Source organism: Crocodylus siamensis, chromosome 3, assembly GCF_052110815.1.
Source record: "Crocodylus siamensis isolate JL-2025a chromosome 3, ASM5211081v1, whole genome shotgun sequence".
Classification (NCBI taxonomy): Eukaryota; Metazoa; Chordata; order Crocodylia; family Crocodylidae; genus Crocodylus; species Crocodylus siamensis.
The window spans coordinates 83,343,039-83,487,217 of record NC_143397.1 but is presented as its reverse complement, the minus strand read 5'-3'; the positions used below and the strand labels follow the sequence as shown (position 1 = coordinate 83,487,217).

The window sequence follows — 144,179 nt, the reverse complement described above, 5'->3', positions numbered from 1 at the left end:
GAAAAATAGGTGCATTTTTGAATAACAAACACACACAATCCTGGCAAGTTGTCTCAGTGGAAATACTACTGTATATAGAACATATAAGATCAGTCCCAGAGGGGCTTATTTTTACTTTGATTTCACCAAAGGGCTTCTAGGTGTTTGGCGAATGGTATAGCATACAAACTCCAAGTCAAAATGTAGCTAGTTGTTGAGGTGAACTCAAGTCTCTCTACTACACATGTGAGAATCTGGCTTCCCTTTTTAAATTCATCTCAGCCTGTTAGATCAAGGTACAACTATAGCCTTTCCTAGCTACATTAAGATTTTGTGTAGTATGTATTTTATGAAAACACATGCATTCTTTATAAAGTAGGCATCTTCCAAATTAGTGAACAGCCCAATTCAACTCAATGGATTAAGTTTGAAACCTAAAGAAAATGCTTTATGGGAGGAACATGTTAAAATACAGTCAGTTCTGGATCTGAGTAAACCAGCACATCAGGAACCTCACAAATCTAAACCTTGTGTTTAAATAGTGCCCTTTTATTGTGTTCAGAGTAGTTAGTCAACTGACTTTTAGAGGTTCTTGACAGAGGTGTTAAGGGGAGCAAAACACTCAGAAAAAGGAATATCATGAGGAAACATTCATAACTACTTAAAATCTTACCTAAAAATGAAGTTCACAGAAAATGGAAGGTATGTATATTACTACCACACTTTTGGTGAAAACAATAAATACAGCAAGGTATGTGTGATGTATTCCTACTCTGTCTTAATTAATATAAATTACTTTTAAACAGCATTCACACATACACGCTCACTTTTGCAAAGAAACATACACAGAGAGACACAACAGGGCCAAATACTATCCTCAGATATGCCAGTACAATTCTTGCAATAGCCAAAGGGAGTCTCATGCATACATTTAGGGTCAGAAATTGACTTACAGGGCAGAAACATAACAAAGCATATTTCTCAAGACTTTTTTTTTAAAATAGGAGAGATGACTATAGTAAACAAAGAATGAAGGAGAAGATTACTAAGAAGCTGTGAGTAATAGCGATGTAATAAACAACCCAGAATGTATATTTATTTGAGAAGTATGCTATATGCAATTAGGTACAGCAATAGATATAGGAGAGGGGCTTTAAGCAAAACATCATGGAATTTTATCTGAGTATATATACATTAAAAGATTAAAGAAAAACAGTAAACAAAGAAAATCTGGATCCAGTGTGGCTCCAATGAAAGCTGTCTGGGAATGCAAGGAAAAAGAAAAATAATTCTCCCAACATAAAAAGAATTCCTCAAGACCATGTTTTTTTAACATCTCTGCAGTCAAAATGGCTGAAGATGGATCCTTGACATTTGGTATGAAAATAGCTCTCATTAAGGAGCAATGTAAGCCTCATTGAAAAAAAAAACAAGTTCAGTTTTGACCTATTTGTAAGCCTCTAAAAATCAAATTATGAATAAATACAGAACATATTTTTACAAAATTTGCCAGGAAACATGAAAAGGATTTTTGAGAGATCTTAAGGGATTCAAGTGGGCAACTCCCAGCAGGTAAGACACCTGACTCTTAGGTAACTGAAAACTCCAGTGGTAACATGCATGCTTGCACAGCTAATATAAATGCACACTGAACCCCTTAGGTGGCCAGGGAGGACTTGTCACCTGTAAGGACCCCAACGTGCACAGGAAAAGGGCTCCCTCTTGGGGAGCTCCTAAAATCATCCTGGAATGGGGTTTTTTTGGAACATCTAAAAGAAACTTCAAACCTATGCCTATCCCTTGTAGTTAACTACCCTTACGGCGAGGTGCTCTGAACAAAGCAGGAACATGGCCCAAATGATTTGAGAAAGCCAGGTAGGGCAAAAAAAAACCATTTCTCCCCTCTTTATTTCTCCTTTCTCCACCACCTCTGTCATCATCAACACCTACATTGCAGTAGCACCTACAGATAAAAGCACAAGTGCAATAGGCACTACACAAACATAATGGAAAGAAGTGGTCAGTATCCCCAATATGCCTATAACCTCAGAGCGTGACTACACTGCAGCCTGCAGGGTAATGGAGAGATGCCTGGCCAGGTACTCAGAGCAATCTAAATATAGCATGGAGCTCTGGGTAGGCTAATTTTCCCTGCTTTTTTTCCCTGCCATAACTACAATAATTCTTATCTCCAAGTTAGCTCAGTTAAAGCTAATGCCTGAGCAAATGGTAGCATGCAGAACAAGTCCCAAAACATCAGCCAGTTAGTCATCAGTTACTTTGTAGGGATCATAACAGAGAAGAATATTAAAGAGGGATTTCATGGAAGACATCATGTGCTGTTTACTGATTTTTCAGGCAGCTCTTCCCATGCAGTGTGGGAGACAGTACAAAGGTTCTTGCCTTCTCCTTTTCTATGGTGGATGGATCCTGATGTCTGTTGTCAATGGTAGGAAGGTTCTGGCGGCTTAGTGTAACTTCAAGACTTACCTCTTGACAATAAGAGCACTTGGAGACCTAGATGCTGGGAGGTTTTCTGAAAAAGTGACCATCTTGTCCATTAGAAAACCTAGGTCATTCAATGCAAAAACAGAAAAGAGAGCTATGTCTGCACAGGTAAGCACTCAAAAGTCAGGAAATTTCTCAGTTAAGTGCAGCCACTAAACATTGACTCTGCCCTGTTTTCTATTACCATTGCTCTTAAATGAAATGGTTGTGTGATAGAGCAGCTGTTAGAGAGCTTAGCCTCCAACAGTTCAGAAAAGGTTCTAGAAAGTTGCTTGTTTTCCCAAACAAAACTTTCATAATTTGTTTGATATTCCCCACTATTAATACAAATTTATTTCGTTTTTAGTCTACACAGTGCATAATCACTTTCTTTTTGCTGAATTTTGAATGCTTGATTGCAGAAGGAAAACACATTCTGATGTCTAACCAATTTAATATTAAATGTAAGCAGTAGTTTCAAAATGAATGCTTGGAAACTGGAGAAATCCCTCTTAGGTATTTATGTGGTTTATAGTCTAAATGTACTGCATATTTCCATTTAGTAAATCTGTGGTCAGCTTGATCATTTTAATATGGCAGTTGAGGTGGCGGCAGGAGAAAGTAATGAGATTTATTGAGAAAGCATCAACTTAACTATGTATCTGACCACAAAAAGTTTCCAAAGTCCCCAAAGACCATTTTTGCCTTTTCTGTGGCCATGTCGATCTTTTTATTTTTTTGTTACAGTGACTAGCTTAAATGGTAAATAATAAGTGATAATAACAACCAGCTGCCTTGCACAGAATAGAAAGTGACTGACAGAACAGCTGTCATTCTGTTTTCTCTCACTTTGCTCATCTCAGCTACAAAGTGTCTGTTTAACGTGGTGTTAATATTCCCATAAAAATTAAACTCAAAACCGGACAAGGGGCTCTACTAAACAGAAATTTGAATTCTGGGGATGTGAGCCATTAACGGGGGCTCCTATTAGTCTTTTTGAATATCCCTCTATCAGGAATAAAGGAGTGGGTGGTCTCCCCTTCCAACACATACTAGCCAAACCTTTGATTGGTAGCAGGCAATGCTCTGAGTGTTTTCATTTTTCTCAGGCAGTTTGCTCACATGACTATAAACCAGGCACCTCAACACAACCTGACAAATTCATGCAAGTGTTGTAGGAAATGTTTTAGTTACGTCAAAATCTTTGACACGGCCATTTAGGGCACCTTGTATTTTCAGTATGGTCTTCTCATCATTCCAATAATTCATTTAACTTCATAAATAAATTACCATCTATTTTTCAGACAAGTGTACTGGATTTAGGTACACTGCTCCTTCTGACTTTTACAGGAACTGTTGTGCCTAAATCCTGGGTCTCTCTTCAAAGAACTCAGGCATTTCTGACAATTATATTAAAATGCCAGTCCTTCATAATTGAATTTTATCTCTGATTCCAGAGGGTGCCAGAACAGAATCTAGCTTAAAAGCCAGTTATCCTCTGGCTTTTCTCATGCTTTTTTTTTTTTGCCAAATAATATTTATGTTGGTATCACATTTACTCAAATCTAAATTGACCATGAATTTAAGATGACTCCCCAGTAATTAGGTTCTATACATGAAAATGTATAAATTTATTATCATTTTCCTGGCATAAAAATCTAATTATTGAGGGTTGTCTTGAATTCATCCCCCTCCCACTGCTACAGCAGGGAAAGCAGTGGCTGGTGGGGAGACAGTCAGGTGGCTGAGGGAGGTCAGGCAGCCCCCTTGCCCTCTGCCCCTCACCACCAAGCAACCTTGCTGCCCCCGCCACCGGTGCCCCTGATTTCCATGCAGCCTCTTCCTTCTCCCACCCACTCCCCACCGTCTCTGCCCCTTCTCCCCACAGCCTCTGCCTCTGCCCCACACTCCTCACAATCTCTGTTCCCCTACCCCAACTCCCCACAGTCTCTGCCTCTTCCTTCCCAAGGGGACAGTTTTCATTTGCCCAGGAGGGAACCCAGTCCAAGTCGGAGCCAAGCTGTGCCTGAGAGTAAGGGGAGGAAAAGAGGCAGAGGGGGAGTGGAAGAAGCTGCAGAGTGTTAATGGAGGGGTGGGGGGGGTGTTACCAGATTTGCCCATCACTTTGGGGTGCACTCATTTATTAGGGATATGTCTCTGGGTCCTTGTCATTCTAACAATGTGCTGCTTGTGTTACTTGTGTTTTTATAAGCAGCTGTATCTCTCCCTTCTGCAAGTCCTCATGCCCAATGGAGCTATCTTGCAGGACTCAGTTTCATAGTTTCATAGTTTCTAGGGTCGGAAGGGACCTGAGCAGATCATCTAGTCCGACCCCCTGCTGTGGCAGGAAACAATACTGGGGTCAAACAACCCCAGCAAGATGTTCATCCAACCTCCTCTTAAACACCCCCAGGGTAGAAGCCTGCACCACTTCTCTTGGAAGTTGGTTCCAGACCCTAGCTGCCCTGACCGTGAAGTAGTGCCTCGTGATATCTAAGCTAAACGTGCCCTCTGCCAGCTTGTGACCATTATTCCTGGTCACTCCTGGCGGTGCTCAGGGGAACAGTGACTCCCCCAATGCCTGCTGATCCCCCCTGACTAGTTTATAACAGGCCACTAGATCCCCCCTCAGCCTTCTCTTCTGGAGGCTGAACTGGTTCAGGTCCCGTAGCCTCTCCTCATAGGGCCTGCCCTGCTGTCCCCTGATCATGCGAGTGGCCCTCCTTTGGACCCTCTCCATGCTGTCGACATCCCTCTTGAAGTGTGGCGCCCAGAACTGGATGCAGTACTCCAGTTGCGGCCTGACCAGCGCCGCATAGAGGGGGAGGATCACCTCCTTGGACCTGCTCGAGATGCATCTGTGGATGCATGCTAAGGTGCGGTTGGCCTTCCTGACTGCCTCCCCACACTGCCAGCCCATGTTCATCTTGGAGTCAATGATGACTCCAAGATCCTTTTCCGCCTCCGTGCTGACAAGAGGGGAGTTCCCTAACCTGTAGGTATGGTGCCGGTTGTGCCTCCCCAGGTGCATCACCTTGCACTTGTCTGTGTTGAATCCCATCCTATTCACATCTGCCCACCCTTGTAGCCTGTCTAGGTCTGATTGAAGCCTGAATCTACCTTCTAGCATGCCCACATCCTCCCACATCTTAGAGTCATCAGCAAATTTGAACAGGGTGCTTTTTACCCCCTCATCCATATCGCTGATGAAGATGTTGAACAGTGTGTGCCCGAGGACCGAGCCCTGCAGAACCCCACTGCCCACGTCCTTCCAGGTTGAGAAGGACCCATGCACTACCACCCTCTGGGTGTGGCCCTCCAGCCAGTTGGTGACCCATTTGACTGTGTGGGTGTCTACACCACAGCCCCCCAGTTTCTTGATGAGAACGGGTTGAGAGACAGTGTCGAATGCCTTCCAGAAGTCCAAGAAGACTATGTCCACTGCTACCCCTGCATCTAATGATCTGGTGATCTGATCATAAAAGGCCACCAGGTTGGTCTGACAGGACCTGCCACTGATGAACCCATGTTGGTTGCCCCTAAGCATGCAGTCCCCAGCTGGCCCCTCATGGATGTGTGCCAGCATAATTTTCTCAAACAGCTTGCCTAGGATCAAGGTAAGGCTGACTGGCCTATAGTTTCCTGGGTCCTCCTTCCTCCCCTTTTTGAAGATGGGAACCACGTTGGCCCTCTTCCAGTCCTCTGGGACCACACCAGAGCACCACGAGTGCTCATAGAGCCATGCCAGGGGTCCTGCAATGACCTCGGCCAATTCCTTAAGGACTCTAGGGTGGAAATCGTCCAGCCCCTCCAGAAGCCCCCTAACTAGTTCCACGCTAACCTTTGGCCCAGGTTTGCCCCGTCGGGCCCCAGGGGAGGCGGCTGTTCTGGTCCCTACTTAGGAAGACAAAGGCAAAGAAATCGTTAAACATGTTAGCTTTGTCGTCTGGTGTGACAACCAAATTTCCCAACACGTCCTGCAAGGGCTCCCTGTTACCCAGGACCATCTTTTTGCCCCCTATGTATTTAAAAAAGGACTTCTTATTGTCCTTAATCTGAGTAGCTAGTCCCATCTTAAATTCCATCTTTGCCTTGGCCTTCCTAACTGCTCCCCTACAACCCCGAGCAACTGCAGAATAGTCATCCCTGGTGATGACCCCTTCCTTCCATTGGGTATACACCTCCTTTTTAGCAAGGAGACATTCTCGGATGCTTTTGGTGAGCCATGGAGGCTTGTGTGCTCTCCTGCTCCCTTTGATCCTCACTGGGATTACCTTCCTTTGTGTTTGGAAGATCGCCCCCTTAAGAAGCCATCACTCTCCTTAGACATCTGGCTCCCCTCCCCTCTGGGACCTCAGCACATCCCCAACTATCCTCCTTAGCTCACTGAAGTTTGCCCTTCTAAAGTCTAGGGCTGCTGCCTTACTGCATGCCCTTGCCACCTTGCACTGGATGGTGAATTCCAGCAGGCGATTATCGCTGTCACCCAGGTGGTCGAGCACCTGCAGCCCCCTCACCAGGTCATCACCCGTGGCCAACACCAGGTCCAACAAGGCGTTCCCCCTGGTGGGACTGTGCACCTCCTGGGTTAGATGGAGGTCCTGCACTCTGTCTAAGAACCTATGTGAGCATTCAGACCTGGCTGACTGCTCCTCCCAGCAGATATCCAGGAAGTTCAGGTCCCCCATGACTACCACGTCTTTAGCCTTCACTACCTCTGTGAGCTGACTTAAGAATTCCTGGTCAAGGTCTTCTCCCTGGTTGGCAGGTCTGTAGTAGACTCCCACCATTAAATCTCTCACCCCTCGACTGCCTTGTACTCTAACCCAAAGCACCTCAGAGTGCCCCTCCTCTGACACCTTGCTAATTAACGAGGATGTGTATTCCTCCTTGAGATAGAGTGCCACGCCCCCACCTCTCCTTCCTATCCTGTCCCTCCTGTACAACGTATAGCCCTTGACATTCACCGCTCAGTCATAGTTTCATAGTTTCATAGTTTCATAGTATTTCATAGTAGCTAGAGTCGGAAGGGACCTAGGTAGATCATCTAGTCCGACCCCCTGCCTTAGCAGGAAAGAGCACCGGGGTCAGATGACCCCGGCAAGGTGCTCATCTAACTTCCTTTTAAAAATCCCCAGGCTAGGAGCCTGCACCACTTCCCCTGGAAGCTGGTTCCAGGCCCTAGCCACCCTGACTGTGAAGTAGCGCCTCCTAATATCTAATCTAAACTTACCCTCCGCCAGTTTGTGACCGTTATTCCTGGTCACTCCTGGCAGCGCACGGGGGAACAGGGACTCCCCCAATACCTGCTGATCCCCCCTGACCAGTTTGTAGCAGGCCACAAGGTCCCCCCTTAGCCTTCTCTTGTGGAGGCTAAACAGGTTCAGGTCCCGTAGCCTATCCTCATAAGGCCTGCCCTGCTGACCCCTGATCATACGAGTGGCCCTCCTCTGAACTCTTTCCATATTGTCCACGTCCCTCTTGAAGTGTGGCGCCCAGAACTGGACGCAGTACTCCAGCTGCGGCCTGACCAGTGCCGCATAGAGGGGGAGGATCACCTCCCTGGACCTGCTCGAGATGCATCTGTGGATGCATGACAGGGTACGATTGGCCTTCTTGACTGCCTCCCCACACTGCCGGCCCATGTTCATCGTGGAGTCAATGACGACTCCAAGATCCTTTTCCGCCTCCGTGCTGGCAAGAGGGGAGTTCCCCAACCTGTAAGTGTGGTGCCGGTTCTTCCTCCCCATGTGCAACACCTTGCACTTATCAGTGTTAAACCCCATCCTATTCTCATCCGCCCACCGTTGCAACCTGTCAAGGTCAGCTTGTAGCCTATTGCACCCTTCTAGTGCACCCACATCCCCCCACATCTTAGTATCATCAGCAAACTTGAACAGGGTGCTTTCTACCCCCTCATCCAAGTCACTGATGAAGATGTTGAACAGTGCAGGCCCGAGGACCGAGCCCTGCGGAACCCCACTGCCCACATCCTTCCAGGTCGAGAAGAACCCATCCACTACCACCCTCTGGGTGCGGCCCTCCAACCAGTTGGCGACCCATTTGACCGTGTGGGCATCGACACCACAGTCTCCCAGCTTTTTGATGAGGACAGGGTGAGAGACAGTGTCGAAAGCCTTCCGGAAGTCCAAAAAGACTACATCCACAGCAACCCCTGCGTCTAATGATTTGGTGACCTGATCGTAAAAGGCCACCAGGTTGGTCTGACAAGACCTGCCACTGATAAACCCATGTTGGTTGCCCCTGAGCATGCATTCCCCCGCAAGGCCCTCCTGGATGTGTGCCAGGATAATTTTTTCAAAGAGCTTACCCGGGATTGAGGTCAGACTAACTGGCCTGTAATTTCCCGGGTCCTCCTTTTTTCCCTTTTTGAAGATAGGGACCACATTGGCCCTCTTCCAGTCCTCCGGCACCTCGCCAGAGCACCACGAGTGCTCATAGAGCCGTGCCAGGGGTCCCGCAATGACCTCAGCCAGTTCCTGTAGAACCCTAGGGTGAAGATCGTCCGGACCAGCGGACTTGAACACGTCCAGCCTCTCCAGAAGTACCCTAACTAACTCCTCGCTAACCCTTGGCCCATGCGTAGAGTCCTACCACGTTTCCATGATCCCCACTATGTCCGGGCTGGTGTCAGCCATCAGGAGGGTGAGTTCCTCCTGCTTGTTTCCCATGCTACGAGCCTTTGTGTAGAGGCATTTGAGGCCTCCTGTGGATGTGTGTACTGCCCCCCTAGTCCCAGCATTGCCCTGGCCCCCATTGCTTACCTGTTTGCTCGTTTTGCTCGTTCGTGTGGGCTGGGCTGTAGTTTGGTCTGGCACTCTGATGTTTCCTCCGCCCTCATCTTCCCCTTCCCCTGACGAGCTTAGTTTAAAGCCTGCCGGAGGAGGTCCACCAACCTAGAAGAGAACACATGCTTTCCTTTAGGGGAAAGGTGGAGCCCATCCCATCCAAGCATGTCTGTCGTCGTGATGTGCCGGTCATGGCTGAGGAAGCCAAAGTCCGCCTACTGTTTCAGTAGGGCTGGGTTTCTCCAGTCACCAAATCAGTCATACACACAAACACACACAGATTAATGTGACATGCCTGACCCAGCCGGGTTGATCAGCATGGACAGGCTGACACCCTCATATGCCAGGAATCAGTTAATTAAGGTAACAATAAAATGCAGTCAGACACAAGCACACAAGCACACAAGACACAAGCACACAGGCAAACCTCTGAATCCATAAACCACAAACCACAGGCACAGAATACCTCTGAATCCAGCTGGGTGTCTAGCTGACACCCTCATGGGCCAACATTCAGTTCATTAGGGCTTTGTGAGTCACACAGGCTGTGTCCTGTGCCAGGATCCCAAGAACATGGAGCTGAGAAGTAACCGGGGGGGAGGGAGGGCGGGGGTAGTAGGCTGCTGTGAGTCTGCCTCTAGCCCCATCCCAGGTTCAGGATCAGAGTCAGAGCCACAGCAGCCACTTACCCTACCACCCATACCTTAGGGGTCTGCTGGCTCCTACCTTAGGGGTCTTTAAAAGGAGGCTTGATAACTACCTAGCTGGGGTCATATGAGCTTAACTTAGTAGAAGTCATATAAACCCAATATTCATTCCTGCCCAGGGCAGGGGGTCAGACTTGATCTGCTCAGGTCCCCTCCGACCCTACATCTATGAACCCCTCTATTTTGTATGCAAATCTAAAATGTGGGGCTTTTCCCCCCATGCTGATTGGGAAGATAAATCTCATCTAAGATTCAAGTAAATATGGTATTTCCCCATGTTTTGTTTTGGAAGGTACTTGAGAACTTTGGGTACCTAAAGCCATTAAAAAATATTGGTCCTAGTTATTACATCACTAGAAGGCCAAAAAGAGCCTTGAATTTTTGAGTGAAAAAAGACAGTGAACATGGAACGCGAAAACAGTCGCGAGAGAAATGTAATTCAGCACAGACGAATGCATTCATACTGACACTAAAGTTAGGTGCAGTAGGTGAGTAACAAATCCCAGAAAACTGGAGAATGTGCTGGAACCAAATCCTCAGTTCTGTGCTAAATTTTTCCATGACAGACAAGGGAGAGCAGAAGACAAGAAAGGACTGCAACCTGGATGGTTAGAATTTCCTCAAAGACTTTTACTGCCGGCAAGGAAGACAGCTCAGAGCCTGCCTTACTTAACCATAATAACTTACTTATATCTAACTCCCTGGGGTGTTTTGGGGCTTAATTAGTTAAAGTTTGCAAAGTGCTCAGAAGGTGTAAAGTATCATGCAAGTACTAAGTAATGTTAGCTGCTGACAGGAAAGAAAGACCAGAGCAATCTCCTCCACAGAAGATGTCTGCCATCTTCACACACTGCATGTTATTTAGCTAGTCAACCAAAGGAAATGGACACAGGAATATCACATCCTTTTTGTCTTTCAGATTCTAGGTTAGCAAAACAAAGAAAGGACTCAACCCCTCCAGCCCACTCCTTCCCCAGGGTAATCTAGGAAGAAAGGAAGCCTTTTGAGAGCCAGGCCTCAGTAGAGGGGAATTATGAAAAGGAAACTAAAGTTGGAGTTTATTTAAAGTTAAAACTCACCAGCGGAAACTCACATCAGGAGCTGTCTATTCTATTATGTTCCTAAGATTGGTCAGAGCTAAGGAACACCAGAGCAGGCACATTCACTGGTTGCAGTGCTCCTAATCTTCACAGCAGTAAGACTACCTCCTGAATTCCTAATTGCTTTGCCAGCAAGTGCATGGAGCAAACTGAATAGGCTGTGGAGAGCCATGGCAGGCTGGATTAAAATTAAAGATCTCTTGTCCAACAAACATGGGAGAGGAGATGTTAAGGGGGAAGACTTGAGAAGCAGAATTATGACATATAAACTTTGCACGCTGATACCAAGTAGCATAACCAAACGATGTGTGACTAGGATGCCAGCCCCAGGAAACCACTTAAGGGGCACAAGAATGGCAGCCACTGCCAGCTCAGTCCCCACTGCACCCTGCTACTGCTGCTGCCACCCTCCTGGTAGTTGCACCTCTACAAAGAGTAACATGGTGCCATTTAAAAAAACTTAGGAACCCAGCTCAAAGATTTTCTATGTGAATTAGTTACAGTTTGAATAACTCCCTGGCTAAATCCCCACTCCCTTTCTCAGGTCTCTCCCTTTAAGTCTGATTCACAACAGACACATCTTCCTCAGCTGTTGCCACAAGCCAGCTTTAAATTTTAAGCCAAGTTTTCCTGACTCTCCATATGCCTGAAGGAGGAGCCCCAAGGGGGAAAAAGGGGACCTGCTATAGTGCACCTGAAGAACTTTGCATTTACTTTATATATATATAACTTCTACATCACACTGCATCACAAAAATATGTCTTGAAGGTCTTAACTTGTCTTTGAAGGTCTTGCTTAACTGGCAACTTGGAATGATGATTTGCTGTGTAACTTACAAAATTGTACTTTATACCAATGTGCAAGATCTATGTTATGTGGTGAGTTGACAAGATGTATGTTATGTGGTGAGTTGACATACTGAAAACTTTTGTAAAACTTTTGTAAAACAAAACAAAACAGAACCTGAAATACAGTGCCAAAACCTCCATGGAGTGGAGACTGGAAACTGTGTGATGCTTTGTTTTTATATTTACCATTTTCTTTGCCACCCATGGGAATTAACTGCACAGGTGCTGGCTGGAGATGTACAAAGTGATGATTTTTCTTTCCCTGATTTTTTTTGCATGCAAAATGGCTTTCCAGCTGCATTATCCATTTTGTCTACCAGCAACATTATATTGACACATTTAGATGAGGAGAAACAGCCATTTTTGCAACAAAAATGAAGGGCTTGGGGGGGGCAGGGGAATAAATTAAAGAACAAAAGAACAAGACTCTGCCTTTTCAACTTGTTGCTGCTCTACCAGGCCTGACCAGAACACATTAGGAGATGAACCATAAAAATGTATCTCTCAATAGGCAAGGAATTTTTGTGGTATCTTCTGTTGGACCAACTCAGTAGCAGATCCAGGAACAGGTCATGAGGGGTGTCCTCCCACCACAACTTGGCTGTGCTATGTGTGTGTAATGAGCTCTGAGCATACTGTCTGATCAGCACAGGCTCTGGCTAGAGCTCCAGGTAAGCACTGAGCTCTGAGCTGGTTGGGGGAGTTGTCTGACTGGATCCCCTGCTTTTGCCCCAGAACCCAGAGGGTGAACACTTTTTCTATTCACCCTTCCCCTTCCTCCCCTTCCCCACTCAACTCAGCAGGAGCAATGCTCATGCCCTGAGCTCCAGGGCCTCACAAAAGCAGGGACTCTTGCCAGATCCTTTACAAAGAGCATACACGGGGCATAGCCACCATACCACTTCTGGATCTGCCCCGGACCAACTGTATAGATGGGAGCGCCATTGAACAAGCTTTCAGACATCAAGTGCACTTCCTCAGGTTTAACAGGCACAAGCAGGCTGAGCTAAATACTTGAGAAAGGACACTTTATGTCTGAAGTCTTGTTCAACAGCTCTCTCAATTACACAGCTGGTCCAAAAAAAAGATATCACAAAAAAAATCCTTGCCCCTCAGACATTTCCTGGAGCTTTACAGCTATAACAAAACAGAAAATTTTGGAGCGGAGCAATAGCACAAATAGATGTAGGCAGTTCTGTGAAATGGCCTTCCATGGATTGGGCTGCTTTTTAAAGATGGCTGAATAGTGGAATACTCATATTTGGATGGCATTTCTTTTTGAGATTGATGCTCAACTAAATCTGGTTGTCTTCCTATCTCCATCTGCCTTGGGATTCCTAGCTTCAGAGATTTCAAACGTCTTAACTCTAAGAGCTGTAGAACAACGGAACAAGGTGACTAGGGAAGTTATGGAAAGTCCATTTTGGAAGTTGTCAAGAAGAGGCTGGATTGGCATTTCTCAGGGAATAGTGCTGTGAGATTCTTTTAAATGTGCTTCAGGATACTGCTCAGTATTAGCACTATTCGGTGAGCAAACACTAGGGCTCATGTGAAGCTTTGATCCCTGATTCGATTCGGCGGAGTTTCAGCCTGATTCGGTGGCTGAATCTCTGAATCTGAATCAAATCAAAGGACCCTTTAATCTCTCTGAATTGATTTGGAACTGTCTGAATCAATTCAGAGAGATTCGGACAGATTCAACGATTCGGACGTAGATACAGATTTAAATGATTTTTTTACATACCACCAGGTAGCAGGGGCTCTGAACACTGTGGTGCTGGGGCAGATACAGCATCCCACAGAAGCACAGAGGACTCCTCAGCACACTCAACAGCAGACCCAGAAGTGGACCAGAAGCACTTCTGGGTCCACTGGGGAGAGCACTGGTGGCCCCTCAGCACCTGCCTGGCTTGGTGACTGGTGCCTCTTGGGTGGGAGGGGGGCACCTGGGGTCCCCCTGTGACCAATCACCAAGCCAGGGGGGCCCAGAAGTGGACTGGAAGCACTTCCAGTCCACTTCTTGGTTTGCTGCCGACCGTGTGGAGGGCCCCCTGTGCTGCTGTGGGATGCTCTATGTGTCCCAGCACTGCAGTGATCACAAGCCGTCCTGTTACCTCAAGGTATGTAGAAAAACACTTTTAAAGCTGTGCCTGTGTCCACATCACTGATTTGCTGAATCAGCATCAAATCTTCACATTGAATCAACGGATCGAATAACTGTCCTCAATTAAGGCCAAATCCGAATCCAAATTGAATAGGGCCCATTTTGCACAGCCCTAGCAAACACCTACACATGTTTTGCAAGATAAACATTTCAAATGGGAATACAGACTGTAAAAAACATTCTGCTCTGTTGTGGTCTTTCTGAGCTCTTTGCAAGAGAAAAATTGCTCTCTTACATTTCTGTAGTCAAAAAACAAATGAAAGTGAAGAAATGGCATTTCTGAGAGTTGCCTTGAGTGTAAAAAGGTTGAGAATGACTTCAGGGGATTAGACTAGATTAGTGAGAAAATTAGTAAGATTGCCACCATCATGTGTTCTGTTAAACACACACACACACACACACACATTACTCCAAGCTGTAATGATTACCCACAAAAAATGCACTGAGATTTTTCCAACACTACTCCTACTACCTCTATGTGATTCCATAAGCGGTATGCATATATACAGAATTGAGAATGTTAGGGTATTCATACAAGTAAAGGGGACTTTAAAAATCCTCTTGGATTATATGGGTGATTATTTGGGTATTCAGGAAAACGTGGAGTAATTTAATACGTTATGTCAAAGATTTGAGGGAATTTCAGGCACAGTTTTATTTAAATGTGGATGCTCAATGCACCATGATCCCCTTTATATGAACTGACAAACAACAAAGAGGGACAGGTCTCAATGGCAGACTATTTTTTTCTTGACAGAAAATATCAATGAAGGGATATTTTTCCCTTCCCACGGAATCCGTATTAGTAGTGAATATGGACAGGGAAGACGTGTAAAATGTCTGAGTAGATTTATTTTTTTTAAAAATGGCTGTACAAATTCCCTTTGAAAATCTATTTGTTTCAATAGGTCCCTGTTAAACAGCTGTCACATTTCCCTTCAAACACCAACCTGACTCTTTGCACTTTCTCAGCTCCCTCTAACTGCAGATCAACTGGTGAAGGCTCATATTGTCTCCAAAATAAATATGACCAACACGTACATATTTTCCATGGTACTTTAAGATCAACTGCTATTAACAAGCCTAGTAGTAACAATTTTTTATGATGCATTTCTTCAAGGCTTATCCTTACTAAGAAGTGGTGAATACTTAATTTATCTTCCATGGTTTACTTTGTGTAAGTAAATAATTAATCACATTGCTATTCTATCAATACATCTTTCTTTAATGGTTAAACATGTGTTAATAATTCAAATATCTATGGATGACCTCTCTGCACTTTTGTGATTTTCAAAAGCCCCAGTGCTCTGTGAAGGAAGTCTATCATTATCATAGACAGCACAAGTTAAAAGCCTTTTGTTCCCTTCCTTTTTTTTTCCCCTTCTTCTTTTGGTGTGCACTTTTGCAGGAGGTGTCCTGCTTGTCAGTATTAGCCCCAAGTTAGTTTTAAATGGAATACAAAGTTCAAGGGTTTTGAACCACTGATTCAATTACAATAAATAAATGCAGCACAAGCATACCTGGGATGACTGAGTGCTGTGCTGCTGTAAACCTGCTTATACTCCTTAGGTGTGGATTTTCAGTTTTGAATGTCTTCATCAGCAAAATCTGAAAAACCTCAAAACTGGATGTTGGCCAAATTCATGTAATACATAATTACTTAAGTTAGCAGAGTCTAATGGCAAAACCAATCATAAAGAAGATACTATTGAATTTTTAAATATTCAACATGATATTAAATTATCTAACACTCTCTTCTGTAAAGTTCTCAGATGCACTACCTGTGTCAAAAACAACATCATTTTCTAGCCAGATGGCTACCATCTACTTAGATGCACAGAAATTATATGCAAGGCTTGACTCCATTCACTAGAATCTAAAGATCTAACAGTCATTAAATAAATACATATTCAAAACTGTTCTTTGAGATACAGAGCTATTGTTATCAGATAACTCATTAATATAGAGATGGAGAAGTGATGTATCAAAGTGACTTGCTGAAGACTTATAGATTGAAAAGCTGGAAGGGACCTCAGAAGATCACTGGGTCCAGCCCCCTGCACCAAGCATGAAAGACAACTGGGGTCAGGTGCCCATCCAGTCTCCCCTTGAAAATTTCCAGGGTAGGTGATTGTACCACCCCTGAAGGGAGCTTATTCCACAGTCTGGATACCCTAGTTGTGAAGTAGTTTTTCCTAATGTTAAGCCTGAAATGGTCTTCCAGGAGTTTGTGACCATTACTCCTAGTTTTCCCCAAGGGTGCCCTGGTGCTGCCTCCTCTCAGGGGAGATCACATTGAAAGTCTGCAGCGGAGCCTGGAAAATAGAACCTGGCTATCCCAAGTCTGCAGTCAGAGCTGCCATCATAAAAACATTATTTCTCTATAATGCTAATGAGAATATTTTTAAGAAACCACACTTTTTTATGGTGAAAAGTATTTCTTCGACCCCCTCTACATGTTACACTTAACATGTGATTAACCAGTTAACTATATCGTAAGCAATTACCCAGCCATACATTCAATCAGTTAATGGCATGATAAAAAGAGGAATAAGCTACAATGTTATTTCACAAAATATGTGGAAGAATGTTGTAGCTGCTTCCTATCATGATATTAATTGAACATGTGGCCAGAGGCTTCTGTGGTGGAAGCCCTGCAAGCTGATCGAAACTCCCAGATGGGGGGCCCATGTATACCCCAGAGCTTGGGAGCTCCCAGCTGATGATGGCTCCCAACTGCAAGAATACATGCCTCCATTACCTTATACATGCTCCCATTATCTCATGCTCCCAGCCATGGGGGTGTCCCAGTCCTGGGGGTGTTCCATTCACCCCCATGGCTGGGATGCTAAGAGTGCCATGGAGTGGCCTGGAGCATCCAAGTGGCTCAGAGTTCACATCAGCTGTGGTCTTCCAGCCATGGGAACACCTGTTGCATCCCCATGGCTGGGAGCCCCATAAGCTGAGGGGGCCCCCAGCCATGAGAGTGCCTACTTGCCAGTGCAGGAGCAGCTCAGAATCATGATACCGGGCTCCCCCTTCACTGGCAATAAGGCATGATGGGTTCTAATTCTCAATCCAACAATCATACTTCCTGACATGTGCACATGGCATGGTAGGAAGTATGATTATGTAGATCACACATCAAATCCTATCACACTTTTACCTGCATATCTAGAGGGGCCCTCACTTTGTGATAGCACTAGAGAGATGTTGTAGTTGTGATGGTCCAGGAATTATGTGAGGCAAGGATTTCTAAGGGTGATATTGCACTTTTATTGGACCAAGTGCATAGCTGGGATAAAGTTAGACAAGCTTTTAAATGCAAGAGATTCTCCACCAGGTCTGAGTGGTAAAGCCCATAAAACCTAGTGACTAGTGACTAGGGCTAAGGACAGAAATTATACATAAACTGGTATGAGTGACTGGAAACTGGTTCATATCTGTAACACAATAGAAGCTCAGTAAACATAACCCCCTTTCAAAATGGCTGAAACTGGTTTAAGTTAATCCTGGATGGATGCAGTATCAGACTTAACTGATTTAGATTAAACCAGTTTATTGAACTTCTGTCCTCAATCCCCTCTAAATTCAAGTTAACTCAGTTCCCCGGTATCCCAGAATTCTTTGCAGCTCCTCCTCCCCCCTCACAGGGTAGGCGGACTAGCCTTGGCCCAAGCTGTCTGCTCCAGCAGAGCATGGTGGCACACTCTAGTACACCCCAGCTTCTGGTCTGGGCCACTGCAGGCATGTGGCTGTATTTCCTGAACCACAAGCGAATGTCTGTTCACTTGCTTATCAGTTCAATCTGCGCAGCTTAGACTAACCTGCAAAGACTGAATTAATTCAGCCTCAGGATTTTTGACTGTCTGTACTTAGCCTAGTACACTACTGCTCAGGCCTGATGAAGAATGTCTTGCATTTGAAAACTTGTCTAACTCTTCTCAACTATACAGTTGGTTCAGTAAAAGATATCACCCTAAGAAATTCTTGCTTCTTACTTTGTGAACATTCATACAGGCTCCTGGGTAGTTTTCCTTGAAAAGTGCATGAGAGAACCTATTGATTTTACTTGGCTGATCCACCAAAGAAGAGAGTTTATTACAAAAGCTTGGTGGCACAGGTAGGTGAGAATTACAAAAATGTGATTCTGACAAATACATCTTGAGAGTAGAGTCATAACCCTTTTTCCCTCCCTCTACTCCTTGAATAAAAAAAAAGCAGAAATCGGCTTAACATGGACAGAAAGTTTGAAAAATTGTTAAAACTGACTTATTTACACTACACACATGACAAGTTTAACAGGCCTTATCTAACTAAAAGAAAGTGCATATTTAGTAACACATTAGTTGATCTAAAAATCCGTAGTATTAAATCTGAGAACATTATTTTATTTTTTAATAAGAAACAGTTTATCTGTAAGAAACAAGAAAACAGTAAGTTATAAAATAAAATAACAATGTTGGTTAACTGCTTAAGAATTTGCTTGAGTCTAGAAAAGAGTAGGCCTGTGCAAAGCGGCTAGTATTCATTTTGGATTTAGATTCAGCCAATTCAGGAGACAGTGATTTGATTCAGTGATTCAAATCACCATCCTGATTCAATTTGGCCAAATCTGATTCAGAGATTTGGCTGCAGCTGAACCTCCGAATCTCCAAATCAGCTAGGCCAGGCCCACCCCCCCGCCCCTCTCCCAGCCCGGCAATGGCTGCCCCAGCTCCTGGCACTTGTTAAAAAAAAAGTGCCAGCACTCATTGGGTGCTGCCAGGTGGGAGGAGATTCCTGCTGCCCCCCATTGTACCCCGCTGCATGGGGGGCTCTGCATAAGCCCCCCGACCTCCTGCTCACTCCTCCAGCCCACCTCAGCCAGCTCCAGCCCTTTAAGATAAAAAACGAACCCTCCCCCTCAGACTCACCACTCCTGCCGGCAGGGGGAGATCCTCACTGCCCCCTACTGTCCTGCACCACATAGGGGGCTCTGCGTGAGCCCCTGAAGCCCTGAGGCCACCACAGGAGCGATGAGTCCCAGGGCTTTTCTTGGTATCTTTTTCTTATAGGGCCAGAGCTTTAAGTCCCGGGGGGGGGCGCTGGGAGAGCAGGGAGGTTTGGGGGGCTGGCAGGGGTCCCCCCATGGTTCCCTCCCTCAGCCCTCCCTTCCCCGCCCCTAGTTCTTACCAGCTCGGAGTCAGCTGCAGCTCCCTGCTGCTGCCACCAGGGACTGCCCAAATAATCAAAGTTCTCCGAATCTTTTCTGAAGATTTGGAGAGCTTTGAATCAATTCAGACCTTTAAATTGGTCTCCTGATTCAATTCAGATTCAGAGATTCAGCCTTCAAATCAGGCCAAATCTCCTCCAAATCCAATCACCACCTGAAGCTTCACACAGCCCTAGAAAAGAGGTCTCGAGGGATCTCTGACCTTGCATAGAGACGGATTATCATCCATTTCTGTGAAACGGTGACTCAGTTTACTAACTGAGATCCCAAGTCAGGGAAACATTCCGAGTCAAGAGACCAATTACGTAAACATTTAACTTTTGTGTTTTAGTCACATTGCTAGTCAATGTAATCTATGCCTATTAGTGGAATAACTAGGGTGGGGTGACCAAGACAGCTGCCCCAGGTACAAATTGGGGTGGAAGAGAAGGGAGGGATAGAAAAAAACAGCTGACATCACAGCTGCACCATCATGCTGACAGCAGCCAGGAGTCCCTGCTGCCCTGCCACCTTGTGTGGCAGCTGCCCAAGGTGCTTGGCTGTGTTGTTATGCTGCTGATGCATACATATTTTAAAAAGCACAGTTTTAAGTACTTCCCTAAATAGGGATGGACTTAAGCACATACTTAAATACGAATTCAAGGCCACAGCCTTAAGTGTTTCCAGATGCATGCAGACAGGACTTTCAGAAGCATTCAATTATATGTGACACAACTGAAAAGTTACCTGAAGTGATCATGATACCGGGCTCACCCTGGTACTCCATCCAAACCACTGAAGGCTTTCAAAACAGTAGGTCAGCATATGCTTAGCAGGAAGCAAAAGAAATTCAGACTGAGCAAAGACACACACAAAGCTCATATGGTTATGTCCTATTTTCTCAATGTGATTCACTCCTGTTAGATCAAGATGATAATCACTCAATCAGCTGTCAGTCAGGGCCTCATTTCTCTGTAACAGAAACCATTCCAATAGGCATTTGTGTGTGTGTATGTGTTTTTTTTAACAGCAGTTTATATTGCAGACAGGGATGGAGATTTTTTATAATAATGTATTATGGGTAAGGATTTAAATAACTTGTAAAACATGGTCAAGGAGATAAAAATGAGCTGTGGTCAGCCTCATGTTTTCAATACCAAAGAAAATGTTTATATATTTGTGTATCTGCACATGCTGTAGGATGTTATTCCTAAACAAAGAATATATCAATGCTCACTTTTTAAAATGTTTATTTAACCTATGACTATATCTACCTATATATATAAAACTAGCTTGTCTTTCATATTTATGTTTCTCCACATTTAACGTCTTATTTTACATGAAATTCTAAAATTGCAGGAAGCTTTATGAAATGAAGCCCAAAACCACATAAAACAATGACATGTGGATTTAAACATGAGCATAAAATGAAGCCAGGTTTATGCAAAACTTAGGGCCACATCTACATACACATTCTGTGTGGTATTCATGTGTAAGTTAAAGGACTTCCACACACACAAGGACTATAAGAGCAGGGCCTTCCAGAGGGCTGCTGCTGAGTAGGCAGAAATATTTTAGACTGAATTTTAATTTCATAACGGCTTTGTAAGAAGATTTGGGGCAGCTGGCCATGTAGGCCTTCTGGGTTCAACCCTCTCTAACTAGAAGCTGTCCCTAGAGCCATCTGTATAATTTTGCCTTAGCCACGTCGAGTCACCGCAAACCCAAGAAGCCCCAAAACACAGGAATCAAAGGAAGCTGTTCTTTTTCTTGGGGTTAATAAATATAAATATGCTGCCTCATAAATCTGTCTGCCGGAATCTGACAGCAGATAACATGAAACTGCCTGAAGCTTCCCATCACGCAATCAGTAGGGGCTATACTACCAGATGCAATGAAAACATATAAGAATGCTTGGTCTGTAAAGGAACAAGCCTTAGTAATAGCTAGCATTTCAGAAAATAAACTTATTTTGCAATTCCTGTTGCCTCATTTTTAGTTTCATGTTTTTTTATATTATATATGTTTAAAAAGAAAATTACATTCCTTAATCCTTACAATGCTCTTGGGAGATGGGCAACTACTTGGTAGCCAGGTTTAACAGATGAGCACATGGAGACACAAAGATTAATTAACCTGTTGAAAGCCACACCGCAAGTTTGCACCAGGGCCAGAATTTGAACCCAGCATTTTCTGACTCCCAGTTCTGTATTTCATTAGGTCATGCTCTTTCCCAAAAGCTTCATTTAATAGGTTTAGGAAATTCAACAGGAGGAGCTGGTTAAATAAAATAAAGGGTTTGTTAATTAGGGACAGAATTGAACCAATTCAGGCAAAATAGAGATTGATTTGAAGATTCACCCAACTTGATTTGAGTTTCCCAGTTCTGGTTACAACCAGCAGTGGAAGCACTATAGTACAACCACAGAACATACCATTTTATAGTCTCATAGTTTCTACGGTTGGAAGGGACCTGAGCAGATCATCTAGTCCGACCCCCAGCCATGACAGGAAAGAGTACTGGGGTCAAACGACCCCAGCAAGATGTGCATCCAACCTCCTCTTAAACACCCCCAGGGTAGAAGCCTGCACCACTTCTCTTGGAAGTTGGTTCCAGACCCTAGCCGCCCTGACCGTGAAGTAGCGCCTCCTGATATCTAACCTAAACCTACCCTCTGCCAGCTTGTGACCGTTATTCCTGGTCACTGCTGGTAGTGCTTGGGGGAACAGTGACTCCCCCAATGCCTGCTCATCCCCCCTGACTAGTTTATAACAGGCCACTAGATCCCCCCTCAGCCTTCTCTTTTGGAGGCTGAACAGGTTCAGGTCCCACAGCCTCTCCTCATCGGGCCTGCCCTGTTGTCCCCTGATCGTACGAGTGGCCTCCTCTGGACCCTGTCCATGCTGTCGACATCCCTCTTGAAGTGCGGCACCCAGAACTGGATGCAGTACTCCAGCTGTGGCCTGACCAGTGCCACATAGAGGGGGAGGATCACCTCTTTGGACCTGCTCCAGGTGCATCTGTGGATGCATGACAAGATGCGGTTGGCCTTCCTAACTGCCTCCCCACACTGCCGGCCCATGTTCATCTTGCAGTCAATTATGACTCCAAGATCCTTTTCCGCCTCCGTGCTGACAGGAGAGGAGTTCCCTAACCTGTAGGTATGGTGCCGGTTGTTCCTCCCGAGGTGCATCACCTTGCACTTGTCTGTGTTGAAACCCATCCTATTCTCATCCGCCCACCCTTGTAACCTGCCTAGGTCTGATTGTAGCCTGTTGCATCCTTCCGGTGTTCCCATGTCCCCCCACATCTTAGTGTCATTAGCAAACTTGAACAGGGTGCTTTTTACCCCCTCGTCCAAATCACTGATGAAGATGTTGAACAGTGCGGGCCCAAGGACCGAGGCCTGCGGAACCCCACTGCCCACGTCCTTCCAGGTTGAGAAGGACCCATCCACAACCACCCTCTGGGTGCGGCCCTCCAGCCAGTTGGCAACCCATTTGACTGTGTGGGTGTCTACACCACAGCCTCCCAGTTTCTGAATGAGAACAGGGTGAGAGACAGTGTCAAAAGCCTTCCAGAAGTCCAGGAAGACTATATCCACTGCTACCCCTGCATCTAATGATCTGGTGACCTAATCATAAAAGGCTACCAGGTTGGTCTGACAGGACCTGCCACTGATGAACCTGTGTTGGTTGCCCCTAAGCATGCAGTCCCCTGCTGGCCCCTCCTCGATGTGTGCCAGCATAATTTTTTCAAACAGCTTACCTAGGATCGAGGTAAGACTAACTGGCCTATAGTTTCCTGGGTCCTTCTTCCTGCCTTTTTTGAAGATGGGAACCACGTTGGCCCTCTTCCAGTCCTCCGGTACCTCACCAGAGCACCATGAGTTCTCGTAAAGCCGTGCCAGGGGATTTGCAATGACCTTGGCCAGTTCCTTTAGAACTCTAAGGTGGAGATCATCCGGACCAGCTGACTTGAACACGTCTGTTGCCGGCACAAGGTGCCCGAGGGAGGCAACAATTGGGTTCGTTGCCCGGTGTGCGTCATGCCAAATAAACACACTGGGGGAGAAGCAGACAGAGTTTATTTGAGCTCAAGTAAAAGGCACAGGGAGACTGTATTGTCTCAAATCCTGCACACCTAACCCTGCAACAGCAGGGATCTTTATACCCTGGTCAGTTTCACTGTCAATGATTTTCCATCAGCTGGCCCCCCTCTTTCTCCCCTTTCCCTCCTCCTTTCTCTCTCCGAGCCGTGCCCTTGCATTCCACAGATAACAGTTTTAGCTCTCCTGCTTTCCAGAAGGACAGGAGATTGCAGGCACCAAAGAAAGGGTTACAAAGGTTGGGCAAGGGGGGGGTTGGCTCTTCTGAGCCTGGAGCAGAAGGACTTCCTCGACACTCGTGGTCTTCCATCCCTCTTAGTTACCCAGGGTTATGCCCAGTGACACCAACAGCTCCCCCCTTTGAGAATACTCAACAAAGTTTTGGCTGAGTTTTCTGATATTCTGAAGATAAAAAGTGATTGAGTGTTTGAGGATTGGGATCTTCAATGCAGGGGTATAGTGAAGCGCTCGGGGAGGGGGATGCACAGACTTTGTGCACGAGGGCATTACAGCACGCAAATAAGAGGAGGGTAATTAAACACAGCACAACACTGGTGATCAGGAGGTGAAGGATGCCCGCTCTTAGGCCTCCAAGGTTGGGCAACCAGCTCCAGACAGAATCAAAGACAGGGGGTTCACGTTCCTGACTTTTCCACAGCTCAAAAGCCTGTTCAGCTGAAATGTGTTTGTTAATACCTTGGGAATTTTCTGGGACATAAGTACAACATTCGTTCCCAATTAGAGCACATACTCCACCCTGAGAAGCTAAAACATAATCTAAAGCCTAACGGTTTTGAAGAGATAATAAACGAAGTTGATAAATCTCGGAGTTAAGGCTCTTTTCAATAGCTAAAGTGTCATTAGCAAATTGTGTAAGGAACACAGAAAGTTGACGATACAGCTTGGCTAACCGGCCCACTCCGTACGCCGGGAGAAAGATCATGCCAAGTCTGTCTCGTGATGAATCCAGTTCTTGTGTCCATCAACCTTTGCCGCTGTGTGGGAAACTAGTAGGACAGGGTGAGGTTCTTTCCACTTTTCTTGGAGGGGCTCATCCTTCCAGGTACGAATGAGCATGGAATCCCCCGGCTGTAACGCGTGGACTGGAGCATCCAGCGGAAGAGGCTGCGAGTCTTTAGTGTACCTATGGAGAGAAAAAAAGAACAGCAGACAGAGAGCACATATACCATGACAAAATATTACATCCTATTTCCCACTCCCCTGCTGGAACCGGCGTCCCGTTCATAGGCCATGCCCTTCCAAACATAATCTCAAAGGGGCTAAGCCCTAATCTTCCCTTGGGGAGGGGGCACGGATACGAAGCAAAGCAAGGGGCAAAGCATCGGGCCATCACAGAGAGGCCTCCTGGCAGATCTTTGATAGATGATGCTTGAGGGTCTGATTTGTACGAGTACTGGGGATCTGGGAGCTCCCCCACTGATGGAATGAGGGCATGCATGTGGGTGTCAGCAGGTTTCAGCATCCTCAGGGTGGCAGCATTTTTAGCTTCTCTGTCCGCCTGGGCGTTACCCCGGCTACGTCTCTCCTCTTTCTGATGAGCCTTACAGTGCATTACTGCCACTGCTGAGGGAAGTTGAACAGCTTCCAGGAGTCGCAGAATTTGGGGTCCATACTTCACTGGGGAGCCTTGGGCTGTCAGCAGCCCCCTTTGTTTCCATAGGCCAGCATGGGCATGCAGTACTCCAAAAACATACCGAGAGTCAGTATAGATGTTGACCCGTTTCCCCTTTTGACAGTTCTAGCACCTGGGTCAGGGCCACCAGTTCAGCAAGTTGAGCAGATGTTCCAGCGGGCAAACCCTTGGCCTCAACAACATCATAGAGGGTCACAACAGCATAACCTGCCCTTCTTTGCCCTTCTACAACAATGCTACTGCCATCAGTGTACCACTCACAATCAGCATTCAGAAGTGGCTGATCCTGTAGGTCTGGATGGCTGGAGTACTGTGCATCTATGATGTCTAAACAATCATGCTCTTGTTCCTCCATTTCAGGTAAGAGAGTAGCCGGGTTAAGGGAGGGACAGGGCTGCAGAGTCACTTCAGGTTCTCCAAAAGCTTAGCTTGGTACCAAGCCATCCGAGCCTGAGTGAGCCAGAGACCCCCCCTTCACGTCTAGCAGAGCCTGGACCATATGAGGGGTATACACCTGCACAACTCCTCCCAGCGTTAATTTTTCATCTCCCTCAAGCACTAGGGCAGTTGCCACAACTGCTCATAAACATGCTGGCCATCCCTTGGCAACTGGATCAAGCTGTTTGGAGAAATAAGCAACGGGATGTTTCCACGCCCCCAACAATTGAGTAAGCACTCCCAGAGCCATCCCTTTTTGTTCATGCACATACTATTGGAAAAGTTTAGAAAGGTCCAGTAAACCCAGGGCGGGGGCTTCCATTAGTTTCCTTTTTAGTATCTTAAATGCCTTGTCGGCTTCTGGAGCCCAATAAAAGGGGTCATGGTCTGCCCCTTTCACACAGTCATATAGCGGTTTTGCCCATAGTCCAAATTCAGGGATCCATATTCTGCAAAAACCTGCCATGCCATGAAACGCCCTGAGCTGCTTACGGTTGCTTGGGGTGGGAACCTGGCATATAGCCTCCTTTCGCTCGCTTGAAAGCTGGCGCTCCCCCTGTCTTATGTGAAATCCCAGGTATCGTACTTCGGGGAGAGCAATTTGAGCTTTATTTCGAGCCACCCGATATCCTCGAAGACCAATAAAGTTTAGGAGGCTTACCGTGGTGTTAAGGCAAGAGTTTAAATCTATGGCAGCAATTAATAAATCATCCACATATTGTAACAAGAGAACTTCATGCTCATTATTCCACTCCTCCAAGTCTTTAGCTAAGGACTGGCCGAAAAGGGTAGGAGAGTTCTTAAATCCCTGGGCTAATACTGTCCAAAAAAGTTGTTTCTTAACCCTTTTTCTGTCCTCCCATTCAAAAGAGAATATCTCCTGAGAGGGGGGGTCAACTGGAACCGTAAAGAAAGCGTCTTTCAAATCAAGAACTGAGAAATGAGTATACTGCCCCCCTGTGGAGGCCAGCAAGGTATACGGGTTTGGGACGAGGGGATGAAAAGTTTTAACCCATTCGTTAACTGCCCTTAGGTCCTGCACCAGTCGATATGTGCCTTCAGGCTTTAGTACAGGCAAGATAGGAGTGTTCCAGGCTGACTGACACTCTCGCAGTATGCTGTACTTTAGGAAACAGTCTATAGTCTCTCGCAGTCCCTCTCTGGCTTCCCTTTTGATTGGGTACTGCTTGATTCGTACTGGACCTTTTCCTGGCAGTAGTTGGATATTAATGGGGGTTTGATGTGTAGCCTTTCCGGGGACCCCCTTTACCTATACCAATGGGTATACCTGGTCTTCCCACTGGTTCCACTCCAGGGGAGCGTTCATAGCCAAGGGTTCAACCGCGAGGGTCATTATCCATGCATTTTCAGGGGCCAATGTGAGGGTTATTTCATCCTGGGTAAAATGCAGTGATGCACCTAATCGACAAAGCAGGTCTCGTCCTAGCAGGGGCAATCTGGAAGGTAGACCAATTTGTGAGAAAGAGCCCGGTCTCCCAGAGCACATTCTGCAGGAGCATACACTGGGCACTGAGTCTTTTTTTCCCGTGGCACTCACCATGGTGAGAGAGTCCGCTACGGGAAGTTGAAGAGGTTGATTTACAGCAGTCCGTGCTGCCCCGGAGTCTATCAAAAAAATCAATTTCTGAATTCCCCACCCGCATTTTTACTTGGGGTTCCGGGGGTGGGGTGGTCCGTTTCCCCGACACCCCTACTCCTGTCCTTCCGCTGCCATTACAGGAGTGCAGTCTCTCCCTTTCTCCGGGCATTCATTCTTCCAGTGTCCCTCTTGCCGGCATAAGGCACACTGGTTCCGTCCCAGGCGTCTTTCTTGTGGGCCAAGGCGCCCGCGCCCATGACCCCTTATACCTCTGCCTCTCCCACCTTCTTGTGGCCTTTCTCTGACTCCAGCCTGTACTGCTGCTACTAGCATTCTAACTTGTCTCTTGTCCTTTTCTCCTTCTCTGAGAGTATACACCCTGTTTGCAGTTTCCAGGATTTGTGCTACAGACATACCCATTAAGTCTTCCTTCTTTTATAACTTCTTCTTTATAACAGGGGCTGCACGGCTTGTAAAAATACCCTTTATAATTGCCTCCATCGTCTGATCATCAGGGTCTGCATTGGTATTTTGCCGAATGGCGTCTCGGATGCGCTGTAGGAATGCAACGGGACTTTCTTTCAGCTCCTGTACTATTTCATACGGCTTTGCCCAATTATTATGTCAGACAGCCGAGTGCCTGAGCCCATGAATAAGCAGTTCTTTGTAAGAGGTAAGACGGGTATGATCCACAGGATTGTTAGGTTCACATCTAGGGTCTGCTAGGGGAACCACATCTGCCGGACCAGGAACATTGACAGGATCCCTTTCATGCCTCTGCTGTGCTTCCTCCCTTGCTTTGGAAATAACTTGATTCTGCTCTACTTCAGATAATAAGGTTCGCATAAGGATATTACAATCATCCCAATCAGGCTCGTGACTAGCTAAACATCCCTCAAAGACAGAGATAAACTTACTCGGGCTAGTTGAAAATTCTCCACCCTGTGCTTTAAAAGCTGCCAGGTCCACTGGGTTAAAAGGTACTTGAGTGTATACTTGCATGGTCTGGGCTGCACGCCCATCTGCCCCAGGCCGGGCTATTACAGTTTCAGTAGGTAAAGGATAAAATCCCACCGAGGGAGGAATCTCTGGAACCGGGGGCATCTGATCTTTATATGGTGGAGGTGTTAAAGCCGAAGGGGACACCGACTCTGGCATTACAGTAATGGGGGGGAAAGCTGAGACTCAACACTAACAACTACTGATCCTATCGGAATCAAATTACTCTTCTGCAAAATATCTGTCTTGTTCCATAAAGCCATAAACAATTGTGCATACAAATGTTCATTCCACTTACCCATCCGCTGACAAAACAGGAGTAATTGGAGGATTGTATTGTAGTTAATTGACCCTTCCAGAGGCCACCTTTCCTGATCCTCCAGTTGATATTGAGGCCATTTCACTGTACAGAACCTTTTAAGATCATTTTTAGTCATTAGATCTGACTTAAACAGTTTCCAATTAGTCAGAATGCATTCTAAGGGTGTACACCGTGCCCTGCCAACCGTACTCTGTCCCTGCCCATACTCTAGGGAGACACTGGGCATCCCCAGGTCCTACAGGGAGACACTGGACGTCCCCAGGTCTTACAGATAACAGTTTTAGCTCGCCTGCTTTCCAGAAGGACAGGAGATTGCAGGCGCCAAAGAAAGGGTTACAAAGGTTGGGCGGGGGGGGGGGGGGGTTGGCTCTTCTGAGCCTGGAGCAGAACGACTTCCTCGACACTCATGGTCTTCCATCCCTCTGAGTTACCCAGGGTTATGCCCAGTGACACCAACAAGTCCAACTCCTCCAGAAGCTCCCTAACTAAATCCTCACTAACCCATAGCCCAGGTGTGCCTCCCCTGGGGCCCGAGGGGGGCCCAGCAGGGAGGTGGCTGTTCTGGTCCCTACTTACGAAGACGGAGGCAAAGAAATCATTAAACATGTTAGCTTTGCTGTCCGGTGTGATGACCAAATTTCCCATCGCTTCCTACAAGGGCCCCACATTTCCCAGGACCTTCTTTTTACCCCCTATGTATTTAAAAAAGGACTTCTTATTGTCCTTAATCTGGGAAGCTAGTCCCAGTTCCATCTCTGCCTTGGTCTTCCTAACTACCCCTCTACATCCCCGAGCAACTACAGAATAGTCCTCCCTGGTGATGACCCCTTCTTTCCATTGAGTGTAAGCCTCCTTTTTAGCAAGAAGACATTCCCGGATGCTTTTGGTGAGCCATGGATGCTTGTATGCATATTACTCAGCCAACTAGAAGTTCTGAAAATGGGACTATCTGTGAAGGCCACACGGAAGTCACAGGCTGTTCAGAATGTGGCCAGACTGCTTGATGGAAGTAGTAAAAGGAGTAGTAGCCATTGTTTGTCAAGGATTGCACTGACCACTTTATCTGCATGCAAAGAAAGGTGTTTGCATTGGCTTATGGTTTGAGTTCTGGCTGACAGACCACCTTCCAGGCCATGATGGTCAATGAAGCAATGGTCTCAAGTTGCAGCAAGGAAAGTTTAGGTTAGATATTAGGAAAAATGTTCTCACTAGGAGCGTAGTAAAACACTGGAACAGGTTACCAAGACAGAAGTTGTGGATTCTCCATCCTTGGAGGTTTTTTTAAACCCAGCTAGATAATGCATTTCTCTCCATGGACTGCCATCTTGATGGGGTGGAGAGGCTTGTGTGTACCAGTGACCCTAAGAGCAACATCATCACAAGTCTTGTAGTCCTGGTAGGGTCACCCATGGTGATAAGGTCAAAGGTGAGGTATCAGATAATGAGCAGTCCAACACAAGGACATCAACAGTGGAGCAGTTGGATGCAGAAGGCATAATTCTCAATGGCTGTGAAAGCAGATGAAGGCTGCAGTGGTAGAGTAACCTCAGTTGCCTTGGATCTCCTTGCCACTGGACACAGGTTTATCCACCACCAAGCTCCATGCAGTTGCCAATGAGCAACAGTCTCCTCACATAAAACAAGTCATGCACAGGCTTCTCCCACTGGTTCAACATCTACTACAATAACTAATGCCAATACCCATAACTTCTACAAAGTCCTGTGAAGATGGATGAGTGGCGACGGGGGCAGAAAAAGTGATCACTGGGAGTCCCTACTCATAGATCTACACACAAGCAGCAGTCAAGTGACGGTCATTTCACCCTTGATGTAGATTTGGCACCTGTTATCATAACTGAACAGTCCTTTTTAGGATCATCTCTACTCACTCCACACAGGGAGGGGGCTAGAAAATGTTTCCCAAACATAAGCTGTCCTACTTTACCTTACCTGACTGGATAGCCTCTTCCAGGGGAATCACTCTAATAACACCCAAAACACAAAAATGTCTTTTGTATCCTGGAATGTATGAACCCTACTAGACAACCTGAACAGTGAAAGACATAAATGTAGAACAGCTATGGTCGCCTGAGCACTCTTCACTATAACATCAATATGGCTACTCTCAGCAAGACCAGACATTCAAACGAAAACCACCTGAGGGATGGGGAGGAGTTGTTACACGTCCTTTTGGAAAGGAAATCTGCAAATGACATGGGAAGAAATGGTGTTGGTTTTGCAATTAAGAACCAAATTGTCAGCTGAGTAACTGAATTCCCTGTTGGCATTAAGGAGTGCCTTATGACTCTCCACTGTCAATTGACCAACAATTCATTTGCTTCTGTATTCAGCGTATGTGCCCAAATGCTCAATGCTGAGGAAGAACAGAAAGAAGAGTTTTATACTGACCTTGATGAAATCCTGATTATCATCCTGAAAGAGGACAAGATCATCCTCTTTGGAGATTTCAATGTGAGAGTTGGCCAGGATTTTATCATGTGGAGGGACACCATTGGGAAGGAAGGAGTGGGAAAGGCCAATTCCAATGGCATCCTTTTACTCAGTAGGTGTGCAGAGCATGATCTTGTCATTACTAATGCTATCTTCAGACAACATGACAGGTACAAAACAACATGGCAACACCCCCACTTGAAACAGTGGTGCCTCCTCAACTACATCATTGTAAGAGCACATGATCTAAAAGATGTCTATATCACATGTCATGCTGGACCAAACATCATTTAGTGAGATAAATCATGTCCATCAGGGTTGCACTGAAACATCAAAAGCAACCCAAATCAGTCCAGAGACAGTACAACATCAAATGCCTTTAGATCCCAAGACACTATGAAGCCCTCCAAATGCATCTTAGTAATAAATCTGCCAATCTTAGAATTGAAAATTATAACACTTGTGTTGAGAAAGAATGGCAAGCTGTAAAAGAAAACATCCATGAGGCTTGAACAGAATCAATTGGCTTTGTCATCTGACACCATCAGGACTGGTTTGATGAAAACAACGTTGATATCAAAGCCCTTCTCAATCAGAAGAGAAAAACTTTGTGTGACTAGCAAACCATCCTACAAACAGTCAGAAGCAAGGATTTTTTTGACGGCTTAAAGCTGAAGCCCAGAGGAAGATTTGAGAAATGAAAAATAAATGGTGGGAAGAGAAGGCAAAATAAATCCAATAATTTGTTGACAATCATAACATATAGAGCTTCTTCTGTGCAATCAAGACTGTGTACATACCAAATTCTTGCAGACTCACCCCACTTAGATCTGAAGACAGCAGTACAGTCCTCAAAGGTGAGTGCATCAAAAACTGCTGGAAGGAGCTACCAAAAGCTCTTGAACTGAGAATTGGTGATGACTGATGAAACCCTAAAATCCAGCAACATCCAGTAAGGGAAGCACTTGACAGTTCACCAACCTCTGAAGAAGTCCAGGTAATAAGACAGATGAAGAACGACAAAGCCTCTGGCCCTGATGGCATACTAACTAAGGTCTTCAAAGTTCGTACGGAAACTATGACCAACAATCTCCACACGCTGTTTATTAAAATCTAGAACACTGAGGAAATTCCCACTGACCTAAGGAATGCCAATATTGTCACCATTTTTTAAAAAATGGAAACTATTGAGATATTGTTCTCCTCTCCATCGCTGGGATGATCCTTGCTCAAATTCTGCTGAACTGACTGCTCCCTTTCACTGAGGAAATCCTTCCCATCTCAATGTGGCTTCAGACCACCAAGAGGCACCATGGACATAATTTTTGTGGCCCAGCAGACCCTGGAAAAATGACAAGAATAACTATATATGGCCTTTATTGATTTGACCAAAGCCTTTGACTCTGTCAATCATGAGGCTCTATGGAAGATTTTATCAAAGTGTGGCTGCCCAGGGAAATTTATCAACATCACTCATGAACAGATGAGTGCCTCCATCTTATGCAATGACTCCACTATGGAACCTCTTGCCATTTGAATTGACACCAAGCAGGAGTGTGTTATCGTACTAATTCTGTTTTTCATCTTTTTTGCGGTCATCAAAACCATCTACCACATGGCATCGGCATCAAGTACAGGATGGACAGGAGCCTTTTCAATCTTTCCTGCCTCTGTGCCAAAACCAAAGTTACATCAGCCTCAGTCATGGAACTTCAGTATGCTGATGATTGTGCTGTTGTTGCATGTACTGAGGGTGACCTACAATGGCCCTTAACTGCTTCTTTCAAGCATACCAGTGTCTAGCACTGACACTTAACATTGGAAAAACAAAGGTGCTTCGCCAGTCTGCTCTGAGTCAATTAACTCCCCCGGCAGAGCTGGCCCACAATTTTTTAGGTCCCCCTGCAAGGTATAGTTTTGGGCTTCCTGCTCCATCAGCAGAGAAGACTGTAGCAGGGTATGCCTTTCCTGTCCCACAGCACACTTACACTGGTAAATGAATGTCCCAACACACTGGACATGGAGGGAGGGGTAGCAGCCAGAATTTCTGGCTTAAACAGTTAAGCAAACATCCAACCCACTGGGTGGATAGACAGGTTACACCACAAATATGGCAGCCACCAACAAAAGTGGGAGGGGCTGCAGCCTCTCTGCCCGGCTCTGCAGGGGGCCCTGCAGCTGCAGGTTACACAGGATAGGACTAGCCGGCCCTCTACCTCAGCAAAGATCCTCATTGATGGACAGGAGCTGGAGAATGTTGAACACTTTCTATACCTTGGCAGCCATCTCTCTAAGAAGGCCAACATCAATGAGGAGGTCCAGTATAGGATCTGATGTGCCAGCTCTGCCTTCAGAAGGCTATAGCATTGTATGTTCAGTGATCACAGCATCAGGACTCAACCAAAACTCCTATTATATAAGCCTGTGGTAATCTCAACTCTTTTCTATGGCTGTGAAGCTTGAGTGACTTACAGGGACCACCTGAAAAGCCTGGAACACCTTTACCAGCACTATTTCTGGAAGATCCTTGGCATAAAATGGGAGGATTGTTCCACAAATGCCAGTGTCCTACTGATGCTAACACCACCAACATGGAAGTGTTGATTATGCAACAATGGGTCCAGCGGACAGGGCACTGTGTTGCATGCTTGATGTATGTTTACCAAAACAACTGTTATATGTCCAACTCAGCCAAGGACAAAGGACATGCAGGGGCCAGATGAAAAATTTCAAGGATGTCCTCAGGGTGAACATCAAGAAGTGTCATTGACACCACACATTGGGAAAAACTAGGCTGGGACAGGGCTACATGGTGATGTCTTGCGAGAGAAGGTACATCTTACTCTGAGGAAAACTATTTTGCCCTGAGCACAGAAAAAATGACAAAAACAGAAGGAAAGAAAACAAGACAGAGAAATCCATGGTTAGACCCTCCTTTGAACCACCACCTGTAGCATCTCCTAGAGAGTCTACAGCTCAAGGACCAGCCTTCTTAGTCATCAATTGAGTCATCTAGAACCCTTTACTTGATCCCTGGGAGTGATCGTCCTCCATGAAGAGAGATCACCAAGACAAAGAGACAAAGCCTTGGCTGGGATGATCTAGATGGGGATGGTCCTGCTTTGAGCAGGAGGTTGGTCTAGATGACTTCCTGAGGTCCCTTTAAAACCTAATTTTCTATGATTCTATGATGTGGTGTTATACTCAACATCAGCTTATGCACTTTTGCTTACAATCCCTAAATTTGAATGTCTGGGGGAATACATAGCAAGCAGCCTTGCCTGTGCAATTTGCTTCTTCCACTGTGCTTCAAGAGATAGCTAATCCCTACTCTTACCATGTTTTTATTGGGCTTGCTGAAGATGTGTGTGGGGGCCTTGAGTCTGCTGTGCATTAAGTATTGTTTAATGAGTTCCTTTTATTTTTGTATACATCAGGCTTTATAAATTGACACATTACAAATAGAAAAATAGAAAGGAAGATATGAGAAAAATGAAGTTACTTTCCCAAGGTATCAGTGAAATGATCTTTTTGACTGTCAAACAGCTTAACTGATCTTTTCAATTTGTATATTGAAATGTGGGATTAATATATTCATAGATCGTTAGGGGCTGGAAGGGACTGTCTAGATCATCGGGTCCAGACCCTCCGCATTAGTCAGAAAAAGTGAACTGGGGTCAAATGACCCCAGGGAGGTGACTGTCCAGTCTCCTTTTGAAGATTTCCTTTTGAAGATTGCACCACCACTGGAGGGAGTTTATTTCACTGTCTGGACACCCTGATTATGAAGGAGTTTTTCCTGGAAATGAGCCTGAAGTGCCCTTCCGGGAGTTTGTATCCTTTGCTCCTGGTCTTCCCCAGGAGTGCCCTGGTGAACAGCTATTAACCAAGTTCTTGATATGTTCCCCTGATGTAGCAGTAAGCCACTATCAAGTCCCCTCTCAGCCTTCTCTTCTGTAGGCTGAAGAGGCCCAAGTACATCAGCCTCTCCTTATACAGCTTGTCTTGCAAGTCCCTGATCATACAGGTGCCTCTTCTTTAGACTCTCTCAAGTTTTTCCATGTCATTGTTGAAGTGTGGCACCCAGAACTGGATGCAGTACTCCAGCTGCGGTCTCACCAGAGTGGAGTACAGTGGAAGTATTACTTCCTTATTTTTGCATGATATGCAACAGTTAATGCATGCCAGCATGTTGTTTGCCCTGCCACAGAATTGCACTGCCAGCTCATGTTCATGCAATGGTTGATCACTACCCCTAGGTCCCTTTCGGCCATGGTGCACATCAAATTGCAGCCACCAAGCCTGTAGGCATGTTGAGGATTGTTTGCCCCCAGATGGAGCACCTTACACTTCTGAGTGTTGAACTTCATCTCGTTCCGGTCCACCCAACTCTCCAGGTCCACCTGTATCTGCAACCTATCCGCCATAAAAAGTCATCAGTCACATCTCCCCTTTCCTTTATCAATATAATAATATTTAATATCCTAACTTCCTACTGCCAAACAGATTTCTAAAAAGTTCTGGAACAAATTGATCAAATGCTAAATTACAGTGAAACAGGCATGGTCCCCTCCATTGCTTTGCAATGGAATGAGTCCATCAGTCTCAGCACAGATCCTAGCCAATTGGTGGCTACATCACAAAAAAACCCAGTACAACTTCCACCAATATGACTGTTGTACAGTATGTTTCCTCTACAAGATAAGGTTAATCGTTCTTTACTTGTTTCTAGTATTTCAAAAAGCATAAGCATCCTTCCATTTTAAATTCACCCTGGCTTTTCTAGCACATGGATGGAATAGGAACAATCAGTTTTCATTTGTTTGATTGGCACAAGGAAGAAAGATTCATTCTCTCAGGAAGTAATAAAAAATTTTAAAAACAGAATTAAAACCATAAATTCCCAGATATATCCATCTATGTCTTCAATGTTCACCAGTGTTGTATCTAAGTGCTAGCTAAAATTTTCTGACTGTAAAAAATTCCTAGTGGAATGTTGGCTTTTGTCAAAATTGCTTCTTTTTTGTGGGATAATATTGATTTCCATTATAGATTTTCTCATTTGACAACTGGAAACTTCCAATGGAAATATTGCTTCAGATTAACATGTCCAAATAAAAATTTTAGTTTCAAATAAACATTTCAGCATTTTGATATTTTGCAATATTCAAAATGTTGACATTTCACAACAAAAAATTTTTGACTGAAAAAAGATGAGACTTTTTCCATTTCAATGTTTCCAAATCAACAGATTTTGGTACTAGTTGTTCCAGCTACAAATTTGGTGTTTTGACTTGTCATCCCTTCTGGAGATGAAAATGAATACTGAAGTGTTAGAATCTCCCATAGCTTGAAAATTCCATTTTCCTATCAGCTCTACTGGATGACACCTTAAATTTGCATTCAAATGCCCTTTATAAAATTCATACAGGATTTTGCTTTTTGCCCTAACCAGATCTTAGTAAGCTCTGATATGAAGCCCCTATAATTAGAAATACATTTATTTCATTCAAACTGGCTTTTTTCGTATAGTCTAAACCAAAGTGAAATATTGGGTTTTTTAGGATTCCATACCCAATTTGAAACTACTTCTATAAATAAAAATTACCTCTCTATTGGACCTCTATCAGGTAAAACCTAATTGGGAAAATGGATTGTGCATTAGACAACTGAGACAGGGACTGATTTTTACAGGTCTGTTTCTTAGGGGGTGGGTGTTGTCATTTTATTTTGTACTATTTGGCTAGCATTCATCTCAATACTATAACAAAAATTAAATGGGAAGGTAGTTTTAAATTGTGTGTGGTCTTTTTCTTGAAATAAAAAAAACATGGACCTGTTAACACTTTCATAAGTATTTTCAGATGTTTTAATTCACATATTAGATTTTAGCATTACATATTCAGCATGAGCCATCAGCACTTCTGAAATTGCAACCTTCATCCTTTAGAAGATAATTCTTGTATAAAGTTTCTGTTCCCTTCACAAAGGAAGAACATTTCAAATAGGCTAATGTGAAAACAACCCTTGAGAAACTGGGACAACTTTGGATGGGATCCTCCTCTATGACCAGAATCTCTCCTCCCTGGTGGTCTGGTCCCCAAAAGCACTTTAGGCCAGGTCTTCAGCTAGTGGAAACCAAAGTAGCTTCACTTATATCACTGGAATGCTGTAGACTTTTGCCAGTTGAGGTTTCAGCACAATATTATTTTTTATCTGTCTTCTGGAGAGGCTTAGGGTCTACAGTATGCCATCCCCACATCTTAAAGACAATCCTACAAGGTCTACTGCTCCTCTCCCTCAACGTCAGACTCTTTGGATGAATCTGTTGTCAGCTCTTCTCAACCCCATTCACCAACATTTGGGCCTGGAAATATTCTTCCAATTCCTTTACTGCCCCTGTTATACTGTATTACTAGGTAATACTGTCTTCAGATAGGGTGGAGCTTTGCTATAACTTGAAGCTAACATTACATGTCAACTCTCTCACATCTGATGTGAAAGGAAAAGCCCAGGGACAAACTAAAGCTGGTTTCTTTTGAGAATGTCACCCATTTAGCAGTGGCAGTTGTTTATCTATTATTTAATTTTGTAGGCTTTATTGTCAAACTGGGAATTGCTGTAACCACAGTTTCCTTTTTCTTTTCAATTCTAGCTTCCTGCTGCACAAAATGTAAGAGGGAGTAAAAATCTAAGTGCTGTTTTCTTCACAGGCATTCAAACATAACCTATTTGTCAAATTTCTCAGACCAGAAGATATTGACATCTATACGTTTGCATGATAGATGGGACTCACAGTAAGGTTTGATCATACTTGCTGTCCAGGGACCTTTTCAAAGAACATAATCCAGCTTGTAAAGTTTTACAATTGACATGCTTCCTTTGTATAGCCTTCATTCACTGTGACCTCAAAAACAATACAAATAGTGGAGAAAAATGTGCATGGTTGTCTGGAGCCAGCAAGCTATGCTGTCTTTTATGTTCAGCCTGTGGTTAGAGCCTCTGTTTGCTAAGTTTGGGTTTCCTTCCCATCCATCAGGTCTGATACAGTTGATCTCTGGGTTTCTGAAATACCACCAGTAGTTGCTACAGATTTGCTATGCCCCTGGCAATCTATTTCGATGTTGTTTGCTAATGCAGTGTGGGTGGTCAAATTCAGTGGTAAAAACTGAATTTTGGAACAAGAGTCACACAGTGAGGGGACAAATCAGCACTCTAAAGCAAATCCGTTCAACGGTCTGCAGATCATTGCCCCTGGTGAGTTTAGTAAGGGCTCTCCCTCTCCCTCCCCCTCCCCCTCCCAAAAAACATATATGGATAGCCAACCTAATTCACTTTAGTTGATTTATCAGCCCAGTGTAACTACCTGTTATATCTGCTGAGACTCTTACAGTGGTCTCTGATATGGCACTTGCATTCAGATGTCTGCTGACTGGCTCACAAAGCGGTCAGGTGATTTGTTCCTGGGGGAGGAACAAGCAAGAAAAGAAGCAACAGCCATACCCTACCTTTATGTTGCTAAATTTCTCACACACCTCTGGCTTTTTTGTTCAGCCCAGTTAATGCCTACATAATCTGATGGAGTTTAAGGGAAATTTACACTAGCTACGGGGTAGGGATGTGAAAGGCTAAATGATTACCATAATCGTTTAACCAATAAGTGTTGCAATAACTGGTTAGCTTATTGATTATCCTTTAGCTTGGGGTGGATGCAGTCTGGCAGGGAAGGGGGAAGGGAAGCTTTATGGTGCCCCAGCAGGAATCAGAAGGCATTAGGGTAGACAGTTGAGGAGGGAAGAAGGGAGGAGGAGGGAAGGGGGAGAGAGATCTAGTACCCATATCCTAAGACAGGGGTGGGCAAAATACAGCCAGCAGGCCAGATCCAGCCTGTGAAGCCATTCTGTCCAGCCCACAGGGCCCCTAAAAATTTGGAATTAATTAATTAATATTTCTCTGCCCTTGGTTCCTGTCAAAAATGACAGGAACCAAGGGCAGTAGGACCCAGGGGAAGCCCGGCAGGGTCCAACAACCGCTGGACCCGCCCGGCTCCACCTCCCAGCAGAAGCCCCAGCCGGGGTTTCTGGGCTGGGAGCACGTGGCTGCCTCGGCACAGGAAACTCAGCTAAGTGGTGATGGGGGGACCCCAGGCAAGGAAGGAGCATAGGGGGAGAGTGGCCCCTCCCTGCCCCACGCTGCAGCTGCTTGCAGCCCATGTGGGGCTGCCTGTGCCCACTCCGGACCGCCCCATGTGGGCTGTGAGCACCTGCAGCGCGGGGCGCCAGGCATGTGGTGGGCCCATGCTTAGCTTTTCCCTGGGCTCCTTCCCTGTGGAGAGAAAAGCAGCTCCTTGCCTGCCCCATGGCTGGCACCCCATGTTGAAGGCGCTTGCAGCCCACATGGGGCTGTCCAGAGCAGGCACAGGCAGCCCTAGACAGGCTGTGAGTGCCTGCAGCATAGGGCACCAGGCATGGGGTGGGGAGGGGCTGCTTTCTCCCGGCCCCCAGGCTCAACACCACCTTGCAACCTGGCCCCACTGCCAGGCTAGCAGTGGGGCGGGTTACAAGCTGGTTCTGTGGGCGGGGAAAAGTGGCCCCTCACCCGCCCCGTGCCCGGCGCCCCATGCTGCAGCCACTCGCAGCCTGCCTTGGGCTGCCTGTGCCTGCTCCAGACGGCCCCGTGCAGGCTGCAAGTGCCTACAGTGCAGGGCACCGGCCATGGGGCAGGTGAGGGGCAACTTTTCCACATGCTCAGCACCAGTTTCTTCCCTGCTGGCAAGCAGGGGGTCAGGGCTATGTGCTGCCCCCTGCCTGTACCATGGGGCTGGGGGACACTGGGTGTGAGTGGGCAGGGATCCAGTGTGAGCACAGAGCCTGCACCAGTGCCGGTGGGGCCAAGAGCAGGGTGGCAGGAGCATGGGGTCCCAGCTGGCAGGGGCTCTATGGAACCAGGCCAGGTCCCCCCTCCCTGCTGGTGCAGCCCAGCCCAGCTCCACAGACCCATGCCAGCCTGTGCCCTGCTTTGGGCCCCACTGGTGCTGGCCCTGGGACATTGGTCCCAAGATGGTAAACAGGGGGTGGGGCACCTGTCAAGGGGCAGGGTTACCCATGCAGCCCTCAACAGCCTGCTGAAACTGGGTAAGTGGCCCTCCTGCTGAAATAATTACCTGCCCCTGTCCTAAGAGGAATACAGCTGCAGTCTAATGACTCATCAACTAAGCGATTAATTGCTTGTTCGCAGGTGCTTTCTCCTTCCCAGCACAGGGCTTCACATGGACTTTCTTGTCTGGCTGAGCTTGCTTCCTCCTGTCCTCCCCCTAGTCAAGTGGCTTTGGGAACCAAAAGGGGCACCCCCAGCCACATTAGGTTTCTCAGAAAGTCCTGTCATTAGAATTGGACTTTTTTTGCTCATTTTATTTTGGCAAATCCTTTACTTGCTGAAAAATGCATTTTCAGGACAGCTAAACATAAAATGTTAATGTACATTGAATTTGCCAAACAGGTACCATAGAAATGAAAATGACAGGCATCTTAGAAATGGTAAGACACTTCATTTTGAAAGTGTTAAAATGAAGTGCCTTGACATTTCCAAAATATTTCATTTTCAAACACTCATAATAAAAGTGAAAAAGGCTTCATTTTCTAGTTCTAGAAAACTAGAAGATAAAGATATTTCCCTTTACTTAGTAGCCCAAGTGGCTAAGACTCTCAGTCAAGGGACACATCTACACTTGCAATTAAGGTGTGTGAAAAAACTTGGGTGCTTATTGCTTCCTGGGCACCGCATCAGCACATGAGCTCAGGAGTGCAGCATAGTTTCATAGTTTCTAGGGTCGGAAGGGACCTGAGCAGATCATTTAGTCCGACCCCCTGCCACGGCAGGAAAGAGTACTGGGGTCAAACGACCCCAGCAAGGTGTACATCTAGCCTCCTCTTAAAACCCCCCAGGGTAGAAGCCAGCACCACTTCTCTTGGAAGTTGGTTCCAGATCCTAGCCACCCTGACCGTGAAGTAGTGCCTCCTGATGTCTAGTCTGAATCTACCCTCTGCCAGTTTGTGACCATTATTCCTGGTCACTCCTGGCAGTGCTCAGGGGAACAGGGACTTCCCTAGTGCCTACTAGTCCCCTCTGACTAGTTTGTAAAAGGCCACTAGATCCCCCCTCAGCCTTCTCTTGTGAAGGCTGAACAGGTTCATGTCCCATAGCCTTTCCTCATAGGGCCTGCCCTGCTGCCCCCGATCATATGAGTGGCCCTCCTCTGGACCCTCTCCATGTTGTCCACATCCCTCTTGAAGTGCAGCACCCAGAACTGGATGCAGTACTCCAGCTGCAGCCTGACCAGTGCCACACAGAGGGGAAGGATCACCTCCTTGGACCTCCTTGATATGCATCTGTGGATGCATGACAAGGTACAGTTGGCCTTCCTGACTGCTTCCCCACACTGCCGGCCCATGTTCATCTTGGAGTCAATGATGACTCCAAGATCCTTTTCTGCCTCTGTACTGACAAGAAGGGAGTTCCCCAACCTGTAGGTATGGTGCTGGTTGTTCCTCCCCAGGTGCATCACTTTACACTTGTCGGTGTTGAATCCCATTCTATCCTCATCCACCCACCCCTGTAACCTGTCTAGGCCCAGTTGCAGTCTACTCCTCCCTTCTAGCATGCCCACATTCCCCCACATCTTAGTGCCATCAGCAAATTTGAACAGGGAGCTATTTACCCCCTCGTCCAAGTCACTGATGAAAATGTTGAACGGTGTGGGCCCAAGGACCGAGCCCTGCAGAACCCACTGCCCACATCCCTCGAAGTCAAAAATGACCCATCAACCACCACTCTCTGGGTGCGGTCCTCCAGCCATTTGGGGACCCAATTGACTGGGTGGGCATCGACACCACAGTCCCCCAGTTTCTTAATGAGAACGGGGTGAGAGACAGTGTCAAAGGTCTTCCGAAAGTCCAGGAAGATGGCTACCCCTGCATCTAAGGATTTGGTGATCTGGTCATAGAAGGCCACCAGGTTGGTCTGACAGGACCTGCCTCTAATGAACCCATGTTGGTTGCCCCTGAGCATAATCTCCCCTGCTAGCCCCCTGTGGATATGCACCAAAATAATTCTCAAAAAGCTTACCCAGGATCGAGGTAAGACTAACTGGCCTATAGTTTTCCGGGTCCTTCTTCCTCCCCTTTTTGAAGGTAGGAACCACACTGGCCCTCTTCCAGTCCTCTGGCACCACACCAGAGCACTATGAGTGCTCGTAAAGCTGTGCCAGGGATCCCGCAATGACCTCAGCCAATTCCCTCAGTACTCTAGGGTAGAGATCGTCAGGACCAGCTGATTTGAATACATCCAGTCCTTCCAGAACTTCCATAATTAGTTCCTCACTAACCCTTGGCCTAGGTGCACCTCCCCTAAAATCTAAGGGGGGCCCAGAGGGGAGGCTGACTGTTCCGGTCCCTGCTTAGGAAACTGGAGGCAAAGAAATGGTTAAAAATATTAGCTTTGTCATCTGGTGTGACAACCAAATTTCCTAGCGTGTCCTGCAGGTGCCTCACATTACCCAGAACCTTCTTTTTGTCCTTGATCCGGGAAGCTAGTCCCAGTTCCATCTCCGCCTTGGCCTTCCTGACTGCCCCCCTGCATCCCAAGCAACTGCAGTATAGTCCTTCCTAGTGATCACCCCTCCCTTCCATTGGGTGTACGCCTACCTTTTAGCTAGGAGACATTCCCGGATGTTTTTGGTGAGCCATGGGGGCTTATGTGCCCTCCCGCTCCCTTTGATCTGTTTTGGGATTACCTCCCTTTGGGCTTGGAGGATTGTCTTCTTAAGGAGCAACCACTCTTCTTGGACACCTGGCTACCCTCCCCTCTGGGACCTCAGTGCATCCCCGACTATTCTCCTTAGCTCATTGAAGTCCGCCCTCCTGAAATCTAGGGCTGCTACTTTGCTGTAGGCCTTTGCCACCTTGCGCTGGATGGTGAATTCCAGCAGGCGATGATCGCTGTCGACCAGGTGGTTGAGCACCCGCAGCCCCCTTACCAGCTCGTCACCTGTGGCCGGCACCAGATCCAACAAGGCATCTCCCCTGGTGGGGCTGTGTACCTCCTGGGTTAGATGGAGGTCCTGCATTCTGCCTAGGAACTTACATGAGCAGTCAGACCTGGCTGACTGCTCTTCCCAGCAGATGTCTGGAAAGTTCAGGTCCCCCATGACAACCACATCCTTTGACTTCACTACCTCCATGAGCAGACTTAAGAATTCCTGGTCTAGCTCTTCCACTTGGTTGGGAGCTCTATGTCTGTAGTAGACCCCCACTGTTAAGTCTCTTTCCCCTCGACTGCCTTGTATTCTAACCCAAAGGTCTTCAGAGTGCCCCTCCTCTGATTCTTTGCTAATTGATGAGGATGTGTATTTCTCCTTAATATAGAGTACCACGCCCCCACCTTTCCTTCCTTTCCTGTCCCTCCTGTACAGCATATAGCCCTTGACATTCACCGCCCAGTCATGCGTTGGGTCCCACCACGTTTCAGTGATCCCCACTGTCACGGAGTCACGCAGGTGCCCCGTGACTGTGAGGGTGATTGGCAGAGCTGCCAATCACCCAGGCAGCTCAGGTGCCGGTTGCCTGGGTGACCAGCTGGGTCACGTGGCCAGAAGGGGGCAGGGCCCGGCCTTTATAAACAGCTTAGGCCGGAGCCTGCCTCACAGTTCCCTTCTGGCTGCCGCAGGAGCAGGAGCTCTGCGGCTGAGCTGAGCAGCCTGAGGCAAGTGGGGCAGCCTTACCAAACTTACCGGCTGCGATGATGCAGGGAACAAGATCACCTTCAACAGCAAGTAGATTCGGAGGACCGGGTGAGGCTACTGGGGAGCGAGGAGGCCTCAGCAGGGCCCCCCCCCAACAGCTTGGGGGGTTCTGGAAGTACGTGCCAGGGAGGCACAGGCCCCAGAAGGGGCGAGGCCCCAGAGGGGGCGAGGCGCAAGGTGCCCGGTATTGGGCCCCAGAGGGGGCGAGGCCCCAGAGGGGGCGAGGTGCAAGGTGCCCGGTATTGGGCCCCAGAGGGGGCGAGGCCCCAGAGGGGGCGAGGTGCAAGGTGCGCGGTATTGGGCCCCAGAGGGGGCAAGGCCCCAGAGGGGGCGGGGCGCAAGGTGCGCGGTATTGGGCCCCAGAGGGGGTGAGGCCCCAGAGGGGGCGAGGCGCAAGGTGCGCGGTATTGGGCCCCAGAGGGGGCGAGGCGCAAGGTGCGCGGTATTGGGCCCCAGAGGGGGCGAGGCCCCAGAGGGGGCGAGGCGCAAGGTGCGCAGTATTGGGCCCCAGAGGGGGCGAGGCCCCAGAGGGGGCGAGGCGCAAGGTGCGCGGTATTGGGCCCCAGAGGGGGCGAGGCCCCAGAGGGGGCGAGGCGCAGGGTGCGCGGTATTGGGCCCCAGAGGGGGGCGAGGCCCCAGAGGGGGCGAGGTACAGAGGCGATAGCGCCGGCCCAATGGCGCCGAGACTAGGGCGGCGGTAAGGCCGGCCCAAGGGCGCCGAGAGTTGGGTGGCGGTGGCGCTATAGGCCCCGTGGGGCGCCAGGTGGCCGAGAGGCACCCGCAGTGATAGCGCCAGTCCAATGGCGCCGAGAGAAGGGCGGCGGTAAGGCCGGCCCAATGGCGCCGAGAGTTGGGCGGCGGTGGCGCTATAGACCCTGTGGGGCGCCAGGTGGCCGAGAGGCACCCGACGGGCAAGGGACAAGACAAACGTCCCCCGGAACAGCTGCGAGGCTTGGGGCGTGCTAAAGAGGAGGTTTGGAGGCACGCGTAGCCCTTCAGGCAGGGCACAGATAGACACCCCATTGGGGAGCAGAGACAGGAACAACGATACCGTTCACCAGGAAAACAGGCAGCCTCCATACTATATATATTAGACATCAAAGTCGTGGCGGGCGAGATTCTGAGGGTGCTACATTCACCCTAACGTGACGGTGAGTGGCGCTAGGGAGTTTCACGGCCGCCCTTAGCGCCCGCTCCCTCACACCCACTATGTCTGGTTTGGTGTTAGCTAGCAGGACGGTAAGTTCCTCCTGCTTGTTTCCCATACTATGAGCATTTGTGTAGAGGCATTTGAGGCCTCCTGTGGATGTGTGCACTGGTCCCCTACTTTCAGCATTACCCTGGCCCCTGTCACTTACCTGTGTATATGTTCCACTCATCGGTCTAGGCTGGGCTGTACCTGTGGGTGTTGCTTCGTCTGGCAGTCCAATGTTTCCTCCACCCTCGTCTTCCCCTTACCCCAACGAGCCTAGTTTAAAGCCCGCCAGAAGAGATCTGCCAACCTAGAAGAAAACACACGCTTACCTTTAGGGGAAAGGTGAAGCCCATCCCTTCCGAGCATGTCTCTTGTTGTGATGTGCCGGTCATTGTCAAGGAAGCCGAAGCCTGCCTCAAGACACCATTCCCAAAGCCACCAGTTGGTCTCCGTGATGCACGTCTCATGCCGTCTTCCACATCCGCTCACTGGTAGGATAGAAGAGAAAATCACCTGTGCACCTATCTCCTTTAGCACGCACCCCAGAGTGTGGTAGTCCACCATCAGGCGATTAGGGCTTCTCCTGGCTGCATCATTAGTACCCACATGGATTAGGACCATGGGGTAGTAATTGGTGGGCAGGATCATGGCTTGAATCATCCCCTTCACGTCCTGAATCTTTGCTCCAGGTAGGCAGTAGACCTCGCGTGTCGAGGGGTCCTGGTGACAGATGGGGCTGTCTGTACCTCTCAGGATGGAGTCGCTTATGACAATTACTTGACGCTTTTTCCTCCTGGCCTGCTTATCTCCTTCAGCCTGCTCGGAACGTGGAGAGCGTGGATTGCCTCCTCTCCAGTTTGCTCCTCTCCTTCCTTCTCCTCCAGAGTTGCCAGGGCCTCATACCTGTTCTCCAGCTGGACTGGAGGAACTGGTACTCCTGTGTTACAAGCAGCCCTGGTTCTGGAGGTGACCGTCTGCCACTCTGCAGTGGAGGACACCTCCCGGGGTGCTTCTTCCTTGAGTGTGTAACCCTGCAGGGAAAGAGCAGCCCTGGTAGGAGCAGCCCTGGCTGGCAAGGGGCCCTAGAGGTCAGCCTGCCAGCCTGCAGCTTCTCTCCCCAGCTCTGCATGCTGCACAGGGGCTAGCTGGGGCACAAGAGTGTTTCAACGCAGGGCTAGCCAGCAGGCAGCCCCTTCACTAAAGCACCCTCATGCCCCAGCCAGAAGGGGCAGTGTCTACACGTACAGTACTGCTGCAAAGCTAATTAGTTTATTCCAGCCTAATAAGGGTGCATATGTAGACACAAAACATTTACTGTGCAGCTAATTAGTGAACTAGTCTTATGTAGACATGCCTGGGATGTGGTGGTCTCACATTCAGTTCCCGCTTTAACCAGAGGCTATTTGAACTCAAAACTCCCAAACTCAGGAATATGCTTTATAGAATCAGGATATGATCACAGTTGATACCATTCCACCTTGCATAGCTTAATTAAATATTCAGAAACAGAAGACATATGGAATGTATGACTTCTATAGCCCAGCTGTTAGGGCAAGCTACTGAGAACTCATAGACCTCACTCTGAATAAGACAGAGTACATCTGAGCCAGGGTTGCCACCTCTCAAGAGATCACCCTCCCCATCAGACTATGGAATCATTCTCCCTCCTGAAATGAATACTTAGGCATGTCCTGTAGCACAGTAGTTAGAGCATTATTGTAGGAGGTGTAGGTTCAGATTCCTTCAGGTAGGAGTCAGGTGAACATTTGTCCCCCATGTTCTGGTGGAGCACTTCAACAAGTGAACTCTTGGGCAATGAGGGAAGGAATAACATTATAAAAAAGAATCTGGCTTAATCTGGGTTTCCTTACCTTGTTATTATAAGGACCCAAAGCACAAACGTTCCACTTTGCATCAAACAAAATCATTTGTTCAACCCAGAACAGAATTTGTCATAGGTTTATTTTTTCAGCAGAAAACAAAATCCCCCCGCTCCCCACCCTTGAGTGATCTGACCCTTGTTTACTTATTTATATTCGTGGCTTGGCAGCTGAACTGAAAAAATCCATTATTTGCAGTTTTGCTTATCATACCTTACAGTCTTCAATCTAATACACTCTTTGCATTAGAGGAACAAGGTACTGTTTTCTCTCAACCAACTACAGGAGAAAACTGCTATCTGCAACCTCAGCTAAAATCACATTAACCCATATTTCACCAGTTCTAACCAATAAAGTCTGAAAGAATAAAGGCCAGTTACACCTGTGGAGAGGTAAAGGAGAATAAAAATGTTAAATATTCTTGGAAGGTAATTGTTTTCAAGACCTGGCACAAAAACTGAATCATTTTTATATTTTGAAAATATCCAGTTGAATAGTTCATGCAGAAAGTTCAAGCCTAATCCTAAAAAACAGGGAGGGGGGACATTCATGATGATACTTCAATTAATTATTTTATATCATCAATGCTACAAGTCTTAGCTTGGGAAGCTAAGAGTGAGGGGAAAACCTTCTCCAACCAACCCAATCCTGAAATGAGAAATCAGGTATTTTGAATGGGTCTATTATTATGATCTTGGTTCATTATATTAAATTAATGCTAAAAGATCTTAGTCAGGATTTGGCCCTATTCTGCTGACCATTCTGAATCAATGCTCCTGCCTTGAGGATCTTGCAGTTTTAGGTCACTTCCTAAATAATGTTCTGTTTTTGTAGAAATGCAATAAATATCTGAAAGCAAATTGTTTCTTTTCTCTTTCTGATTGAGAGGGAGGGCTTTTTCTTTCTTATACTTTTTCCATTGAAAATTTTTGACCAGAATCTGGATGGCTAGCATTACTGGGTTCTGTGTGGGGATTTTCCTTCTGGTTCTATCTATTTTTCATGTACTTATTACTCTAGGTGCCATAAACACAAATTAAAAACAGCATTATTTCTGTCAGAAAAGGACCATATTTCTTCACTCATTCATTATTTATGCTGCTTCCTTAAGTGGTGTTGTTCTTGCTTGTTTGTCTCTAATCGAGGTTACCAGTCACTCCACAGCCATCATTCATTATTAAGGGAGGGCTTGACCAAAGAGATGCATTGAACCCTCAAGGCAATAAGACACATGCTCATCTTTACTGACAGATAATTCCAAAAGCATGGATTATCCCTAGTGAGCCACAGCATCCACGTCAATCTCAGCTGTTGTGAATCAGGGACAGTCAAGTCTCTGACACAGAAAGGTCCATTCCAGGATTTCACATTTAACACTTAAATCTAGAAATATATGCAGAATTAATTGATACCTGGAAAACCTGGGAGTACAGGACAGAAATGCACCCTCACTTGTCCCTGAATCCACTCCCTTCCTATTACAGGAAACCACGTCATACAAACCTGTACATACATTTATCAAGCTTAAAATTATCAAGCTCCACCCATGTCACCCATGCAGATTTTTTGCCCCTACTACTCTTCTTGGAAGTCTGTTCCAGAAACTCATTCTCCTAATACTTAGAAATCTCCTTCCAACTTCTAGCTTCTATTTATTTATGGTCAGTTTACACCGATCTCTGCTTGTATCAATATTGTCTTTTAGCTTAAATAGTTATTTTTCCTCCCTAGTGTTTACTCTCATGATATATTCATAAAAAGCCATCAGATCCCCTCCCAGCCTTTGCTTTCATAGGCAAAACAAGCCAATATCTTTCATAGTATGTCTACATTTGGTACCACTGTGTCCTGATATAGAAGCTCCTAAGCCTACCCCATCACCTCACAAAAAATCACAGGGACTGTAAAAAAAAGCAGGAAAATGACTGCAAGCCATTGGGGGTGGGGGTTGGAGGGCGAAGGCAGCTGCAAACAGAAAAGGGCAGGAAGCCCTGGCACCCTGAAACATGGGGGGGAGGGGGAGGAGAGGGAGATTGGCCAAGGGAACCTGGAGTCCCGCCTCTCTCCAGAGATTGATAGATGGCCACCTGTCAATCTACAGGGAGGTGCACGAGCCCCTCCCCCCATGCCTCTGATTGGCTGAGGGGCCCCGGCAGTCCCACCGCTCCCTGGAGATTGTCAAGTGGTCATCTGTCGATTTCCAGGGAGGGGCGGGAGGGTTGCCCACACCTCCAATTGGCCTAGGACCTCAGAAATCCTATCCTTCCCCACAGATTGACGGATGGCCATCTGTTTATCTCCTCGAGAGGTGGGACTCCTGGGGCCCCTAAGTCAATCAGAGGTGTGGGGGGCCCACTACGTTCCTCCACAAAAATGGTGCCTGACATTGCACGGGGACCATAAAACACGGAGACAGTCTCCGTGAATTAGGTAGGTCCCAAGTTATACATTACCAGTACCAGTCAGTCTACCGTACTACAAGATTTTGGTGTTGCTATGTCCTTCATACACCAGCAGTATACTCAAATAGGTTGGCCTTCAAGTGAGGCCTATTCTGAGTTATGAGGATAACACATTAAACATGGACACACATTCCCATTTTTTTGTTCCTCTCTGTGTGCTCATGGTATAACTCCAACTTCTGAGTGGCCAGGGGCCGCAGAACTCGCAGACCCATTCCACATGAGCCACGCACCTCACTGCGTGGGCTACACACTGAGTCATGTGATGCCCCCTTGCCGCACTGCATGGGCCCTAGAGTCAAATCCAGAGTTGGAGCTGGTGAGCAGAGTCTAGGGGTGAGTTGGCTTAGGAACCAAAACATTCAAGAGGTGAGCAGAGTTGAGGAGTGAGCTGAGTCAGGAAACAAGGATCAAGGGCTAAGCAGCATTGCAGAAGCGCAATCTAAAAGCAGGAAGATCCCTGTTGCCCAAACACAGCCGGGTTCTCTCTCCCTGGTCTTAAATCATGAAGCAGTTGGCTGGATGTTGTGAAACAATCAACAGTCCCAGGGAGGGGGCAGTGCCTCAGGCATGCTCTATCTAGCCCTTAGGAACTGAAAGTCTGGGGAAGCTGCCATACTGACCATACCACAGCCCTAGGTTCAAGGCTGCAGGCCTGTAACTGAATTGGAATTGCATGGGTTACAATTGCAACCCATGTGGGTTGGTGGACTTTTCTATCACCGAGGCTTCTGTAAAAGGGATCTGAGGGGCCAGTCAGTATATCCCTGGACATGAGGTATTTCCTGAATGCTGACCTCTGCTTGCTGTGGCTCTCCACCCAAGTCACAGCTGGGGTATTCAGGAAGGTCCATCCCATAGGCATTTTTCTCAAGCCTGCTTTGTCCTAAAAGTGATGAATACATGCTCAGGCCTATAAGCCATAATATTAGATGACAGAAATAAGTAAATAAAAGCAAGTATGCTCCAGGAGTAAAGTATCTGAGGCCCCTAGATATGAAATATGGGGGGGAGCAAGGGCCAGATCGCTTCATACTTTTCTATCCTTATATTTCTTCTTCAATATTTTTCTATTCTTATATTTCCAAGAAGAATCCTCTGATTAGCAGCTTGCAATGCCTTGAAGTGTAAACATTTTATACATTTTCACCCTCCCTTTTATCTTTCTTTTTTTCCTCCCCTTTTTTATTTTTAGGGTTGCACCATGCTAAGGCAGTCATTGCTGCTGTAAAACAGATAAGCATGCTTAGGGTGGTGGAATGGTGTTTAAAAGAAAACATATTTCACAGATAATGAGCCTCAGGTTCTCTAGAGTCATCATTCCCTTTTCCACCCCCCCCCCTTCTCTTCCTGCAAGCAAGAAAAGTTATGTCTGCATATACAACAGTGGGTAGAGGCAGCATAGAGAGGAATTAGCTGCTGGGAGAGTGGGAGAGCACTGCCATCAAGTGATAAACACGTCTAAGCAGTTAATAAATTGTGAACAGTCCCTCATAAATGCCTGCCTTTTCTTTCTTACTTCAGTAAAACCAACACTGACTCCAGGGATAATAATGTTACTTTTCTTGAACTTTTCTGGCAAGTTCACTCATATATTCATCTCTTTTCTGTTCTGTCCCTTTTCAAATACTCATTTTAATATTCAACCTACATATTTTAATATTCTACCTCCTGCATTCCTTTTTTCACTATTTTGGACATTAGCATTTAATGAATATTATTAGTGCAATAGAGCTGATAAAATCACACGGTCAGTACCTGGCTAAGTCATCTTTCTGATGGCAGTAAAGCCCATGTACAAAGAGTAAAAATTATGAAATCACTGAAAGACAGAAAAGATACGAGACACAGAGAGCCCCAAGCTTGGACATGGTGGTAGGTTTTGTGGACACAGAAAAGTTCATCCAAATTTAACTGAAGGTGTAAATGTAAAATATATTAGTTGAATCCCAATCATTGCCAATGTAGATTAAAGTTAAGTTACTTAAAGCCATTTTAATTCTGAACAATTGCAGATACCACAAATGAACACAATGTAGTAAAACCATTTAAGGCCTAGGTATAGAGATTACACACAAACCAGTATAAGTAGGGACCTACCTAAATGACAGCAGATGTTTGCAGTGCAGCAACACCTTTAAATCTTGCTCTTTTCACTGTGCACCCTGCCACCAGCTGCTGAGTGGCCGAGAGGCAATTAATGTCATGTTTATTGCCTCTCAACTGCTCGGTGGTGGGGCAAGGGGAGTGCATAGTGAAAAAAGCAAGATTAAAGGCACTGCTGCACTGTAAACTTTTGCCTCAATTTAGGTGGGTACCTAGGTATAAGTGATCAGAAATCAGTCTAAACCTGTAACAGAACAGAAGTTCAGCACACATAAACCAGTTTAAAAATGGTGGAACCAAGTCTAAGATACACCTAGATGTAGTATCAGACTTAAAAGGTTTAACTTAGACTGGTCTATGGAAATTCTGTACCAGATCCTCTCCTGACTCAAGTTAGGCTGCAGTCTCCCAACATCCCAGGGTGCTTTGTGGGCCCCCACTAGCCCATTGCTTGATGGTGGTGTGCTAGCTGCAGCCCACACAAGTCTGCTCTGGCCAGGTGCCAGGCTGCCCTGCTCATGGGCTGTCACAGAGACAGACAGAAAAGCCTCTGCCCTCAGCCTACCTCCTGCCTGCACCTGTCAGCAGCTGCTGGGTGATGGTGGCAGGGGGAAGAGTGGAGGCATCATGCCATGTGCCCATCCCCACCCCCCCAGCTGTGCTTTGCCAGGTCTGTGGGGCCCAGGGCTGGGCTCTGGGGTAGGGCCCTCCACTTTCCCCCACTGTCCTGCTACTGCCTGACCCAGCTGACAGCCGTACATCACTCTAAGTCCTGGCTATTGCCTGCCCCTGTCAGCTGATCTGTGCAGCAATGTGGGGGAAGCAGAGGTCTCCACTACATGAGCCAGGTCCTCACCCCCCGCCCCCCAGACTCAAGCAAGCACAGCGGGGGGGGAGCTGCCCTGCCCTGCTGGCGGGGGAAGTGGGCTTGGGGGACAGACCATGCTGGGAGGCATGCCGAAGTACCCCCTGCCTTCTGACCTTAGCCATTCTGACCTTAGCATCTACATGCACCCTCCCCACACACACACATCCCCCTCCACCCCCACCCCTGAAGGGCAAATGTGTGTCTTGTTTACTCCCAGTCTAATCTACATAGTTTAGAGAAACCTGCCTAAGTTTGATTGATTCTGCCTTGGGCTTTTTGAATGTCTGTATCTAGCCTAGAAGTTAGATCCTAGAAGCTAGATCCATAGTCAGAAAGGATGGTCTGGAGTCAGGAATACTTAGTTCTGTGAGTGACTACAGTACTAACTCTCTATGGGACCATGAACAAATCAGGTAACTTATCTGTGTCCTAGTTTCCTCATGTATAAAGAGGATGACCACAACCCTTATCTCACATGGATAAGTAACAAGGAATAATGTTCATAAATTGTTTCTTGCTCCTCAGATAAAAGACTTTTTTATAAATAACAGGAAAAGAGAAACAAGATATTGTCTAATATAGAGCATGGGAACATAATTTAATTCTTCCTTGCAGTATATATATTGCATATAATTGTGTACTTGTTAATAAATTAGTACTACCCTTTCCGATTTCTCATCAAATACAAAGTGATAGAGGGAAAAGTCCTCAGAAAGCCAAAATAAGGAAAGATCTGTGCGTAAGCTGCTAGATTTCAGAGACAGGCAACACACAGGGGTTTACAACACTGGTCCATACCATACTGATCTCAGAAAAAAACTATGGTAATTTGGTGCATGGTTCAGCCCCCTGAACAACAGCAAGACTCCACTCAGAGCCTCCAAGGAACAATACACTCTGCACCATGAAATGAACAGTTCCTTCCTGGATCAATTTCACATCACAGCCAAAGGCTGAGGAATTAAAATGTGAAATGTAAACTGCCATTGGCAGTTATCACAACTCACTCTACTAAACTTCCAAAGTACAGCACCAATAGGATATTTAAGGACCCAAGACCATTTATGTTTGGTACATAGCTGCATAAAGTAGCAGTGCTCGTTCACCTTTGTTTAATACATGCATTTCCACCTGTGTTTTAAGAAATACGCAAATTACTTCAGTTGCATACAGCCAAGTAATATTTTTGTAAATAATGCATCCTCTCTTCCTCTCATTCGCCCCTTCTTCTTGTTCCTCCCTTCCCCCCTGAGAGAGAGTTAGTTTAGCTATGAATCACCTGTATATCTATGTATGTAGGAAGTGGTTTGGCCTTGCTTTTATTGAAATTAACAAAATCAATAGAAAGACTCTGATCAGATGTCATCGTTTGACATGGGTTTCAGAACTGAAAACTCAATTCAATGGCAGACTAAAAAAGAAGCCAGGGCACTTGGTACATTTAAAATTAGACTGGACAAACTGACTTGGTAAATGTGGAGCAGGGACTAATCGTAAACTACCGGAGCTGGACTCAGCACCATACCTAGACTCCTGACAGCCCTGGCTAAAACTTTTAGTATTAGGGCCCCCCTTCACCAGAGATAATTCTAATCAGAACTGAGCAACAGGAAAAGAATTACCATTTTTGGCCCCTTTTCTGTCCAGGTCACAGGTGGCTGCCCGGTTTACCCATACCTGTGTCCAGCCTTGGCTGGACTAGGTACGACATGGATAGATCTGCGGTTATTAAATAGTCATAAAGTTTCATCTGAAAACAGAACAGGTAAGCTCAACGTCCCAGAGATTAAACAGAAAGACGCAGTACCAAAGGCAGCTCCTATACAAGATCATAGGGGAAACTACAACAGGTGAATTAAGGACGGATTGAGGGTCCCACAGTTTAATTTCCCGCCTTTTGTCAGCTTCTGTCACAACCTGAATATTTTTAGTAGGCAATGGAGCTCTGTTGCCTGCAACATGTTTATCTATTTTGTTTTGCAACTTTACATCTTCATGGGGATGGTGGGGGAGAGGGAGAAGGGGCAAATGTCACAACAGGTTGTTACTTTGGAAGTGACTGATAGCATATGAGGTTAGACATTTGAAAAGAACAGCAGTTGTGGAATTAAATCAATATTTTGGTGTACCATATATGTATGTGTAACACAAGCATTTACTCAAGTGATCATACCTTTTAAACAAAATAGCAATCTCTGGGTTATTATCAAATCTGAGCTCTCTCAGGAAAATGTTTATTTAGACATTTCTAAAGAGTGCCTTATTTATGCAGTTAAATTAATTCTGAAGATTATGTAATTCACCTGACAGACTTCAAGGACTCCTCTGGAACTGTTATATTCTGATAAGAAAATGCGTATTTCATGCATACTGAATTGGGAGATTTTACCATATTTATGAAATATCTTGTAATGGCTCTAAAATAATGTTTAACAACTGCCACCACCTCCAAACCCTTACACAGAAATCAAACCAACACAGAAACGTTCCACATTTTACATAAACTGTTGCATAATCTGCTATTCTTTGCGGTTTGGCAGGGCAGGCGGGAGAGGGGAAGGTGTGGGTATACTATACCTTCAAATCTCAAAACACTGCTGCATTAACAGATAGACAGTCATTTTATCTTCAGTTCTGTGCAGACTGTTACAGAGGAGACTCACACCAATAATACATGCTTCCTAAAATATGTAATTGTGCTCTTCCTTGTTTAGATCACTTTGATTGAGAGTACATCATTGCTATTTGCATATGAAAAAACAACATACCATCTGCTAAGGGCAGTGTTGCCTATAGAGGAGGAAAGATAGCTCAGGTTGCCTTCTTAAGGTGGCTCAAAAAATTATTCAAATATGTTCAGTAAGAAAAGGAAGAAATCAATGCCATCGTTTGGCACTACCAAGTGCTGTTTTCACTATCAAATATTTATTCCCCCCCACTTTATTTTCTCCCATTATCATATATGCACATAACACTGGCAGGAACAGAATAAAAATATTTCATTCCTGACAGAATTTGCCATCAAAAAAGAAAGATGGAAAAGACAAATTGCACCAAGTACTAAAAATGGGAATTCAGAGGCTTTTTTCCCCACTTTGAAATAATTATTATAGACCCACTTTGCACATCAGAGTGCAAGATGAATACCTTGACATTAGTCAATATTTCACCCTGCATATTTCTTGTTATCAATCAAGCACAAATTTCATATTGTTTGCAAAGCAGAGTAAATTTTAGCATTAGGAGCCATGTTTTATAAACCAGGTTAATTTGTCTCAGTTCTTCTGCATCAAGTCGGCATACTACGGAGTGGGAAGGGAAGGTTAGTATGAGCCAGTCTTGGAATGAACAGTTACTACAGCCAAGGCCAAGCTGATTGCTGCTAGATTCCCGAGGGTGTAAGGGAAATAGCAGCAGGAAAGCTGTGTGCTGTTCATCAGGGTCCATTTGTATTTGTATGTTATGATTCAATGGGAGTTTGCATAATAGAGTAACGGTTATGCTGACCTTCTAACATTCTGGGACCAGTAAGCCATTATATAATTTCAGCAAATAGAGGTCACATTGCACATGGTGAAGTTCCTTTATGATGCTTATATCATCTCTGAATGAGAAAGTGAGGAGCAACAGGAGGATTCAAATGAGTGTGGGGTCAGAGGATAGAAAACAACTGAGAAACAAGATAATAACAGGTACAGATGTAAAGACAAAGTATAAAATTACAATCTTTCCTGTCAGAAAAGAGATCTCCCTGTGGGCCACCAAGCTTCAAAAGGGATTGTCAAACACAACGAGGAAAGAGGAGGAACGGGGTGGGGACAGGCAAACTGACTGAACCAACAGCATCTGAAATCAACTGAAAAGGGATCAGAGAAACAATGGCATGGAAAGTGCCTTATGTGTTGTAGCATGGACATGTTTTTGGATCATGTGAAACCACCAGATATACTCTCTACATATACATCTATCTATACTAATGTCTGAAAGCAAAATCTCACCTCCTTAGAATTCAGGCCTTCAACAGAGTCACCTCCCACGTATATCTCTTCTTCCCCTTGTTCCTTGGTGCAGATTCAGAAATGTCATTATGAACCCACACCAACCTACACAAGTGTCTGTATTCCATATCCAAAACTTTCCATGTTGTACGTGAGCTTCCTAAATTCCAGATGTCCAGCTACACATAATAAAATACCAGATGTAGAAAAGAAATCTATATACTGAATTGCATTTCTCAGGAGTATAACCATAAAACTTTGTCTTAACAGGACATGGCACTTTTCATTCAAAGGTCTCAGAGCCTTTAATTGATTACTTAATTAAATCTTACAATGTCCCTGTGATCTAGGAAAGCATTATAATAGATGAGTAAACTAGTATAGTTGAGTAAAGTTATTAGTAAAGATGACTAATGAAGATGAGCAAAATGGTAATGCAGAACACTGTGTAGATAAGGAACAAGAGATGAGAGAGATGAATTTTAGAGTTGCTGAATACCTACAACTTCTAGTGAAGCCACTGTTAAATGTAGGTGCTCAAGCACCTTTGAAAACAGACCATTATAACTTGCCAAATGGTAGCTGGGAGAAAAGCCCCAAATCATGACATCATAGAATCAAAGAATTATAGAAAGGGTTGGAAGGGATCAAACCTCTGCTCAAAGCAGGACCATCCCCAACTAGATCAGCTTTGTCTAGCTGGGTTTTGAAAACCTCCAAGGATGGAGCTTCCACAACCTCTCAAAGTAACTGTCCCAGTATTTTACTACCCTCCTAGTGAAAAAATTCTTCCTAATATCTAACCTAAAATTCCTTTTCTGCAACTTGAGACTGTTGCTCCTTCTTCTGTCAAATTCATTCCTACTGTCTCTGTAAGAAACCAGTCTGTCATACTGTCAAATATTATTGCTTAACTTGACATCTACTACCTCACAATTCTTTCCCAAATAATTCCTCCTCCGTCTGAGTTTTCATGGACAATTGCACTACCCCCTTCCAGTGTCAGACAAAAATGTTTTTTGCGTAACAAATGGGGGGAATATAAATAGTTAAAATATGGTACAGAGGACATACCCAATGATCAATGCTTCCTGTATGGTGCAATCTTAAACCACTGTCTTCAGAAATAGTAGGGAAAGAGAAGACGGAGAAATAAGGTACAAATCTCTACATCAAGTAGAGTGGATACCCAGGGGTTGGTGAATATGAAGTAGTAAATAGGCATGACTGACAATTAAACAACTACTTCCTCCTCCTTCATACATATAACCAGTACCCACCTGTTTTCCTCCTACCCAGATATATTTTTGAAAGTTTCTTCTAGCAAATTTCTGAACCAAAATTAAACCCATCTAACAATCAGCCTTGTTGCTGAGGAGTGTTCCCACGTCAGCTGTGTGTCATGACAACAGATGATAGAAATGCTATTCAGGCTTCATAGTGCGTATGTTTCTTTTTTTTAAATGGCTTTAAAAAGACTTCTGAACAAAAGAACTTGCTGTATGATGCAGTGCTGAGATATCTAAGGCATGCAGGGCAGGTATACCTGCCCACACTTTAGCAGGCAAAAATAGGTAGAGTGGGTGATGCTTCCTGTGAGTTGTGGGGGTGGAGGGAAAAGCACTTCCAGGGAGAAAGGAAAGGCAAGGGAGGGGAGACCAGAAATACAGAAAGCAAAAAATGAGGAAACAAAACACAGAAATAGGAAACTACCTCTTGCCACCGTCTAATCTTCCCTTCATGCATTAGGGTACTTTCTGGGATCAATCCTTCACCAGTTTTACTAGTATAGTATAATTCCCATGAATGATATGGAGTTACATCAGATTTCTATTGGTGTAACAAAAGTAGAACCAGACTTTCCATTAGTCAGCCAAATGCCTTGCAGTGCTTTCCCTTCTACTGGGTACCATTTCCATTAAAGGATGGATTAACAAGTGGTGGACAGGGAGCCAAAGTCCACACAGAGTTTGGGTTTTTCCCATTGCATATTCTGTTACTAGGTCACCATTTCCCTTTTTCCCCACCACTACCTATCTCTTACCTGTTGTCTCTCACCGCTTCTGATTCCTCACTGCCAGGCATTAGCATTTTCACTGACCTGCGTTCTTGCATACTGGCTTCTATCCTATCCAGGAGAGCAAAATACATCTGTAGACTCTCTCCCTCTGCATAAAGAAGGGTGTTTGTACCCAAAAGCTTGCAAAGAACAATTTTTCCAGCTATATAGGTAGTCAAATAAAACATATCACATTTATCCAAAGAACCTTGTCTGCCTCTGCCCTTAGACCAGCGGTTTCCAGACTGACAGATTGTGTACCACTAATTTAAAATGATACAACCTTAAGTACCACTAGCAAATTTTTGTCATATGAAGTAATTATAATAAATCTGTTAATGCATACCACTGACAGGTTGTCTGCACACCACTGGTGGTACCCGTACCACAGATTGGGAATTGCTGCTTAGACCAGCACAGCTGCAATCAACACCTCCATCACATATCACATTCTGGTATTTTATAGGGTCGCTATAGCCCCACGCGGCCTTACTCTTACTCCTCTTTATTAACATAAGGTGCTGTTTCAACAGAGCAGAGAATGGTATGGCATTGGCAGGCAAATAGAAATATGATGGTAACAATGTCTAATTCCTATCATCCTAGACTGGGTTAGAAATAGTGACTTCAAGGGGAAAGGCTCTATTACCATTTCCTTGAACTACTGAGTCCCTGTAATAAACAGCCACTCAGGAAATGTTGGTGCATGATATCAGTAAGCTATTTCAATGAATTACAGTATACTTTTCATTCCATGGTCATTTGTTATCCAAAATTTTACATATGAAGTATATAGGCCAGAGAATGAGCAAATAAATTAAACCTTTAATTTCATAGTGAAATAGTGCCTGGATCAGGAAGGTTATGGAAAAGCAGAAGGAAGGTTGTAAATGTGGAGGATCTCTCTCTCACTAGTGAACACATATATTAGGCTAAATATTTAAAGCAATTGTCTTGTGCTCCTTGGATAAAACTGACAATTGCATTTGTACTGGAAGAAACCTGCTCTTAAAGCATTGGTTCTGGCAACAGTAAGAAGCTTAGCAGAGATTATTTTAAACACTGTATCTATTGGAATTGCACAAATACAGCCAAAGAGTGATGGATTTGTAAATAATTTATTCTAATTAAACAAAGCGTAATTCCCCCCCGACCCACACACCCCCCACCCATCTTTACAGACAAATTAAACCAGGTGTGGAAAATTCACAGAAGTGCCCAAAACCCCACAGTTTATAAGTTGGACTAGGAACCAGGACTCTTCATTTGCAGACCAGTAATACCCCATCCAATAGACAGTGCTGCCTTCTGCCAAAACTGTCCATGCCACTGATTTATGAAAACAAGCTCCATTTGTAACACTGTGTTCCCATTTCCTACTCATCAAATGACTGAAGATGGGTTTGATTTGGAAATTGTTATAAAGTGGTATTTTAAACTTTCTTTCATATAACATTTTGTGAAATGAAAAAGACAACCACAAATCCAACAAACTATGTTGTAATGCAGCAACACAAAGTGGAAAAATAATTATAAAGAAATAAGAAACAGAATAATACAGGGAAAAAATACACTTATTCATGGAGTGTCATAATCAACATAAGGCCTCTTGGCCCTGATTTTGCACTAGTGAAGTCAAAGGAGATTTGCCATTGGTTTCAACGGGAAAGAGACAAAACCCATTGATTTCAATTGAATTAACTTCTGATTTATCCAAGTGTACCTAAAGGGACTCCCACCCCACCAGAGCCTGATTCCATGGAATAGCAATATTCCCATGAAACATAACTTCTGGGGAAGACAGGTAGATTTAGCTCTCTCCAGCAGCCGAAGTAAATACTCTGCATGTGGCTCCTTTTTTTTTTTTTTACAGTCTCTCCAAAGAAGAAAAATCAAACCTAATAACATTAGAATCTAGCTTCAACTTCAAACCCATGATATTCAAATGGATTCAGAAGTTGGCAAAGCATAATTGACCCTCTTCAATTAAAATTGCTTCAGTAAAAGCTTCCTGTGGGCTTCATACCTTACTTACAGGCATATTTGTTTCTTCCTTGTAACACTGAAATTGATTGCAACTGTGAATACAACAGTGATCCTGATTCAAGAAAGCACATGTTTAGAATTAAGCCTACTGTGGCTTAATTTAAGTCCCTTTCCCAAATAGAGATGCTTTCCTGAATCAGGACTATACTAAGTATCAGAAGCTTAGACTGGATGTTAAGGGCATAATAAAAAGCCTTTAATGAGGCTTTGTTTATGAGCCCTTTAATAAAGCTGCTGAGAGCATATTTACATTCCTACCAGATATGAGCTCTCTCTTTAAAAAGGCTAAATTATCACAATTAATAATACCCTGATATTCTTCATAATACCAAAAGATTGCATATTTTTGTTGAGCTGCTCATCATTCTGAATTTCTGTGCAGCTCTTTATTTCAGCTCCATATCTACACCCACTGGGGTACTTTCAGGATTAAAATACATTTCTGCATATTAAAAATAGCAAATGAATCTCATGACTTCCGTTATATCTCGCCAGTTTCCTCAGCATATAAAAGATGAAATATATGGCATACTGCCTAAGGAATAGAGTAGGAATAGAGATTTATATTTTTTTCCTTTTCACATTTGTATATATTTTTGGCTTTGCTCTTGGAACCACTATGTGGTTTACCAATAGGCTTTCACTCTAAGGGCCTTGTTACACATTAATTTTAGGTGGCTCCTGGAGTGCTTAACCGCTGGACTGTCCACACATTGACACCTGACACTAGTTTTAAGCACACTAAGCACACTGTAGGAGGCGTAAATTTATGCCACTGCAGACAGGTTTACCTCTTATCTGTGTTATCCAACTCCTGTTCCATTAATGTGTGGTCACTCCCTACAAAAAACGTTGCTCAAGTTGCAGTCCTCCAGCATCCCAGGATGCAGTATCCTTCGCCCCCGCCTCTTCTCTGTACAAAACCCCTGAACTCTACTGTCCAGGGGACAGCTCTTATACCAAGCCAACTCTCCCTCCTGCCCTCAGAGGTGTGACCTTCCTACCCCCAGGAGTGCAACCCCATGCAAACAGCTTGCAGAGCACATGCCTCCTAGCCAGATTGCAGGGCACATACGAGTGCAGGAGTTGGCTTGAGGTGGGGTTTGAAGAGAACAAAGTAGGGGGCCAAATCGGGTCACCATGAGCTGGGCCTCCCTTCCTGGGGCAGGGGTAGGGGAAGTAGCTCCCCCAAAAGTGCCTTCCCTCACCACTCCCAGCTCCTAGCCACTTTGGGAAGCATAACCAGCACTCCAACATCCCAATCCCAAATCCCAATTTATTAAAACATGAGACATTCTTTAATTTACTTCTTTATTTCTTTTTACATTTTTTTTTATTACTTATTTTATCCTTCAGTAGCTGACTTCCTTCATTTTACCACTCTTCCCCAACCCCCATTTCCTTACAACCTCCCATTTCATTGCATACCCCTGTCCCATTAACTATCTAACTCCCAGCTTTCTGTTCCCTCCTGCCTCCCCTTTCCCCAACCCATCTGTCATACACCCCCATCTAGAATAGGGATAGAAGTCTGGCCCTGCTTCACCAGCCCTGTAGTAGCAACTCACAGACCCCCTGCTCACCAGCCTTCTAGTGGCAACTCGCAGCTGTGCAGGTGGAGGACAGTCAGAGAAGGTCTTTAGCCTTAAGGTGCGACTGCTCCAAACACAAGCTAGCACTAACACTGATCAACATTTAAGCAGCTCAGAGTGCAATGTGTAACAATGCCCTAAGGGTTTTCAGATCACCTACAATTTTGTAGTATTATTCCCTGTTGGGTAAGATGGTATAAGATTAGAAGCTGTCCATCCGTCCATGAAGATTTTCATCTCTAACACCTTCTGAGATTCTGTGTACTTCCCAGACTTTGCCAATCTACACATGTGAGTATAGATAAATAGTGAATATTTTCCTCTCAATAGCCAAGATCCAGGAAAACACTTAAGCCTATTCATAAGCATGTGCTTAAGTTCTTTTATGAATGAGGATGCATTCTTAAATAATGATCAATAATTATTTTATGGTTTTATAAGACACAGATATTAGCTTTATAGGGTGGCCATTGCTAGGGCTACTTTGTTTCCTTTTTTGGAAAATGGATACTACATTTACTTTGTTCAGTCTTTCAGCACCTCATCAGTTGTTCATGACCTTTCAAAAGTAATTGCCAGTGGAATAGTATTATTCATTAAATAATTCCCTTAATATCCAGGGACACATATATTCCTAAATGACCTTATATGACTAGCTTTTCCAAGTTTTACTTCACTGTCTCTTTATCAATTATGCTTCTCTTCCATCTGATTTTCCTATACTATTCTTTGTGAAGATGGATTCAACAGCAAGCTCAGTGTCTCAGCCATTGTGAATTGATTTCATTTCCTATGTCATTTACTAAGACACTGGCTTTCTCCCTGGTACTACTGTTTTCCCAACATATTTGTAAAAGCTCTTCTTCTGATTCACTCCTTTGGCTATAGTAATCATCATTTTACTTTTTAGTCATCCTTCTCTTTCCCCTGAAAGCTGTAGTGCAGACAGTGGAAACAATTATACTGATTGAAAAAGGGGGAAAGGAACTTACCTCATTTCAAGATGTTTTGTTGTAACTGTTTTATGTCCATTCCACTTCACAATGGATGGGGACTGACTGTAGTAACTTAGCAGCTGCTTCATTCTGGTGTAAGCTGTCCCAGTTTAGCATCTCAACAGACAGATAAAAAAGTTACAGTGAATGAGCAAAGTTACACACTCAGTCAAAGTTAATCCCTCTGGAAATTTTCAGAATTATATTTTAAGGCAGATCAGAAAACACCAACAGATTTTTATCTATCTGGAGGAAGGGAATCAAATTTTACCTGATTTTGTCAGCGAGTTATTTTTTCTCAAGCTTTGCTCAGGCCTTTTCCCTGCAAGTTACACAAATTTTTGTAGTAAATGTTAATAGATTTTATGATTGTTTCTAGAATAAAAAATCTCTTGAGAGAGAAAGCACGTGAATCCTATGCCATAGACATTTATATACATAAGTAACATTACTGTAAAAGCAGTTCCACTGAAATAAATGTGTCTATTCAACTGAGTAATGTTATGTTTCATATGGTCGATACTCTATATTTAAGGAAAATATGTACGTTTTGCTTTCCCATAACTGATTAAGGAAGGTCCTTTTTCCCATACATACCATGGCACACAGCCTTAAATATATATTGCATATTTCTTCTAACTCTTAATTAATGCCATGATTAATGAAGAGATGTGTCCAAACCTCAGCCTTTGATCCAAACACTGCTGAACTTAAGAAAAGTTGGGATCTCTGTCTGAACCTTACATCTTGGGTTTATCTCTAGCTTAATATAAATAATGTTTCTGAACCCCTACCCTTTGGCTGATACAGTACAGCCTGTTTGAGGGACTCCCCTCTTCTGGAGGAGAATTTTTAGAACTTTTAAGATTAATTCTGCCCTTCTGAAAAAATCTGCCTTCTATAATCTAGAATCAAAAGGGAATAGAGCATACAAGTTGTTAGGCAACAACAACAGCGGTATGCAGAGGCATACTGTTTACTGCCATTCCTACAGCTAACAATACACTAAATTTCTTACTGTGGACCTACCAACTCCTCACAGGCATTGGCATCTTGAGGATAATAGACACCCTGCTGTCACACACTTATTAAGTTATTTTAAGTGCTGTCCAACTGGAGGGGGAGGGAGGGGGCGGCCTTGGGGTGCGGGGGGGGGAAGGAGGGGGGAGACAGAATGCAGACATTTGTGTGTATTGGGAAGTAACACTGACTTCCTATGTTCCATAATATTTTATAGTAGTTTTTTTATCATGGGGGCATATAGTGCATTTTGCACACTAGTAGTTAGGTGATATTAAAAAGACAAAAAATCACATCCCATGATGCTGCTCTATACAGAAATGCTTCCCTGTAAGTCTAACACAAATGTAAATGGAACCCAAACTGAAGCTTTTTTTTTTTGTATAGGGGGGCATTTGGTAATATGCCCAATTATTACCAAAGTGAGCATATTTCAAAACACAGCTAATCTACAAGGATATAAGAACACTAAGACCCTAAAATACAACCAACATAAGGCAAAGCAAATTCACTGAAATTAAAAAGGAAATTAGGGTTATCATATTTCCAATTTCAAAAAAGAGGACACCAGGGCGGGGGGTGGGGGAGAGGAGTATATGACTGGGCAGGCAGTGATATGCCCCCTCCAGTCATATATCCCAAATTGGGATTTGGGATTGGGGTATTGGAGTGCTGGTTATGCTTCCCAAAGTGGGTAGGAGCTGGGAGTGGGGAGGGAAGGCACTTCTGGGGGAGCTACTGTCCCTGCCCCAGGAAGGGAAGCCCAGCTCATGGTGACCTGATTTGGCCCCCTACTTTGTTCTCTCCAAACCCCACCTCAAGCCAGCTCCTGGACTCATACGTGCCCTGCAATCTGGCTAGCTGGCACATGCATATCACGTGACATGCCCCCCTCCACAGCTCTTCCAGTGCCCCACACTCCTGACCCATAACCCCCTGCTTCCCCTCAGCCTTTCTGGTGCCTCTCATTTCTGACCAGCAGTCCCCTGCCCTCCCCAGCCTTGACAGTGCCTACCATCCCAAACAGCAGCCACTGCCCCACCAGCCTTGCTGATGCTCCTCACTGCTGACCGACAGTCCCCTGCCTCCCAGCACTGCCAGTGCCCCACACTTCTGTCCCACAGCCCCTGCTCCCTCCCAGCCTGGCTGCCCAACTAGCATGCTCATACCCCACCTTTTCAGTAGCTTCTGGGGCCCAAGCGGAGAGCATGGGGTCTCCTGACAGCCAATTGTTATCTTTACTGCCCCCAGCTCTGAGCAAAAGCAGAGGCAAAGTGAAAACCCAAACATTTGCTTGCATTTTAAAAAACCCACCCAGACGGAGGACAAGGGGCCAAAAAAGAGGACATGTCCAGAAAAACCTGGACATATGGTAACACTAGTTTCCCCTATTGAGTCAAACAACACAATGGAAGAAATCCAATCATACCTCAACAATCCACACAAGAGTCAACTTTCTGATCACTGATGTATTCTCTACTTTGTTGTGTTCTGTAATAAAGATTTTTTTGCAAGGACAAGATTGCCAGAGATACAACACATTTGTATGACTTTTTAGGTTCCTAAAAGTGTATTGAATATAATGGGAGATTAAAAATACTTGGTATGCTGGAGACTTTGCCTTCCCAGGAGCTTTATTTATCCTGATAATAAACAAAAAGGGGGACAATTAATACACATAGTAATGAATTTTAGAATTTAGGGGAACGCTGTGTGAGTAGAATAGTACAGCCTGGATAATTATGGTTATGGTTATTCATCTGCACCGTGGAACAACTGCACAGCAGCACCCTCTTATGGACACAATCCAACAACAGTGTTTCATGCTGTAAATTCAATGTATTTCATTATTTTAAAAGAAAAGACCAAATACAATGTAAGCAACACATCAGCAGTCATTCAAGTACACACAGACTCTCTGAAGTTCTAGTCTATGGCACCTAGCTAACATGCTGTCTAGGTGGTAGGTAGACAAATTAGATCTGTGCACCAGTGTTCATAATTGACCCCCCTGAGGACTCTGTTCACCACCTCTCTCTGCTCAGGGATATTTATTTATATGACTGTTCAGTCAAAGGGAAAGCTTTAGTAAACCGCGAGACCTCACAGTGTGTTCTAATTTCTGAATCTTGAAGTGTGTTCCACTCTTTGTGAGATTTTGGCTCAGTCTAGTCTCCTCTGGTAGCTCAGTCCACAAATAAGACCCTGTAGCCAAGAACATTTTGTCTGTTTCCTACTTGGTTTTTTTTTGTTTAGCTGTATTGTCCCATAGGAATGTCTTGGGACATCAGAGATGGGAAGACAGACTCTAAACTGTGTCCTGATCCATTAATGGCTTCGACAATCAGGATCAGGGCTCTGAATGAGCATTTTCAGCTGGTAAAGTATGTGGAACATAGGCAGCAGGTGTGTCTATGCTGCTCTTGAGCATGTTTTACCCCACCCACTCCCATTCACAGATACCAGATCCAGAAATGTGGCAGTCCTGAGTTGTTTCTCCCCACCCCTATTCCTGGCCAGTCTCCCTCTGAGGGCATTGCAGACAGCATACTCTAGAGAGCTCCGCCTAAAGTGGGAATAACCGAGCATCAAGGTCCCTTAAAAGGGCAACTTTTTAAAACATTAATCTTTTCTGGTGTACTTCTCCCAGAAGCACCCAGGGAAATGCAGAAATTATTGCTTCAAAAAGGAAGCAGCCAGAGACTCTATCCAGTGGAAGCAGTGACCAAAGTAGCCAAAGCAGGGATTGCTGCACTGTTGGGGGAAGGTAATAAATGGGGCCCTCTGGGACCGCCTACCAATAAATCTGCTGAAACCCAGGACTGTTCAAGGGGAGCCCACTTCTGGGGCAAGACTCAGGTTTCACCTTCCTTTCCTCATTAATAAGGTCGTGGGGAGACCTTTACAAGGAGACAACTGCAGACTCCAGCCAACCCTTCAGAAAAATGTTGTGCAGTTCTGACTGGACTTCTTTTAGCTGCTTGCTCTAGGCTTCTCTGTTCCTGTTCATAGTCTCTTTCCCTCTGCTTCACTGCACCTTCCCCCACCCCTTAAACTCTTCTCCCCTTATACTCTTCTCCCCTGATCTGATGCCCAAATCACCTTTCCTTCCCTTTTCCTTCCATTCAGCTTAGTCCCCAAGTAAACCCATGCATAAAATAATGACAGTTTCTGCCATCAGCAGGTTCTCTCTGTATGTTATACCCTTTACCTCCACCCTAGCTAAGTACAAACAGTCAAAAAGCCCAAGACTGAATTGCTCTTCACAGGTTAGTCTAAGCTGCATAGATCGAACAGATAAGCAAGTGGACATTCACTCTTGATTCTGGAAATGCAGCCACATGCCTGCAGTGGCCCAAGCCAGAAGTCAGGGGGTACTAGAGCACACTTCCCTACTCTGCTGGAGCTAGCCCACTCACCCTGCAAGAAGGAGATTGCAGGGGAGATGCAAAGCATCTTGGGATGCTGGGGGACTGTGAGTTAACTTGAATCTGGGACAGAACACAAGTAAGTGCCATTCAGTTAACTTGAATTCTGGGACAGAAGTTCACTAAACCAATCTAACCTATATCATCCTGGATACTAGATCCATCCAGGTTTATCTTAAATCCATTTCAGCCATTTTGAAAGCAGTTTATATGCACTGCACTTCTGTTGCGTTACAGATTTGAACTGGTTTCTGATCACTTACACCAGTTTATGTGTAATTTCTCTTGTTAACCCCTATATCTATCTCGTCTAGTTAGATTGTAAACTCTACAAATGCATCCACCACACTGGGTACAGTATCTTACACAAAGGAGCCCCATCCTGAATTGGTCCTTAGGCATTACCATATTAAACATGATGGTTAATAAATACTAATACTTATGCCATTACTCTCCACAGCAAACATATCAGTGCTTAGCATAGCTGAAGGTTTATAATTCAGTGAAAGCTAGACAGTGACAAGCAATAGCTTTGTGGGGGAGAGAAAAGCTGTTATGGGATATTGTCAACATTTTAGTGGGTCAGCCATATCTGCATAAACTTACTGACTCTTATAACTTCCCCACAGACAATAGACTGCAGCATGCACAGCACTGCTTTTTCAGTCAACAATCCCAAATACATTTCTCAGGATTTCTTTTTTTCACAACAAAAATAACTGAGTACCACTCTGCACATTGAAAATGCTGGCACGATGAACGGGATATATGAAGGTAAAAACCACAGATAATCTATCTGTAATTATGCAGGATTTGTGCTTAGACATAAAGATTATTTCAAAATAATATAAAAACATGCATACATGGATACATAGGAGGGAGATAGGGAGAAATGTTTACTGCTTAGCCTTTAAAACTGGCTTGTGCAACTATAGACCTCTGTGCATCAGAATGGCAGCTTTTCCTGTGACTGAAAGTGATCTGGTGAAAGTGTGTTTTATTATATTTTTGATTGCAAATGAGGGAACCTGCAGAATAAAGACCAATATTAGCTACCATCTGCTGAAAGGAGACTGCAGTTGTTTGGAGAGGTTTTCTTGCAAGCTCTGTAGATCTGCACAGAATGCTAATGGTTGTTTACCAACCAAATTGTGCCATTGAAAGAGCAAGATGTTTTCAAGCAAACAAGGTGTGAACATCTTTTCAGACTGGAAATAAACCCCTTCTTTCTGTGAATATTTTTGTGATTGAGCTCACACATTTTTCAGGTAATTGTTTCCGGCTGCCTCTTTTAACTCATCACTTTCCATTTAGGAAACATGCCATTTGGAGTACGTGTGCTTACATCATGACATTTATTTTAACACAGCTTGTTAAAGAAAAAAAAATCTCTCTTCTCTCCTATAAATATTTGAAAAGAAAAAACTAGAACCAGGAAACCCTGGTATCCACCTGAAGACTCACGTACAAGTGACTTTTGGTGAAAGTGCTTTACAGGCCTTGAACAAAAATACAGCAGTTGTTGTTGCTGTTGTTGTTATTTAGATTTATATTCCAGTTTATCCAGACAGGCTCAAAGCAGCTATTTGAAAATGCAAAAGCATAAAGAAAATGGGGAGAGGGGAAAAGAAAATCTTTTTCTGTCATCATCTGTATAATGACAAGAATTGATCGTTGTTATCTCATTTTCTGCTGTGGACTTAAGTCACATATCAATATGATTGATACCGCTAGGAAATTAATCTTTTAACAATACTGCCAACCACACAATATTTAAACATGAATTAGGTCTTTGCCTCCATACTGGGACCGGGGCCAGGGTGGGGAGGCAGCAGCTTTTTGCAGCCTCCCACTGCAGCCGGCCCAGGCTCTGGGGTAGCTGCTACTAGCCATGGTGCCCCGTCTGCTTGCAGCAGGGCTTGCAGCCTCCCAGCCGCCTGCTGGGAGCAGCCTGGGCTCTGTGGCTGGCAGCAGCTGCCTAGTACCCAGACTGGCAGTGGCATGCTGAGCAAAATGGCCTTGTGTGCCATGCTCAGCACACGTGCTAGGGGTTGTTGACTCCTGCTTTACACAGTGAATGTGGGAGCTTGTTCTCTCACTGCTCTCCAAAGCTCTGAGTGGAGACCTGGCCAGGCAGATAAGCCTAAGAAACTGAAACTAGATGCTTGCTAATCTCTGCACTTCACAGGTGATAACAAACACATTGATCAACGCTGCTCTCCACTCCTCAAGTTTTTACTATGTCTCTGTCAATTGTTGGCTACCTGAAAAATTATCTTAGAGCCATGTCCTAGTTACATTTATGAGATGTTAACTGCACTTAAAATGCAAGCATTTGCACATTGTAAACCCTGCTAAGTGTGATCCTATCATAGCAAAGTTACAACTTTACATGGGAGGAGTAGCTCCAGACTGTAGTAAGTAACTCATGTTCAGCTATCATTGTACTTCTCCACAGAGATAATATCAGTTCAAGACTCAGATGTTGTGTGGAGGCTGGGACTGGCAATCAGCTGATTGTTGTCATGTTGGGGAGGTCTGTGTGGCCCCCTGCTTGTGGGTCCTGGAAGTCTGCATGCTCTGGGGGGTCCCCAAGATCTCCATGGTTTTTCTAGCCCTGCCTTAAAAGCTGCACTGTTAATTCCACCTTCCTGCTAGATCCTCTGCCCTCCACAGTGCCAGGCTAATTTCGGGTGAGGGAGAAACAAACCACACAGTCCCTCCAGCCCCTGGCAACCTCTCTGCTCCGCTCCTCTCCCTTGCCCCAAATGAACTTAGCACTCTGGAGCACACAGTCTCTAGCAGGGAAGACTCAAGTTTTACAGTGCATTTAGGAGGTCTGAAGCATCATGTCTGCCCAGTGCCCACACCCTTCCAAGTCACATGAACTGAATAAATAAACAGTATCAATGGTTAAATATTTCAACTGGTCTGTTTGCAATGCACTTAGGAGCTATTTGCTTGACACTATATGCTTAAATGCACACTATTTACCACCTGGTACAGGAAACACAGTGGCTCTCTATTTTATTCAGAAATAAGGGGGTTTTTTTTAGCTTTTCTACTACCAACTGGGCAGGGGGTGCTATCAGATGTATTATAGTACTGGAATGTTCCCAAATGTTTTGGCATGAATTTCTCTTCCTCTGACATCTAGTAAGCTTCACCTTCACATGTAACTACTGTGTGACGTGTCATGGTACCTGGTGTTCGTTAATTGACGACAAATAGCCTCTAAAGTTAGTGTGTTATTGCAAGCAGGTGTTGCAAACTAGACATTAGAGCTGGTTGAATAATCTGTTTGTGATTTTGGCAATTTCAGAGCATTGCATAATTACTTGCACAAGTTTTTCTATCATTCATCCAGATCATTAGGCATGAGTATCGCATAGGAGGGGAGGCCTTGGGAATGAGTGATAAGTGGATGGGGAATGGGAGATTTGATGGGTAGTGCTAAATGTTATGAATGAGATGTTCTGACATTTTTCAGGAGACCTGTGAAAACACACATTAACTCCCTTATATCTGAGTAGCAAATTGAATTGACACTCTTTCCTACTTCCTCAAATGATGTATCCCTTCCCCCCACTCTTTAATGTGTGTTACTTTCTGGCTAAAATCTGCAGCTCTGAGAATTTAGGAACCTCTATTTCATACACAAAGGGTTTTATCATTTATCAGCTGGTATTAAGAAAATATTTACAGTGTATAATAATTTGACTGAATTACAGCTTTATAGACAATAATACAGATCTTTTTATGCCAGCAGGTGGTGCCTTTGATATCAACTGATATGCATAAAATAGAACAATTAGGAGCTTAAATTGCACCAAGAGCTGCTGCTGCTGCAACCACTGGAGGGAATGGTGGAGGGAAGCAGTGGAGCAAGTGGCCATGGGGACAGATGGCAAGGTAGCAAGTAGCAAGTCAGGCCACTACCCTTCCCTACTGTCTGCCCTCTCCCTGCCCCCTCCCCCACCATGTCCCCCTGCTTGACCTACCTCTGTGGTAGATACTCTCCTGACAGCCAGCCACATTTAACTTCCAAATATTTAACCTGAAAAGAGATAGTGATTAGATTATGTGACCTGTCCCATTGAGCAAGTTTTTCCTTTCCCTAAAATGAAACTTTTCCCAAACTGTGACTCACTGGGCTGCTAGGAAGCATATTTCTTTTCCACAAACTCAGGTCATGGTTATAGAGGCCACTATCCCTTTCTTATGACCCAATCCAGTATCCATTGACCTGTCACAGCATCCAAGACAGTTCAAAGTTATTTAATCAGGTCCTATTCAGACTCCAGTAACTCAGAGCACTATAAACACAGTTCAAAAGTACTTAATGAAAGCAGTTTAGGACCTGCCTAATCTACACATAGTATCCAGAATTTCCCATACATTGTAACATTTCTAAATAGGTAGAGCCCTTTTCTCCCCAGCACCACCTGGGGTGACAAGGAACAATGGTAATAAGCTGATGGAGAATTGGTTTAGGTTAGAGATCAGAAGGCAGTATTTTACAGTTAGGGTGGCCAAATCTGGAACCAAGTTCCCAGGGAAGTGGTCCGTGCCCCTACCTTGGGCAAATTCAGGAGGAGGTTAGATGATCACCTGTCTGGGGTCTTGTGAACCCAGCATTGATTCCTGCCTGTGGCACGGGGTCAGGCTAAATGATCTGTTCAGGTCCCTCCTGACCCTAGCTACTATGAAACTATAATATTAAAGGAAGATAAAAATAAATATGAGTTATTAGAGGATAACTTTTCAAATACACCCATTAATTAGGACCCAGTTCATGAGTATTGAGGTTTCTGGACACAGCAGAGACACTGGGAAGATCCTAGGAGTTCAGAGGTAGGGTCCTGCATTCCCTGTAACCTGTGCAGCAAATGTTCATCATAGTTCTGTGCACCAGTATTACATCAATACAAGTGTGGGGACAAGGACCAAAGTGAGCTGGAGAATCTACTGCTGCATATACTTCTTCCAGGCCTTCCATCATGATAAGAAAGGCTACAAGGACAAAAAGACTATTCTCCCCTTAAACGGAAACAGCAAGTGCAGCTTGACTCATGAAGGACAAAACTATTTGGTTCATAGTTTCATAGTTGGTAGGGTCAGAAGGGACCTGAGCAGATCATCAAATCCGACCCCCTGCCATGGCAGGAAAGAATATTGGGGTCAAACAACCCCAGCAAGGTGTTCGTCTAGCCTCCTCTTACAGACCTCCAGGGTAGGGGCCAGCACTACTTTGCATGGAAGTTGTTCCAGATCCTAGCCGCCCTAACAGTGAAGTAGCACCTCCTGATGTCTAGCCTAAATCTACCCTCTGCCAGCTTGTGACTGTTATTTCTAGTCACCCCTGGTAGTGCACGGGGGGAACAGGGACTCCCCCAATGCCTGCTGGTCCCCTCTGACTAGTCTGTAAACAGCCACTAGATCTCCCCTCAGCCTTCTCTTGTGGAGGGTCTAATTGTTTGACCAAATTGTTCAGCCTCAGAAGCCACATCCACCCAAGCATAGACATTTGGTTTCCCGGGGAATAGCAGTGAGATATCTTGTGCCACCATTAGTTTTCCCTGGGGAATGCCTGTGTCACGCACCTTCTAGCATGCAGCAAGTTGCCCTGGGTGGGGTAGGGGAGGCTGGGGCCAGCACTGGGTTGCACCCAGCCTTATCTGGGTTTGGGAGGCCTCCTGGGGCCACAGCAGTGGTAATCCTGCCGCATGGAGCCTGGCTGGCAGCTAAAGCATGGATCCGGCTCACTGGCCCAACTCTGGTTTGGAGTGGCATGCACTGCCCCTGTATATGTCGCTCCACTTCCTTCTTCTTTTCTTTTTTTTTTTTTTTTGCATGGGTCTTTTTGATCCCTGGATATCCAGGGGTCAAAAAAAGACCCATCACACTATTCCCTTTCAGTGCAGAGAAAACCTGAATGTGCAGTAGGTGGCACCATAGACATCTCTGCGGCCCCACATAAAACACGGCTGTGCTCATCTGGATGCAGCCAGAGATGGTATAACTCATGGTGGGTAAATGGTGAGTTTCATCCACAGAAGATATGAGTCTCTTATACCCCTGACTGAAGAGCTGTAGCTCAAAGCATAATCATTCAGGGTTTTAGCTCTGAAGGCCACTTGTTTAGTTACTGGTGCCTTGGCCAAGATGGTGGCCCTCACATATGGCAACACGTACAACAACGTGCTTAGAACAGAAGTTGTATAGAGTCACTCACAAAGGAGTGAACAAGCCTAAAAAGAAGGGGCATTATTAAACCAGCAAAAGAAGCACTGACTGGATCAGCAGCCTCATAATCTTTGGCAAACTAAAGATCTGAACAGATCCAAAACCACTTAACTGGGCATTGAAAAGAAACCATTATCTATTGCCCACTCTTGAGGCCATGCTGCCTGAGCTATTGAGGACAAAAGTGGTCACTGTTTATGATGTAAAAAACAAGTTCTGACATACTGAACTAGATGAGTACCCAAGCCATCTGACCACCTTTGCAATGCTCCTTGGGAGATATTGCTGGGTACAAATACCTATTGGACTTAGTCCTGCCCCAGAGGGTTCCAGACAAAACTGAATCAGGCACTAGATGGATAACTTTCAGGTATCAGGATTGTAACAGATGACATCCTTGTTGTAGGGGATGGAGAGAGTAAGGAAGAGGCCATCCAGGACCATGATGCTAAACAGTGACAGCTCCAAAACAGGTGTAGGGAGCAGAATATTAAATTGAGGAAAACTGAGAAGAATGGAGGTCCTCTACACTGGACATCATCTGACCCCAGGGAACTGAGAGTCATTACGGAAATGCCCAGATGACAAGATGTGAAGGGAGTCGGGAGACTGATAGGCATGACTAACTCTCTTTCCAGATTCTAGGAAGCACCTTTCAGATTCTTGTAAAAAATTGAGATGGTTAATGCACAAGAAGGCAGCATGAGACTGGGCAGAAGCCCAGGAGAAGACATCTGAAAGAATAAAGAAACTCCTAAAAAAGGCACCACTCTTGAAGTATTACAACCCAGCACAACAATTACAAGTACAATGCCATGCCTGGAAGGAACGCATACAAGCTGCATTAATGCAGAACTGGCAGCACATAATTTTTGCCAGCCAAGCCCTGACACATACAGAAAGGGGGTATGCTCAAATAGAAAAGGAGCTCTTGGCCATGCTTTTTGGAATGGAATGATTTCACCAGTTCACCTCTGGATAGGAGGATGTGCAGTCTTATAATAAGGCACTGGAAAGAATTATGAAGAAGCCACTGCTGTGTACAACTAAGTGATAATAATGTATGTATGCTATTAAGACTTCAGTGCTATGATGTGAGCATTAGTGTGAGCTAGTGGCAGGTACTCTGAGCAGTGCCTGCCTTCCAGAGTATACTATATGTGGCTCTACAGAACAGGAGATCAAATCTATCAATGCACTACAATACCCCCCTCTCTTCAAAGGGACTCTCCAGGAAATACAAGGGAACACAGAATTGGATGAATGGCTACAGCCTGTGATACAAATTGTATTCCAGAGGTGGCCAGACCAGAAGGAGTAAATGCCCCCAGAAGCCGTTCTCTATTGTCAGGTTACATATGAGCTATGTGCAAAAGTTAGGATCTTGTTTAAAGGTGACAAAGACGTAATCCCTGACAACTGAAACAGGATATCATGAAAGGAATACATTCCACATTTTCTCACATACACCATGCCCCCAAATATAACATGCACCCTATTTTTAGAAGGGCCCAAGCAGGAAAATGATCTTACCTTGGAGTACAGATCTAGAGTCTCCAGGGCTGGGTCTGTCTGGTGGGGCCCAATCCAGTACACTGGCACAGGGGGACATGGTGGGGCCTGATCCAGCATGCAATCCCAGACTCAGCACACAGTCGCAGACTTGGCATACTGGATCTGAACTGGCATGTGGCTCCAGAATTAACATGTGGGGTTAGGCATGATATTCTGAGCCCAGGTTTACGGTCCCAGCACCCTGGATTTGAGCCACCCTCACACACCAGCCTTATTTGGCATGGAACTGAGGGAGCACCCCACGGGTCTGGAAATTTGGTATCAGGGTGGGGAACAGAATGCTGGAAGTATTAATTGTCTTGGCTACTAGATCTATGGCAATTAATACTGAGATGGCACTGCTCCCGGGCCTCCCACCACCAAATTTATGGACCTGTTGAGAGCCCTTTTCCTCACATATAATGCATGCCCCAATTTTCCACAGCTGGCTTTGCAGGGGAAAGATATGGGTTGCATGCAAGAAATAGGGTGTTTCCAAGGGAGACACCTGGGAATAGAAGAATGCTAGTAGCAAGCTCAGCCCCAAACAATCAGACTAACACAGAGATCCATAAAAATGTTTTCTTTTTCCCCTTCTTTGTTTTGTTGTTGTTGTTTTGTTGTTTGTTTTTTGGGGCTTTTTTGCTGTGTTGGGGGGGAGGGAGGGTTGTCTTAGAAGGAAAAATGGAACAGAAATTGTAGCGGGGAACTTTTAAAGAATGACACTAGGAGGCTCCATGTGCTTGGGAAATTTCATACAGTGCACCTCATAGCCATGGGGTAATTCTACTAGCCAGGCATGAATTACCAGAGGAGGACTTACATGTAATAGTGTGAGAGGTATAAAGAGCATGGAAATAGCAGAAATCCAAATGGACAGTCCCATGAGATCCCAAAATAACTTTGGGAAAAGGTTAGGACAGACCTGCTTGTGTTCAATGAAAGAAATTATGGGCACTTGTACATGTGACGAAGTTGCCATGTAAACATGATGAAAATCCCCCTTTGTGTAGCTTAACAGGATCACACTTTACACGTACATGAGGTTTGGGTGTCTCAAATAATTTCTCATCTTAACAAACTAAACCATATCCCAATGTAGTTTAGCTCGACATGTAACAAATTGCACTGGTGCGGCCAAAAATCTGTCACGTGTACATGGTAATGCACTGAATTATGTGTACCGAGCCCTCTTGCTCATCTGATGCCACTACAATTTGCAGATACATGCAAGTCATTTTCAGTGTAATTTGCAGGTATTTGTGTGTAATGAATGGTGAAGCCCATACCGGGACCTTGCCAGGAGACCAGCACTTGATACATTTGGTCAGACCAACATCCAGATGAATCCAGCTGGTTGGTGTGTATGGGTGATGGAGCCCCAGGAAGATCGGCTAATGACACCTCCCATCAAGTCCTACCCTGGACTTAAACAGAGCAGCTAGATGTGGCAGGTGAGTACAGGGGCTTCCCTGGGGAGGAGCCGGTCAGTCAGTGAATGTACCTGAGAGATATCCGAGGTAGCATAAGAGTAACTGCTCACAAGTCACTCAGGAATGGCTATATGAAGCCCAATGGGTACAGGGGAATTGAAGGCCAGGGTGGTTGAACTATACCAGGCATCCAAGAGCAGAGGAACACAGTAGCATTCAGTAAAATTGCATTACCCATTTCCCCAAGTCAGCAAGCCCCCACCTTTTTACATGAGACATCCTCAGTGGTAAAGCAATGTGGGTGCACAGCAGAACACTTAAATAGCCAAACCCAGATTTTAGGGTCAGGTGGGTGGCTAATGTGAGTGTCAGGTCCCTGTGCCCTGTTATCACAGCCAGAGCTAGCTGTCAGATGCCAAAAGTAAAATTGCACTCCCAGTTTTGCCAGGTCTCACAGCGCCCCTTTTTTACATGAGATAAAGTGGTAGAACAATGTGGGTGCTTAGCAGAACACTGAAACCCCCAAACCCCAAATTCAGGATTGGATGGCTACTGTGGGTTTCAGGTCCCCACACCCCGTTTCTTAGTAGTCCCATTATCACAGTCACAACAAGGTACTAGGGCTGTGCAAATCTTCAGTGCCTGATTCAATTTGGCAGAGATTTAGCCCCATTTGGTGGCTGAATCTCTGAATCCAAATCAAATTAGAGGACCCTTTAATCACTCTGAATAGATCTGGAGAAATTCGGAAAGATTCAGAGATTTAGACATAGACACAGCTTTAAATGTTTTTTCTACATACCTCTAGGTAGCAGGGCCTTGTGAGTGCTGGGGCGCATTGAGTGCCCCACAGAAGCGCGGGGTGCTCCCCAGTGTGCTCAGCAGCAGACCTGGAAGTAGACCAGAAGCACTTCCACCATTGGGTCCACCGGGGAGTGCGCTCCCTGCCCCCCCAGCTTGGTGACTGGTGCTGCTGGGTCTGGGGGGGGCACCCGGGGTCTCCCTGTGGCCTATTGCTAAGCCCGGGAGGCGCGGTAGTGGGGGGGGGGGCAGTGTGCTCCCCAGCAGACCCAGAAATGGGCTGGAAGATTCCTGATCTGAGGATTTGCAGGAAGTGAGGAAGGCAGCAGCCAGACACAGACGTGGGCAGGCAGGGCACAGTGCCCTCTTACATCAGCAAGCAAACAGTGGTCAGGGAGCTACTGTGAAGAATTGCCTGGCCGCACACATTCTGGCTCATGCAGATGGAGAGGGTACTTTCTAGGAGACACTAAAACATTCAGAAGTTAGCGGTTAGGGTTCAGTGTTTCCATAAATTAAACAAAAAATGTTCTAGCACTTCTGTCTGCCTGATAAATACATTGCCTATAGTGGGATTGGAGTGGGGAGGCGATGTGTGGTGATGGTGTGTGGGGGAGGCGGGGAGAGCTGGAGATGGCTGACTTCTAAAGGTTTTCCTTGGCTTTGTGGTTGGGGGGAAGGAGCCACCCATCAGGCAGCTCCTGAGCCTGTCCCCTCTGGGCAGCTGGAGTGGGCAGCACATGACTCCTCCCCTCCGGCCGACCACAGCCAGGGACTAAAGTCTAGGGCATCCAGTAAGGCAGCAGCCCTAGACTTTAGGAGGGCAAACTTCAGCGAGCTAAGGAGGATAGTCGGGGATGCGCTGAGGTCCCAGAGGGGAGGGGAAGGGAGCCAGATGTCCAAGGAGAGTGGTTGCTCCTTAAGGGGGCAATCCTCCAGGCACAAAGGAAGGTAATCCCAACGAGGATCAAAGGCAGCAGGAGAGCACACAAACCTCCATGGTTCACCAAAAGCATCCGAGATTGTCTCCTTGCTAAAAAGGAGGCGTATACCCAATGGAAGGAAGGGGTCATCACCAGGGATGACTATTCTGCAGTCGCTCAGGGTTGTAGGGGGGCAGTTAGGAAGGCCAAGGCAAAGATGGAATTAGGACTAGCTTCTCAGATTAAGGACAATAAGAAGTCCTTTTTTAAATACATAGGGGGCAAAAAGAAGATCCCAGGTAATGTGGGGCCCTTGCAGGACGCGTTGGGGAATTTGGTCATCACACCAGACGACAAAGCTAACATGTTTAACGATTTTTTTGCCTCTGTCTTCCTAAGTAGGGACCAGAACAGCCACCTCCCTGCTGGGCCCCCCTCGGGCTCCAGGGGAGGCACATCTGGGCCAAAGGTTAGCGTGGAACTAGTTAGGAGGTTTCTGAAGGGGCTGGACGAGTTCAAGTCAGCCAGCCCGGATGATCTCCACCCTACAGTCCTTAAGGAATTGTCCAAGGTCATTGCAGGACCCCTGGCACAGCTCTATGAGCATTTGTGGTGCTCTGGTGTGGTCCCAGAGGACTGGAAGAGGGCCAACATGGTTCCAATCTTCAAAAAGGGGAGGAAGGAGGACCCAGGAAACTATAGGCCAGTCAGTCTTACCTCAATCCTAGGCAAGCTCTTCAAGAAAATTATGCTGGCACACATCCATGAGGGGCCAGCTGGGGACTGCATGCTTAGGGGCAACCAGCACGGGTTCATCAGTGGCAGGTCCTGTCAGACCAACCTGGTGGCCTTTTACGATCAGATCACCAGATCATTAGATGCAGGGGTAGCAGTGGACATAGTCTTCTTGGACTTCTGGAAGGCATTCAACACTGTCTCTCAACCCGTTCTCATCAAGAAACTGGGAGGCTGTGGTGTAGACACCCACACAGTCAAATGGGTCGCCAACTGGCTGGAGGGCCGCACCCAGAGGGTGGTAGTGGATGGGTCCTTCTCAACCTGGAAGGACGTGGGCAGTGGGGTTCCGCAGGGCTCGGTCCTCGGGCCTGCACTGTTCAACATCTTCATCAGCGAGTTGGACGAGGGGGTAAAAAGCACCCTGTTCAAATTTGCTGATGACACTAAGATGTGGGGGGATGTGGGCACACTAGAAGGTAGCATCAGGCTTCAATCAGACCTAGACAGGCTACAAGGTCTGATGTGAATAGGATGGGATTCAGCACAGACAAATGCAAGGTGATGCACCTGGGGAGGAACAACTGGCACCATACCTACAGGTTGGGGAACTCCCCTCTTGTCAGCACGGAGGTGGAAAAGGATCTTGGAGTCATAATTGACTCCAAGATGAACATGGGTCGGCAGTGTGGGGAGGCAGTCAGGAAGGCCAACCGTACCTTGTCATGCATCCACAGATGCATCTCGAGCAGGTCCAAGGAGGTGATCCTCCCCTTCTATGTGGCACTGGTCAGGCCACAACTGGAGTACTGCATCCAGTTCTGGGTGCCACACTTCAAGAGGGATGTGGTCAGCATCGAGAGGATCTGGAGGAGGGCCACTCGTATGATCAGGGGACAGCAGGGCAGGCCCTATGAGGACAGGCTGCGGAACCTGAACCTGTTCAGCCTCCACAAGAGAAGGCTGAGGGGGGATCTAGTGGCCTGTTATAAACTAGTCAGGGGGGATCAGCAGGCATTGGGGAAGTCACTGTTTCCCCGTGCACCGCCAGGAGTGACCAGGAATAACGGTCACAAGCTGGCAGAGGGTAGGTTTAGGTTAGATATCAGGAGGCGCTACTTCACGGTCAGGGCAGCTAGGGTCTGGAACCAACTTCCAAGAGAAGTGGTGCAGGCTTCTACCCTGGGGGTGTTTAAGAGGAGGTTAGATGAACATCTTGCTGGGGTTGTTTGACCCCAGTATTGTTTCTTGCCATGGCGGGGGGTCGTACTAGATGATCTACTCAGGTCCCTTCCAACCCCAGAAGCTATGAAACTATGACTAGGGGAGGGTGTGGGGATCTCTGTGAGCAGTGGCAGTTTCCCACAGTTTTTTTAAATCTGAACCACCAGGACTGTGGCAGGGCAGGGGGTGGCAGACAGGGGTGAGATGACTGCCAGTCAAGCACAGGAAGGGGGCAGGTGGGGAGGGCCTTCAGGGCCAATGCCCATGTTTGTGGGGCCTGTGCAGCCAGGAGACACTTCCGGGGTGTGGGGGGAAGAGGGCATGGCCAGGCCACTTGGCACAGTGCTGCAGCCCTAGCCCTTCTCCTTTCCTCCAGATCATGACAGGGCCACGCTCACTGGTCATGATGGAAGCAGCTGGGCAGTCCTTCCACCAGGGCTGGGGGGAGCAGGGGCTGTGGGTCTGGAGTGAGAGGCATGTCCTGGGGGGAAGGGGACTGAGGGTAGGGAATAAGGGGCACTGGCAGGGCCAGGAGTCGGGGGGTAAGGGCTGAGGGTCAACAGCACAGATAGGGGGCTGCGGGTCAGGAGTGAGGGGCCTCAGCAGGGACACCCTCCTCAAACTTGGTGCAGCCAGCCATCCCAAGTGCAGCCTGGCACTGCTGTGGGGCCAGCCACAGCACACAGGGGCTGCATCAGCTCCAACCCCCAAAAGCAAACCCCCCCAAATTCACAGCAGCCAGCCATTCTGAGTGCAGCCTGGCACTGCTGTGTGGCTGGCTGATGCACACAGAGGCTTCATTGGCATCGACCCGCAAAAACACCCCCCCAGACTCACTGCAACCAGCCATCCCGAGCACAGCCCAGTGCTGCTGTGTAGCTGACCACAGTACACAGGGGCTACATCAGCCAGGACCACCCCTGGGACCCTCCTCCCCACAAACTCACTCAGATCGGCTATCTGGCTGAGTGTCAGCATTGTGTTCAAGTGGGGGAGGGGCAGGAAGTGGATTTACACATGAAATAAAGTTTACTTGAATGAAAAGAATAAAAAATAAAATAAGAATAAAAAATATAAAAATATCATTTAATTAAAAATAAAAGTAAATATGTGTAAAAATGTGTAAAAAATTATCAAATTAAAGAAAGTACTGAACTTATACTTAATTAAAATACTTAACTTAATAACACAGCACAACTTTTGCTGATCTGCACATAGCAGTGTTCTGTGTGTTATAGGTACCCCCTGCTGTAATTTATTACTAAGAGATCAGTGAGGTGGATTGTTATGTGGCCCTCCCTGCAGTAATTTACTTTGAATAGCAAATTGAGCAATTTATGAGATTTTTGAGCACTCGTGTACACAGTGACAGATATAATTAAAGCTCACTGTGCCAGTTTAGGAGGCATAGAATGATACACTGAGGAATAAATCCCCATCACACGTACAAGTGCCCTATATGTGTTCTGTATAGTTTAATGGTAGAGCAGATATGCACCTTTATGTATGTTTTAAACAGGGACTGTGGATTTTCATTTCATTACCTGAATTAGCTTTTGTGCCCACTTTGTTCCTATGGGTTCTTTGCCTGTATGCCTATCACAGCATTTCCCCTTTGCCTTCCCCCTGCTTTCTCACCTATTGCATTCTAATTAGTCACTCCATTTTATATTCTACTCTATGCTGTCCTTTCAGGGTATCTGATTAAGTGAATTTAGGTTTATGAAACTTGTGCTCTCTCTTTCTCTCTCTCTCTATATATATATATTTAGATACTCTGTAAAGGTGCATATCTGCCCTGCCTTGTGGCTGATTTCAGACTAATACAGCTAACTACCTGTCAGAAACTATATAGTCATGGTATAACTGATTTTGGGAGGTGGACTATTTACAGGACACTCAAATAAAAACAGTAATCAGGAAGCTGAAGGCACATTTTGCTAGGTATGGCATACCCTATACCTTATATTTAGTGAATGGGGCACAACATACAGCAGAGGAATTCAAAACATTTAGCACAACATTGGAATTCACGCACAAGACCTCTTTCCTAGGGCATCCACAAAGCAATGGGAAGGCAGAATCAGCTGTCAAGACAGCCAAAAGACTCATGGAAAAGGGGAAAAAATGGATAGCACACCAATCCTTATAACGATTTGTGGAACCATCACAATACCATCAGACTAACACAGAGATCCATATGAATGTTTTTCTTTTCCTCTTTTTCATTTTGTTTTGTTTTTATTACAAGGAAAAATGGAATAGGAGTTGTAGTGGGGATGATTTAGAGTGACACCAGGAAGTTCCATGTGCTTGGGAAATTTCACACAATGCACCTTATGGCTGTAAGCTGCAGCGCTGAATGCTGTCCACTTAAAGATCCAAGTTACTGCAGTCCAAAAGGAGTTCCTTTATTACTGCATAAAACACCAGAGTTCTCAGAACTTAAAAGTATGAACTCATACAGCTTAAGACAAAAAAATAAAGGCTATCTACTTGGGGCTGTAACAGCTTCATACCTTCTGCAGAAGGGAACATCTACAGTATAATCCAGTCAGTTATGCTAGGAATAAGATTTGGGATCTTAGACCAAATCCAAACAGGGCCAACACTAAGTGGAGGGGAAGTTCAGAAAACACTACCCGTTATATCCTTTGCTGTGCACCATGTCAGCCAAAGGAAAGTTGCTCTGTGCAAATCTGTGAGAATACCTAGATGTAACAAGGAGCCAGAGGCTATGAAACAGGATCAGAATCATTTTAATGGCTGCAAGGTGAGTGAGGAAGCAGGCAAGATAATATGTACTAGATAGAAAGCAGGCAGCAGGGGAGAAGAAAGAAGCTGCTGGTTAGTCTGTAATCAGAGGACAATTATACATGTTTGGGTGGGGCTTGAGTTAGAGCAGCTCTATGAGTTAGAGCAGGCTGCACTGCCCCGCTGTCCGCCCCAAGGTACACACGCAGTTGCCACCAGCTGGGAGCCCGGGCTGCTCCCAGCAGGCAGCTGGGACGCTGCAAGCCCTCCTGGAAGCATCCCAGGCTCTAGTAGCTACCAAGAGCTGGAGTAGCTGCTAACAGCCGCAGAGCCCAGGCGGGGGGGCAGGGGCAGCAGGCCTTGGGGGAAGGGGAGGCAGAGCTGGGGGGAAGGGGCTTTGGGTGGGGGACAAAGGCCACAAGCAGGGCATCTTGCCATGTACCCCTTGCCCTCATTTTGTTTTTCTGCCGTGCCAGTACTCTGGCACCTTCCGAGGTAGGCATTGTGGTGTTTTTTGGCACTCCAGCCAAAAAACGTTGCCTATCTCTGCCTTAGACAAACAACCTGAAAAGGACTAATAACATCAGATTGGAGCAAGGACAGGGTGTAAGGGGAGGTGGAGCCCCAAGGAAAACCGCTAAGATAAGAGCTAATGGTACCTTAGACTGAGGAGCTTCCCTTTTTTCTTCATATTTACATCAAAGCATGGTAGGCAAAATGAGGAGTGCATGCCATTACTAAGTGGTCACTGAGTCAAGTTGTCAGGTCGAAAAGGTCGGTAACTAGAGGACCGCCCCCCAAAATGTAAGTAGTCAATATTGACTACACATGGTCACTTGCAGCCTTCTTTGCAACAAGAGCACACTGTTGGCTCATTGATATGGGATATAGGACTTGGGGCCAAGAGTCCATTAAAAAGATGGATTATTGACACCTGAGGCATGGGAGTAGTTATAAGGGTAGTCAGAGCCATAAATACAGCCTTTAAGGCATTGAGAGTTAAGATAAGGAGAAAAGAACAACAGGACCTAGACCAATGAGTCCTCTGGGATCCCAGCATTTTTTAGAAACAGCAAAGGCATGGCAGATGAGGGAGGGAGGAGGGACTCAGGGACCAGGGAGGCAGGAGTGGAGTACCAGAGAATGGTGCTAATAAGATGTCCAACCTCATTCTGCTACACCAGCACTTTGCTGTTGCTTTGAACAAGAGTAAAGTGCACCACAAACCAGCAGTGTTACTAATACTTCTTTGCTGCTTATAACAAGGGATAGTGTTTTGTAACACAAAAACCACACCTCAGGTACCCATGCCCTCTTCAAGTACTGATGCATGAGAGGGTAGGAATAATCCATAAAGAGGGAAACTGTAATAAATGCTGTTGATACTTGCCTACCCACTATCGTCGTCTTTGCTAAATGTTCTATTATGTGTAGTAGTACAGTGCATTTGTAATACAGAGGTGGTAACAGAATAAAGATATTACATCTGTTTCTGGGAACCTTCCATGCTCTCTTTCAGAAAGTGCCAAAGTGGCAGCAAGATACAATCTCTACTCTCAGGATGTTATAAAATTACATGACCACATATTCCTTATATTCTTGCAAAGGAAGTCCCTTCCAGCATTTCCTACTTCTTTCTGCACCCTGGAAACCTGTAAATATATATTTAGTGATCAAATAGACAAGGTAGTTTCTACTTCCTGCAATGAGAAAACTTGGATCTGCTAGAGTTCTCTAGCTCAGCTAAACAGCAAAAAAAACCCCACCTGAGGTCAGACTAGTCAGGATAAATTTGACTGTACAGGTGATAACAAAAGAAAAAAAAATAAAGGTCTATCTACAGCACCTTATCCCCAAACTTTTCTTAAAGAAAGAGGGACTGGATTCATTTCTGCAGTAAAATGTTATATTAGAATACTCTGAACCAGACAGACAGCAGATTATAATTATTACCTAAACTAGTCCCCACTAACATAAAATCAGAAGAAGTGCCATACTGGGTCAGACTAATGGTCCATCTAGCTCGCTATCCTGCCTCCAGAAGCGAGTGTGCCAGGTTGCAGCCCTTTCACTGCCTCCTCAAGAACCTCTTGATGAGGTTATGGCAGAGCTACTTCCTGCACCTTTTTGAATACACAGTCTGTTTGTGGCCCCACCAATTCCCAAGACCTCCTAGTCAACCATCTCTTGGCCTTTGCTAAGCTGACCATATACCTGACCAGGAAAGAGGAACCCCAGTGCCTGTAGGGCCATCTTCCTGTCCCTTACCTGTTCACATCTCCAGGCAGAGTTTGACTGGGCACTATCCACTGGCTCCTTGGATTTGTTCAAGGGCCATTAGGCACTGGCTGCTGTGCTCTGCTTGGTGTCCTTTCTTGGAGCACTCATTATTAACCTCTGATCCCTAGTACCATTTCCTGTTTTCACTTTAGTTGCCCTGAATATTCAGTTGTTCTTTCCCCAGTAGCCTCCCTAATTAAGGGAGGCTTAAAGTCCTCGCAGTGGGCATAGGCCCACTGAACCATGGCACAAGTAAGCCTGCCCCCAGCAGCCTTCCTCCACATGGGTCTCTGAGCAGATTTTCACTGAGCAGTGTCCACAGGCTCCTTTGACTCATTTGGGAGGCAATAGGCACTGGCCAATGGGTTCCACTCAGTGTCCCCCCTTGGAATCCTTTTTATTAATTTATGACCATCACTCCCATTCCTGTTTTCTCATTTTTGTCCCATGAAATCTATTGTTACACAGTTAGTGGTTCCAAGAGAAGGAGCTTAGAGTTTCTTTATGGGCCAAGACCTACTATTACCTGTGGAACAAAAATGAGCCTCTGTCTAGGACTGGCATTTAAAAAAAATCTAATATTTTAACCAAATGAAAAGTTCTGGAAAAAGTTACTTTAAAAAAATTATAAAAATTCTTGATTCAGCGTTTTCAGTCAAAACAAAATATTCAATTTTTTTAAGTTAGAAAACTAGTTGTTTTCTTGAAACTCACCTGTTTCCAACATTAACTATATTTTTCTGTTATGACCATGGGAGTTCTAACTTTCTGGATACCCCTCCTTCTCCTCCCTTCTCGCTTATTTGCCACATTCTCTGGTTTGACTGTGAAAACATAAACAGATGTTTCATTTGGGGCAGTCCTGGTTGCCCTAGGTTTTGACTCAGATAAAAACAGGAACATACACATAACCTTTCCAATCTTCATTGCTGCTCCTCTGCCAATAGGGGGCCAGGGAGAACACATAATCTGACTGACATTTCCCCAGAATGGGCCACAATTCAGTTAAATGAGCCACAATTAATTTAAAGATGCATACAGAGGTTGCCTGAGAAAAACATCACATTTTAACCAACATGCTTCACAAGTACTTGAAGCACAACAATAGGCTTGAATATAGGATCCCAGGATAAAAGGGTTTCTCTTGCAAGAAATGCAACATCTGCTTATCTTGACTGCATTCATATGACTCTGAAGACCCATCACTCTGGCCAGTCAAAATGAAAATTCTGTTGAACTTTGCAGGACATAGCCAAGCCAGCAAGCCTAGCCCAGTTTTAACCTGAATGAAACAAGTTTAAAGTTACAGCAGTTTGGCTGCAAACAGAAATGACAGTTTTCACCACAGAAAGTAATCCATAGCCATCACCAAACAAGTACACAACTGTAGGTAGCTTAAAAATAGTGAAAACCTGACCCCCTCATTGCATGAGGTATAAGATAAAGACAGTTCACAATGTAGCATCTTTTGTAACTTGTGTCTCCCAAGCTCCCAGCCTGTCACTGTTTTCAGAATGGGAGGGGGAGAAAGGAATGGAGTTCATTATGGTGGGGTTCAGCCCCCCCACAGGGGGGACTCCAAGTCACCCACCCTACCTTTCAGCACCAGCTGGGAAGCCCCAAGAATGAGCTCCCTCTGCTGCCTTTCCCTGCCTCCCATTCAGAAAACAGCTAGCACAGGCCCAGAGCTGTGGCCAATGCTATGGGAACCCAACTACAGGCTCCCAGCCCCAGCTAGATTCCCCTCCTCCCTGGACCTAGCAGTGAACTTCTGTTTGGTCTGCTTTGCAGACAACTATGTGAATTACAGCTGGGAGCTGCACTTCTGTCTGCATCCTTTAGCTCCATTTATACCACTATAGGAGTAGACAGAGGTAACAGTTGCATTAGAACAGTTTAAACTGCTATAATTGAATACTGCTATCACTATTACACTCTCTTGTGAAGTATTAGGCTTTTCAGTAAAAGTCTACTATTGATTCAAAACAGATCAAGGAGGATACCTGATTAATTTTTCTTCTTTTTCTTCCCTTTTCTTTATCCTAATAAAGAACAGTAGTTGGGTAAGTTCCATTAGGAGAAATTGATTTCGGGATAGAAATGGCCTTGAACAAAAAGTCATTTCCATAAAAGTCATATGGAAACACTTGTTATTCCCTGTTTTTCCCTTGCAAATCTTCTTCAGAAAAAAGCTTTCAGGAGCAAGATTTTAAACAAATCTTTTCCTTGTGTGTGCTTCTAAAATAATTTATATGCTTTCCTCTGATTAAAGGATCTGTTCTCATAAGGTTTACAACAAAAATCAAATGGATACTTTCCAGATTCCAGACCAAGTCCTTTACTTTTTTAACATCATTTTCACTTTTGCTCCTGTAGGACAGATGACCATCTAATGTGCATCAGTTATTTTGCATTCACATTACTTGGAAAGAGCTACACATGAAGGCTGAGAAACCAAATACTCAAAAGTCATAAAATACAGACTAGTATTAAAAGCTCAACCTTAATTTGTCATTTTAAGCCTACTCTTTAAAGTGACAGGTAACTGAAATCTAGTCTGTTTCACTGAGTTAATTTCTCTGACCATTTTTTTTGCTGCTTACAGTTACATTTTGGGGGGGGGTGTTTGTTTGTTTTTAAATAGCACTCTGTCCCCTGACAATTACCATATGAAAAACCCACCCAACCAAAATGGAAAAATGATTCATCCACTGGCATTCAAAAATTAAATGTAAAAAACCAAGCTAAGAAACAAATAAAGAGGAGCCTTTATCTCGTTTCCGACTTCCAACAGTTGAAGTAATCTAAGGAGTTAAAAATCTACCATCTGCCAAATAATTCTGGGCTAGTTTATACCATGTGGTTTATGGGCTCAAAGGTCCAGGACAGCATTTCCATGTCAACTTTAGAACCACTTTTGGCACAAAAGTGGAGTCTGTCAGTTTCCAGGCAGAGATGATTTTGTAACAGGGAATCTTTATAGGTTTCTAGAAGCTTTTGTGATAGCCACATGCAAAAGCAAATAAAACCAAAACAAACCACAAAGCAGGCATGTCTGCCTACTTTTGTGTACCATTCAAGGTAGCTCCATATATTTGGGTCTCATTTTGTAAGGTGCTGAGGAACAGCTTCCGCCTCAAAAAAATGCTGTGCATGAATATCTTCAGCATTTAGCAGGATGCAGACATTTTGTTTTTAGGTGTTTCTTTTGTATAGAGTCAACTGAAGTCAAATTCTGGTATGACGCCAACATTGAAGCATGAACCCATCCACAGCAAACCAGGATCAAGCTGCAATAATAGCATCAGGATTCAGAATATCTAGCAACAGTTTTCACATTTGTCACCAACTTCCTGTGCAATTTTCAGCAAATGACTAAAGCTCTCTGTGCCTCTATTTCCCACCTGTGAAAACAAGGATATTATTTCACTTTACATGAGTGCTGGAGCAATGAGAGATGCTGAGTGTACCCTCTTTAAACTGGCACCCCACTTTCCCTGCCTCAATTACATTATTGCCTATTGCCATATTCCAATATTTAGGACCTTATTTTAATTTTGTTTCCTTAATAATACTACTGTTACATGTCACCAGGCACATCAATGATTTTAGAGAATGTTTGGAAATGATCAGATTGGGAAAAAGAAACTTTTTCTCCCTCTGTAAACAGCTTCCTCCTTATGGGAAAAAAAATTAGAATAATTGAGCATGTCTACATGTGCAAATAATCTGGGATCAGTTTACTTTAAAGTAAAGTACAGTAAACTCTCCTGGGCACATGTCTACATGTGTAGTGACACGGGACCAGATTTGCTGTTCCTAGCAGAAAACTGCTCCTGCTCCCTGCAGCTTTATGCTGTACATCTCTAGGCTCCCCCTGGCTGCTAGCCCAGGGGCAGCAGGGAGCACGAGGCCAGGAAACAGCTGTCTCCTGGCAGAGACTGGGACACTGTTCTTCCTGCCCCAGCAGCAGGGAGCTCCCAGACTCCACTCCACAATTACAGAGCTGGTGCTTAGAGATCCTCATCTCCCAGCCTGAGCCCTGTTGTCAGAGGCCTGGTGCTGGGAGATCCAGAAGAATCTCCCAGTATCAGCCCTGTGACCATGGAGCTGGTCCTGGGAGAGAAGGATCTCCCAGCCCGGGCCCCCTGACTGTGGATCCAGGGCTGGGAGATAAGTATTTATCTCCTGCTACTCAATCACAATCTTGGAGTGGGGGGCTTGGAGGTCCCTGCTGTTGGGGCAGGGGGACACAGTGGCAGAGCCCATCCCAGCAGCAGTCAGCATCCAAGCAATCTCCCTTCCCCTGCTGCCTGGCTGCTCCCCATCAGGCTTCTACATGTGTGCTACTGCACAGTAAGTAATTGAGAATAAATTTGCTACTTGCATTTGCAGGTAGCAAATTTACTCATGATTAGAGCAAATTACTGTACAGTAAGCATCTGCATATGTAGACAGTGACACTTACTGTGCAGTAATTAGCTCTGTCAAGTAAAACATCCTGTGTAGATGTGCCCATTGTCATCTATAGTACCATACAACACAGAATCTCTTAGAAAATACTCCCTAAAGTAAAAATATTCACTGTGTGCCCTTGGGTTCTGGGTAACAAAGGCTGCAACTAACCTGAACCTATTGTAAATTAAGAAACAGCTATATGGTAAGTAGTTTAATTTTGGGTGCAGCTATGTCTCTTGCACATGTAGAAATACCTGTCAATAGCTTCACAAATGTTATGGAATTATAAAAATACACAGAAGGAGGCCCAAATCTTAAAGGCAGTGTGATGAGCATGATAAGGGAATACAAGCTCCCATGGACAGAATAAAGGGATCCTTTGAAGTTTGACAGAATTACATCATCTCCAAACAGAAGCAAGACTTTTATTGCCACAATAAAGCTGAAACCTAGAGGAACCTTAGAGAGAGAAAAAACAAGGAGTGAAAGGACAAAGCAAAAGAGATTCAGAAGTTTGTAGATAGCTATGACATGCAAAGTTTCTTTAGTACAACCAAAGCTATTTATGGGCCAAGTACACAAGGAGCTGGCTTTCTGAGGTCCAAATATGGAACAACACTCTTTAAAGGCAGCTCCACCATTAATGCAGAGTGGGAAAAGCACTTTCAAGAGCTCCTGAACTGAGGCTCTAATGTTGAAGACAGTATCACCAAAGCTATTCCACAACACCCCATTAAATTCTACCTTGCAGATCCACCAGTGAATCACAAGGCCTTGAAAGCCATTAAGCAAATGTAGAATAACAAAGCATGTGGTTCTGATGGAATACCAACTGAACTTTTTAAGCAAGGTGGAAAAACTGCTCTCATCAATTACACTTTGTTATGAAAATCTGGAAACATAGACTGATTCCCAGTGATGTGAGAGATGCCAGAATTATTACCATATTCAAGAAAGGAGATAGATCAGATTGTGGCAGTTAACATGGTATTGCACTCCTGCCCGTAGCTAAGAAGATCCTTGTCCTCATTTTCCTTAATATACTTATTTTCCTTACCAAGAAAATTCCACCTAAGTTCTAGTATGGTTTCAGACCACTCACAGGTACAATAAATATGATCTTTGTTGCTAGATAGCTGCAAGAGAAGTGTTGTGAGAGAAACTGCGATCTTTTCACAGCCTTCATTGATGTAAGGCCTTTGATTCAATCAACAGAGGCCTTGTGGAAGATCCCAATGATATCTGTCTGCCAAAATTTGTTACCATTATCAGACACAACAGCAATCATCATAAGTAATAGCTCAGAAGTGGATCCATTCACTATTAGAACTGAAATCAAACAATGGCATATGATTGTACCTACACTCTTTTCCAAATATATTACATCTCTCCTGAATCTCATTTCTGATAAACTTGCATCTTGAGTCAGCATCCAAGACCTGCTTCTGTTTGTGACCAAGTAATGAGGTCAGAAAAGTTATTTAAGGGTCAGGCCACCTGGGTCAGGTCTCTTCTTCCTCCCAGGGTTGCTGAAGCCTGAACGCTGAATTGGGATCCAGAAAAGCCTGCGTCCCCCCCACCCCTCCCCTGCTCTTCACTGAAGAAGCAAACCAAAGCTATGTGAAGGGAAAGCACCAGGTACCGGGAGAGAAAGTCTGTCTTAGAGCTTAAGACCTCTATGCTCTTCCTCTTCTTTCCCCTTTTGTTTTCTGGGTTTTGAGTGGGATCATGCTGTGTGGGGCGCATCAATCTCTGCAGCAAACTGGCCAAGGTCAGAGCCTGGCAGTTTTGCTGGTGTGTTCAGGGCCAGGGCTGAGAGCCTGGCATGTTTAGTTGCTGTTGCAACTTCTTTTGGGTTCAGCATAGCTGTGTCACTGAACCCCAGCTGCGTGTCTTGCTGGCTGTTTTGGCCATTGTAGGAGAAATTGGATCAGCTAGTGCATAGCACCCATACACCAAAGAGTGTGCTCATACGCCGAAGAGCACTGATCTCGTCCCTTTTGCTGGGCTCGTTCCTAGCCGCGATCAATTAGGCAAAAAATGAGGGAGTGTCGGCAAGATGATTTATTTCTCTGCAGAGGGGTTACTCAGTGCCCAGAAGACAAAGAGCTTGCCCGAACCGAGTTCGGTAGCACCTTTTATACCAACAGGTCATACATATGCAGATACGTAGGTTCTTGGCCAGAGTGCAGGACCTCCATCAAACCCAGGAGGTGCACAACCCCACCAGGGCAGATGCCTTGTTGAACCTAGTGCTGGCCACAGGTGATGACCTGGTGAGGGGGCTGCGGGTGCTCGACCACCTGGGCAACAGCGATCATCACCTGCTGAAATTCACCATCCAGAGCAAGGTGGCAAAGGCATGCAGTAAGGCAGCGGCCCTAGATTTTAGGAGGTCAGACTTCAACGAGCTAAGGAGGATAGTTGGAGAAGCGCTGAGGTCCCGGAGGGGAGGGGAGCCAGGTGTCCAAGGAGAGTGGTCGCTCCTTAAGGAGACGATCCTCCAAGCCCAAAGGAAGGTAAACCCAATGAGGATCAAAGGGAGCAGGAGAGCACACAAGCCTCCATGGCTCACCAAAAGCATCCGGGAATGTCTTCTTGCTAAAAAGGAGGCTTACACTCAATGGAAAGAAGGGGTCATCACCAGGGAGGACTATTCTGTAGTTGCTCGGGGATGTAGGGGGGGTAGTTAGGAAGGCCAAGGCAGAGATGGAACTGGGACTAGCTTCTCAGATTAAGGACAATAAGAAGTCCTTTTTTAAATACATAGGGGGTAAAAAGAAGGTCCCGGGTAATGTGGGGCCCTTGCAGGACGCGATGGGAAACTTGGTCGTCACACCAGATGGCAAAGCTAATATGTTTAACAATTTCTTTGCCTCCGTCTTCCTAAGTAGGGACCAGAACAGCCACCTCCCTGCTGGGCCCCCCTCGGGCCCTGGGAGAGGCACACCTGGGCCACGGGTTAGCGAGGATTTAGCTAGGGAGCTTCTGGAGGGGTTGGACGTATTCAAATCAGCCGGTCCGGATGATCTCCACCCGAGAGTTCTAAAGGAACTGGCCGAGGTCATTGCAAGTCCCCTGGCACAACTTTACGAGCACACATGGTGCTCTGGTGAGGTACCAGAGGACTGGAAGAGGGCCAATGTGGTCCCCATCATCAAAAAAGGCAGGAAGGAGGACCCGGGAAACTATAGGCCGGTTAGTCTTACCTCGATCCTAGGCAAGCTCTTCGAGAAAATTATGCTGGCACACATCCAGGAGGGGCCAGCAGAGGACTGCATGCTTAGGGGCAACCAACATGGGTTCATCAGTGGCAGGTCCTGTCAGACCAACCTGGTGGCCTTTTACGATCAGATCACCAGATCATTAGATGCAGGGGTAGCAGTGGACATAGTCTTCCTGGACTTCTGGAAGGCTTTCGACACTGTCTCTCACCCCGTTCTCATTAAGAAACTGGGGGGCTGTGGTATAGACACCCACACAGTCAAATGGGTCACCAACTGGCTGGAGGGCCGCACCCAGAGGGTGGTAGTGGATGGGTCCTTCTCAACCTGGAAGGACGTGGGCAGTGGGGTTCCGCAGAGCTCGGTCCTCGGGCCCGCACTGTTCAACATCTTCATCAGTGATTTGGACGAGGGGGTGAAAAGCACCCTGTTCAAATTTGCTGATGTCACTAAGATGTGGGGGGACGTGGGCTCACTGGAAGGATGCAGCGGGCTACAATCAGACCTAGACAGGTTACAAGGGTGGGCGGATGAGAATAGGATGGGTTTCAACACAGACAAGTGCAAGGTGATGCATCTCGGAAGGAACAACCAGCACCATACCTACAGATTGGGGAACTCCCCTCTTGTCAGCACGGAGGTGGAAAGGGATCTGGGGGTCATCATTGACTCCAAGATGAACATGGGCCGGCAGTGTGGGGAGGCAGTTAGGAAGGCCAACCGCACCTTGGCATGCATCCACAGATGCATCTCGAGCAGGTCCAAAGAGGTGATCCTCCCCCTCTATGCGGCACTGGTCAGGCTACAGCTGGAGTACTGCGTCCAGTTCTGGGCGCCACACTTCAAGAGGGATGTTGACAGCATGGAGAGGGTGCAGAGGAGGCCACTCGTATGATCAGGGGACAACAGGGCAGGCCCTATGAGGAGAGGCTACGGGACCTGAACCTGTTCAGCCTCCACAAGAGAAGGCTGAGGGGAGATCTTGTGGCCTGTTATAAACAGAAGGCTGAGGGGGGATCATCAGGCACTGGGGGAGTCACTGTTCCTCTGATCACCACCAGGAGTGACCAGGAATAACGGTCACAAGCTGGCAGAGGGTAGGTTTAGGTTAGATATCAGGAGGCGCTACTTCACGGTCAGGGTGGCTACAGTCTGGAACCAACTTCCAAGAGAAGTGGTGCAGGCTCCTACCCTGGGGGGTTTTAAGAGGAGGTTAGATGAACACCTTGCTGGGGTCGTTTGACCCCAGTACTCTTTCCTGCCATGGCAGGGGGTCAGACTAGATGATCTGCTCAGGTCCCTTCTGACCCTAGAAACTATGAAACTATGAAACTATAGGCATACATAGGCATATATGCGCACATATCTTTGGAAATTTCCACTCGCCTTGGGTTTTTCCACTTGAGGTCACAAGGTCACTACAAAACAAGCTCTAACTGGTTCAAACTGGTGGTGACCAGCTTTGTGAATCTGCTAGCTGGCCATCTTGCAGACACATTCTCATGCACATGGCTCCTCCACAAACCCTCATAACAAGTTTTCTCTTATACCTTGCAGGCCTCAAGTGGGATGATGCCATGAGAGTATCATTCCCTAGTGGAGACTGACCAGAAAACAGGGTCTTGGCAGTTACAGGCCCCTGTGTTAGGGATTGTCATTTCTCAGCATGGTGGTATGGCTGAGACTACATGTCCAGGCTGCAGCCATAAGCCTGGGCCCTTTTTGCTGTTTTATAGCTGTTGCATTTCAGCCCACCCATGTGCAGCTGAACCCCAGCCATACATTCAGAGGGCAAATTTGGGCTACGGTGAAGCCATGGCACTTCTTGTTGTTTATCCAGGCCTCAATGGTGTGTAGGCTTGGCCAGCTTTTTGCTGGCCAATCCAGGCCCAGCAAAAATAGGTCTGGACCTTCTTTTGTCCCTTTTGCAGTTTATGCCCCAACAAAGTGGTGTGGTTCAGTGCTAGTTGTAATTCAGGCCCAAGCCAAAATAGGCCTGGCCTCCTTTTGTTGTTTCATAGCTGTTAGGTCTCAGCCTAGCAGTGTAGCTGGGACTGTATGTCCAGGCCTCAGCCAAGCTGGCATGGTGCTCGTTTGTTGTATATTCAGGCCCAGGTGCAGGATAGGCCTGAATCCCCCTTTTATTGCTTTACAGCTGTTGTGTCTCAGCATAGCTGCGTTGCTGAGCCCCACTGTATGTTTGTTTGCTATATGTCTGGGCCTGGCACATTTTGGGCCTGGCAGATGTTGCTTTTGTGGCTCTGTGTCCTGACCAATGCAGCGCTGTTGGCACCGGTTGCTGGTCAGGCCCTTTTGCTGTTTGGCTGGCTTTTCTCTGAGTTCTCTTACAGTTTCCTGCTCAGGACTAAAAACTTTGGGGTGTGATATGCTGATAAAAAACTGCAGTTCGCCCCTCAAATACACCCTGCAGAAGTGAGGATCAGCACTACACTTTTGCAGGGAGCAACGAAGGGCCCTTTGCAACACAGAAGGGCCAACTCTCTAGCAGCTCCCTGTGGTGCAGTGAACCCAGGGAGCAGCTCATCAGACTCTGCAGCGTGGGCCCCCTTCTCCTGCCCATTGCTGAAGGGCAGGTATAGTGGTGCAGGCCCTTGAACTGTCCTTTGGGGAGTGCTAAGTCCCAGACTGCCTGGGTATGGGTAAAGTCCACCCCCCTCCCAAGAGGGTGCCACTTATAGACTCTGTTTTGTAGTTTGTGGGGTTTCAAAATTATTGTTAGTGTTTACTTTCATTTTTCTTTGTTTTATAATAAATTTGGATTTTGTGTTTATACTGCTTGAGAGAAAAGGGTTGTTGGTTTTATTGGACACCCTAGTAATTCATTTCGTGTTTCCCATGTAGACTGGGTGAGGACTTAAGCCAAGGTAAAAAAATATTTAGGACTCCAAAATTGAACCTGACCCTTATCACTGCTGACAGGTGCTCAGCAGAAAGTTACAATTGTGCCATGTGTGTCCACTCAATTGAAGAGCTCCAGGTCACTCTCAATTACTTTGCATGGATGCACTGTAAACTTCATGAAAACCAAGGCACTTTACCAACCCACTCCAAACCAATGAGCTGCTTCTCTTCCCATTACAATTAGAAGGTAATTCCTGGAGATTTTTGAGCATTTGAGCTGGTTAGTTGCCTCTCCCAAAAAGTAAACATAGATCTGGGAGAACATCTGTTCAACAGAACGCCCCAAGGAAAAACAAGGACCAATGGTCATAAACTCCTACAAGACTGTTTTAGGCTGCACGTAAGAAAAAATTTCTTTACAGTCTGAGCCCTCAAGAACTGGAATAGATTCCCTCCAGAAGTGGTGCAGGCACCTACTCTGGACTCAAGAAACGTTTGGATACTTACCTTGCTGGGATCCTTTGACCCTAGCTGACTTCCTGCCCCTTCGGGCAGGGGGCTGGACTTGATGATCTTCGAGGTCCCTTCCAGCCCTAACATCTATGAATCTATGAATGATGATATTCAACACTGGATAAAATCTGTCTTTGGTTGTCTTCAGAATCAAATCTTCAATGAACAGGACCCAAACCAAACTTCTTGTATCAGGCTGTTGTCATCCCTACCTTGTTGTATGGCTGTGAAACTTGGATGACTTATTGGGAATAGCTGCAAGCTTTGGTGATGGTAACCTGAAACATTATCATCAGCCATGTCTTTAGAAAATCCCCCATATCAAATGGAAGAACAGAAAAGCAAACACCATCCTTCTGGCTCTAGTAAACACCACCAGCATGGATTCTGTGTTCGTATAGCACCAGCTCTGTTGGACAGGATATATTAAAAGAATGCCTGACAACTGGCTCCCAAACAAAACCTATTGATCAGGAACTTGCCAATGGTCACTGGTCTAGAGAGCATTTGCTCTAGAGATAGGCAAAAGGAGAGATTTAAGGACACTTTGAAAGCCAATCTGAAAAAAATGTAATATTAACTTTAATACCTGGGAGACTAAAGCACTGAATCATCACCATGACATATGACAAAGCATCAATCATTTCAAGCAAACTTGCCTCACTATGGAGGGGGACAGAGGAGAGAGACAAAGGGAAAGAGCTGTGACCTGACATCAGCAGGATCTACTCCTTCCTCCTAAAGCTATTTGTCACGTCTGCAATTGAACATGTAAATCTTGGTTTAGCCTCCTCAGTCACCTATGTACTCATCAATGATTTCCCTATTTACTGGAAGACTGTCATCCCCATATCAAGGGATTCTGCTGCTGATGCGTGTGACCAATTTGATAAGGCTCTGAACTGCTTGTCAAGAGATGCAGGTTATATTCATGACTGTGTTCTAAAGCAAACTTTCATTTGTCTGTTCTTCTCTTTGCCCCTTCTGAATTTACCTATCTGAATTTTAAGCTTTTCAGAGAAGAGACTGTTACTACATTCTTTGGTGCTTAAAACACTGGAGTCCAGATTTCAGTTTTAACCTTTATGTACTACTGTGATACAACTGACAAATTAAAAAAAACCCCCACTAAATGCTAGTTCTATTCCAAGAAGACCAAAACATGTTTTTTTTTCCTTAATAAAAGAATCCACACCATTTGTAAAAGGGAGGAAAATATATAAAAAACTAAAGCCTGGATATATAAAATAAACTGTTCTGAGAGATCAACTTTTCATGGCATCCCTAATTCTGAAAAATAAAAACATTTCCTTATGGTCAAATATCTACACAGAATGTATAACGCCATCATTTAAAACATTGACCATTTTATCAGTTAAGGCTCTGCTAACTGTGTTGATATTTCAGCTCTGATGTCAGTAATTATCTGTTATTATTATTATTATTATTTATTGCAATTATCAGAAAAAACCTTTAGGTATGTAAGTTTCAAAACTTACTGGATGGAGGATTTTCAGCACAGATGGCAGAACTCCTATAAGCTTGCTTGGCAAGCACATTTGGCTGCTTTTTAAACAATAAACGCTAAAAACTTCATCACAGGCTTTTGAATATAAAACACGTGCAAGAAATCACATAAAAATCCTTGCAAACACTTGGGAGGTATGGTATGGTAAGCAGAGTTGCAGCATACAAAGCTCAATGAATCACTATAATCCCATTCAAATCAGGCAGATATTTCTTGATGTCATCTTCATTTTCCCAGCCAGTGGATACAAATGTCTTGTATATTAACATCCTTATTCTCTCTCTCTCTCTCATGCTTATCCAAAGCTGATCAAAACTATTCAAACCCCTAAGTATTCTCAGACATGTTTGCTTTCTGCCCCAGGTTCTACAACATTTACACGCCATATAATGGGCTTCTTCCTACATGCGTTGTGATATCCCTTCAATGTGATGGTCAGACTCCTCCAGCCCTTGATCTCAGCATCAGTGGGCACTCCTTTCCCTGCTCCTTTGCATCCTGAGAGCTGGAATCAGATGACATATTCTGGAGACAAGTGGATCCATCAGCTGCTCTGTACCTTTAGTTTCATAGTTTCTAGGGTCAGAAGGGACCTGAACAGATCATCAAATCTGACCCCCTACCCTGGACAGGAACAAGTGCTGGGATCATAATACCCCAGCCAGATAACTATCCAACCTCCTCTTGAAGACCCCCAAGGTAGCGGAAAGCACTACCTCCTTGGGAGCCCCTTCCAGAGCCTTGTAGCCTAACTTTGTAGGGCTGCTAAGTTTCAGCTCTACAGGCCAGAAGAATGGTGTGGGGCCCATCTGCAGTCTTAGTGTGCCACCCTGCACACCAGGATTGGGCTCCAGGGCACCCCAACCTGGCCCTGCATGCTGGGATTGGGATCTAGCCCGTCCTTCTCCCCCCGACACCCGGCCCTGCATGCTGGTATCATGCTCTGGGGCTCCCTGCTGCCTCTGCCCAGCCTTGTATGCAGGGATCTGGCTCCAGGGTCACCCCACCACCTCTACCCAGCCTCACAGAGATAGGGGGTGGAGGGTAGCCTCATCCACCAGGATCAGGACCTACACTGTTCTGTGTGCCCACAGGATTGCAGGCCACAAGGCTTCTCACAGACCCATGGGGGAGGCCTACAGGTCCAATGACACAGCGGCAGGAGCCAAAGGTTGAGCACCTCTGCTTTAAGCCCTCAGAAGGTGCACTAGTGGGTTCACAAATTGTACTGCAGCTTGAGATACCATCCAATTAGTAGTTCTGAGGTTTTTTCCATGGTAAATCTGCTTTCTTTAGGTGCAAAGCTGACTTGAATTTTTTCAGAAACTTGACTTCCTAGTTCTCTCTTCTCCACATAGCCACCCCAAGCCTTTATTCCTAGTTCTAATGCTCACCACTCCAAATCTACCTAAGTGCAGTTTCCAAAGAAGTGATTTCCTTTTTAAATTGTATCCCCAAATCCAGATCATTGCTGACACTCTCTGTTCTGAAAATAAAAGGGTAGGCATGGCCACAACCTTTCCCTGGCAGATGCTAGGAGGGTGAAATAATGCAGTGTGGGTCGAATAATAGTAAAACGACTATCCTGGTTGCATTGCTTTTGAACCTAAAAACAGATTTCATTTAAAAAAATAACTTATTGGCTTGAACAACGAGCAATATGCAAAATAGAATGGGATCTGTATTTGTTCAGATATGCCACATATTTACTGGTTTTCACAAAAACTCCACAAGTAAAAACACTTCAGTATTGCATGTCAGATGAACCTCAATATAAGTATGTCCCCTCCAGGAAGAGGTTTTTCTTCTTCTTCTTGGCTTTTTTGTTTGTTATGTGTTTTAAAAATTGCTGGTTCTTTGTGTCAATGACCCTTTCAGAAAGCATATTACTGAAAAAGATAGCTATCAGAATCACATTCCCATCCTTGTTTATGGGAAAAAAAATCCCAGCTTTTGCACAACATAGATAAGGCAAAGATGATGGAAAGTTAAATAAACCAATATTTTGATTGACATGAGAATTCTTAGTACAAGAATTTTTCCCATGTGCTCAAAATATGGGGTTAAACTCTGCCGCAGTTGCAGCCAGGCAATAGTTAAGGCAATATTTGGTCCATAATTTCAGCTTGAAATAAACATTAAATTTCCACCCTCATTAAGACAGATATAGATGCAAATTAACTCTATTGAAATCAATGCAGTTACTTTTGTTGTTACATCAATGCAACACAATCTTCTCTTCTGTGCTTTAGAATATTCTAATCATATTCATTGTCCATTACAAGAATACTTTTCATAAGTATCTTTAACTATGTTGCCAACACAGCTAAAATGAGAATTTCATAAAGTGAAAACATATCTTTTTCTCTCTCACCTAAATATTTTAATCTTTGCTTCTCAATTAGATTTCCAGAAAAAATAAAGACAATCCCAAGGGAAAGGACTCTGATAAATTAATATTTCATATTCTTAAAGCATATTTTACAGTCCTTAGGACTGAAGCTTCATAGGGAGAATGGATTTTAGAAAAACAAACGATGCTAGTAATTTTCATTCTTACTTTTAAAAAGTTGAAAACATATGTTTGCACAGCTCTTTGAGGTTTCATTCATTCATAACTTTTTCTTTAAACACCAAACTCTTCTAAAAAGCTCTCCTGAAAGTGTTTTATACTGACAGAATCTTTCCTTAATAGCAGCTAGAGATGCATTAACTTCAAAAGATTTTGACTCCAGAAAAGAATCCAAATGTCTGGATGTAGGACAACATAAGGAAACCTGTACTACCTCAGTCCATATAGGACTCTTACTCTGTAAGTACACAGAGCATTGGAGTTTAGAGGGATGTCAAGCTGGCACTAAGATTATGTTTCAGGAACTAGATGGAATTATATTTTCTATAAGACTATTAGAAATATCAGGTTTGTTTTGATAAAACAAGGCATTTAAAGGCAATATTTCCTTCCTCCATAACCTAACTAAAATAAACACAAATCAATTAAAGGCTACCAATTAAAGGCATACCACCACTTTCCATGTGAATCTGGAAGCACAGGGTGAATTTTCAGCCTGGGCTGTGGGGAGTGGGGCGTAGCTGAGTTACATGGGCATCTCTGACTCACTGCATCAGAGACACTTCATTCATACTGCACCATTATGGAAATTTATCCTAAATATATCCTAACTGACATATCCAGAAGGCTGCCCTGAGATAAAATCATGGGTCTCCCATTGAAGTGTGTATTTCCAGGGATAGAGCTGGTCAGGAACTTTCCATTTCATGTTCAGTCCCAATCAGATCCAGGTGGTCCTCCACAATTAAAGAACAGTTTTTAGAAGAAATGAAGAATTGTATCTCTTCTGTTCTAGTCAGGGCTATTTCCTTTGTAATACAGACCAGCAGCATTCCCTTTTTCACTGATAATTTTAAATACTTTAATATTAAATTAAACATTTGGGCCCCGCACCTTTAACGCTCATCTTTACTCTGTTAACCAGTGCAAATGCAATTAAAGGCAACAAACAAAGAAAAACACTTTTGCAGGATCATTGCCAAAATCAGTATAGTATCTAGGAATTTTTGGATTAGTGGATAATTATCTTAATTAAGAAACAAAAAAAAAATCAAAAAAGAAACAAAAAAAATCAGCCCTATAGACATGCCTAATGTGAGTTACTACTGAGAAACTGGTGAATCAAGTGTAAAGGTACTGTTATAGTTAAAATTACAGAAAACTATGGCTCTCCATGACTCATTCTTGGGCAAATCACAGCCACCTTTCAATGGAACAATTAATGGCACTTGTTTTTATTAAGGCCCCTCTTTCAGCACATCTTTAAGCTTCAACAACCCATTGCTCTGAAGCTGTTTAAGCAAAAAAGTCCCAAGACTTTATTTTCTTTACAATAGGGTTAATAATTTTTTTCCACTTGCCTTGTACTTAGCTTAGCCAGTTTTTCCTTTCAAACTTTCAAAATTAATTAGCCTTGGGCAGCGACTGAGTATAAATTTTCAGTCTGGTAAGTAAAAGTTACAGAAACTTAAGAGGAAACCATAATAGAAACATTTGGGCAACAGTAGAGCTCTGACTACAGTTATAGTGCTTTCATCTGTACAGTTCACAGAGTCTTACAGATGTGGAAAAACATTATTAACAGAAACGAGTCAGACAGTTAGACATCTTTTCCAAGGTTACACAGCAAGTCAGTGCCAGTACTAAGAAAATAACCCAGGTCACATCACATCCAGTCCCAAATTCTTTCCCCTAAGCCACAGTTGTCCCTAAATATATTATTAATGCTTCTGTAATGCATCTTTAAACAGTGTAGTGCAATCTAATGGTAAATACTGCAGAGCATGCATGTCAGGTATACAAAAGCCAGTTTAGGATTAGCCCTAAAAGTAGCCTCAGCTATGTAAGCCACATGAGTTGCATGTCTATACATTATTTTGTGGCCACTGCACACTGTGATGTCTGTTGCTTAGGCTATGACACTAAGCCACAGCTTCTGAAAACAGGCTGAATTGCTACCCAGGGTTTAGCTTAGAGTAGGTAGTTGATTTGGGCTTGTGGTCAACCTTGATGACAGCTGTGTACACTTGCCCCAAGGGCTCTAAATTTAGGAAAAGTAAAGTGTTCAGAAATTCCCACTGATATCAATGGGAGAGCTCCCTGCTGACACTCACATTATCTTTGCAGAACACATGAACTACAGATACTAAATCACCTTTGTTGCCTGACTTTCTGACCCAGTCTTGTTTTCCTCATTTTTACATTGCTCCGCTTGCTGACTCTTCTGCAGTGCATCCTGAATTTCCAGCTTCTTATTGAAAAGGGTCAATGGTCTACACTGGTAGCTCATTGGACTAGCAAGGCAGTTTTGTAGTCCACAGTACATAGGGGAGTGATGAGACTCCAGTCCTTGACACCTTGCCTGAATGACCCAATACCCATTTATAACCAGGTTAACCTGGCAAAAAAGCAAGAAGGCCCTTAAAGTAAGTCCAAAAGGAGGCTTGAACTCACAAATCTGGAGTCTTTACAAGATGCCTGAATGCCATGCTTCTAATACTTCACTCCAAAGCCTTTCAGATATCTGTTCTTCCCTACCTATCTGCTAAAGCCTTTCTACATTGTCTTTCTGTTCCGAGGATTTCAGACCAACCCTTTGGTTGTCCACTTCTCTTGGAGGCTTTTTTCCCAATCTGCCCTTTATGCAAAGTAATACCCACAATTAACTATATTGTCAAGTTCCTAAGCCTTTGCTTCCTCAGGTCCTTCCTCTGAACTGAACTACTACTACAACACCTACAAGAAATTGGCTACCTAACAACATGAGGTAAAGAAATGGTTAACTTTAATTATAAGCAATCCAAGCAAGATGTGTGTCTGGTTCTTCCCATGGAGGGACCCAGGGGCAAATATAGGATTTTGAAAAGGGGGGTGCAGGTGGCATGGTGCAAAATCACATACAACATGACACATCTTTCTCCAGTTAAAGAGAAATCAAAAGCTTTACTAATATTCTAGTGGCTCAACGCTATATTATTCATTTTAAGATCAAAGCAAAAACAAATAGAAATGTATTGGAATGTTTATTGATTTGCTAGATTCTATGTTAAGCTGAAAAACACAAGAAATGAGGCAAAAATGGAAATAATAGTCAAAAGATATTATGTTGTTAGTTCTGTAGTTGTTATAGTTAAAAGTACATCTCATTCAAATTTGTAAAATACAATCTAGTCGTCTTGAGCATCTTGAAAATGCTTCTGATACTTCACTGTCAGTCATTTCTACCTCTGAGTTAATGTTACTACACCTGAATTAAGGTTTTAACTAGAGCTAAACAGTCTCCGTGGCCACAAAATAGAAAAGAGACATTTCCAGGAATGGCTAACAGACAGCAAAATTGTAGAAGACTATATCGTTTGAACAGTGGGACATCAGGACAATTAACAAGGAGACAGGGTTGTTAACATTTATGGAATGCAGAGAGATTGTCTGGAAGGAGGAGCCATAAAGTCAGTTGACTCCCTCACTGATGCCTGAATACAATTGCAACTGCCACACCGAGGCAATTGCTTTTAAAGTTTGGATAGAGTAGAAATAAAAGGAGGAGAGGAGGTGCAACTGCACCAATGCATCCTCACTTGATTCACCCCTGGAGGGCACAAACAGAATTGTGGGCATTGCCTTAATATTAATAACCCTAAAAACAATATTAAAAGCTAATTTCATAATGAGCTGTAAGGGTTAAAATAAAACGTGAGAATGGCAACTCTAAGCCCTTTTTGTAAGCAGTTACTAGCACAGTCAAATATCCTCTGAGCAGATTTGTTATTCGGCCCCTAAGGAGTCCGTTTTGCAAGAGACGCTGTGATAAAACTTTGCCAGACAGTCTTCACTGCATAATAACAAATACCATGTAATTCTGAAATAGTACAGAAACCCTTACAGATGTTCTTCCTATTGGCAGGAAGACCTGCTTACCCTGTCATTGCATCCTGTGGATTACCATTATCCCAAGCCTGTTTCTCTGAAGAAATGCTTACCACAGTTTTTTTTCCCCCATCTTCCTTGCTCCTTTTGTGCAGGATTTGGGTTTTCTTGTGTGCTGAAGAAAAGTTATTCTCAAGGACTTATAATTAAAACTAAAAGCATTATATGGAAGATAGTAACAGGAGATACAGCATGCAATGTAAAAGTTAATATGGCATAGAGCTCATTAAGGATGTTTGTTTTGAATGGAAGTAGAGCATTAGTGGGCATGTCTATACATGATATTAACACAATGCAATAAATTTCAGCACAGTTCCCACCAAAGTATTGCTCCTGGATGTCATGTTTATATGTGGACCCGGGACTGTAGCACTTTGAGCCAGGTCAGAGCAGCCCCAGCTGGCAGGGATTCAGGGGGTCAACCTGCCAGCCCGGGGCTGGTCCGACACAGCACAATGTGGGGCTGGCTGGGGCACGAGGGTGCTTTAGTGTGGGGCTAGCTGGCAGGCAGCCCCAGCACTGAAGCACCCTTGTGCCCCAGCCAGCCCCATCAGTATCATTGTGGTGCACTGGTGCTTGTGTTTACAAATACTATCCTATAGTGGTGTTTATTAGTTTACTGCAGCCTCATAGATCCAAACACGTAGACGCTGGGACTCTACTGCTCAGCTCCAGGGTAAACGTCTCATGTAGATGGGCCCAGTAGGGCTTTGGGAAGCTTTGGTCCCTGATTGAATTCAGTGGAGATTCAGCCCAATTCAGTGGCTGAATCTCTGAATCTGAATCGAATCAGAGGACCCTTTAATCTCTCTGAATTGAATTGGAACCCTCCAAACTCATTTGGAGGGACTTGGAAAGATTCAGAGATTTGGACATAGAGACAGCTTTAAATGTTTTTTCTACGTACCACAAGGTAGCAGGGGCTTGTGAATGCGGTGACGCTGGGGCTTATAGTGTCCCACAGAAGTGCAGGGGGCTCCCCAGTGCACCCAGCAGCAGACCAGAAGTGGACCAGAAGCACTTCCAGTCCACTTCTGGGTGTGCTGGGAAGCGTGCTGGGGACAGTCCCACAAGCACCCATATCACGAGTTTTGCCTGTCAGCAGCTAGAGGTGCACGGCGCCAGAACCCCCCTGCACCAATCTCCTCGACAGCTGGCAGGCATTGTGGCCGCAGCAGGGGCCACCAATCCTGCAGCTGTCACCCCGCTGCGCCTTAACACACGCAGCGTCACCCATGGCACAAATTTTGCTTGTCCACAGCTTGAGGGGCAGTTCCCCCCAAACGCCTGCATCGATCTTCTTGAAACGTGGCAGGCTTTGTGGACTCAGCAGAGGCCACCACCCTTGCAGTTTTTACCCCCCATGTTGTAACTCCTATATGTGACATGAGTTTTGCTTTCAAGAATTTGTGGTGCAGTTTCCCCCAAACCTCTGCACCAAACTTCTTGAAACTTGGCAGACTTCATGCTCTCCGCGCAGTCTATCACCCCTAAAAATGTCATCCAAATCTGGCAAAAAACGATATAGATATCTTATTGTTTTCCCATTATACCATATAACCAGACCTCCGAGGCAGCTCTGAAGCTCTTTGGAAGCTCCGAGCCACTTCGGGAAGCCTAACAAGGCCAGCGCTTCAACCCAGGCATGCTGCTTCAGACCCCGAAGCATCTGAAGCTTCTCCGGATCTGAAGCGCTGCCTGATGCCTCACACAGCCCTAATAATTTGTTACTGTATTAACAATAGGCCAAATTCTGTTCTCCCTTGCATATTCAAGGTTTTACTCTTGAATACAATGGAATTATTTGCAATTTTCACCCATGCAATGAAGAGTGAAATATGGACTTCTATTTCTTCTTCCTCTAAAAACTTCTGCCTGACTACAAGAATGTAGTTTTGCAACTCTCATGAGGGGTAGAGGACGGTCACATTTTTAAAAAGAGAAACAGGTAGCCTAAAGGACTTGCCTATTGTCACCAGAGTCCATTGAAGAGCCGGCGGAAACAGTCGAACTCAGAATTCCAGGTTGCCACTACACACTTTACAATTAATTCTCCTTTCTGTTCCCTTCATACCATTTGATTCATCAGCTATATATGTTGGTTCTTCAGGGAAAGAAGTAGATAAATAGATGGTATGATTCCATTTTGTTAGTCTGAAAAGTACAAAGGTAGGTCACTACCAAAGGAAGCTTAGAGCAAGTTGGGGAGGTGAAATAGGAAGATTAAACTCAAAAAATGAAGAGGAACAAAATATTAGAAATGTAACGGATATTTTCCTCAAGCTACAAGTTGAAGAATTTGTAAAAATTTTATCAAACATTATTGTGTGCCCATTATCAAGCAGTGCTGGGCAAGCACTATTTTAATTTCAGAACCGCTCAGCAGTTTATATTGTTTTTTTCCTTTGTCAGCTGAAGAAGCTCATGTTATAATGGAGAGAATGTCAGGAAACAAATATAAATGTTATTGCAAGAGGAAACCTGTTTCAATTCCCAGGATTACAGTTTAAAACATCTGTACCCCAAGAAGAACAATAAGAAGATTTATTTCTCTTATAAGTTCCAATTTTACCAACAAAAAAAAATCTTCCCTCAAATAAAATGCATGTTAAAGAAAGCTGTGAACAAAAGGATTTTGTTTTGTCGCTGAATGAGACAGAGAGAGAAAGAGAGAGTGCATATGCATGCACATATGAGAGAGAAAATATGTTATTCCTTTAAATGCTATATATGCTTCTTTTGAGCATGTACAGAAAATGAACTACAGTAACCGAAAGTAACTTAGCAAGTAAAGGTACAATTTAAATTAAAAAAGAAGAAATCTCAATGTACTACATTGGTTGATATTAGAATAAGCTCTATAAGCATCCAGATACAAGTTCTTTGTGCTTTGTTAGGCATAGTATGGACCTTTTACAACATTTAGATTCAGATGGAGTTTTTCAGTACTCTCTGTGGTATTTTGTTGTTTCATTCTTTATTTGTATTTTTAAGCTAGCAGGTAGCTTGGCATCAATCTCTCAGAGAAATTAAATTCTTCTTTGTATATGAATGCACGAGCCTTAGACACTGCAACCAGCAATTTAGACCCCCAAAATCCATCTGTTTAGACACGTTCATTGCCATAACAACTCCAATTTCCTACTTACAACCTTTGGGAGCAAGTGGCAGTAAAGCAAGGAAACAACAGGCTAAGCAAAGAAAATTCTTAAAAGCCTACACTACCCTTAAAGAACACAAAAGAGAGTTGAAGTCCTATGGAGAAACCACATGTCTCTGAAACTCTTAGCCTGGGATCCCCCCTTTTTGTGACTCCCCATGTTTGGTCGGCACCCTTAGGCAAAGTGTCTTCTGCTTCAACTCTCTTTTTGTTAGAATTTCTGATGTTATTAGTGAAACTATTCCTTTTGCTTTCATAAATATGCTTTTCAACATACATAAAAAACAGCTCCTGACACCTTCTCAGTCCCTGATCTTCTTGCTGAGAACTTCTATGCTCCAATCTCCTCAAACCCCTGTTCTAAAAGGCTTTCAGGAAAAGAGTCATTCAAAGATAATGGCCTTGCCAACTGAATCCCTATTTCTTCAGAAGGGAGGATTCATTTAATATGAGCAGCCCTTGTTTCCTCTGTCACAGATTTTCAGACATAGCCTCTGCACTGCATGTCAAGCTCCTGCAAAAGAAAAAATACTCAAAGCCACATGAAACATCGCAGTCAAGGTGGAGGCTGAAATATAACATGGCATTCACAAAACCAAAATAAGATGCATCAGTTAACAAAGACTTATCCCCCAGGACATCATATATATCTTATGGAGACTGCCTCAACATAAAGAAGTGAAATCATAAAGAAATATTGTCCTAGTTCAGCAAAGTAGGTAAGCCTGTGCATAATTTAACCCTTCTGAGAAAAGCACGTAAACATGGATCAAAGCTAACTATTTAATTCCTCAGGAGTCAAAAGACCTTAAGCAAGTGTATAAGGGCTTTGCTGAATAGGGAGGAACTGCTGAATCAGGGCCTTTGAGGGCGCATCTACAGATGCAATTAGTGTGCCTCAGTAAACTTGGGCCAGAGTCAGCTACACATGGGCACAGCATCTTCACATGCATCCAGGACCAAAGTAGTTTGAGCCAAGACAGAGCAGCCCTAGGTTGGCAGCAAGCTCGGGGATTCACCCCCAGGCTCCACGTGGCAGCATTAGGCAGCAGAGGGGATAGCTGGGGCACAAGAGTGCCTGAAGTACAGAGCTATGTCCGTGCCAGCCTGGGGCTTCTCCTTCCTGGCTCAAACTGGTGCAGTCCCAGTCAGCATCCACACATGCTTTCTGTGCAATCAGTGACTCCACCTTAAGATAGTACCATCTCTGACAGTACTATTTTACAGCAGAGTTAATTAATTTACAGCACCTAAATGCCCAGTGCATGTGTAGACAGTGGCAGTTTCCTGAGGAGTTAATTAGTCTACTCAGCAGCAAAGTGCATGTGTAGATAAATCCTGAGAGGAGATTAAACTAAATTAAAACTTTGTAAAACATTATTGTCAATATTTTCTGTCCAGACTCATGTAAAATAATTGCACTTTGCTTTTGCAAATTGCATGTATAATAACACTTTGTCCACAAATTTTTATGTTTAGTTACAGTACTTAATATATGCATTTAATATTCAGAACTAGAAAGGCACTGCTTATACTTAAATAGTCATGCAGGTGTTCTGTTACATTATTTGAATAAGTTGTAATCAGAAATGTCATCTAATAATAACAAATTTCACACAGATATTATCTAATAATTATTTAAAAGTTACCATTTGCATCCAGATTCTTGGCAACAAACACGTTAGTTACAAAACACTTGGGAAGAATCGAACACAGGAAGGCAATGGAACAGAACAAACACAGTCATAATGTATTCAGAAATGTTGCAGAAGTATATATTGCTAGTGAAAAATGGTAACATAGTCACTCAGAATTGTCTAGAGCAGCTTCTATGCCAAGGAACTCTTACTAAGGTTTTGCTTTCTAAGACAAGCAGATGCAATTTGGCTCCATGAACCTGTGAGTGCCATACACTGTAAATCTGTGACTTGCTTTCTTTTACCACCCCAATCAACAAGAATCAGTATCTCTACCATTTATGGGTGCTTGTACACGTGACAGGGCTTCAGTCCCCTAAATTGAAATGGTGGGGTTTTAATTGTCACAATTAATCACAATTAATTTAATTTAATTTAATTGTGACAATTAAAACCCCACCATTTCAATTTAGGGGCTTCTATCACTGTTACAGCAAGGAGCCCAATGCTTTTATTATTTTTTTATTAAGCCTGTCCACTTCTCCTGCAGCTGGGGGGTGAGCTGCTGCCAAGCTGAGCATCCCCTGAGCTGTGGGGGACCCCGTTCCTTCCCTTTGAGATGGTAGCATCCCCTGGGGCTGCCCAGGTAGACTACTAGCAGGCCTGGGGCTGCCCCAGCTCGGGCTTGGGGAACAGTTGGATCAGACTGGGCGCTGCCTCTGAGCTGAGGCAGCCCCTGGCCCAGCATATGGCCCCAGGGGGAGCCCCTGCCATGGAAGAAAGGACCAGAGTCCCCCACAGCCCAGGGCCCGCTAGCAACTTGGCCCCCCAGCCACAGGCAGGCTCCGCATGGGGAAAAAAAGGATTGGACTCTTGCCACTTTTCTTTCTAGTGGACCCTGACTACATGAGCTGCCAGTGGGCTGAACAGCCCCCAAGTTGTCTGTGGAGAAGCGGTCCTTCCCTCTGCCACAGCAGTACCTCCTGGGGCCACCCAAAAGGGCAGCTAGCAGGCCAGGGGCTGCCCCAACTCAGAGGCAGCACCCACCAGATCCAACTCTTCCCCCAGCCCAATGAAACTTCCAGTGCCGCATGCACCATCCCCACTGCCTTCCCACTACCTGGGGCTGCCCGGGAATGGGCTGGTTTGCCCCTGGGGCAGTGCAGGGAAGCAGCAGGAGGGTGCTGGCTGCTGGAGAAGGCAACAGGGATGGTGTACATGGTGCTGAAAGCCCTGGTTGGCTCAGGGAATTGTCAGATCTGGTGGGTGCTGCCTCCAAGCTAGGACAGCCCCTGGCCTGCTAGCTGCTTGCCTGGGAAGCCCTGGGTTTGCTGCCACTACAGGGAATCATAGAATCAATGAGTGGGAAGGGACCTAGACAGATCATCTAGTCCAACCCCATGCCATGGGCAGGAATGAGCACTGGGGGTGGGAGGGATCTTAAGACCCCAGCCAGGTGCCTATCCAGTCTCCTCTTGAAGATTTCCAGGGAAGGTGAGAGCACCACCTCTCTGGGAAGCCTATGCCAGGCTCTGGCCACCCTTGCAGTGAAGTAGTTCTTCCTAATATCTAACCTAAACCTATCCTCCTTCAGCTTGTGGCCATTGCTCCTGGTGACTCCAAGGGGGGCCCTGGTGAACAGACTTTCCCCGAGTCCCTGCTGCTGGCCCCTGATAAAGTTGTAGGCAGCCACAAGATCCCCCCTCAGTCTCCTCTTGCGGAGACTGAATAGATTCAGGTCCCCCAGCCTCTCCTTATAGGGCTGGCCATGGAGGCCCTCAACCATACAAGTGGCCTCCTCTGGACCCTCTCCAGGTTCTCCACGTCCTTCTTGAAATGTGGCGCCCAGAACTGGACACAGTACTCCAGCTGTGGCCTGACCAGCGCCGCATAGAGGGGGAGCAAGACCTCTCTGGACCTGTTAGTAATGCCCCTGTTGATGCAGGACAGGGTGCCATTGGCTCTGCCTATTGCTTCATCACATTGGCGACTCATATTCATCCTGGAGTCAATCCTGACTCCAAGATCCCTCTCTGCCTCTGTGCTGCTGAGAGGGTCAGCCCCTAAGCTATAACCATAATGCTGGTTCCCTCTCCCCAGGTGCAGCACCCTGCACTTGTCCTTGTTGAACCGCATCCTGTTCAGATCCGCCCACTTGTCCATCCTATCCAGGTCTGCCTAGATGCGGTCCCTGCCTGCCAGTGTATGCACTTTACCCCACAGCTTGGTGTCATCAGTGAACTTGAACAGGGTGCTCTCCACACCCTCGTCCAGGTTGCTTATGAAGATGTTGAACAGCACCGGCCCAAGGACCAAGGCCTGGGGGACTCCGCTGCCTACACCCTCCTAGGTTGACATCGACCTGTCCATCACCACCCTCTGGGTTCACCCCTGGAGCCAGTTTGCCACCCATGTGACCGTGCATTCATCAATGCCACAGTCCCTCATCTTGAAAGGAAAGGACTGTGGCCCCCTGCAGCTCAGGGGCCTCTCAGCCCTCTGGCAGCTCATCTGGGAAGACTTCAAGAGAAAAAAAAGCATCAAGGGGCCCAATCCTTTTTTTTTCATGGAGCCTACCTGCCCACATCCAGGGGCAAGCTGCCAGCGGGTCCTGAGCTACAGGAGGCCCCAGTCCTTCCTTTCATGGCAGTGGCACCCCTCAGGGCCACTCAGGCCAGCTGCTAGCAGCTTGCAGGCAGCACCCAGCCTAATCCAACTGTTCCCTGAGCCCAAGCTGGGCCCACTAACAACCCTCCTGGGCAGCCCTGGGGGGGAACTGCCACAGCAGAGGGAAGGACTGGGGCCCACACAGCTCAGGGGCTGCTCAACCCACCAGTAACCCAACCCCCTGACCATAGGAGAGGCAGGCAGGCAGGCTTCATGGGGAAAAAAGAAAAAAAGAATTGGGCCCCTCACCACTTCTGCCTTCAGCCCACCCCTGCTGTCACTGGGGAGCAAGCTGACAGATTAAAGGCTACAACATTACAAGTAGCTACTTTGCAAACTAAACTACATGCAGATGTGGTTTAGTTTGCAATGTAATAAACTCATTTAAATCACAAAAAAAACTCTGTATGTGTAACGTGTGACAGTTGAACCACAAAAATAGACAATTTTCATCACATGTACAAGCGCCCTATGTGTCTGTTTCAGTTGTAACCTTAAGCAGTCTTCCAGAATACATTACATAGCTTCAGTGAAGCTACTTATGTACTGAAATGTATACAAATACCTGAGTATTTGACTGGATCAGGGCCAGAGGGCTCAGCAATTTGTAGGGGGAAAAAACCTCTTATAGTGAATTAAAATATCATGATTTGACAATTTTGTGTATTTAACATTTTGAATAATGTGTATCCTGGCAGCAATTCCTCATAAACTGGGGTTGTAAAAGAAAAAAAGGAACAGATCCTTACAACATATTGCACTCGCAGACACATAGGCATGGGCATGGAAGCATGGACTCTAGGACAGATGAGTATAGCAACAACTGAGACATATGGTCTCAGACTTTACCTCCAGAAGCAGCAGACCAGGAAAGGTGTTTGTGATTCTGAGGCAGAATTATGGGTAGGTATCATAATAGAAACAAGCTGAAAAGTGATTTTTGCTACTGTGCAGGCATGTCTACGCATGTATAAACGCACCTTTTCTAATGCGCTTTAATTTAGGACCTCAAATGCGAGGTCCTAAATTAATGCACATTGGGTAGTAGTGTATTTGCATGCTTTTTCAGTGGTGCTTAATACACAGTAGACTATTTTACTGTGCATTATCGTAATGTCACATTTTTTGATGTAAAGCTTTAATGTGCAGTAAAATAGTCTACTGTGCATTAAAACACACATGTAGACATGTCCTGTGTGTTGTATTGTGGGAGTGACTAAGCCAGACTATTTCAGATCAGGATCTTACTGGTGTTTTCCAGCAAAAACTTTACCCCGGCAATACGCATAAAGAATTAGTGACTCTTGTGAATTGTGTACTCTTTTATGACCAAGAGAGGAGAACAATAAAAATCCTAGGACTACCACATAAAGAAGTCCATTGTGTGCCTACATGCTTGAAGTCTAGCATGCTCAAAAGCCTTATAAATCTAGGATAAGGGAACTTAAAACAGCTTCATATAGTGAATGTTTAACTGCAACATGTCCACATGAATCTTTCATAAAAAATTAATGTTTAAATATCTGCTTCCATTTTTTTGAAATCTTAGAAAAATATTTTCATTGTGAATTATTCTGGCTTACTATAAAATGCATCATGAGTGACTGGTGCCTCCTGAACCTGGGGCGGCACCTGCAGAAGCCTCCAGCGGTCCTGTCAGGGGAAGAGCCCCAGCCCTACTGACAGTATCAGTGTCAGCCATCGGTGGGGGGCACCAGCCCCATCACGGGGGGCACGTGCACCCCCATGCACCCTCTAAGAGTCGCCTATGAGATGCGTTGCAAAGTGTGTGTCCCTTAGCTTCAGAGACTTGAGATTTGTTCTACCAAAGACAAACTCTTTGGGTATGATCACATGAGTACACACATGCCTCTTGCAGTATCTCAGACCCCTTGAGATGCTGCAAGACGCACATGCAGGAACAAAAAAAAATGTTCCCCACTCTGCATATTTGCAGTGCAGGAGCAAAAATTAATACCTGGAGATCTAGGTACCAAAACATACCCCAGGGGGAAAAAGTGGGGCAGGGCATGGTCCCGGACCATGCCCTGAGGCAACTGGAAGCTGAGGTCCTCCACAGAGACACTCTGGTAGCCAGCCAGAGTGTCTGTATGGCTGTCCCTTTCCCCCTGTGTTGAAAAACGCTAGCTGCCCATGCAGGGCAAGCAGCAGTGCAGGCTGCAGGGACCTGGACCCAGATTTATGCCAGGTAAGAAGAGGGTTGTGGGGCTAAAGGAGGAGGGAGGGGACCATGGGGGGGGGCTCAGCTCATCCCCAGGCTCCCTACTTGCTCCCCCAGTTTCCCATGCATTCCCCCATCCCCCACTCATTTCCCCAGCTCCATGCTCACTCCCTCACCCAGATCTGCCCCCCCCACCCCAGCCTGCACTCACTGGCATTAGCAGCTGCAGTTGGGGCTGCTCGGAGCTTCATGCCCCGTGGGGCAGCGGGGGTCAGCTTCGACCACCTGGCACCCACATTGCCAGACAGCTTGGCTACTGTCCGCCCCACAGGGCCCAGAGCTCCCCTGCAGGTGCTACTGACCTCCCTGCAGGGCCCAGAGCCCCCACCCCCACAGGTGCTACTGACTTCCCTGCAGGGCCCAAAGGTCCCCACAGGGGCTACTGCCCTCCCTGCGGGGCCCAGGGTCCCCCTGTAGGTGCTACTGCCCTCCTTGCAGGGCCCACAACCCCCTGCTGCCCCAGCCTCCTGAAGCAAGTAGCCCCTGCAGGGGGGCTCTGGGTCCTGCAGAGAGGGCAGTAGCCCCTGTGGGGGACTCCAGGCCCGGTGGGGGGGAAGTCCATCTGCTGTGGGGGGGCTGTGCCCTGGAGGGGGCAGGGGACCCACCCTTCCTAAGCAGCCACCCCACACAGCGACCCACACCCAGAGGCCCCTCACAGTCCCCGACACCTACCCACACACAGACCCACATACCTCCACACCCAGTCACATACCCACACACATCTTCCCCAGGTGCAGAAAACTTTTATTAAGAACTACATGTCCCAGAATGCCCTTCATTGAAGCCTCACTCTCTTGATTGGGTCAGCTCTGACTGAGGCCAACACAGTTGCTGGCTCCAGTCTCCCCTACCATACCCAAGGTAACCTGCTGCATGCCAGAGGGTGTGTGGAACAGGGGTTCCTCAACAACTAGCAGTGCACTGCATGTGCTAAAAGTTAAAAGGCATAGAATATAAAGTACAGAATGCCAGGGTAAAGATGAGACAGATGAAATATAAAAATGCAATGCGAGGTAGTGAAGATCAAAGGCCACTGGGGTAGTAAGTGAGTTAGGTTAGATGCAGTAGACTGATTTAGCATAAACTTTAGACAGATATGGGAAGTTGTCTTTGGGAAATAGGTTTTAATTAAAGGGGGAATGTGTTCACCGGGATATATTTAGAGTCATGTTTTCAGTGCACCTTGGCTTTCCTTGTCTTTTACTGGATATTTTTGTTCATTTCCTCTAGTGACACTCAGGTCAATTGATATGTAGATGTAGTTTGTAGGTTCCTCCTACAGAAAGCCACTTCAGCTTTCTGGCTTGCTCTGAGCTTTGCCACACCTATGCAATGAGCGTGCTAGGTCTCTGCCAATACTTAGAAGGAAAAAGAAATGCACAAAATGGGAGGGTGCAGGCAAAAAGGGGCTTCTTGTTACAGCACAAGGTGTCCTGCTGCTAGTTGTCCCCAGGGAACCAAACATCCACGTTCATCTGGACACAGCCTTAGAGATTAAGTGTATAATAGGAACTATACAACCCACTCAGTGACAGGATCTATGGGGTTAAAAGACAGAGCACCTACCTTCCTTGGTTGTAGCTACTTTTTTGAGCTGTGATAGTTGAGGATGAAAGAGATGGTTATCAGTGAGGCTGAGGACAGTCCTAAAGGAGGTTACCTGCCTAAAGAACTAGACCACAAACCGCAAATGGAAGTGAGATTGTTGGAAAGGCTCCGGGTAGGAAGTTCATGGAACTGTTGCTTGAAGGAAGGGTGGGGAGTGCTGCTTTCAGATGCCATCCCCTCATTCAGAGATGGAGGGCCATGGAGGGAAAGCTCCAGCAGGGAGAAGACTCAGGACCTGCAGCAGCAAGGTAGCTGTGAAGACTGGGTAGATAGTCTGATGTTCCTGGTGACGTTTTCAATAAATCCAGGGCCCTGGAAGCCCTCCTGGATTTGCTTAAGGAGTGAGAGGGAAGGGAGAGGAAGATACCTTCAGTGTCATACTATTTTGGGGAAATGCTTGACCCCAAAATGTATCTCTCTTAACTACCTGAGAAAAAATGTTCTTTGCTTAAGTGAACACACATTTTTGTCCTGACTGCAAGCCCTGTAAATATAGCTGGAGTTCAAGAGTGCAGCTGGCTTATCCTTTTTCCATCCATTATCTTTGCTAATAGAATTAAATATCCCACATTAAGCCTACGACATCTATGCATCCTTTTTTTTTACTTCCATCTACTTCCCTCACCCCCTGGTGGGACTACTCTGGACCCGCAGGGAGCCTTCTGAAGGTCCTGGGGAAAAGTTGTCATGTAGGATAGAAACAAAAATAATATTTTATCAGTGTTAAACATGAAAGGAGTATCTGCTATCAGAATATATCCAATATGCTGACCGACATGGAGAGGAGTGGTGGCCTTGTGATTAAGAGACAGAGTGAGATGCAAGAAAATTGGCTTCTGTTTCTGTTCTGTTCTAGAAATTAGGCTGGTGCAAGCGTGGACAAGTGACTTATGAAAAGAAAGCTGCACATTGAATGGCAATGGAAGTGGGATGGTAGCACACTGTTTGGAACGTCTTCAGAATACAAAAAGGGCATGATTTCTGAGAGGCAGTATTGTTCAGTGGTCAGCATGCTAAACAGGGAGTTAAAAGACCTGGGTTTTACTCCCCGCCCTGGCTAATGACCTGCTGTGCAAATTCTGCCTCTCTTCCCCAACTTTCAACTATATGTTTAGATAGAAGGTCAGGGACTACTTTTTATTACATCTTCCCTTCCCCCACCTACCTGTCTCACATCTATTAACTCCCATCCCCTCTGATCTTCTTTGCCACACATTTGCATTTTCACAGACCTGCATTTAGCATATTGACTTAAGTTTCTCTTCCACCCAGGAAAGTACACAAACACCAGCAGACTCTCCCTATGCTTGAAGAAGGATGTTTGTGCCTGAAAGCTTGTAAAGAACATTTTTTCCAACTATTATCTAGTCTAATAAAAGATATCACATTTACCCAAAAAACCTTGTCTTCTTGCTACATAAGCACACAGGGTCCAGTACAATGGGTCTTATTTTTAACTGGAAACTATAGGTACAACCATGCTATTTTAACTCATTGGCTTTCTTCAAGCAACTAGTGCTCAACTTTGCTCCACTGAAGTTAGTTGAAGTTTTGCCATTGTCTTCAAAAGAAGCAAGTCCCCACTGCCAGAGAAGAAGAGAATAGGAGACAGGAAATCACACTCAATTCATCTATCATGTGAAATTTCCAATAAATATTCTACAACAGAGATGCCAAATTGCCTTTTTACAGCTGACACAAGCAAGTCTGCTTCTGGGCTAAGAAAATGAGAGGGAAGATAGTCATTAGTGCTCATTATGCAAATGACAGCTGAGGAAAAAAGTGTGTGTGGTGGGGGGGGGAATGCACAAAGCCAGGCAGCATCCAGCCATCAGAAATTACTACGAAGTAGACAATACAGTCTGTTGCTGATCCAGACAAAATTTCACATTAGCAGCATCAAGATGAGCCAACAGATATCCTCCCTATATTTATTTCTCTGCTCTCCTTGTTCTCCAGTGCCCAACAAGTCTGTAGGGAGGAAGAGTTTAATATTATATAAGAAACACAAAGAAAAGAAGTGTTGAATATTGCTAAAGTACCTTTCACAAATACAGAATTAGAAGCCATGTTTCATTCTAACTCTGTGGTTTCAGGTTGGGAAAGAATTATTACAGGTAAGCTAATGGTTAGAGCAGAGATTCCTAGTGGTGAAACTCTAGGGGTGTCCATCTAGTGCAAAGCAGTGCTGTAGTCAGATATGCTGTGCCGATTACCCAGCTACTAGCCTCTAACTGTCTAGCCACAACTGCTTTGTGACCTAGGAGAAACATACAACCTTATTGTGTGCTAATTAGCTGCTCTAAAATGGGGAGAATGCCCTTTTTTGTAAACAGGCATGAGATCAGAAGATGAAAATAGTGTGCAACTACAAATTATTATTTAAAAAGTGGCTGATGAACACCTACCAATTACAAACAATGTGGAATATGCTTTGTACAATCAAAGAAACTAAAGTTGCTTTGTTATCTAAATGCATGAATGACACTTTTTTAATGTAAGACCATAATTTTAATGGTTAGAAATCACCACTTTAATCTGCAAATTAGGGACCTCACTTTTCAAAAAGAAAGAAATATAGGACTCCTAGCGCATCTTCTCATATGTGCAATCAGGGAAAGATAGATTATTTCTTCTATTTCCTTAATCTTTCAAAACAGTAAAGAATATCATCCACAAGAATTCTCATCTCTGAGAAACTTCATGGGGGAAATCCATAGTTTATTGAAGCCAAACTATCTACTGCTTTCAATTTGATCTCTCAGATTTAATCATCACTATTCATGCCATATAAATTACAACCAAATTTGACAAATAATTTTTAAAGGTTTCCTCTAGCAAATGAATGAGCAGCATTCATTCATTATCAACGTTTGGATCTTTGTTTGTATTGTAATTTTGAAGTAATTTATTCCTAAAATACTCTTATGCATAATTATTAACATCTTTCCATTTTAACTAGACAGGGTGCAACTACCTCAGCATACGTCTTAAGAAACATGTATTCCAGAATCAGAAAAAATCAGGAATGTGTTTGAGTCAGACTAACCAAGTAGAGAACTATGCATCTTCTTAAAAGTGTAACATCATTGATTGTGCTCTTTTTTTCCATTGCCCATCTTCTCTTTTGATCAAAAGTATAATTAGAAGATACAATCAAAGCATAGGGTTCATTACCAGCCAATCTCTGTTCCTCAGAAGTTTGGCCTTCTGGTGCTTTTAAGGAAGTACAATAGCAAAGCATTTCTCCCAGCAAGATGGGCAGTGTTCTAAGGTCTTAAGGAAACAGTTCCAAACTTGCTAGCAACATTGGTATAAAAATACTATGGACCAAACCTTTATCTTATGTAACTTCAGGGAGACCAAACAAATTTAATTAGTTATCTCAATCTGTTCTAACTCTATCCTTTTGATAAACAAAATGGCTGGATCTCTTAGTTTTGTAGTAAAACCTCCAGTTTTTTCTTTCCTTTTTTTTATTGCATTCGCTCCCCTTCCCCAACCATTTCTGACTTTTTCTCTCCCTCTCTCTTCCCTATAGATAAGTATAAGTGAGCTCAAACTTAGAATAAGCTTTAAACATTTTTATTTTGGTAGCAAGTTTTTGGTTTTGGATATCCACCGTTTTATATTGTAGTATTACTAGGTTTGTATTGATTTTTACTGTTGTATATTGTATTATTATTATTTTTGTATTGATTTTTACTGTTTCTTATGGATATTGTGTGGTTTAGACCTGTGTTTGTAAGTGAACCAAAGTCATGTCAAGTTTCCATTTTATATGTCAAGCCCCTATCTTCTGTCCTCTGCCTGGGCATCCCACGTTGCAACAATATGATTCATTGTACCCCTCCCATGTAAATTGGTTCCCCGATGAATGAGAATGATTGGGCATGATTGAAATACAATGGTAGCAGACCTCTACTGAATGGCCTATAAGGACTGGACCATCACCTCGCATTGATTCATCCAGGAACCACCACGGACCTCACCCAGGAACAGAGACAAGACCAGCATTTGAAAAACAAAAGACCCTGCAGAGCCAGCAACTCTCACCATTACAGATGCTCAAAACTGCACATCCCTGCATGCAGCACACATGCTCAGTACACAGGGGCTGACCCTTGCCTGGGCATGCCTCCTGTCACTAGGGTCATACATGGCCTGCCCCTATAAAGAGGGGCAGTGAAGGCAGACCCAGTGGGAACGCCATTTCCATCCAGACCAAACCAGCTTCACATCACCTATCCACCCCAGAGACCCTGCTGGCGACCCCCTCTGGACAACATCTACTGGACAAGGACCCTTCCAGCCTGGATAGGTAGATATTACCTGCATACCTCCTCCTACAATTTGGACTCTCTCTCTCTCTCCTCCTGGACTTCAGTGGACTGCAACCCCTGCACCAAGCCTCTCTCACTCCTGCTGCCATTGTGTGTGGGTGTGTGTGTGGGTGGGTGGGTGGGTGGGTGGGTGCAAGGGAATGAATTTGGCATTGTGTCACCATCTCCCCTGTTCAATAAAACCTCTGTCACTTGCAACCCCGAGTTGGGTCATGTTTTACTGAATCCCAGTCCCTTCCCTATCTTAAATTCCAGCCTCATTCTCATTCTCTCTCTCTCTCTCAGCTCCAGTTCCCACCCTCTCTGCTAGTTTCCCTATCTCCTCCCAATTCCATCTGCCCTTGTCTGCCACACCTCTCAGCCTCTCCTTGCTTTCCTGCTGTCCCTGCTGCTTTTCCTGTGATTTTCTGCTGCCTGTCTCTCTGTTTTCAGGCTCTCCCCCGCCGAATCTTCTGTAATCTCCACCCCCCCTGCAGCTTCCCAGCTCCTATTAGCTGTCCTGCAGTTCTCTCCAGTTTCCAGCACCTACTGTTGCTCTCTGCAACATGTCTAGCTGCCATGGAGCCATCTTCTGGCTCCCCACACCCAGAACCCCTCTTTAACAGCCCCACTTTCCCTTGGTCCCATTTTCCCTCCTCTCCCCATCTATCTTTTCAGCTCCCCTGTTGATGAGAAATGGAAAAGTACTGAAAGGAGTGTTTTACTGTGTCGGGTCAGGATGGGGGGGAAGATGTGATATGGGTAAAGGCCAAGCGAGAATAACACCACGGCCTTCGAATAAGCTTATCAGGAAACAGCATGGGAAAACTTGCTTAGCTCAGCCAGACACCAAGACGAGTTGCTGTCAGACTGCCAAGAGCTTGGTGCAGGGGGATAGGCTGACCTGTATGTGATTTATCTGTATATAACAGAGCCTGTGCTCTGCCTTTGTTGAGATTTAGCCACCCTTGCTTCTTCTCCCATGGCCATGAAAAATAAAGCACTTCTGCTAGCCAAGCAGTGATCCTGTCGTGATTTCCACATAATCTTGGGGGCTTCTCCAGGATGTGTCCTTACACAGATCGCCCTGGGTAAGACCCTCGTCTCGGCTCTTCAACTCAGCCTGTCATCATAAGATCTGTTTTCCTGACCGCTGATCATGTGCGTGGCTCTCCTCTGGACTCTCTCGAGCTTCTCCACATCCTTTTTGAATTGTGGAGCCCAAAACTGGATGCAGTACTCCAGCTGCGGCCTCACCAAGGCCGAGTACAAGGGGAGAATGACGTCCTGGGATTTCGAGAAGCATCTATGGATGCAAGCCAGCGTTTTGGTTGCTTTACTAACCACAGCATCACATTGCAGGCTCATGTTCATCTTGTGGTCAATCATGACCCCCAAGTCTCTTTCTTCTGTAGTGCTATCCAACGTAGCACTGCCGAGCCTATAAGGAAGCTGCAGGTTTTTCCTCCTAAGGTGGAGGACCTTGCATTTTTTGGTGTTAAACACCATCAGGTTCTCGTCTGCCCATTTGCTGAGCATGTCCAGGTCAGTCTGGATCACCCGCCTATCTCCTGGCGTGGACGCTTTGCCCCAAAGTTTGGTGTCATCGGCGAACTTGGCCAGTCCACTCCTGACTCTAATGTCCACATCATTAATGAAGATGTTGAACAGTATGGGTCCAAGGACAGAGCCTTGAGGGACCCCACTGATCACAGGGCACCACGATGAGTGACTGCCATCAATTACAACCCTCTGGGTCTGACCACGAAGCCAGTTTCCCAGCCAGTGGATTGTGGTGGAGCCAAGGCCACAACTGGCCAGTTTGGCCAAGAGGTGATTATGGGATACCAGATCAAAAGCTTTTTTGAAGTCAAGATATATGACATCAATCTCTTCTCCCTTGTCCAGGTGATAGGTCACCTGGTCATAGAAGGAAATGAGATTAGTCAAACAAGACCTACCCGCAACAAACCCATGATGGCTATCCCTTAGAATGTTAGCCTGGGCCAGTCCATCAAGGATGGCCTCCTTAATAAACTTTTCTAAGATCTTCCCCAGGATGGAAGTCAGGCTAATGGGCCTGTAGTTAGCTGGATCCACTCTCCTCCCTTTCTTGAAGATCGGCAGATCGGCACCACATTGGCCTTCTTCCAGTCTTCGGGCACTACACCAGAGTGCCAGGAGTTTTCAAAGATCCATGCCAGGGGCTGGGCTATGACGCTCGCCAGCTCCTTGAGTACCCTGGGGTGCAGATTGTCAGGGCCGGCTGACTTGAAGGTATCCAGCTTCTCAAGGTGTTCCCTCACGAGGTCAGCATTTATGGAGGGTAGGGGATCCCCGTCACCCGGATCCCCCTGTCCCATAGCAGGCATGGGCGTCCCATGGGACTGATGAAAGACTGACGCAAAGTACCTATTTAATAGGTTGGCTTTTTCCTGGGCATCAGTTGCCCCATCTGGTTTAGCAGGGGTCCAACATTGCCCTTGCTTTTCCTCCGGCTCCCCACATATCTGAAAAAGGACTTTTTGTTGTCCTTGATGCTTGAAGCTAGTTGGAGTTCAGTTGCAGCCTTGGCTTTCCTGGTTTGCTCCCTGCAGGACCGGACCAGCACAGAATAATCCTCCTTGGAGGTGAATCCCGTCCTCCATCCTTTGTAGGCTTTCCTTTTTAGCCGCAGGAGGTCTGCTAGGTCCCTGGAGAGCCAGGAGGGCTGCTGTGCCTTCTTGCTGCCTTTCCTCCGTGTTGGAATAGATTTAGCTTGTGCATTGAGGATCGCTTCCTTGAGAAGCAACCACTCTTCTTGAACTCCCATCTCCCTGGGGTCATGGTCCCTGAGGGCCTGACCAACAAGCCTCTTGAGCTTATCAAAGTTGGCTTTTCTGAAGTCAAGGACTTCTGTGTTGCTGACTGACTTGCCAGTTTTACAGCGGATGGTGAAGGTGATCAGCTCGTGGTTGCTGTCACCCAGCTTCCCATCGATCACTAGGTTGCAGATTAGGTCGTCCCCTGTAGCCAGTACCAGGTCGAGCAGCGCTTTGCCTCTCGTTGGCCCATAGACTTCTTGAGTCAGGTAGAGGTCATCCACGCACGAGAGAAAGCTTTGCGACCGCTCGGATTTTGCTGAGTGATCCTCCCACGAGATGTCCGGGTAATTGAAGTCACCCATGACAACCAAGGTCCTGGAGCAAGCGGCCTCAGTCAGTTCCCGGGCGAACTTAATATCTAACTAAATGGAATCGGTATACCAATGGTGACCCCAAATTGCGCTGGCCCTTACAGGGTTCATGGGATCATATCCTCAAACACCTCCAAGAAAATTTAAAAAGTAAGCACCCTGTTCAAATGAAAGCCTGGTACCTATAGGAAAACAAGTCCAAAAAGCTCCATAAGCACACCCTTGTGGCTTCCTATAAGGATAATGAAAAAAATTAAAAAGCAAAAGCCAGAGGAGCATCCTGCCTATTCTTACCTGGTCCAAGCCTTTAAGGCACATTCCGGCAATCAGGACCCAGAAACCAGCCTCCTTGCCATGGTTATTCAGATCTTTGTTTTAGGGCTGTTACCTAGGATCTCTGAGTCCCTGCAAAGCACTGTGATTGGGCAGGAAGCCAAACCCCTCGCCGAAATTTTGGCTGCTGCCACTCATTTCTATAGTAAAGCCCAACAGCAATCAAAGGCTCAGGACAAGCTGATGGCTTTGCAAATCAGAGATCTCCGGGGTGACGCCAAACCCCAGCACCCTGCAGGACCATTTCGCTCGACCCGACCACCCAGTCCCTCTGACATTCCCCATGATGTCAGCCACTACTGTAAGCAAAGAGGCCATTGAAAAAATGAGTGCCCAAACAAACCCCGGGGGCCCCCGCTCTCAGGTAGTACCCCTCCATTTCAGCCAGGCGCCCACCGAGCTCCACCGTCCGGACCAGCTCCTCTCCAGTCCTTCAAAGGTGAAAATCAGTATTAGGACAGCGGAGAAGACCCAGAGACTCTAGCTCCTTTACTTTCTACCTTCTCCTATGCTACAATACCTGTTACTGTGGGAAAACAGATTGTTCCCTTTCGTGTTGATACCAGTGCTGCTTTGTCTATGCTTAGCTCTGATTTTGTTTCTAAGGTTCCCGTTTCTGATAAAGTAATCACCGCTGTAGGTATTGGGGATCAACCTATTGACCACCCGGTTACACAGCCGCTCTCATTTACCTTGGGTCCCCTTACTGAGCAACATGCGTTTTTGCTGAGTCCTTGCGCCTCTGTAAATCTGTTGGGGAAGACCTCCTTTGTAAATTGCGGGCAACAGTTCACTGTTCTCCAGATGGGGTTTTTCTCACATTATCCCAGGCTCAAATTCCTGCCTTGATGATGACACTTATGGAACAGGAACCCGAGTCCAATTCTTCCTCATTGCAACAGGAACTATTGGCTCACCTTCCTGAGGCCTTTTGGTCCCACTCCATAACCGATGTGGAGCTTCTTAAGAGTGCCATCCCAGTTTCTATCAAGGTTAAACCAGGAGTGTCTCCCCCATAGGTCCCGCAATACTCGCTGTCTGTTGCTGCCTCTTGAGGCATTGCACCTGTCAGACAAGGTCTCCTAGAAGAGAGTGTCCTTGTACCTGCCCGCTCCTGTTGTAATACCCCAATCCTTCCAGTCCAAAAGAAGGAGAAGCGTACATCTGAGGGGTTGTCTGTTTATCGTTTTGTTCAAGATTTGCGTGCTATTAACAATTTTGTGATTCCCTTAACAGCTGTGGTACCCAACCCCGCCACTGTACTTTCTCAAATACCCACTTCTGCTCTTTATTTTACTGTGGTGGAGCTCTGTAATGCTTTCTTTTCTATACCAGTTCACCCTGACTCTCAATATTTATTTGCTTTTACTTATCAGGGCGACAATACACCTTCACCCGTCTGCCTCAAGGATTCCATGACTCACCCACTATATACAGCCAACTTCTCAAGTCTGACCTTGATACAGTCCAGCTGCCTCATGATTTTGTGCTAGTTCAATATGTAAATGATTTGCTTTTCTGTTCTGATACTCTCCCTCACTGCCAAACTGACTCTGTCACTCTTTTAGAGCAACTTGCAGCATGGGGCCACAAAGCCTCCCGCTCTAAGCTCCAGTTCTGTCAGACTGTTACCTATCTGGGGTACACTATTTCTCACGGTACCCGTCACTTGTCTCCTGATCGTCTTTCTGCTGTTCTCTCTCTCCCTCGCCCACAGACTAAATGCCAGCTCCGTGGGTTTCTAGGTGCTACCAACTACTGCTGACATTGGATTCCTAATTATTCTGAACTTTCTAAACCTCTCACCCTTCTCACCTGTGATTTTTCACTTGATCCACTCCCCTGGGATGACGTCCATGAATCTGCCTTCTGCCAGCTCAAGCAAGCCCTTTCTTCCTCCCCCACTCTCGGTTTTCCTGACTATTCTAAGCCATTCACTCTTTTCTGTCATGAACACAAAGGTACTGCTTTTGGTGTCTTAACCCAGCCTTTTGGGCCTTCTCCACACTGTCCCATTACTTATTATAGTGCCTCCCTCAACCCAGTTGCTTCTGGGTTTCCCCCTTGCCTCCGCGCTGTTACTGCTGCTGCCCTGCTGGTTTCTAAAACTGGTAACCTTGTTCTTGGGCACCCCCTTACTGTTGCTGTCCCTCACGCTGTCCTTGCCCTTCTCCAACGCGGCAGGACTCAGCACCTGTCCCCCGGCCACTTAACCCGCTATGAGGTGGTTCTCTTGGCTGCGGACTATGTGACCCTTGTCCGCTGTGATCCCCTCAATCCTGCCTCTCTTTTTCCTTCACCCTCAGATGGTCAAACCCCATGACTACATTCAGCTTGTGGATTTTGTTTCTCTTCCTCGTCCTGATCTTTCAGATACCCCTCTGCCTAACCCTGACTTCATTTTCTATGTTGATGGCTCCTGTTTTCGAGATGATCATGGACTTCTCCGAGCTGGCTACGCTGTCTGCTCCGATTATGCCGTTGTTGAATCTGCTCCTCTTTCTGTTACTAGCGCTCAAGCTGCTGAACTCATTGCTCTCACTCGTGCCTGTCACCTTGCCACTGAACAATCCATTAATGTCTATACAGATTCTCGCTGTGCCTTTGGTAACTGCCATTCCTTTGGACAGATCTGGAAACAGCAAGGGTTTCTTACTTCTGCTGGAATTCCCATTTCTCACCATCACCTTATTACTACTCTCCTGGATGCTATTTTTTTTCCCTCTACCCTTGCTGTCCTATGGTGCAAATTGCACACTGTTGCTGATGATCCTGTGTCTCTGAGAAATGACAGGGCGGATGCCACAGCCAAGACCACCGCCTTGTCAGAACTGTCAGCTCCGGTCCTTCAGGCCGCTCTCTACCTCTCTTCCCCTGTCTCCCCTCCCTCCAGGATGCTGCCCCACATGCCAAAAAAGACACCTGGATTTCTGTGGGCTGCTGTCTCCACTCTGATTCCTTGTGGCGGCACCCATCTGGTCACCTTGTAGCCCCCTGGGCCCTGTTGTCCCTCTCAGCCCAAATGGCCCGCTCAGTGGCCCACTCGGCCAAAGGGGGGTTGATGGCCAAGGTAGACCATCATTGGTATGCCCCAGGTTATTTTGCTGTGGTAGCCCATTTTCGTCACCAGTGCCCATAGTGTCAACCCTGGCCGACCACCCCGCCAGCCACACACATTCCACAGACCTTTGGGGCATTAGCCTTTCTCCCACCTCCAGATGGACTTTATTGAGCTGCCCAGGTCGGGACCCTGGAAGTATGTGTTGGTCACTGTCTGCCTTTTTAGTGGCTGGTCTGAGGCATACCCTTGCCGGCGAGCTGATGCCCTCATTGTGGCCAAAAAGCTTCTTTTTGACCTGCTGCCCCACTTCGGTCTACCCCTTTCCCTGGACTCAGACCATGACTCCCATTTTGTTGGCCAGGTGGTCCAACATGTTTGCAAGGTCCTTTCCATCCCATACCAGCTCCACACGCCAAATCATCCTCAGAGTGGGGGTAAAGTGGAACAAAAAACTTTGATATTAAGCTTTGCTTGGTGAAAACTTGTGAACAAACTGGTCTAAAATGGCCAGAGGCCCTCCCGTTGGTACTTTTCCAAATCCGAAATTCTGTTCAGAGGTCCTTGGGTCTGACGCCTTTTGAGATTGTTATGGGTCGACCCATGAGGGGACTCGCCACACCTCCACCCCAACATCTGACTCATCTACATGATTCTCTATTAACCTACTGCCAAGGGCTCACCAAGGCACTCAAAGTTATCTCGTTGCAGGTTAAAGCCACAGCACAGCATCAGTCTCTAGGTGGTGACTCGGTTGTCAATCCAGTCCAACCGGGAGATTGGGTCCTGCTTAAAGTCCACCAAAGAAAGGATTGCCTGCAGCCTCGGTGGAAGGGGCCTGCTGACCACCCCACCTGCTGTGAAAATTGCCAGGGTTTCTGCTTGGGTCCATATCTCCCACTGCAAGACAGTAACCGCCCTGATGGAGTAGAATGCTTCTCTCACCAGCAATACTTCCATGAAGATCCAAAGGGTTCCTGTGAGTAAAGATCAGACAATGAAATCTCAAAGAGGTTCCTTGTGAGTGAAGGTCAGATGACGAAGTCTTGAAGAATAGCCTACATAGCTAGCCAAGTTTTATTTGTGGCTATGAACTTTTGTTTTATGTGTTGAATTGCCTTTAGTACTTTAGTATGAATCATACTAACCCTTGGGAAGTTGCAGATAATTATGTAGATTTAAAAACTCCTCAGGGAGTAACGCTGTTCTGTATTCTTGTGGTCAGTATTTTATTGGTGGTAGTGTGCTGGAGGCCGAAGTTTTAGTCAAGGGTAGCCCCTCGAAGTTCCCAGGGACAGCAGTGTTTGGGATACCACTTGAAAAGGCCCCAAGATGTTGCCTTTTCTTTTATTCTGCTTCATGCCCAGGGTTTTAGTCAGGGCATGGGAAGAGAACAATATTATGTTCCTGGGGCAGAGCATTGCTAGTGCAGGCAATCTTACAAATTGCTGGGTGTGCATACATGAGCCTACACACCCAGCCAAAGGAATCCCAGTGCTTGGGTTATCGATTGCCCTTGAGGATTGGAGAAACAGTACCAATACCAGCTTCGTCAGATTTTCCTACCACTCCAGTAGAACACAGCAGTCAATCTCTGAATGATGGAAAAAGGCTTGGGATAGCTGAAAACCGTCTTTTAGACTTGAAGCAGCCCTGTGATATAGGTCCAATTGGAGTGGTAGGATGGGCAAAACTGGTTACTCAGTGGGGCGCTACCCCAAATGTTGAGTAGCCTTCGATTATCACTCCCATAATATGTCTAGGATCCTTCTGGGAAACACGTCCCTTCAGTGCACCAACGGATGTCTCACTATTCATATAACCCTGGAGGACACCCATAGTCTGGTAATGAATGGGTCTGAATTTTACGTGTTGTTAGGTTCTACTTCTTGTAACCAATCAATATCTCAATGCAGGTGGGTGGGGAGCACACGTGCCCCTTCCTATACCTTACAGGTCAATCGAAAATGCCGGATTGGGAGCACAACCTGTAGGGACCTCAGCACTGTAGCCACTCCAAGCTTGTTCTGGCTATGCAGAAATGATGCCCACAAGATTTTGCCCTGGCACTGGGTCAGCACCTGTACCCTGGGGAAACTTGTCCAAGAATTTGACTTATACCCAAGCCTCTCTCTGCATGAGGTGTCTAATCTCCCACCTGGCTTGCCCAGATCTAGGCGAGCTGTTGAAAATCCACTGGTTTGCTAGCCCACAGGAGTCCATCAATTTACTAGGGGATTCCTCCCTTGGTTGTGGGTAGCTGAACTAGAAAGAGCTATTGTAAACATTTCAGGAGTTATGGAGGAATTTTTTTAATGCCAGCGCCAATGCTTTAGGAGCTCTTAATGATGAAATTACCCAGATAGGGCAGGTGGCTACCAAAAACCGTATGGCTTTGGATTATCTCTTAGCTGCCCAGGGTGGGGTCTGTACTGTTATTAATCACACTTGCTGTACCTGGATCAATCAGCACCAACAAGTGGATAAAGACCTCTGTACCATAAGAAGGCAGTTGCAGGTGATCCATGCGGTTGCAGAGGAGAAACCCTTCGATTGGTGGGAGTGGTAGGGGGACATCCAGATGTAGGGGGATCCCTGCTAAAATGGTGTATCCTAAGTTTATTATGCATTTTTCCCATTTTCATTATTATTCAAATGATTCTGTGTTGTTTACACTGTTGTCTATCAAAAACTGCTCAGAGTGTTTCTAGGCTCTCTAGGACCGAATTACAGATGACGGTGCTCAAGGAAGTGGCCTATGAGTGCAAACGACAAGAAAATGTCAAAAGCCTTATGAATGTAGAGATGTAAGCACAAGCGCTTACAAAGGGGGAATGGTGAGGAATGGAAAAGTACTGAAAGGAGTGTTTTACTGTGTCGGGTCAGGATGGTGGGGAAGATGTGATATGGATAAAAGCTGAGCGAGAATAACACCGCAGCTTTCAAATAAGCTTATCAGGAAACAGCATGAAAAAATTTGCTTCTACTTTTTTACTTCAACGTTTCTCCAGGTATCCCAAGTACACCAAGCACATACGTACATACATATCACAGTACCCAATTTAGGAATTCACTTGTGTGTGTATGTGTAGGTGGGTCATATGCGTGTAAATTAGTGAATACACACATATATATTTATAGATATAGATATTGTGCATGTGGTGTATGAATTAGTAATCAGCATATGTGTATTGAATGTGCAGATGTTGGTAACTGGTAACTGATTCTGTCTAAATTTGGTGTGTGTAGTGTGTGTGAACCTAGACCACTTATTTTGAACGTATGTGCCTGAGCTGGTAGTGTGAGTGTGTATGCCTAATAGGGGTGTATGCACCTAGTCAGTGTGTGCTTAATTGATTTTTATGTGTGCATGTGCATTTGTACACCATGCCTTCCTGTCTAACAGTGCAATATTGAGAGCCTGACCCCTCAGGGCAACAGTTTAAGGTCATGTTTTCCAGAGCTTGCCTCCTTTCACATATGATACTGTCCATCAAATATGATTACCTTTTTCAGACCACTTTCATCAACAACCTTCATTTGAACAATAGATGTGTAATTTAGTAGCAAAATTAAACCACTGAGTTTATTTCAACAGACCAAAACATCAGCTCCAATGTGAGTCAATCATCAACTTGCACATGGAAAGGGAGATACTTGGTTACTTGGATACTTCCAATAACATAACTAGGGGTGGGCAAGTGGGCCACCAGCCCTGGATGCCAATTTAGAGGAGGCATAAAAATGGTAGCCACTGACACTATTAGCCAGAATCTGCTGCCACCCAGGGTGCAGAAACTGCTTGTTATTCCTCTGGCTACTTCCACAGCTCTGCCCCTTCTCAGGCGAAAAAAAGTGCTCATTGTAGGCACAGGAACTTTCTGCCATCTGGGACAACAAGAAGTGCTTGGTGAAGATGAATCACTACAATTAAGTGACATCTACGTCCAACGTCACCTCTGAAAGGCAACTCAGGAGCACAACTGCAGTTGGTACAGTGTAGGCATAGTGTAAGATAGCCTGTGATGTCAGTTAGGTATCAAGCACTTCAAGGTGACTTATAACTATGAAGAGACATTGCAGATTGTAGTTGGTGATGATCCCATGGAAGCCTACTTTCTCACTGGTGCTGGGGTCAACACTGAGGCTTTTGAGAACTCTGAGGGTGCTGACCATAAGGAGTGTGAGCAGTGTCCAGCCTCTATCCTGGTCATACATGAGGAGAAAAGCCAGGGCAACTTTGGGGAGTTCCTCCTCCTATTTGGGGTCACTGAACAGAAAGCTTAGAGCTGTCAAGTCACAACAGCTCTGATGTCACCAATGGACCAGTATGGCCCATCCTAACTTATTATCCTGTCTATATACCTGGCTGCCCACTCCACACCACCACCTCTGCCAAACATCCTCCTCCTTCACCTCTGACAAACCAGCCCTCCTCCTCTCAGCACCTGGGGATCTCTCAGCACTTGGCTATCACATCACAGGCTTTCTTACACTTCAGAAGCCAAACAGCATGAATAGCTACCTAATCACCAAGTAACGTTCAATGTTACAGCATCTGTCCCCTCTTCTCCCCTACCACCATGCCTTCCAGGTTTTGGCAGTACACAAATGGCCCATAATGTCACTTCAGTGAAGCATAATTATTCGTTATTTCCCCATGCAAGGAAAATGGTTTTTTGGGTGAAGGAAGTGGGGGGTGTACATGTTTGCATTTTGCTTCTTACAGGGAAGGTTCAAATTAAAAACCAGTGGTTGGAGAATGTGTTGCCAGCCTAAGCAGGAGCTCGTGGGCTTAGTCCATGACTTTATAAAATGGGGATGCTAACACACCCTGTTCAGTTCCTTTGTTTTGGGGCTTGGTATCTGTATGTCAGAATTAATACCTACCCCCCATTAGACAATAATTGTAACCACTTAGAATAGGGCAAGTAATGAAGCCCATTTAAGCAGAAGCTGGGAGACAGTGGGGGCAAACAGCCTATGGACTTTCTCTGCTATACTCAGAAGTCCTCAGGAGATTCCAGAGACTTGGACCCAAAAGGCCTGCTGGGATTTCTGCTTTCCAGCCCCCTAGCCACTGTGCTTTGTCATAGCATAGACTCAGAGCCATTTTGAAGTGCTTCACCTAGAAGACTGTGCAGTGCAGAAGCACTTTAAATGTGAATGGGACTTGAAGTTTTGCAAATCTACATCTGCCCACACCCTTAGATATTCTCCCCACCTCCTTTTGCCAGACATGCCAAACAGAACAAAGCAGAGTCCCTCACAATACCGCCCTAACAGAGTACTGGCAGAGACATTTGGAGCAAGGTACGGCAACAGAGGTACTGGTATAAGGCATCCAGCAGAGTTGTCATAAGCTCTGCCGAATTACTCCTGGAGAAAAAAATTGGGAATAATGCCTATGAGGAAATCTGCCAACTGCTGGTGTCTCCTCACTAGTCATCAGCCTGTTGTAAATTTTATCCAGGGCCATCCCTGGGGGGTGGATGCAATTTGGGGCAACCGCCCTAGGCCTTGCACTTTGGGGATCCCCATGGAACTGGGCAGAGTGCCCGCAACCCCTCCTGCAGGGCCTGCCTAGTACTGGTGACTCCATGCCACCGCTGCTGCCGTTAGCTTCACGTCCAGCTGCTCACTCCCCCCTTCCCACCACTGCCACCGCTGCTGGCTTCTTTGTGTCCAGGCCCCGCACAAGCTGATTTGCCCCAGGCCTACACCCTGTTTGGGTCATCTCTGATTTCAACTATTCAGTTTTCTTACATAATGATCAAATGCTCTTGCCATTAAAAAAAAAATCACCACCCTCTGATTTTATGATCACCCCAGCATTTGCAGAATATAAAATAAGCAGCACTAAGCACTGCCTTCAAATGGTCAAGGAAAAAAAGATCATCCAACACCACATAAACTATTCTCCTTTCACTTACTGCACAGTCTACTCCCTTTCACTGCAAAAAAACATACCTATACTTTATTTATTTATTCTGATTGAGAAGGAAAAGCAGATTAATACGAACTACCAAGCGACAGGATGCACTACAAGTCAGCTATGTAAGATGGAAAGATCAAGACACTGAAGGAATACTGGTGCCATCACTAAAGGAAGGAAAGGAATAGAACTTCTAGGAAAGTAGCCAGCAAACACTTGAAGTAAGATAACAATTTGAGGCATACAAAGATTTGGAATAGTAGCAACATTTCTGTATGTCATGGTGAATGGAATGTCCAATATGAATGTTGAGGCTGATTTAGGTAGCTATGGGAAATTTAGTTATCCAGATTCACTGCTGTCCTGGAGCTTTGTTCAAGACAGTAAGAGAGGGATTCTGAAGCAGTATAAGTCTACTGCCAAGTGACAGAAGGCTCAGACAGAAGACAAGCTCCCTGTTGTAACTCATGGAGCCACACAGGAAGTGCCATGGGTTACAATGATCCCAGGAAGTTCACTGTTGTGTCCCAGATGTTGGGGAATCCAGCTGCTGTTTAGAGTGTCGGGGGGAGGTGGGGTCCAATACACCTGCCTCACCCTCCAGCACTGGCAGAAAAAACCCGGGCTGAACTCCCTCCACTCCTTTTCAACCCTCCCATTCTGAAAACAGCACCAGGGCTGGGAGGCAGCACAGACAGAAGTTACTAAAGGCACTTCATTTTGGATTTGCATGGGATTGGGGGGTTTTAAAATACTCTGTAGCCATGCACTTTTGTTTGGTCACAGCTGTAGAGTGTTTTCTGGAGCCTGATCGAGTGAAAATCGTCACTTCCGTCTGTGCTTTAAATTGCACTATAGACATAGGAATCTTTAGTGGTTGCTAAACAGAGGATCTGTACAAATCCAAGGTGCTGCCACTTTAGACAATTAGACAACCTTTGGATTGCAAGATATTCTTCCTCAAGCATTAAAAAGCTTGTTTACAAGCTTGTAAACTTGTAAACTTGATTGCAACTACATAAGTTGGTCCAATAAAAATCTCACCCTAAAAAATCCTTTCCTCTCATATCATTTCTAGATCATCACAGCTACATCGCTCTTATACTACCATAAGAGTATGTGCAAGAATTCTACTGCTTGGTATGTTCCCTTTTGTAAAACCATTCTAAAATCTGTACCCTTATAGCTTGCCAATAACTCCAGCTGCAGCTTACAGAAGGTAGAAGCTGCTAGGAGAAAAAATAAAACCCAAGAGAAAAATAGATGGTTGAACAATCACGTGCGTATGGAGTGTGTGTGTGGGTGGGGAGTGGGAATTATGCCCTTCCATTAAAAAAAAAAAATCCCACAGGCAAAGATTAATTGCAAGATCCTCCTTGGAAAACTTCCCCAAGCTGTTCTATCGAGGGCCATTGAGTTTGCCTCCTTCACAGAAAGACAGGTGTTCTTCTAGAATGTCATTCGGATGCCATGGGGAAAGGCACAATATAAGACATTAGGACAATATAAGACAATGTAAGCCGTTAGGATGCAGATTTTAGAATGGTTTCACAAAAAGAAAATTGTGGTCAAGAGAAGTGCATTCTGCTTTCACTTGGGAAGGGAGCACTTGTGGACTACTGCCAGCCAACTTAAAGCTCCACCACTCTGCGCACCACAAGTGACTCAGTCATGTTAGCTTGAAGAGAGAAGGGAAGATTTAGGAAAAGAATCAAAGAGACACTGCAGTAATGAAAACCATGCAGCTTATTGTTCATACACATGGTTAGACACTGTGTTCATCTAACTAAAAAGGGACAAAAATTATTTGTGTTACAGGATTCTGTGCGTTTTTTTCAATGTGTTTCTTTTTGTTTTTCCTAAGTTTGATTTTTCACATGGTTTGTTATAAGCCAGGAATCTTGGGAAACTTTATATAGGAGTTGATCCCACAAAAGAGCAAATACCCTCATCTTCCACGGATGTCAGTTTGAGTTGCTGGCACTCAGCAATAAGCAGACTTTGGCCCATGTTACCTTACTCTTTCTGGGAGACTTTCCTCCATCTTTGGTGTTTTTATGCAACAGACATTTCTTTCATATTGATTTTATCTCCCTCCTTGGACTGCTTTAAATTTGCAATAGCATACAATTAAACACACATACAGAAAGAACCTCACATTCGGAAGAAAGCATTTGTGAACATCCCTTTCTACATAAGAGTTCTTGCGGGCAATACCTTTTATTGGATTAACTGCATGACCTGGATAGACATAGACAAGCCTTTTGAGCATCATGATACCCTTCCTCAGGTCTCCCTCAGGAAGGCTGGTGCACTAGGTCCAATAAAAGATATCACCCACAAGAATTCTTGCCTCCTGCTTATTTTCTGAACCATCATGGCAGCAACATTCTTTCTACAGGTTAATTTCTACATACATATCTTTTCCACATACTAATCTGAATGTTCTGCCTTTAATCTGGTATGTAAAAATACACCACCATTCTATTTAAAACACTTGTCCCCTGACAGACTCAATGTTTTCAGGTTTACCTTAGCAGCAGGATGCCAAACAACTTTGTGTGTGTAGCTCAGTGGTGTGCAGACTCTGTTACTACTTTCTAAACTTTCATCCAACAACTGCTAATGGAATTTTCACTGTTATGCTACTAATTAAAAAACACATACATTGGGTGTCTTATTTTTCTGATTACCAAAGTTCCTGAATCAAATTAACCATGCAATCAGAAATAACACAAAAGACAAAGGTCTCCCTTATGTAATGCTCTAGATATTCAGCAAAAGTCTCAGATAGCATATAACAAACATGGTTTTGAAACCATGGACTACATTAGATGACGCCAAGGAATGTGACCCTCACTTTCTTTAACCAGAGCTAAAGAGTTGCAAAATGTTGATGGTGGCTAAGTAATTCATTGAGTGTATACGCCTGAGAATGGAAGCACATTTTAGGTCCTGATCCTAAAAATTTTTATGCATGTCTGTGGTTCTCAAGCAGGGCTCTGCAGCAGCCTGGAGAGCTGTGAGATCTTTTTAGGGTGCCATTGTGTATAATGCAATATTAATACTCTTAGCTTTGGAAACAGTACATGGTTCACAAGATAAACCCAGAGACTGCAAACAGAAACTTATAGTGTCAAAAACATTCTGACCTGTTTTGGTCTTTCTCCTGAGTTCCTCACAAGAAAGGAATTACTCTGTTTTTCCATCTTCAAAAACTGAGTGAAAACTAAGAACTAACATTTTCTGAGGGGTGCTTTGAGTCTAAAAAGGCTGAGCGTCACTAGTCCAAGCAGCTGGTCAATAGCTGGGCTACTAGTTGGTCAAGAGCTGCGATAATACTTGCAGGACTGTTTCATTAGAATGAGAAAAGTGTACTATGAATCTGTTATGCTTGGTATAAAACTCCTTTACTTACAGAATAGGTATGAAGGATATCATTTGCTTCTACTGTTTGCTACAATAGAAGCAAATATCAGCAGGTAATTTCTTGCACAGAAATCCCCAAGTTCGTCAATTCCAATGAATTCTGTGACCTAGAAACTCACAATCTCTCTCTTTCTCTCTCCACCTCCTTTCCAGGTCATACTCAAAACTCTTTCACCTGCTTTTGTCTTCAACACAAATAGCTTACAACCAACATACTAACTCCTGTTTTTGCAGCTGAGGAAATCCATCCATCTACATGTCTTAGCTCTGACCTGCAGCTCATTGGACAGTAGCCTCCACACAAACTACTGCTATTTTTATTATAGAAAGGGGCCGACTGTTCCCTCTTTCAAGCCTAAAAAGAGACTGCTTGGCAGTCAGTGGCAATGAGATCTGTGATTGTCCCTGGAACTAAAATACACATCCCCTGTGTGGATCCAGCAAATTCCTTTCAGAATAACAATACCTCCCATCTCAGCTCTGCCCATCACCCTCCATGGAATTTAAGATGATGATATTCAGAAGGGTGTTTATATCCTATCTGGTAGGGTGTTTATATCAAGACATTATGTGTCATAAGTGCAAATCAGTTTTACTCCCATAGATATTTCTGTAGACCTTTCCTCTCCCTGCCTGATTTTTTTTTCAGCTAACTAGGAGGGACCACTTTCAATCATCTCTTGCAAGGTACCCATTGTTTCTGTGCAACCTGCTATCTGGGACAGCTTTTTCCTATTTCATTCTTGCGAAGAATTCATTAGTCACAATATTTCCAGCCTTGGTTTCTACAGATACATTCAGGTTTTTTTGAACACCCAAACTGAAATTCTGTTCCTGGTAACCTTCATTTCAGATGGCCCTTATATCCTTGTGGCAAAATTGCTTGCAGTCCAGGAGCGCTGGTGTCTGTGGCTAGTTTGAAAGAGGTTCTGAATTACCAGTAGATCAAGGCAGAATCAATCAGAAATGACCTTTTCACAACAGGAAACCACTGAAGTTGTTTCCTTTTTAAACTAGTTGTTGTTTGTCAGAAACGTTCAAACAAACAAACATACATGAATCTGTTCCTGCTTCAAAACCACAAATGCTTTGGCAGCTAAATTTTCCACAGAGATCTTGGGTTGAGAGGCAGGTCTTAATCACTCTCATCTTTCTTCTGTTGGAAAGCCACCACAACACGTAGTCATTCTGGCTTATGTCCCTGAAGGCAAGACAACTTGCTAGCTACAAATCAATTGTCTATAGAATAATTGGTTTTTTTCACCTAGGGCACATTTTTAAAGAGGATTTCCACAGATTTATTTTGCAAAAGCCCAGTGTTCAAGAAAATAAACTCAAGGGTGGAATGAGTGCAAAGGAGGACTGGTAGGATGGCCAGGGAAGAGAGATATGGTCCTATAAGAGACTAGCATTGCTCAAGCTATTTAACCTAGCAAAATGAACATTGAGAAGGGATATGATTACTGTCTCTAAGTGCATCAAGAAAATAAATGTCAGAGAAAAGGGAGAAAAGCTACATTAAGTTAAAGGACAATGTTGTTACAAAGACAAATACATATAAAATGGCTGAAGTCATGAATTAATTTAAGCAGAAAATTAGAAAAGACTCCAAAACATTAGAGCCATGAGATTTTGGAAGTCTTCCTGTTAGAGAAATTGCTACCAAAAAGTCTTATACTATTAAGATTAGAAGTCAACAAACTTATGCTGGGAATTACATGTAGTAGTAGCTTCTTTATAGCTGTCAAAAAAGCAATACAACAAGATTGCCAATAGAGTTATATATAATAAAATTATATAAAATGTATGGTTACTGGTAAAAGCATACAATGACAGTACACATTCTACCACTTTAAACTAAATTAATACAAAACATAGGATATAATGATAGGAAAAGAGATCAAACGAAGCAATGTACAATAGTAGAAGAGTAAAAGAACAGAAACAGGAGAATGTATTTGATTTTGGCCTTTATTCTTTGTACAAGTAATGAAAATACACCTGGGGGGTATAGGACAGGCTGTAAGTGATTGGAGAGGAGCCAAAATGTTTTTTCCTCATTAGTTCAGTTTTTAAAGTTTTCCACTAATGGCAAGATCCATTTTTTCTCTTATTTCTTCAAATAATGAGCCAGACCACAAACAGTGATTTAAATCATCTAGCTCATTCTTTCTGCAAGAAGATATCCTGTCTATATATGGGGTCCAACACCACCTGCCCATAATGACTGCACATTTCATTTGAGTGAATGCAGTCCAGTAATGGTGTCTCACTGTTTAGAGTTGAGTACTTCAGATAATATGTTTCAAGGCCAAGAGAGTGCTTTATTAATCTCAAAAAAGAAGAAGTTTGAGAAAAATCTTACTGCCTGAATCTGTTTGGTGGCATCTTTATTATTATCTATTAAAAATAATATTTAAATTTTATTTTAAATATAGGGGCAATAGTGGGTCAGCAACTGGCAGGACCATATGTCTGTAAAAGAATATAAATTCCATTTAACCATCCGGATAAGGGTTTCTTTGGAAGAGGAGAGGCTTCTAAAATGCACTTCTAAGGTTATTTAATAGGGTGGGAATTATATGACATGGTTGCCTGAGACAGAATGGGTTTGGATTTAATGACCCAGGAAGTATATTGCAGGCACATGTTCCTACAACACTGTTCCTGTCATTTACTACATAAATACTGAGCACGAAGAAATCCACACCGATTATTAATTTGTGTAATATGTGGGATGGCCAAACTTCTTGTTCTAATTCCAGAGGTCCAATTTTCCCCATTTTTGGATGCATTTATATTCCCCAGTTAGGAGTTTCTATTTGAGTCCAGCTTGGAATTTCAGTCTTTAATCTCCCATTCTTATTGCCACATGTGGTCTTACATCTCATATTATCAGGTTAACGTCCTCTATTTTTGTACACTGAAACCGCCTATTACACATTTGGTAGCCTAAGTCCCATTAGCAATATTTTACTTCCCAGATCTAAACAAAGCCTGAGAAGCTACTGCTTGTACTTCTTAACTTCACCCTTTTAAAGCGAAGTCACCCATTCCCTTTATTGCCTGAAGGACTTTCATTAGATATTTCATAGATTTCATAGACATTAGGGCTGGAAGGGATCTCGGAAGATCATCAAGTCCAGCCCCCCGCCCAAAGGGCAGGAAGTCAGCTGGGGTCATAGGATCCTAGCAAGATAAGCATCCAATTTACTCTTGAAGGTGTTCATTGTAGGTCCTTGAACCACCTCTGATGGCAGACTGTTCCAGACCTTGGGGGCTCGGACAGGAAAGAAATTCTTCCTTATGTCCAGTCTGAAACGGTCTCGCAGTAGTTTATGACCATTCGACCTTGTCATCCCTTGGGGCACTCTGGTGAACAAAAGTTCCTCCAGATACTGGTGGTCACCCCTGATAAACTTATAGGTGGCCATCAGATCACCCCTGAGCCTACGCTTTTCCAGGCTGAAGAGCCCCATAGCTCTCAGCCTTTCGTTATAAGGTCTGTTTTCCTGACCTCTGACCATGCGCGTGGCTCTTCTCTGGACTCTCTCAAGCTTCTCCACATCCTTTTTGAATTGTCTGGGCACAGTACTCCAGCTGCGGTCTCACCAAGGCCGAGTACAAGCGGAAAATGATGTCCTGGGATCTGCTTGAGAAGCATCTATGGATGCAAGCCAGAGTTTTGGTCGCTATATTTTCAATGGTCTGTCTTAAAATGCCTCAAATGCATAACAATCCCCTTCTTTGTGGCACATCATTTTTGCATTATTGCCAGTTCCTTTGTTTTACAATGGACTGTAACAACTTTTCCATTGATCAAAAGTGTCATTATCCAACATAAAATCCCCTATTTAGATACAGATCTTTACTTAGAGCTTATGGCAATTAGCTATAACACAGGTATGAAATATTATGGCTTTTTTCCCCCTTGATGCAGGTATTTTTTCATGTGCTTCTGGTTACAAGAATATGAACATGCCATCATCAGCCAGACATTTGTTCCCATGTGAGAACAAACTACTGCAACATGGTTTATATGAATCTGTATATGTTTATATGGATCTCAGTAGAATAACTGAGAAATACAACCTAATATATAAAGTTATGACCACTCATGCACTGATCAATAAGGTGCACAGAGAACATAACTGTAGAGGTCTACAAAAAATGGATTAGTTGGTTCATAATATTCTAAAAAAGAATATAGTCATTTGCAGTTGGCTCCAACACAATAATAAATAAATCCTCTCCCACATCATTTCATTTTGGGTTTATTAAAAATAATTTGTTTTAATTAGGTTAATTTTATTTCAAGATGAGATTTTCATTTTTAAATGCTTCATTTATAAATGTCAACAAAAACCAGTGACTTTTCTGACTTCTGAAATCCCCCTTCCCCTTTTCTTTACTGAACGTGTTTATCATATTCAATCTGAATTTGCCAAATTCCCCTGAATTGCCATTTTTGGTGGACTTGCTGTCTGGCAAATACGTTTTCTCAGTTCTAGCTCAGTGTTGCACTCACTTCCTGTAAATTTCCAGATGAAGTTCAATGTGTCAGTTTTAACCTATGAAAGTTTAACTAGTTTGGAACCCAGTTATCTAACAGGTCAGCTTTCTCCCTGTGCTATTATGTCAAAATTGCAAAAATACATTATCTGAAGCTCTCTTAATATAAACAAGATGGAGCTGGTGGCTGTGTATTTGCCATAAAAATTCCAGGGCTCAGACATGTACTTTGCCCCTTGCTGAAACAGAGTTGGATTTACTAAGCTGTATTCAACAAATTCCAGTTTTCTGACAACCAGGGTGAAATTCCACTGGAGGAATCTGAAAGATGTTCAGGTAGGGGCCTCATGACCTGGTTGAATGGAGGCTCAGGGAGATCTTTACTTTTTCCATCCCTATTCATGATGATAGTAACCCTGCACCAGATTTTGATATTACTGGTTACTTTAGATAGCCCCACAAAAGGTCCCCAATTTCTAGAGTGTGCAATTAGTCACAGCATGAACTACAGTATTTACTCAATTCTAAGATGAGTTTCTACCCCCACCCACCTCCAATTTAACAAGGTGGGTGGAAAAGCCCCTCATTGTAAAACTGAGTATAAAGGTAGTGGGGCAGGGGCAGGCAGCTACTCTGGCTCAGGCTCTAGCCCCTATCCAGTTTGGGGCATAACCACAGCTGCTGCCTTCTTCCCCTGTGCCTCCTGCTGTTGCCTGCCTGTGTACCTCATATGCCCCCTGCAAACTTTTTCCCCGTCTCCCCCCACCATGCAGCCTCTGCTTCCCCACTTGCCCCTCTCCCTCCCTCCCCCCTTACCCTTGCCCCATGCCAGCAGGCTTTGTGCATACTGCAGCCTGGGGCACAGAGCGTGTATGGCTGCTATGGGGGGTGAGCTGGGGCCAAGATCAGTCCCCCACGCTGGAACAGGGATGGAGCCTGCAGGCATGGAGCAGAGCCTGGGGGGAGCTCTGACCCAAGGCTATGATGGGGTAGGCAGGGGGCAGAGATGGCAGAGGGGCAGGCACAAGTAGGGGGCAAGCTGCTTGACCTCCTCATGTCACCTGCCTCCCCACTGCCTGCCCCCCTGCAGTAGTGTGGGGGATGAATTAAAGATGACCTCCCAATAATTAGATTCTATACATTCTAACCAATTTATAAATTTTCCATGTGTAGAGTCTAATAATTGGGGATTCATCTTACATTCAGGGCTGTCTTAGATTCAAATAAATACTGTACTACCTGATGACAATAGAATTTAACATCTTGTAATTCTCTCTCTATGCCCATCAAAGACTTTCTTTAATGAAACTGCAAAAAAGGGCACCAGCTAGATAGAGCGTTCTTAGTCCAGACGCTGGCTAACATTTGAACAACGATCAACCTGTTTCACAGCTAGTTGCTACAAACAAGCCAACATGGGCCGGCAGTCCCAACCAGTGAGCTTACATAGAAAAGGCTCTTCAGTCCATTATCAATTCCCTATACTATCTAGGTAGCATCCTTCTTAGTATATGAGATAGCAGACATGATACACATCTCATATACCAATGAGAACATGATTCTTTAGCAGCTCAGTATATTCTAGCCAAACGTAGCCAAACATAGACACTTAAAATTTGTTCACATGTGAAAAACAGCAATGAGCTTCCTCTATTCCACAAACACAGGCTTTGGAAGAGGAATACGGTCTTCTAATATTCAACAGATTTCTAAATATAGATGACCTGGTTTAGATAAGAACTTGCCCAAATATTTTCTCCAAACTAAACTTGAACCAACTTTTTTTTTAGGTTCAGAAATGTTTAAATAATCTCCCACAAGCCACCACTTCTGATCTGCAATAGCACTTTTACATGCGAATGGCAGTCCACCTCCATCTCCCACAGCAGGTTTACTTCAGCAGTATTTATATAACATTATAAAATATTCTGATAAAGGGCATGCTAAATCTTACCTCCATTCTAAAGCTGGCTTGGATTTTTCTGACGTTCCATGAAGAATTTCATCAAAACATATCTGTCCTGACAAAAATTTGTTTCAGCTAACAGCATTTTGGTAAGGTGAAATGCTCTGCTTAGACATATTTGGAATGGGTTTGGTTTTATGTTATAAGAATATGCAGGTATTTTAACAAGCAGAAATCAGAAAAAAAGCACTTTGCTTCTATGAGAACAATATGCTTTGATGAATCCAAAATGAACTGGGGAGGGTGGAAAGCAGATTTGTTTCAAAGGAAATTTCAAAATTTTGTACTTTCCTTCCAATATGGCCTGGAAAAAAAATTGAACTTGCACAATTCCCTACGAAACACCTGGCTCCTTTCCCAATGTTCGTACTCTCTGGTGCCACGATCTGGACAAAACAGAATATTAGCTCCTCACAGGATTGAGCAAAATGTCATTACACCTCAGGGAAGCAAAAATGGTTAAATCCAATGAATGCTTCATTCCTGATGCTAGAGCAAATCATACATACATTGCAGACCTATGACTAAATCATTTTTCGTTCTAGTTATAAGTGCCCTGTATAAATACTACTGGTATTTGTGCCCCAATGCCTCACGTTAACATAATACTGCTCACTCAGTTAAAATATCCATTGCTTCTATAAATGTGCAGGAAGAACAGAAGTCTGGGAACTCCGTAACAAGATCAATATTCATAGCAATGCACTAAAAAGAAAGCTTTTACAGTAAAATGATCAAAGATAATTTACAAGTTGAAAGGCTCCCTAGCAATATTAAAAACATAAATCTTGTAGGAAAGTGTGCTTTCCCCGTGAATATTGGTAAAACAGACTAAACAATTTTTCCCGTAAAGTAGTAAAGGAATCCAAACAGCTGCAGTGAGCATACATGGCTGCTGTGTGTAATTATAAGACTTGCTTTCCCTTTTTGTCTTGTGTTGGTTATACAGCAGTCAGCTTTTACTCTAAATAAATAAATACAGTTGCTTTAGTACTTTTTTGTGTATTTATTTTAAATGAGAAATGAAGAATAATAAGGAAATAGCAACTAAAAATTTGAACCTCCCTCCCAACCCCCCCCCACACACACGCGCGCGCGCACACACAAAACAGAGAGAAAATATAAACTGAAGAGGCTTTGAAACTTAAGTGTTGCTTTTTGAGCACTGAAGAGTAGGGGGCAGCACACTACCTTTCCTGCAGAACATGACTTGGCATAGGGCTAATTCACACTGTATGGGTCTTGCTAAATCACAGAAATCTTCAAGCTCAATCACAAGCAGTGCAAAAGGCTATGTAGATATCTACAGAGGACTGTGCATATGGGCAAGTACCAGGAACAGGACAGAAGTTATCTGTATTTCACTGGGTGCATCTACACATTAACTTAGTGTGATGCAATAATCACCAGCACAATTTATGCCAGGGTTTAGTCCTCCCAGGTGCAGTGTTTACATGTGTGCCTCGGACCATGGCACATTAAGCCAGGGCAGCACAACTGCGGCTGGAAGGGAGCCCAGGGAGGCAGCCTGCCACCCCAGAGCTGCTTTCCCCCCTGGCTCAACATGCTGCAGAGGGGCTGGTGGGGGCACATGGGTGCTACAGTGCAAGGCAAGCCAGCAGGCAGCCCTGCAGTGGCACCCTTGTGCCCCAAGCAGCCCTGGTTACCATTTACATATGCATCGTGACAAAGTAAATAGCCCCTCCATAGAATAATACTTGTGTTGGGCAATAATGTCTTACAGCAGGGTTTCTTTGTTTGCACCGGCCTAATAGCACTGATCATGTAGATG

At 45.0% G+C, this 144,179-nt stretch overlaps 1 protein-coding gene across 1 annotated transcript; it reads left to right on the top strand.

Annotated features, from left to right (window-relative positions):
* Positions 1 to 128,393: 128,393 nt before the first annotated feature.
* On the top strand, positions 128,394 to 129,114 carry LOC149868472 (syncytin-2). Its single transcript, XM_090037639.1, is given in 2 exon segments — positions 128,394 to 128,858; positions 128,860 to 129,114. Coding segments are annotated over 2 exon segments (720 nt in total).
* The last annotated feature ends 15,065 nt before the right edge of the window (positions 129,115 to 144,179 follow it).